Source organism: Mobula birostris, chromosome 11 (assembly GCF_030028105.1).
Source record: "Mobula birostris isolate sMobBir1 chromosome 11, sMobBir1.hap1, whole genome shotgun sequence".
NCBI lineage: Eukaryota > Metazoa > Chordata > Chondrichthyes > Myliobatiformes > Myliobatidae > Mobula > Mobula birostris.
The window spans coordinates 36,244,757-36,388,935 of NC_092380.1; the positions used below are offsets into that span (position 1 = coordinate 36,244,757).

The 144,179-nt window shown below is 44.0% G+C and overlaps 1 protein-coding gene across 1 annotated transcript; it reads right to left on the reverse strand.

Moving 5' to 3' along the window:
* Nucleotides 1–25,780: 25,780 nt before the first annotated feature.
* On the reverse strand, nucleotides 25,781–120,980 carry ncf4 (neutrophil cytosolic factor 4). Its single transcript, XM_072272099.1, has 10 exons — nucleotides 120,822–120,980; nucleotides 120,579–120,663; nucleotides 112,637–112,790; nucleotides 76,572–76,642; nucleotides 72,228–72,355; nucleotides 70,085–70,142; nucleotides 57,697–57,795; nucleotides 45,534–45,688; nucleotides 43,260–43,325; nucleotides 25,781–27,890 (listed from the first exon to the last, which is right to left on the reverse strand). The coding sequence occupies exons 1-10, from the start codon at nucleotides 120,845–120,847 to the stop codon at nucleotides 27,689–27,691; spliced, it is 1,044 nt and encodes a 347-aa protein (XP_072128200.1). The 5' UTR covers nucleotides 120,848–120,980; the 3' UTR covers nucleotides 25,781–27,688.
* Nucleotides 120,981–144,179: the final 23,199 nt, after the last annotated feature.

Below are 144,179 nucleotides of genomic sequence, written 5' to 3' on the forward strand. Positions count from 1 at the left end.
CCACAAAAAAACAGAAGAACCCCAAAAGAATGAACGACAGAAAAATGTTAGAACCCTAAAGCATCAACCCTCTCCCTGCCCCAACCCATTTCAGCAAAATGCATCAGCACCCACTGCTCACCGAAGCACCCAAAGAGAGACCATGATCTGCAGTCAACAAAAACTATTGTTTATCTGACAGTTCGACATGCCACAGGCTCTCTCTCACTAACAAGGGACAGCGAGACATCACCCATTTCGGAACGAAAGGGGAGACCAACAAGCAGTTGCTATTACAATGTTACAGTCTACTACATCTCTTTTTATTCTAAGATTCTCCAACTCAAGAATTAGCAGCAAACTCTCCCCCCCATCGAGAGAGAGCAAGAGAGAGAAAGAGAGAGAGAGAGAATGGTCACTCGGCTACTGATGGTCCTTCTCCTATGACGCTTCAGTCGGTGGCACTGGCCTGGAATAAGTCATCTGCAGAACCGCACAGAGCTGCATCTTCCACACTGCTCCCAGAGAATGCCGAGAAATGACCGGTCAGTGAGCTCCAGGAGCAGGAACTCATCTGCGTGAAAAAAACACAGTTTGAATGACATTGCAGATCAGGGACCTCGATAAAACCCCAGCCACCTTGAAAAGGAAAGGAGACATTGAAAGGGAGGAATGTTTCAGTAATAATTGAGTAATCTTGTACTGTATATATATTGCTTGATGAAGCTTTCTTGTTCGTTTAAGTAATTCCTTATAGGTTACATGTATAAATACACGAATTACATATGTCATCACGTTACCATGTGATACATGTGTGGCTCCCCTCGACCTGCATTCCTGGACTCCCTTGTCTTCCTTTGAATTAGTTTAATATTTTGAAGTTACAAAGCATAACATTGGCAGTGAGGTATTTTTAAAATAAACCCGAGATTGCTATTGACCAGTTGAAGCCATCTGGTTCAAACTGAAAAAAACACAGCCCAGCACGTGCAGAAAAAGGTAGAAAACAGAAGGATTCACGGGTTCATAAAGAGTGAGAATCAGGTGATAATAATCTGCTGGTTGTTGACAGAAAGAAACACATTTCAGAAATAACTCAGAAAATGTGTAGCTCGGGTGGTTGATGATCGGGTTGAGTTGCCCTCTGACCTTGGCAATTTACTTGCAAATGTCTCGTCACCATACAAGGAGATTTTATCAGTGTGCAGTTCATTTGTGGTGTGTTCTCTGAACGCTAGGCCTAGCAGACTGGCTGTCAATTGTGATGTAGGGAGGGAGCTCGTCACTGGTTGGTTGCACGGTGAACTCTGTACGTTGTCGTCTGGGATTTTACGTACACTGGCTTTTTGCAGCATTGTTTGCAGAAAACCAGCGAAAGTCATGGCGCAAGCAAACACATAAGAGGATTCCTAGAGAGCGTGGTTTTCCGCAAAGTTCTGTAAACAGACCTGTAGACCTCAATCCTGTTAATAAGCCAATGCAGGCAAAATTCCAGACTACAACACATAGAGATGGCCACACATCAGTCAGTGACAAGCCCCTCCCAATATCACCAGTGAGTTTCAGTAACGATGACCATTCAGCTGATCGATAGTATATAAAGGCCAAGCGTTCGGCAGACTCTCCACAAGTGAACAGCACACTGATGATGTCTCCTCGTATGGTGATGAAATGTTTGCAAATGGAGAGCAAAATCACAGAACAACTCAACCCAACCAAAACTCAGTCTGCTGCATGTTTCCATGTTTCAATACATGTGACAAAGTTAATCTAATGTCACTGGGTTCAATTCCCACCGCTACCTGAGAGAGCTTCTCCCCTTGACCTAGGGGGCTTCCTCCAGGTGCTCCGGTTTCCTCCAATATTCGAAAGATGTACGGTGAGGGGTAGTGAGTGTTGGCATGCTATCTTGATGCCGGGAGCATGACAACACTTGCAGGCTGCTCAGCTCAATCCTTGCTGATTTTGACTGGATGCAAACGATGTCTTTCGCTGTATGTTTCGAAGTATGTGGCAAATAAAGCTCATCTTTCTTTTCAAGCAGTCTTTTCCTTTTGTTGGGTAAGAAAAAGGTTGAGACGATTAGGAATTCCAGAGCTTGGCACCCAGACACATTAAGGGACAGGTGTCAACAAAATGAGTGGAACAGAGAAATAAATGTAGGTTGAAGAAAGATGGGGTTTAAATACTGTTCAGCTGCACTTTGATGGCAAGGGAAGGAATTAGACATTGGAGAAGGCATCGAGCTTCAATGCCAATCCATAGTGTGGGGGAACAGAGGGATGTGTCCATGTCTATAGACCCATCAAGGTTGCCACACAAGCTGATAAGGTTGATATGGTGTTTGATATGTTAGTTAAGTTCAAGGGCCACGAGGTAACATTGCAGCTCTATAAAACCTTGGTTAGACCACTCTCAAAGAATTGTGCTCAGTTCTGGTCTATTCTTTATTGGAAGGACATGGAAGCTTCAGAATGGGTTCAGACAAGACTTACCAGGATGCTATCTGGATTAGAGAGCATGTTTTATGAGGATAGGTTGATTGAGCTAGGGCTTTTCTCTTTGGAGCGAAGCAGGATGAGATGTGACTTGATGGACGTAAAGGAAATGATAAGAGGCATAGGTGGAGTGAACATCCAGAAACTTTATCCCAGGTCAGAAGTAGCGAAGTATAAAGGGGATATCCAAGATAGTTTTTTAAACAGAGAACAGTAGGTCTGTAAAACATCTTCTCTGGGGTGGTGGTTGAGGCAGATACCTTAGGGAATCTCAAAAACTCTTAGATAGGCACATGGATGATAGAAAAATGTTTGGCCATGTAGAGGGGAAGAGTTAGATTGATCTTAGAGTAGGTTAAAGGTTAGCAGAACATCATGGACTGAAGGGCCTGTACTACGTTCAACGATCTTAAGATGTGTTGTCTTGAGGAAAGGGAAAAATGAAAAGCTCTTCTAGTAGATGTTGAACACCTTTTACAATATTAGGCAGATGTATGTAGCTCAGGTGCCCAAGACTTTTGCTCAGTACCTGTACTGTTTTTATTAAGGTGGAAGGGAGAGTGAGTTTGTAAATGTGTCAGGAGCAAAGGATGTTGGGAATTGAGAGGGTAGAGTGCCGTGGGACAGGGGCCAGTGTCAGCAGGGTGGTGCAGGTGCAGACACACCCAGCCCTGAGATACCAGGCCCAATCAATTGATTCCAAGCATTACAGAATGTCTCCCTGGTATTTTGTACTCCTGCAACACCCCTTCCCCTGTTCACAACCATGAATCCCCTCTCCCTGCCCCCTTATCACTCTCAGTCCACAATATCAAAGTCAGGTTTATCATCACTCGCATATCATGAAATCTGATTTTTTTTTGTGGCAGCAGTACAATCCAATATAAAAACAGTACCACAGTGCTATGCAAAAGTCTTAGGCACCCCAGCTATATTTACGTGGCTAAGACTTTGGTACAGTACTGTGTATCCAAACAAGGAAGAGGAGCTGAAATGATGTGCCTATTTTGAAGGATCAAACAAAATCAACTTAACCCATTAATTTGATTTTCTGAGGTAACATTATTATATTTAGAAATATATATAATGTGACTTAAATTGCAAAGAGCGGTTTAAAACGTCGAAATTCCTAACTGAGGGAAAAATAAATTCAGATACTGTCTGGAAATGAAAAAAAAATGAAAGGGTGGATTGAAGGTTCTACAAAGAGTAAATATAGGGAAAGGCCTATACTATATAGGGAAAATGCAGAAGCTAAAGAACTGCAGGGTGCACAAGTGCCCAATGCTTTTTTCTACAGCATACAACTTAGAAAGAAGTTCAGCTGCATCTTCCCAAAATGTAATTGGGCAATTCACAAAAGGAAATGCAGAGCCCAGGTAAAAGTTGGTCAATGGAACTAACTCAATGTGTCATGGTCCTGACTGAACAGTGGCTAGCTCCAAGTTTTGGCACTCCAGTTCCTTGGAGAACGTCTGGCAGCCACTGTCCCTTTAGGCTGACTGCCACATTCCTTCATGAAAAGTCTGTACTTAAAAACCTCGTGCTGACCACTCAGTTCCAGTTCCATTTCTAGAACCCCTGTTTGTGATTTTGTTTGTGTTATCTTGTTTATCCCGAGTCTGTGTCTGAGCTAATTCTGGGCTTGGGTTCACCACCCTCCGTGGTGCTCTGGTCACACAGTGGACACCATCAACACTGTTACAATTCCTTGAGTCTGTGACCGCAACACTAGCAGTCTGTTTGGCCTTGGGCACATGCTGCCATGCCCGTAGTTTATGGGGACATCATTGTACAACTGTACAAGACTCTAGTGAGACACTCGGAGTATTCTGAACAGTTCTGGTTGTGTAGCAACAGGAAGACATCCTTTAGCTGGACCGGGTGCAGAAAAGAATCAAAGGGCTTGAGTTCTGGTACCGAAGGGCTTGAGTTTTAGGTGGACGTGGAGGTGGGTGAGCTGAGGGGTGACCTGATTGAGGCATAGGAAAACATGAGGATCACGATGAGCCACTACAGTCTTTCTTCACGATAGGGGATGTATAAAACTCTATGTACAGGTTTAAAGTGAGAGGGGAAAGTTTTAAAAGGGACCTGAGGAGCAACTTTTTCACACGGGGGAGGTGAGTAAATGGATTGAGCTGCAAGAGGCAGGTATAATTACAACACTTAAAAGAAACTTAGACAATTACATGGATAGGAAATGTTTAGAGGGATAGGGATCAAATGTAGGCTCAAGTAGATGACTTGGTCAGAATGGACACAGGGCCGAAAGATCTGTCAAAGTGCCTGTTGGTAGAGTAGCGGTTAGTGCAACACTATTACAGTGCCAGGGACCCCGGTTCAAATTCAATGCTGTCCATAAGGAGTTTGTACCTTCTCCCTGTGACCACGTGGGTTTCCTCTGGGTGCTTCAGTTTCGTCTCACATTTCAAAATGTGCAGGTTATGGTTAGTAAGCTGTGGACATGCTATGGTTAGGGTTAGTAAGGATACACAGGTTAGGGTTAGTAAGGATACACAGGTTATGGTTGGAAAGGATACACAGGTTTGGGTTAGTAAAGATACACAGGTTAGAGTTAGTAAGGATACACAGATTAGGGTTAGTAAGGACACACAGGTTAGGGTTGGTAAGGACACACATGTTAGGGTTAATAAGGACACACAGGTTAGGGTTAGTAAGGACACACATGTTAGGGTTAATAAGGATACACAGGTTAGGGTTGGTAAGGACACACAGGTTAGGGTTAGTAAGGACACAGAGGTTAGCGTTAATAAGGATACACAGGTTAGGGTTGGTAAGGACACACAGGTTAGGGTTAATAAGGGTACACAGGTTAGGGTTGGTAAGGATACACAGGTTAGAGTTGGTAAGGATACACAGGTTAGAGTTAGTAAGGATACAAAGGGTTAGTAAGGACACACAGGTTAGGGTTAGTAAGGACACACAGGTTAGGGTTAGTAAGGACACACAGATTAGGATTAGTAAGGACACATAGGTTCGGGTTAGCAAGAACACATAGGTTAGGGTTGGTAAGGATACACAGGTTAGGGTTAGTAAGGACACATAGGTTAGGGCTAGTAAGGACATATAAGTTAGGGTTAGTGAGTTGTGGGACATTCTATGTTGGCACACTCTGGTGACATGTGTGAGCTCCCCCCAGTGCATCCTCAGACTGCATTGGTTATTGACACAAATGATGCATTTCACCGTACGTTTCAGTGTTTGATGTACACATCACAAATAAAGCTAGACTCTCTCTCTCTGCCATCTGTGCATATTAATCCAAGTAACAGGAGAAATAATTTTTTTATTCTTGTACTCCAATCCTCTCAGTATGGATGCCAACATACTCTTTGTCTTCTCAATCACCTGATGTGCCTGCTTGCTTACTGGCATTGACTGGCCCACCAGGAAATCCAGGTCTTGCTGTAACTGTCTGGACCTTTCTGTCAGTGATGCTGTTTTTCATTGTGCCTGTACCTCAGCAGAATTGTGCACATGACAATAACCTCAGACTGACTTGACTTGCACTACACTTTCACAATCTTTTGTCCTTTAGCTAATAATCTGCTGTTCCTGCTTTATTCTCCAAACTGGATAACCTCCCATTTATCTATGACACTGGATCTGCCATGCACTTGCCGCTGACTCACCCATAACACATAAGACATTAGTAGCAGAATTGGGCCATTCAGCTCATCAAGTCTACTCTGCCAGTCCAGTGTTAATTTATTATCCCTCTCAACCCCATTCCATAAGACCACAAGATGTAAGGTCAGAATTAGAACATTTGGCCCATTGAGTCTGCTCATCATGGCTGATCGAATTTTTCTCTCAGCCCCAATCTCTCGCCTCCTGAATTGCTCCCAGAAATTCCATCCATTACTGCTCTACTGTCATCAGGATGTCATCATACTGTACTCAGGATGTGCACAGCACAACTAGTAGGTGTGTTTACTGGAATTTTTAATCTCTCCCTCTCCCAGTGTACAGTGCCCTCCTGCTTCAAATTATTCACCATTGTCCCTGTACCAAAAAGGACCAAGGTAACATGCCTGAACGACTGGCATCCTGTCACACTCACCTCAATAATAAGCAAATGCTTTGAGAGGCTGGTCAAGGATTACATCTGCAGCTTGCTACCACCCACACTGGACCCCCTACAATTCACCTACCCACACAACCGATCGACAGATGACGCAATAGCCACTGCTCTACATATCGTCTGGAGAAGAAGAATGCTTATGTGAGAATGCTGTTCTTGGACTACAGTTCAGCATTTGACATCATAGTTCCATCCAGGCTCGACAAGAAGCTCAGAGACCTTGGCCTTGACCCTGTCTTGTGCAGCTGGATCTTGGACTTTCTGTCAGATCACCAGCAGGTGGTAAGAGTGAACTCCCTCACCTCCAACTTCTGACTCTTGACACAGGAGCCCCTCAGGTCTGTGTATTAAGTCCCCTCCTTTATTCCTTGTATGCCCATGACCCACAGCTCTAATCCACTAATCAAATTTGCCGACAACACTACATTGATTGGTCCAATCTCAAACAATAATGAGGTGGTCTACATGGAAGAAGTCATCTGTCTGACACAGTAGTGTCAAGAAAACAACCTCTCCCTCAATGTCTCAAAAACAAAGGAGCTGGTTGTGGATTACAGGAGGAATGGAGATGGGCTAACCCCTATTGATACCAATGGATCTGGGGTTGAAAGGGTAAACAGCTTTAAGTTCCACATCACCAAGGACCTCATGTGGTCTGTACACACCAGCTGTGTGGTGAAAAAGGCACAGCAGCACCTCTTTCACCTCAAACGGTTGAGGAAGTTTGGTTTGGGCCCTCAAATCCGAAGAACTTTCTACAGGGCACTATTGAGAGCATCCTGACTGGGTGCATCACTGCCTGGTATGGGAACTGTACTTCCCTTAATTGCAGAACTCTGCAGAGAGTGGTGCAGACAGCCCAGAGCATCTGTAGTTGTGAACTTCGCATGATTCAGAACATTTACAAAGACAGGTGTGTAAAAAGGGCCCGAAGGATCATTAGGGACCCACGTCACCCCAATCACAATCTATTCCAGCTGCTACCATCCGGGAAACGGTACCACAGCATAAAAGCCAGGACCGACAGGCCATCAGGCTGATTAACTGATGCTGATTTGAGTGCACATTTAGAGGGAGACGTAATGTAAAGATTTTTACTCCTCATGTATGTGAGGGATGTAAGGAATAAAGTCAATTCAATTCAATTCAATTCAATCCCTGCTAGTGCTCTTTTCCAATCAATTCTGGCCAATTCCTCTTTCATACCTCTGTAATACTGATACAGCTGACTTTAGCTTCTCCTTCTCAAATTGCAGGACAAATACTATCATATTATGATCACTGGCCCTTAAGGGTTCCTTTACCTTAAACTCTCTATTCAATTCCAGTTCTTTGCACAACACCCAATTCAAAGTAACTGATCCTTTAGTGGGTTCAACATTGAGATGCTCTAAAAAGCCATCTTGTAGGCATTCTAGAAATTCCACTTCTTGGGATCCAGCACCAACTTCATTTTTCCAATCTACCTACATTTTGAAACCCCTCATGACTAATGTAACATTGCCCTTTTGGCATGCATTAACTCTCCCCCATTGTAATTTTTAGGCCACATCTTTACTACTATTTGGGGGCTGTATATAACCATCAGGGTCTTTTTACCCTTGCAGTTCCTTAGCTCTATCCACAATGATTCAACACCTTCTGACCCTACGTCACCTCTTTCTAATGATTTGATTTCAATTTTACCAACAGAGGTATGTTACCCCGCCCCTCCCCCCTTGCTTACCTGCCTGTCCATTTGATATAATGTGTATCCTTGGATTTTAATTTCCCAGCTAGAATCTTCTTTCAGCCATGATTCAGTGATACCTACAACATCATACCTGCCAATCTGCAACTGTGCTGCAAGTTCATCTACCTTATTCTGTGTACTGCATGCATCCATCACACCCTTCAGAATCTCATCTGATACTCTGACTAAGGAATCTCCTATCAACAGTGACACCCTCTTCAACCCTCTACTCTTCTGAGCCACAGCACCAGACTCAGTGCCAGAGACCCGGTCACTGCGGCTCCCCCAGTAGGTTGTTCCTCCTCAATAGTATCCAAAGTGGTATACTCTTTATAGTGAGGAATAGCCACAGTTGGACTCTGCACTGGCTGTCCATTTCCTTTCCATCTCCTGATAGTCACCCAGCTCAGTGCACCTGGTGCAGACGTGGGAGGCTGGAGGCACAGAATTCCCACATCTTACACAGAACAAAGCACAGCCCTTGATGCCACTCTCCCTGTATTGACTGTGCCTTTATAGATGAGGAATGAAGAATAAACAAAAAAAAAGAAAAGAGAAGCTTACCAGATACTTAGCTCGCTCAAGCCTGATGAGCTAAAGCCACTCCAACACCGGACAAGTCTAACCGTGGCCACTCCGCTTGTGTCTGCTTTATTTTTGTTCACCCTTTCGAATGAATCCTGCTCAGTGATTGGTCACAGTCCAACTCCAAAAACCTATGCATGTATATATTTTTGCACTACATATATTACTCTATTTATTTATATATTTCTTATAATTTATCATTTAAAAAATTATTGTGTTGTACTGCTGCAGTAAAGCAGATTTCATGACATATACCAGTGATATTACACCTGATTCTGATTCTGTAATCATACAAATCCAAGCTAATAGAGTCCCAAAAGGACTGGAGTCCCACTGAGGGAGTATTTGTGTTGATGATGGTTTATTATTGTCACATGTACAAAGATACAGTGAAAAGCTTATCTTGCATACTGTTCATACAGATCAAATCATTACAGAGTGTATTGAGCTATAAAATGGCAAAACAATAACAATGCAGAATAAAGTGTAAAAGCTAACAAAAAGTGAAGTGTAGGTAAAGTGCAAGTTGGGGTAGATTGTGAGGCCAAGAGTCCATCGTATTGCACAAGAGGTCTGTTCAAGTGTGGTAGAATCGGGGAGGTATTAATTAGAAACAACACACACAAAATGCTGGAGGAACTCAGCAGGCCAGGCAGCATATGGAAAAAAGTATTGTCGATGCTTCGAGCCTGAAACGTCGACTGTACTTTTTTCCATAGATGCTGTCTGGTCTGCTGAATTCCTCCAGCATTTTATGTGTATTGATTGAATTTCAATCATCTACAGATTTCTCTTGTTTGCAGTGTTAATGAGAATGTAGGGGGTATAAAACAATGGAACTAATAGGTGTCTGGTGGTCCATGTGCACTTGATGTGCTGGAGGAGACACAGGAACCTGCAGAAGCTGGAGCCTGGAGCAACACACAAAGAACTAGAGGAACTCAATGTGTCGGACAGCATCTCTGGTGGGGTAATGGGCAGTTGCAGTGTCGGGTCAAGACCCTTCATCTGGGCTGTATTTTTGTACTGAATGTCTCTACGACTTTCTGATTTGTAAGATGCATCATGTAGGCCAGTGGTTCCCAACCTCCGGGCCGTGGACCGATACATTGCCGCGAAGAATGCAGTGGTGCAGCGGTAGCCAGAAGGCACCCAGCACATCTTTAAGAAAAAAGCCGAAATAAACAAGCTAATCATTAGGTGTTGCCCGGCATGTAAATGTCGGCCCAGATCAGAGGCGATTGCCGATTGCCCGGCACAGGCACCTAATTAATTAGCTTGTTTATTTCGGCTTTTTTCTTAAAGAGGTGCTGGGTGTGTTCCATCTACTGCTGCAACACTGCATTCTTCGCGGCAATGTATCGGTCCGCAACCCAGAGGTTGGGGATCACTGATGTAGGCTATACCTTCATTCATCATACAGTCAGAGAGATAGAGCACTATAGCCAAGAAGCAGGCCATCTAGTTAGTGCTAAGCTATTATTTTCCCTTGTCCCAACCATGCTGTCTATATTAGGAAACAAAGTAGTAACAGACTCCATTCACTAAACACGGTGTTTTTGAAGGTTATTATTTCTGGTCAGAAAATTGCATTCTTCATTAGACAGCACTGCAACAAATCTGAACCATAAGACACTCTAAATGTCTACCAGATGTCAGCCAGCTCTTAAATTCATTGGGATTAAATCTGCTTTTCCTTGGCAGTATGCAGCCTTCCTTGTGGTTTGAGCTGAAATAGCCAGATTTTGTTTTTAGAGCATTCAGGAGACGTGGCCATGCCTGATTACAAGAGCTTTTGTCACTAGATTCTGAATGTTGTGCTGAGTTAAGCTATGAGCTACCCGTTTTAGAGTTATTGAGTCATAGAACACTTCAGCAGAGAAACAGGCCCTTCAGCTCATTTAGTCTGCGCTAGTTAAATCAATTTGCACCTGGATCATAGCACTCCATATTTCTCCCACCCCACGTACCTATCCAAGTTTGTCTTAAATGTTGAAATCAAACCGGCATCCACCATTTCCGCTGGCAACCTGTTCCACACTCTCACCACCCTGTGAATGAAGATGTTTCCCCTCATGTTCCCCTTAAACATTTCACCTTACACCCCTAACCTATGACCTCTAGTTCTGGATTTATCCCACCCAAGCTTAGTGGGAAAAGCCTGCTTGCATTGACACTATCTATACCCCTCATAATTTTGTGTACTTCTATCAAATTTCCCTTCATTCTCCTATGCCCTAGGGAATAAGGTCCTAACCTATTCAACCTATCCCTATAATTCAGGTTATCAAGTCCCAGCAATATCCTTGTAATATTTTCTGCACTCTTTGAATGTAAATGAGAAGGGAAGATGGCAGCGCGACGCAGCTCGCAGTGGCCACTCCGGTGGTGATGTCTGTTATTTGTCAAGTAAGGTGCCGTGCACAATCCTGATTTGATGGAGACGGATGCGAGAGCACCGAGGAACATCTGGTGAAACTTCTGAAATGCCTGCTTCGCTGCTGCTGCTACTGTGTGGTCCAGAATCTCCGGAGGAGAAGGCCCCGAGTCCTCGGCTTTACTTGTTGCGCAGCGGCCAGGACAGGGTCGAAGCGCTCGGCAGAGGATGGTGCTCGGAGAGGCTGTGTCAGAGGGGCTGGTCGGAGGCTCGAAGTTTTCGGACGGACTCAGAGTCCGCTGCGGTCGGGTGCTTCATTGGCAAGTTGGCGGCGCTTGGAGGTACATGGCAGGGAGAGTTCCTCCCTTCTGCCGCCTGCGTGAGACGATGAGTCTATCGGGACTTTGACCGTGCCCACAGTCTGCTCTTTATCAAATTATGATATTGCTTTGCACTGTTGTAACTGTATGTTATCATTATGTGGTTTTGTCAGTTTTAGTCTTTTGTCCTGTGTTTTCTCGTGATTTCATTCTGGAGGAATGTTGTATTATTTTTTAATGCATGCATTTCTAAATGACAATAAATGAGGACTGAGTGTCCTCATAATCTAATAATCTACTAAATGACTGGACTGCACACAATACTACATATTACGCCTCTCCAACATCTTTAATGTCTTCAACATAATATCCCATCTCCTGTACTCAATGCATTGATTTATGAAGGCCAGTGTGCTAAAAGCTCTCCTTATGACCCTATTTACCTGTGAGGCCACTTTCAGGGATTTATGGATCTGTATTCCCAGATCCCTCTGTTCCACTGTACCAAATGCCCTGATGCTCATTGTGTAAGTCCTATCCTGGTTGCTCCTACTGAATTGCAACACCTCACACTTGTCTGCATTAAATTCCATCTACCATTTTTTCAGCACATTTTTCCCTCTGGTTCAGATCCTTTTGCAAACTTTGACAGTCTTCTTTGCTGTACACTACACCCCCAATCTTAGTGTCAACCGCAAATTAGCGAGTCCAGTTTACTACATTATCACCCAGATCATTGATCTAGATGACAAACAACAATGGACCCAGCATCGATCCCTGTGGCACTCCACTAGTCACAAACCTCCAGTTAAAGAGGCAACCCTCAACTACCACTCTCTGGCTCCTCCCACAAAGCCAATGTCTAATACAATTTACCAACTCATCTTGAATGCCAAATGACAGAACCTTCTTGACCAATTTTCCATGTGAAATCTTGTCAAGGGCCTTGCTAAAGTCCATGTGAACAACTTCCACTACATTTTTTTATATCAGCTTTCCTGGTAACTTGCACAACTTCATGTTGACTATCTCTAATCAGTCTCTGTCTATCCAAATACTTATATATCTGGTCTCTTAGAATACCTTCCAATAATTAACCCACTACTGATAATTTTCCAGCTTATTCTTAGAGTCTTTCTGAAGCAACGGAAGAACATGAGCTGTCCCCCAATCCCCGTGAACCCCACCTGTGGCTGAGGATATGGTAAGTATCTCTGTCAGGGCACCAACAGTTTCTCCACTAGCCTCCTACAAGGTCAAACGGAATACCTTGTCAGATCCTTGTCAATTATCCACCCGATTTTTTCTCAAGACAACAGCACTTCCTCCTCTGTAATCTGTACACAGTCCATGACCTCACTGCTGTTTTGCCTCACTTCTATAGATTTTGTGTCAATAGATATAGATGCAAAAAAATCAACTTAAAGAACATCTCTTTCAACTCAGTGAATAAATGATCACTCTGATCTTCAACAGGACCAAGTATGTCCCTTGCTATCCCTTTTCTCTTAATATAGCTGTAGAAGCCCTTGGGATTCTCCTTCACCTTGTCTTTCAGAGCAAGCTCATGTTCCCTTTTAGCTCTCCTGATATCGTTCATAAGTGTTCTCTTGCATGTCTTACACTCCTCAAGTACCTCATTTGTTCTGTAAATCTGCTGTGGTCATCTATTGTGTCTAGTGCTCCTGATGCTGCCTCCTCCACATCAGTGAGACCTGCCATAAACTGGGAACTGCTTCAGTCAAAAGCTCTACTTCCTGGTGGCCAAACATTTTAATTCCAGTTCCTATTCTTGTTCTGACATGTTGATCCATGGCCTCTTCTAGTGCCACAATGAGGCCACCCTCTGGTTGGAGGGCAACACGTTATATTCCGTCTGGGTAGCCTCCAACCTGATGACATGAATATCAATTTGTTCTTCTGGTAAAATAATTTTCCCATCCCCCTCCCCACTTCTTCTACTCCCCACTCTGGCCTCTTACCTTTTGCCTCTTCTTGCCTGGTTATTGCCTCCCCCAGTGCCCCTTTTCCTTCCTTTTCTCATCTGGTCATCTCCTCTTCTATCAGATTCTTTCCTCTCTAGCCCTTTACCTTTCCTACCACATGGCTTCACCTATCACATTCTAGCTATCCTCCCTCCCCTCTACCTTCCTTTTTATTCTGGCGTCTTCCACCTTCATGATGTTTGATTGTTTGTTCATTTTCAGCCTGCCTGCTGAGTTCCTCCAGCATTTTAAGTGTGCTACTTTGTTCCTTGCTGTCTATACCTGCATTGCACCTCCTTCTTTTTCATAACCAGGCTTTCAATATCTCTTGAAAACCAAGTTCCCTCAACCTACTAGCCTTGCCTTTGATCCTGACAGGAGCATTTCACTTTTGGAGGACTTCCACTTAGAAAGTACACCTTTTCCAGAAAACAACCTGTCCCAATCCTTTCTGCTACCATCAAAACTGGCCTTTCTCTAGAATCTCAACTTGAGGACCAGATCTATCCTTCTCCATGACTATCTTGAAACTAATGGCGTTGGGATCACTAGATCTAAAGTATTCTCCTACACACATTTCTGTCACCGGTCCTGCCTCATTCCCTAGTGGGATATTTGGTATTGCACTCTCTGTGGTTGGGTGTTCCTGGGAGACTGCTGCTTATAAAAACAATTCCCGCACTGCACCTTCAGTGATCAGATTTTGGAGGATGTTGCTAAGGAAAACAGGTTCACACCCATCCTACTGCCAAAAAATAAACGTTTTTTTGCTCATTGATGCCTTTGTCAGAATTCTATCTCACAATTGGTATTTTCAGATCCATCCAACACCCCCCCACCAATACACAGATAGAGGTACACACACACACACACACACACACACGAGTTAGACTTAAAAGACTTGGAAGAAGCTTGAATCTGAATCTGCAAAGGGTTACTGATTATGTACTACTCCGTAAGTAAGCAGCCTTGACTGTAAACAATGTGAACTTTGATTCAACTCTGGGTAACCTACTGAGAGAGATGTTCCATATGTAGTGGCCACATAAATTTCTAAGTTCCGAATAGATTTTCCTCCTTCACGTCAGAGATTAACATGCGCCTCAAATATTTACTACATGATTACAAATATTTGCTTCAAAACTACTTTTCAGAAATATTAAACACCTGACTTTTGTGTCTCAGTAACCCTGCTTACAAGACTTTGGAGAGGCCGCACTCAGTGCTGTGCTCAGTTCTGGTCAACCAGCGATAGGAAGGATGTCGTGAAACTGGCGAGGGTGTAGGAAATGCCCATGAGGGTAGTAACAGGAAACGTCCATGAGGATGGTAACAGGAGTGGAGGGATTAAGTTATAAGGAGAGGTTGGGTAGGCAGGGGCTCTGTCTCCTGGAGCGTAGGAAGCTGAACAGAGTGGTGATCTCATAGAAGTTTAAAATATCATCAAGATTTAAGTTAAGGTGAATCCATACAGGTTTTCTCCCAGTCCAAGCGAGTCCGAAACTGGAGGGTGTAGATTTAAGTTTATGTGAATCCACACAGACTTTCTCCCAGCCCAGGGGGAGTCTGAAACTGGATGGTGTAGAATTAAATTCATGTGAATCCACACAGACTTCCTCTCAGCCCAGGGGAGTTTGAAACTAGGGAATGTAATTTGTTAAGGGGAAAGATTTAAAAGGAACCTGAGGAGCAATTTTTTTTCACAGAGAAGTTTGTGGTTATATGGAATGAGCTGTACGAGGAAGCTGTAGCGTTAGAAGCAATTACTGTATATTTTCAAAATGGTTTTGGACAGGTGCTTGAATAGGAAAGGCTTGTGGGGGATATGGGCTAACCAAAAGCAAATGGGACTAGCACAGTAGGCATGGACCTGTTGGACTGAATGGCCTCTTTCTGAGCAGTTTAACTCAATAACTATGGTGGCATTATGCTGACACCCATCTCTTGCTGAGTCTCCACTTGTAGTCACATCATTCAGTTGGGGATAAACTGCAGGTTTTCCTAGTTTTGTATAACAGTAGAATATAAACAATATAGCGAGGTGATCCTAGACACTTTAGAAACTGTTAGGCGAGGTTATAAAGTTATGAACAGCACACTCAAAATGCTGGAGGAACTCAGCAATGCAGGCAGCAACTATGGAGGGGAATAAAATGGGGCCATCAGTCCTAATGTAAAGTTTTGGCCTGAAACAGTGACTGTTTATTTCCCTCCACAGATGTCTGGCTGCTCAGTTTTGTTTTAGAGACACAGTATGGTCATAGAGCCATCCAGCCTAACAAGCCCACGCCACCCCATTATATCCATGTGACAAATTGATCTTCTAACCTGTACGTCTTTGGAATGTTGGGGGGAAACATATAAGCTCCTTACCGCAAGAATTGAACCCAGGTCACTGGCACTATTAACTGCTAGGCCTCTTCAGTTCCTCCAGCATCCAGCGTTTTGCTCTAGATTTCCAACGTCTGCAGAGTCTCTCCTATCTCAGGCTTTGGAAGTCATGGACACTAAAAGTCATGTTTATTCCCATGTCCTGAGACAGGGAATATCAGAGAGGGGTAGAAGTAGAGGTTTGGACTTTCAGAGATTAGTGCTTGGTGGTTAAGGTCATGGCACCAATACAATGTACTGAAGAGACTGGGGCTAGAAAAATAAATGGAAGAATTTATCGAAGTCTCTCTGATATTCCTTTTTTTTAAGATTCTAAAACTTGGCTTTCTCTCAAAGTACTTTATGAAGCCAAACTGGCTGAACCCTCTATCAGAGTGTTATTCAAAGGCAAAAAAAAAAATCCCCAAAGATTGGAAATCTGGAAGAAAATGAGATATTCTTAAACACTCAGCAGATCAATTGCTACATGTGGGAGAGTGCTGTGCACACATTCACAGTTTTGGTTCCCCTGTACTAGGGAAGATGTGGTTAAACTGGAAAGAATGTAGAGAAGATTTGCAAGGATGTTGCCAGAACTACAAAGTCTGAGTTATTCAGAGATTTGGCCAGGCAAGGTCATGATTCCTTGGAACGTAGGAGAATGTGAGCCATTTTATAGAAATGTTTAAAATTATGAGGCACAGCTAAAGTGGATGATAGGCCAGGCAATATCTATAGGAAGAGGTACAGTCGACGTTTCGGGCCGAGACCCTTCGTTCATTCCCATTCTGATATGTCTATCCACGGCCTCCTCTACTGTCAAGATGAAGCCACACTCAGGTTGGAGGAAAAACACCTTATATTCCGTCTGGGTAGCCTCCAACCTGATGGCATGAACATCGACTTCTCTGACTTCCATTAATGCCCCACCTCCCCTTCGTACCCCATCCATTATTTATTTATCTTATATTATTACATTTTTTTTCTCTCTCTCCTTTTTCTCCCTCTGTCCTGCTCACTATATTCCTTGCCCGTCCTCTGGGCTTCCCCCCTCCCCCTTTCTTTCTCCCTAGGCCTCCCGTCCGTCCCATGATCCTCTCATATCCATTTTGCCAATCAACTTTCCAACTCTTAGCTCCATCCCTTCCCCTTTCTGTCTTCTCCTATCATTTTAGATCTCCCCCTCCCCCTCCCACTTTCAAATCTCTTACTATTTCTTCTTTCAGTTAGTCCTGACGAAGGGTCTCAGCCCAAAACGTCGACTGTACCTCTTCCTATATATGCTGCCTGGCCTGCTGCGTTCACCAGAAATTTTTATGTGTGTTGCTTGAAATTCCAGCATCTGCAGATTTCCTCATGCTAAGGTGGATGATAAGAGTCTTTTCCCCAGGATACAGGAGTCCAAAACTAAAGGACAAAGATTCAGGGTAACATAGAAACATAGAAAACCTACAGAACAATACAGGCCCTTCATCCCACAAAGCTGTACCGAACATGTCCTTACATGAACTACCTAGGCTTACCTGTAGCCCTCTATTTTTCTAAGCTCCATGTACCTATGCAGCAGTCTCTTAAAAGACCCTATTTTTTCAGCCTCCACCACTGCCACTGGCAGTCCATTCCACGCACTTACCACTCTCTGTGTAAAAAACTTAGCCCTGACATCTCCTCTGTACCTACTTCCAAGCACCTTAAAACTATGCCCTCTCGTGTTAGTCATTTCAGCCCTGGGAAAAAGCCTCTGACTATCCGCACGATCAATACCTCTCATTATCTTGTACACCTCTATCAGTTCACCTCTCATTCTCTGTCGCTCCAAGAAAAAAAGGCTAAGTTCACTTAACCTATTCTCATAAGGCATGCTCCCCAATCCAGGCAACATCCTCGTAAGTCTCCTCTGCACCTTTTCTATAGTTTCCACGTCCTTCCTGTAGTGAGGCAACCAGAATTGAGCACAGTTCTCCAAGTGGGATCTGACCAGGGTCCTATATAGCTGCAACATTACCTCTCGGTACTTAAACTCAATCCCACGATTGATGAAGGCCAATGCTCCATATGCCTTCTTAACCACAGAGTCAACCTGCATAGAAGTTTTGAGTGTCCTGTAGACTCGGACCCCAAGATCCCTCTGATCCTCCACACTGCCAAGAGTCTTGCCATTAATGCTATATTCTGCCATCATACTTGACCTACCAAAATGAACCACCTCACACTTCTCTTGGTTGAACCCATCTGCCACTTCTCCGTCCAGTTTTGCATTCTATCAATGTCCCGCTGTAACCTCTGACACTATCCATAACACCCCCAACCTTTGTGTCATCAGGAAATTTACTGACCCATCCCTCCACTTCCTCATCCAGGTCATTTATAAAAATCACAAAGAGTCGGGATCACAGAACAGATCCCTGAGTCACACCATTGGTCACCGGCCTCCATGCAGAATATGACTCATCTACAACCAATCTTTGCCTTCTGTGGGCAAACCAGTTCTGGATCCACAAAGCAATGTCCCCTTGGATCCCATGCCTCCTTACTTTCTCAATAAGCCTTGCATGGGGTACCTTGTCAAGTGCCTTGCTGAAATCCATAAACACTACATCTACGGCTCTACCTTCATCAATGTGTTTAGTCACATCCTCAAAAAATTCAATCAGGCTCATAAGGCACGACCTGCCTTTCACAAAGCCATGCTGACTATTCCTAATCATAGTACGCCTCTCCAAATGTTCATAAATCCTGCCTCTCAGGATCTTCTCCATCAACTTACCAACCACTGAAGTAAGACTCACTGGTCTATAATTTCCTGGGCTATCCCTACTCCCTTTCTTGAATAAGGGAACAATATCTGCAACCCTCCAATCCTCCAGAACCTCTCCCATCCTCATTGGATCCTCATTGGATCCTCCTCCCTTGCTTCACACAGTAACCTGGGGTACATCCTATCCGGTCCTGGTGACTTATCCAGCTTGATGCTTTCCAAAAGCTCCTGCACATAAGGTAAGAAGGAAAAGGTTTGAAAAGGTCCTGAGGGTGAACTTTTTCATGCAGAAGGTGGTGAGTACTGCAGAGGAAATAGTTAAAGCAGGGACAATAGTAAAATTTAAGAAGCATGAAGGGGTGTGGCTTGGAGATTATGAGCCAAATGGAGGAAATTGGGATTGGCTGGGATGGACTAGTTGAGTCAAAGGTCCTATGTCTGTGCTGTATTGCTCTATGACCCTATGAACCTACACTCAGTAACCTGGATATCAGGGACACCTGTATACCTGCTCATCAATGCACAAAAGCACGTGGACATGGTCAAGAGGTTCAGTTGTTGTTCTGACAAAACATCAGAATGAGGAAGAAATGTGATCTAAGTGACTTTGTGCGTGGAATGGTTGTTGGTGCCAGATGGGGTGCTTTGAGTATCTCAGAAACTGACGATCTCTTGGGATTTCATGCACAACGATCCTCAGAGTTCACAGGGAGTGGTGTAAGAAACAAAAAAAATCCAGTGAGCAGCAGTTCAGTGGGCAAAAACACCTTGTTAATGAGAGAGGTTAGATGGAATGGTCAAATAGGGTTTAAGCTGGCAGGAAGGCAGGAAGTTACAACAATGGTGTGCAGAAAAGCATCTCTGCTGAAGAGGTACCTAATAAAGTGGCCACTGAGTGTATTTCCATGAGCTGTTTTTGACTTGCTTTCCACCAGTTGGGAAAGGGTTTAGTACTTGGCAGCCAATGTGTGGCGCAGTTTAATTATTCTGGGAATTATAAGCTGAGGCCACGTGGACACATGCTGGTCCTTGGGAAAGCGAACACAAATTAATGTTAGCTTTGAAAGAGACAATTTGTTAGAAGCCTAGCACACAGATCTAAAGAACAAAGTGATCAGAATAACTCAGGACTCACACATGAGTACCCAAGGCATTTCAACTCAAATACCTGATTCAGGAAATTGAGTTGGAAAAATCTGGAAAGCAGAGAGCTTTGAAATAATTTAAAACATCGAACAGTACAGCATGAGAACAGGTTCTTTAGCCCACACTGTTGTGCCTAATTAAACCAAACGCCTACATAACCAGTCCCTTCTGTCTCCACCATGTCCATATTCTGCCATTTCCTGCACATTCAAAGTTCAAAGTAAATTTATTATCGAAGTATGTATATGTCACCAAGTACTACCCTGAGATTCATTTTCATGCGGCGAGCATTCACAGTAGAACAAAGATACCATAGAATCATTGAAAAACTACACACAAAGACTGACAAAGAATGTGTGAAAAAGAAATACAAACTTGGAAATACAAAACAAGATCATTCACAAATATGTAAGTTAATTAATGATACCAAGAGACCCCAGCAATTTTCTCTGCAAAATACATGACCCCCAAATCCCTCTGAACAGCCCCCTCTCTTTAAACATATACCCTCTAATTTTACATATTTCAAAACTAGGAATAAAGATACTGGCTGTCCTCTCTATCTATGCCTCTCATAACCTTATACACTTCGATGAGGCTTCCCCTCAGCCTCCGCCACTTAGGAGAAAACAATACATTTCTCCCACCTCTCCTTATAGCACGTACTCTCTAATCCAGGCCATGTCCTGGTAAACCTCTTCCACACCCTCTCCATAGCCCCTGCATCCTTCCTATAGTGGGGGGGGGGGACCAGAACTGGATGAAATGGCCTAACCAAAATTTTATAAATCTGCAAAATACCTTCCTGACTCTTGAACTCAATGCCTCGACTAATCAAAGCAAGTTTACCACACACATTCTTTACTAACATATCATCCTGTGTAGCCACTGAGTTCAAAGTTCCAAGTACATTTATTATCAATATATAACCTTGAGATATATGATATATTACTTTATACAACCTTAGATTTTGCTCCTTTCAGAAACAAAGACACCTGATAGACCCCATTAAAAAAAAACTGTCAAACACCCAATGTGCAGATATTAAAACAAATAGTGAGACAATAAAAATAAGTAAATAACATTCAGAACTGAAGTTCACGAAAGTGAGTCCATTGCCATGAAACCAGTCACTGCCGATCCAGGAGTCCGTTAGTTGCAGGTCACAGCCTTGGTTCAATGCAGAGACGAGTAAATCTTGTGGAGCAGTGAGCTGAACACAGGCCCATCCTTCACCTCCGGCCCTGAAAACCTTGCCCTTTTCAATTTGACCCAGTGTTTAAATCAGCCAAATAGCAGGTCATTCTTCGTTTCAGAGCCGGGCCTTGCAGCTTCGATACTCTCTTGGGCCTGGGTCCTGCCACCTTGCACCACTCTTCACTCTTTGCAGCTTCAGGACATCTTCAAGAGATATTCTGAAGGAAGGGAACACCTTCAAAAGGTGAGTCATCAAAAAAGGTGACAGTAATGTTTCTGGCACACTGCTACCTGGTCAAATTTCTAGCCAAAGTCCCACTCCCATTTTTAATAGCTTCATCCACAACAGAGGTATCATCATGCCCAAAGGATTCACCACAGTATTTCCCAGGAAGGAAAGAGCTTGTTTTGTTGCTGCCTTCGCTTGTGATGTTCTGCTGAGCATTGTAGTTATGCTATGTTGTCACTGGAATGTGTGGTGACACTTGAGGGCTGCCCACAGCCAATCCTTAGGTTGAGTTGGTTGTTACTACAAATGATGCAAATCACAAATACAAATCATTTTATGATTCAATGTACATTTGATAAATCAATGAATCTGAATGTACAGAGAATTTGGATTGATTCTCATACTCTGAAGTTTAGACGAATATGGGGGATCGCATTGAAACCTATTGAGTATTGAAAGCCCTAGATGGAGAGGATGTTTCCTATAGTGGGGGTGTCTCAGACCTGAGGTACGACCTTAAAATAGCAGGGCATCCCTTTAGAGCAGTGATGAGGAGGAACTTCTTTAGCAGAAGGAGGTGGATCTGTGGAATTCTGAGGAAGTAGTGGCTGTGGAAACAAAGTCACTAGATATATTTAAAGTGGAGGTTGACAGCTTCTTAATTAGTAAGGGTGTCAAAGGTTATGCAGAGAAAGCAGGAGAATGGAGTTGAGACAGATAATAAATCAGCCAGGATTTATTGGCAGAGCAGACTCGATGGACAGAATGACCTAATTCTGTTCCTATGGTTTATGGTCTTATGGGTGTGCTAAGAATTAATGATGAAATAAGCAGTCAGAAACTCTTTTCCTGAGATAGAAATATCAAGAACTAGAGGACTTGTATTTAATGAGAGACAAGTTTTTTACAGAGAATGGTGGATGCCTGTAATGTCCTACGGGGTAGTGGTGGAAGCAGATACAATAGTGGCACTTATGAGGTTGTTAGACAGATACATGAACGTTCAGTTAATGGAGGGTTAGGTGCCATGTGTAGGCAGAAGAGAATTGGTTTAATTTGGCATCCAGTTTGGCACAGACATAGTGGCTGAAGGGCCTTTTCCTGTGCTGTACAATGCTCCATGCTCAACCCAAGGTGAATTTCATCTTGTACTGCTTTGGCACGTTCCAATATTATTAATTCTGTTTTTCTCTGGTCTTTTCCATTCTTTACTCTGGGATCCATGCCCAGTTGCACCAACCACAGGATGACATAATATCCTCCATTTACAGAATTCACTTAACACGTTTCGGGTGTACAGCAACACTGCTGACCTCTTGAACTCAATACTGCCTGTGTGGAGTTTGCAAGCTCTCCCTGTGACTGTGTGGGCTTTTCCTCAGTCTCCACCCTCAGGGTGGAGGAGTAACACCTGATATTCCATCTGGGTAGCCCCAACCTGAAGGCATGAATATTGATTTCTCTTTCCAGTCAAAAAATTCCCTCCTGCCTTCTTCTATTCCCCACCCTGGCCTTTTACCTCCTCTTACCTGTCTATCATCTGTCCCTGAGCCCCCTCCTCCTTCCCTTTCTCCTCTGGTCCAGTCTCCTCTCCAATAGATTCCTTCCTCTCCGGCCCTTTATCTTTTCTACCCACCGGCTTCACTTATCACCTTCTAGCTATCTTCCTTCCCCTCCCCACCTGTTTATTCTGTCATCTTCCTCCTTCCTTTCCAGTACTGAAGAAGGGTCTCAGCCCAGAATTTATTAAACACTGCCTGACCTGCTGAGTTCCTCCAGAATTTTGTGTGTGTGTTACTTTGGATATCCAGCACCTGCAGAATTTCTAGTGTTTATTCTTCCGAGTCTTCCAGTTACCTCCCACATAATGTAGCAAGTGTTCAGAGGATACTTGCATGGAGTTCTGCATAGGTACGTTCCAAAGAGACATGGCAAGGATGGTAGGGTACAGGAACCGTGGTGTATAAAGGCTGTTGTAAATCTAGTCAAGAAGAAAAGAAGAGCTTATGAAAGGTTCAAAAAACTAGGTAATGATAGAGATCGAGAAGATTATAAGGCTACCAGAAAGGAGCTTAAGAAAGAAATTAGGAGAGCCAGAAGGGGCCATGGGAAGGCCTTGGTGGACAGGATTAAGGAAACCCACAAGGCATTCTACAAGTATGTGAAGAGCAAGAGGATAAGACGTGAGAGAATAGGACCAATCAAGTGTGACAGATAAATGGTTATGATTATAAGTCACTGGGACCGGACGAGATGCATCCTAGGCTACTGTGGGAGGCAAGGGAGGAGATTCCTGAGCCTCCGGCGATGATCTTTGTATCAGCACTGGGGACAGGAGATGTTCCAGAGGATTAATGGGTTGCGAATGTTGTTCCATTATTCAAGAAAGGGAGTAGAGATAGCCCAGGAAATTATAGACCATTGAGTCTTACTTCAATGGTTGGGAAGTTGATGGAAAAGATCTTGAGAGACAGGATTTATGAACATTTGGAGAGGCATAATATGATTAGGAATAGTCAGCATGGCTTTGTGAAAGGCAAGTCGTGCCTTATGGGCTTGATTGAATTTTTTGAAGATGTGACTAAACACATTGATGAAGGTAGAGCCAGTAGATGTAGTGTATATGGATTTCAGCAAGGCACTTGACAAGGTACCCCATGCGAGACTTATTGAGAAAGTAAGGAGGCATGGGATTCAAGGGGACATTGCTTTGTGTATCTAAGAACTGGCTTGCCAACAGAAGGCAAAGATTGGTTGTAGGCGAGTCATATTCTGCATGGAGATTGGTCACCGGTGGTGTGTGTGCCTCAGGGATCTGTTCTGGGACCCCTACTGTTTGTGATTTTTATTAATGACCTGGATGAAGAAGTGGAGGGATGAATTAGTAAAGTTGCTGATGACACAAAGGTTGGAGGTGTTGTGGATAGTGAGGAAAGCTGTCAGGGGTTACAGCGGAGACATTGATAGGATGCAAAACTGGGCTGAGAGGCGGCAGATAGAGTTCAACCCAGATATGTGTGAGGTGGTTCATTTTGGTAGGTTAAATATGATGACAGAATATAGTATTAATGGTAAGATTCTTGGCAGTGTGGATAATCAGAGGGATCTTGGGGTCCGAGTCCATAGGACACTCTGAGCTGCTGTGCAGGTTGACTCTGTGGTTAAGAAGGCATATGGTGCATTGGCCTTCATGAATCATGGGACTGAGCTTAGGAGCTGAGAGGTAATGTTGCAGCTTTATCGGACCCTGGTCAGACCCCACTTGGAGTTCTGGTCGCCTCACTATAGGAAGGATGTGGAAACCTTAGAAAGGGTACAGAGATTTACAAGGATGTTGCCTGGATTGGGGAGCATGCCTTATGAAAACAGGTTGAGTGAACTCGGCCTTTTTTCCTTGGAGTGACGGAGGATGAGAAGTGACCTGATAGAGGTGTACAAGATAATGAGAGGTATTGATCGTGTGGATAGTCAAAGGCTTTTTCCCAGGGCTGAAATGGCTAACACGAGAGGGCATAGTTTTAAGGTGCTTGGAAGTAGGTACAGAGGAGATGTCAGGGGTAAGGAGAGTGGTGAGTGCATGGAATGGGCTGCTGGTGACGGTGGTGGAGGCGGATACGATAGGGTCTTTTAAGAGACTCCTGGACAGGTACATAGAGCTCAGTAAAATAGAGTGCTATGGGCAACCCTAGGTAATTTCTAAGGTAAGGACATGTTCGGCACAGCTTTGTGGGCCGAAGGACCTGTATCGTGCTGCAGGTTTTCTATGTTTCTATAGGAGGAGGATTAGGCCATTTGACTCATTGAGTCTGCTCTGCCATTCAATCATGGCTGTTCCATTTTTTGCCTCCTCAGCCCCACTCCCCAGGCTTCTCCCCGTAATCTTTGATGCCGTGCCCAATCAAGATCCTATCAAGCTCTTCTTTAAATACACCCAATAACCTGGCCTCCACAGCTGTCCGTGGTAACAAATTCCACAGATTCACCACTCTCTGGCTAAAGAAATTTCTCCGCATCTCTGTTTTAAATGGATGCCCTTCTATCCTGGGGCTGTGTCCTCTTGTCGTAGACTCCCCCACCATAGGTAACATCCTCTCTACATCTACTCTGCCTTTCAACATTTGAAAGGTTTCAATGAGATCCCCTCTCATCCTTCTAACTTCCAGCGAGTGCAGACCCAGACCATTAAATGTTCCTTGTACAATCCTTTCATTCCCGAAATCAGTGTTGTGAACCTCCTCTGAACCCTCTCTAATGCCAGCACATCCTTTCTCAGATGAGGATCCCAAAACTGTTCACAATACTCAAGGTGAGGCCTCACCAGTGCCTTATAAAGCCTCAGCGTCACCGCATGCAGACATCCCACCCTACAGAAACTCATTTCAGTGAGGTAGCACCACCACCCCGCTCCCCGCAACCCCATATACACCCCCCCCAACCCCAGTCGACCTCCAAGGGTGTATGTATACAGGACATTTGATTATGAAAGAACACAACAATTTATTTGATCACATATTGAATCTATATACACACACATACTGTATATATATATATGATGTGATGTGGCTTGCTTGACAGATTTCAGCATTTTGCTGGAAGTCTCAACCTCATAGCAGTGTGTGTCAATGAATTTGTTAATTTTGCAAGCAATCAGATTCACAATTATATTATACTATATTATCATGCAGTCATTTTTTAATTCTATGACAACTTTAAGCAAATCTACAGGTAGTTTGGCCTCATCACATAGGACATCAATAGGGTAGCTCCTTAGCAGCTAGCCAGCTAGTTTAAATAACGTTAGCTATGCGAATGAATGAATGACACCTGTTTAACTCACCTCAACATGTCTTTTACAGTTATTTTACCCACCATGGGCAATCGAAAAGTCACTGTTACCAACAGTGCAGCGAGCAACGTTGTCATTATTTTTGACCCCAATTAGGCAGGGGTACACTTTTGTGTTGTCTGGGGTGAAGTGCGTTTTATATTTTCTTTTTTTGGAACACTCTGCCATGGCGTTGCAGGACACTAAACTAAACTGATGGACAATGAAAGAGAGAGAGGGGTCGACTGTAAAGCCCGCCCACAGAGAAAACTGATAGGTCTACTTAGCACAAAGAGAGACCAATCAGGATGCCCTCTCTGTCACTCTCTCGCTACGTCTGTCACTCGCTCTCTCGGTCTCTCTCTCTCCCTCTCGCTCGCTCGCTCTCTCTCAAAAAAATCAATTTCTGGGATATTGTATATAATTTGCAGGTGTCAAGGAGCCATTATCAATATGCGAGAGATTCCTGGAATGTCCGGGAGAGGTGGGGTGTCTGTGCATGGCTCCTGTTGAAAGGAGTGCCTCTTCTTTGGGGTGCCATGGTGGCATAGCAGTTGGCATGATGCTTTTACAAAGTTGGGAGTTCAATTCCAACGCCATCTGTAAAGAGTTTGTCCATTCTCCCTGTGTTAGGTTAATGTTAAATAGGTGGGTAGCCAGTTGGGCTGGAAGGGCTTGTTCCATACTGTTATCTATATGTAGCCTCCCTGGCCAGCGTCAGGGTCGCTCAGCTCGCTGTCATCTAGGGAAACAGCACTCAGCCCCGCCAAACTGGGTAATAGTTTGTGTGGATGCTGTGTGATGTACCCCGCCCTACCCAAATAACAGACAATACACCAGATACGATTAAAAGATTTACAGTTTATAGATATTACTGGAACTATATAATTAATAGTGAATAAAATATAAAAGGAAAATAAAAGGCGCCACACTTATCAAAGTTCAATCTCTTCGTGCACAAACAGTTGGAGCTCAGGACCCTCCTTCTTCACCCTGTGACCCCTCGGACCACCTCGACCTGCCGTCTGGGACTAACCACAGTGGTCGACCAGATGCTCCACACGAATCCATCTCCGTCTCCTCTCCTTGGCGAAACCCTGGACCTCAGACTCCAGCTCGGGGTCCGACCCCGTTAACGGACTCACAGCACCTGGTCCATCCTCTGTCTCTCTCTCTCCCACCTTCTGCCCAAAAACCCGCACATCACACTAACTTACAGACACACAGAAAGAATAACATCTATCCCAATTGGTTTGTTCATCCTCTTATCAGTAACATGATCTAAGCAAACTACTAGCGGGAGCACTTTCTCAGCAGTTAACATAACAAGGAAGCCATTTCAATTATAACATAACAAAGAAGCCATTTTAATTAGACTACACAGTAACATAAAAGAAGAAACCCCTTACATATAAGTAGAATAAAATTAAATAGAATATATAAAAGCAACAGGGACATCAAAAATGCAGGCGAAACATCTGAATTCATCTTTAATAAAAGGTCCTGATAATAATTTTTCTCCATTTTATAGCTCTGCAAAATAACTGACCCTTTAACATAGCAGTAAGTGGGACCATATTCACAGGTGGGTGTTGTACACAGACAGATTGTCCTTCCTTGTTACATGCAGTTGCCATGGGGCAAAGTCTGGTTTAGTGACCCTGGGCTTCTCTTCTGCCTCCAGCACCATCAGTTCCACGTCCATGTTGTCTGTGATGCGAACCAGATCTCCTTCTGGGTCACGGTAGTTCAGGGCGATGGCCTCGTTTGCAAACTCGGTCCTGGGAAGTAAGAAAACACAAATAATAATGCTGGAAACAGCAAGTTACGGGTGAGGGAAATAAGGTACTGATGAAGGGTCTCAGGCTACAACATCAACCCCTGACCTGCTGAATTCCTCTGCATTTCCAGCATCTGATGAATCTCTTGTGGTTATGAGGGAAAATGGCAAAGTGTGTGTGTCACTAGCATGAACCTGACATGTTGAATGGCCTTTCCTGTCGTAATAAGTCAATGAGCAACATATCTTACTTCAAGAATCCATGAGCCTTGGTCTTTTGTACTCTTTGGGCACAGTTTGGGAGGCCAGCACTTATCAATCTTCTCTGGTTTCCCTTTGAACTCAATGGCTTGTCAGGATGTTTCAGAGGGCAGTTTAGAACTGACCATCAGTGCTGAGGCCCTGCAGTCATTGTAGGACACAGTGGGTGTCAGGGAAAAATTTGCTAAGGAGTTTCAATTAAAGTTGGTCACAAGTAAATTGGACAGGGACTTTGAAGAGGCTAGAGAGTACCTTCGTTGGTAAATAAGGAAAGATGTGACTTGCTAATAGTGCAATCGCCAGTCTTCCAAAGAGCAATAGTCACAGCCTTGTTCTATACATTAATCCTGTGTAATTTATCACATTCTACAAAATGTGAGAAACATCAGTCAAGAGACAGTCTGACTTCTCCCACAGCTTTTAGAATTTCCACAATTCACAGAAATAGGTTGTTGATTTAGCTAATGCAGCTGTGTTATGCCCTACAGCTTAAAGGCTAACACTAGATAGCTGGTTTGTTAATTAAAGGGTGTTAGCACTCAGATAGTTTAACCCTTTATACAGAATTTTCTTCCACAGTGAGCAAAATGAGGCACCAGTGAACAGGACAAAACAGACTGAAGATGCCGGTCTCTGAAACGTAAACAAAATTAGAACTCAGAACAAGCAGTAACCTCTGCGGTAAAGGGATAAATGATATTTCAGGCTGAGACCCTGGTTCAGGTCTGAGACTGTAGAGGAGAGAGAACCAGGGTAAGGAGGTGAGAGAGAGAGGGTTGAAGCAAAGGCTGACACATGACAGGTGGATCCAGCTAAGGAGAACATGATATGTAGATGAAGCCAGAAGCAGGGTGGATGGGACAACATTGGCTCCATGCTTTTATTCCAGATTTCTTTCTTTCATATTGATCTTAATTTAATTGTTTACCTGCACTGCACTTTCTTTGTAGCTGTTACACTTTATTCTGAATTTATTGTTTTACATTGTTCTGCCTCAATGCATCTGTATGAAGACAAGTTTGTCACTGTGCTTTATAAGACCATAGGAGCAGAATAGGCCATTCAGCCCATCGAGTCTGCTCCACCATTTGATCATCTATTTTGGTACATGTGAGAAAAATAAACCAACACCAATACATTAACATAAGTTCAAAGTTCAAAGTAAATTTATTATCAAAGTACATATATGTCACCAAATACTATCCTGAGATTAAATTTCTTGCAGGCATTCACAGTAGAACAAAGGAATACAACAGAATTAATGACAAACTACATACACACAGACTGACAAACCATCAATGCGCAAAAGACAAATTGTATAAATAAAAATGCTTAAATAAATAGATAGATAGGTAAATAATACTGAGGACAGGCCGGCTGGCAGTGTAGTGGCATCAGCACTGGACTTCAATGCAGATGGTCCTGAGTTCAAACCCAGCCGGGTCCCAACCTGGGCAGCAACGATAACTGTGCGGAAGAAAGGCCTGGCAATCTACTTCCGTATCATTGCCATGAAAACCCTATGGACCCTATGGTTCATGGGGTCATAAAGAGCTGGACTCCACTAAATGACTGAACAACAAACTGAGGACATGAGTTGTGGAGTCCTTGAAACAGTTGTGTTCAGTGATCAGTTCAGTTTTGTGGTGAATGAAGTTATCTACACTCATTCAAGAGCCTGATTGATGGTTGAGGGGTAATAACAGTCCATGAATCTGTTGGTGTGAGACCTGATGCTCCTATACCTTCTTCCTGATGGTTGAGGGGTAATAATTGTCCGTGAACCTGGTGGTGTGGGTCCTGATGCTCCTGTATCTCCTCTTGATCCTACAGATTCTTAGCATCTGTGCAGATTCATAGTCTGTAACTTCCTTTTGGACTTGGAGGCAATTGATGTGGCAGGACCAAGGCAGCGTGAGGTAGCGGGCCCGTCGCGGAATCAGAGAGGTCAGTATCAGGCCAAATTGAGGCGGAGGTGTCCAGGCCCCAGATCATATTGAGGTGAGTGAACTTGACGTTTGGATGGAGACTTAAGCGCCATGCTGAATCGGAGAGGTCGGTTACAGGCTGAGTCGAGGCTGTGGAGCCTTGGCCCAAGAGCGTATCCAATATTGGGACAGAGATTCAGGCGCCAGTTCTGATTGGAAAGATCACGGTGTCAGGGCTCAGGGCGAGGGACAGGCCAGTTCTGATTGGAATGGTCACGGTGTCAGAGCTGAGTGTGAGGGACGGGCCGGTTCTGATAACTGCTCCGTGACTCGGTTCTGTGCTCAACTATGTTGAACAATGAGACTCTGTGGACTTCAGTTCAGAATGCTATTTGTCTGCAGTTACTGCTTGAACAATGTTTTTTCTCTACACCTTGGGTGTTTATCGGTCTTTTATTTAGTGGGTTCTTTTATCGCTTTATGTTTTGTCTTGCTGGGCATGATGTGTTTTTATTTTCTGCACATTGAATGTTTGACAATCTATTTTTCACATGGGTTCTTTTGGGCTTCTTTGTTTTGCGGCTGCCTGTCAGACGAATCTCAAGGTTGTATAATGTGTACATACTCTGATAATAAACGTACTTTGAACTTTGACCGCTGAGTTGGCAGGTGCTGGAAATCTTGAGCAACACACACAAATTGCTGGAGGGACTGCCCTCCTTGCTGAGCTCCTTCAGCATTTTGTGTGTGTTGCCCAATAATTGCAGTTCATAACTCAGCGGTACTGACCGTCTCTGGACCGCACGTCCATTCGCTGAATCAGGAGTAGGGAACTGAGCCACTGTGATACCATTGTCAGATATTGTCACACTGTTCGAGTCTCAGAAAGTTTGAACAACAGTGCTCACAGGTCAGTGGTTTCCTGATGTTCCTGCATTGTTTGGGGACAGAATGCATTGGAGGTTACAGTTCTCTCCATTCCTTTTTAATTCTGTGTAGATACAACACCAGAACAGGCCCTTCCAGTCCCATAGCCCACACCTCCCACGTGACCTACTAATCCGTATGTCTTTGGAACGTGGGAGGAAACCAGAGCACCTGGAGGAAACCCACGTGGTCATGGGGAGAACATATAAACTCCTTACAGACAGCCACGGAATTGAACCCCACTCATTGCACTGTAATAGTGTTACGCTAACTACTACACCACATGCAGCCCTGATTTATCTTCCAAAGGGACACGGGAGACTGCAGACACTGCAATATGGAGCAACAAATATCTCCAGGAGGTAATCTGGGGTCGGGCTGCATCTGTGAAGGAGAAAGGAATCGCTGATGTTTCAGGTTGAAAGCACTGGGACAGGAAATAGCCAATATAAGGAGAAGGGAGAGAGAGAGGAGATAAGAGTCTGTGGTGATTGGTGGATTGAGGAAGAGTGAATGAAGAGGGACAGTTTCCCCCAAGTCAGCACAAAATACTCTGCAGATGCTGGGGTCAAAGCAACACTCACAACACGCTGGAGGAACTCAGCAGGTCGGGCAGCATCCATGGAAATGATCAGTCACCGTTTTCACGGATGCTGCCCAACCTGCTGAGTTCCTCCAGCGTGTTGTGAGTGTTGCTTCCCCCAAGTAAGGGAGGGTAGCAGATGGGAGACAGGGGCAGTTAAATGATAGATGGAGGCAGACAGAGAGGAAAAATGAAAGTAGCAAACAATCTGCTGGAGGTACTCACAAGAGATCCTGCAGAAAAGCTTGCAAAACTGACACAAAATGCTGGAGGAACACAGCAGGGCAGGCAGTCCCAATGAAGGGTCTCAGCCTGAAACATCGACTGTTTACTTCCCTCCAAAGATGCTGCCTGACCTTCAGAGTTCCTCCAGCATTTTGTGTTTGTTGCATTGGATTGTACGGATTGTTGCTGCATTTAACCTCCTCTGGACTCAGTGCTGAATCCCCATCCAGTGGGATAACCCCACCAATTCATTCACCAGGCCTCAGGCAGTGTTTGCTCCCTGAAAAGATTAAGTTTGTGACTCCCACACACTTTTCAAAGTGATTACATTTGACAGTGATCTCTCATGAGTAACTGGCAAGGACCCAATAGAGTCCTGGTCCTGTTCAAAGTTACAGCCATTTTAACTCATTTCAATTTAACTGTCCATTCCATGTCCAAATCAAAGAACATTCTGCTCACTTACTGTGTTGTAATGGATTGTAGTGGAAAGCAGGCATACTGACTGGTTGCATCATTGCCTGGTATGGAAGCAGCAATGCATAGGATCAGAAAAAGCTGCAGAAGGTTGTAAACTCAGCCAGTTCTATCATGGGCATGAGCCCCCCTCCCCCCCCACCCCCCAGCATCAAGGGCACCTTCAAAAGACAGCATCCTTCATGAAGGGTCCGCAGCCTCCATAAGAATACAACCATCAATGAGGCTGTACAGGAGTCTGAATTCACACTCAATGTTTTAGGAACGGCTTCTTCCCATCCACCATCAGACTTCTGAACAGTCCATGACCCATGAACACTGCCTCACTATTTGTTCTCTTTTTGCACGACTGATTTAATTTATTCTTTTTATATTTCTTATTGTAACATTATTTTTCAATGTATTTCACTGTACTGCTGCAAAGCAACATATTTCACGATATATGCCAGTGTTCTGATTCTAAAAACATTAAAACTTCTGACACATCAGCACATTTGGTATAATGCCCATGCCTGTCGAGTACACAGTGGAAGCCACAAAAACATTTCCTTATTCAAGTCTGGAATTCCTTTTGGGGAAAATTAATTTCCTATTCAAAACATTAGATATTATGGTTCTTGGTCCAAGTATAACATGGTACTGATTGTTGTAAAGGTAATTCATGGCACATTTATTCTCTTCCACCCCGTAATCAAAGTTTCATCGTCCTGAAGCAGACAGCACCGTAACTGTAATATCTGAACCTTACAATGCTGGATTCAACACTCTGCTCCTCTAGTTGTTTTGGCACCGTGGACACCTCCTTCACACGCATTGTAATATGAGCTGTCCATGCCACCATTTTGGTAAGGGCTGACTCCACTATTGTAAGGATGATAACTTGTGCCAAAGTGGGTGCTGGCTGCCATATTGGTGAGGGCAAATCTCTGTGCAAACCAGAGGCATGCCAACAATCATGTTGATCAAGGTGTCATCATGTATGAAAGTGAACTGTGTCTGCAGCCATTACAGTAAGGGCACAATCACGTATGAAAGCGAGCTGTATCAGCAGCCGTTACTGTAAGGGCATAATCATGTATGAAAGTGAGCTGTGTCTGCAGCCATTACTGTAAGGGCATAATCATGTGAGCTGCATAACCATCACAATGCTAAAGGCACTTGCATTTGCTGAAGTGGATCATGTTGGTAAGAGCATAAGCATAGTGATAGGTCAAGATGCTTGTGAAAGGATGGAGCGGTTTTAATGTCAGCAGCACCCAACCACAGTGCTGTCCACAGGGCACAGCCTCAGTATAGAAGGACATTCCTTTAGGAGAGAGACGAAGAGAAATTTCTTTAGTCAGAGGATGGTGAATCTGTGGAATACCATTCCCACAGATTGCTGTGAATTCCACATATTCAACATCTTCAAATAGGCTCTTGATTAGTAAGGGAGTCAAAGATTATGGTGAGAAGGCAGGAGAATGGAGTTGAGAGTGAAACTAAACCAGTCATGTATGAATGGCAGAGCAGACCCAGCAGGCCAAATGGCCTCATTCTCCTCCGACGTCTTATGGTCTCTGCTCCCCTGAAAATGACATATACTTTCACCCACTTCAAGGTATCCAAAAGCAAAGTAGAGTCACAGAAAACTACAACACAGAAACAGGCCCTTCAGCCCATTTAGCCAATGCCAAACTATTAAACTGTCTAGACCAATTGGCCTACACCCAGACCATAGCCCTTTGTAACCTTCCCATCCATATACCTAACCAAACATCTTAAACTTCGAAACCAAGCTTGCATGCACCACTTGCACGGACAGTTGTTCCACACTCTCATGATCCTCTGAGTGAGGAAGATTCCCCTCATGCTCCCCTTAAACATTTCACCTTTTACCCTAAACCCATGACCTTGAGTTGTAGTCCCACACAACTTCAGTGGAAAAAGCCTGCTTGCATTTATCCTACCTATACCCCTCATAATTTTGTATACCTCTAATCTCACTTCAGTCTCCTATATTCCAAGGAATAAAGTCCTCACCTATTCCACCTTTCCTTATAACTCAGGTCCCCCAGACCTGCAACATCCTTGTAAATTTTCAAACTTATTTACATCTTTCTTGTAGGTAGGTGACCAAAACCGCACACAATACTCCAGATTAGGCCTCACCAATGTCTTATACAACTCCAACATAAATTCCCATCTCCTGTACTCAATACTTTGATTTATGAAGGTCTACATGCCAAAACTTTTCTTTACTACCCTATTTACCTGTGCCACCACATTAAATGAATTATGCACCTGTATTCCCAGATCCTTTGTTCTACCTCACTCCTCAGTGCCCTACCATTCACTGTGTAAGACCTACCCTGGTTGGTGCTACTGAAGTGCACTTGTCTGCATTAAATTCCACCTGCCAATTTTCAGCCCATTTTTCCAATTGGTCCAAATCCCACTGTAAGCTCTGATTGTCTTCCTTGCTGTCCACTAAAGCCTCAATCCACCTTTCATCCACTTTACCTCCAACTTCCATACTGCCCTCAGATTTACCTTGTCCATTTCTGACACCTCCCTTCACTTTCTCGATCTCACTGTCTCTATCTCCGGAGACAGCTTATCCACTGATGTCTATTACAAACCCACAGCCTCTCACAGCTACCTGGACTAGCATGTCCCACCCTGCTACTTGTAAAAATGCCATCCTCTTCTCTCAATTCCTCCGTCTCCACCGCATCTGCTCTCAGGATGAGGCTTTTCATTCTAGAATGAAGGAGATGTCCTCCTTTTTCAAAGAAGGAGTCTTCCCTTCCTCCACCATCAATGCTGCTCTCAACCAAATCTCTTCCATTTCACACACCTCTGCTCTTACCCCATCTTTCCACCACTCTACCAGGGTTAGAGTTCCCCTTGTCATCACCTACCACCCCACCTGCCTCTGCGTCCAGCACATAATTCTCCAAAACCTCTGCCACCTCCAATAGGATCCCACCACCAAGCACATCTTTCCCTCTCCATCCCCACTTTCTGCCTTCTGCAGGGATTGCTCCCTTGTCCATTTGTCCCTCCTCGCTGATCTCCCTCTCGGCACTTATCCTTGCAAGTGGAACAAGTGCTACACCTGCCCGTTCACCTCCTCCCTCACTACCATTCAGGGCCCCAAAGAGTCCTTCCAGGTGAGGCAACACTTCACCTGTGAGTCTGTTGGGGTCATTTACTGTGTTTGGTGCTCCCGGAGTGGCCTCCTGTGTATAAGTGAGACCCGACATAGATTGGGAGACAGCTTCACCGAGTATCTACGCTCCATCCGCTAGAACAAGCAGGATCTCCCAGTGGCCACCTATTTTAATTCCATTTCCCATTCCGATATGTCCATCCATGGCCTCCTCCACTGTTGTGATGAGGCCACACTCAGGTTGGAGGAACAACATCTTATATTCCATTTGGGTAGCCTCCAATCTGATGGCATAAGCATCAATTTCTCAAACTGCTGGCAATGCCCCCCACCCCCACCATTTCCCATCCCCTTTTCCCTCTCTCACCTTATCTCCTTGCCTGCCCATCACCTCCCTCTGGTGCTCCTCCCTTGTTTTTCTTTCTTCCATGGCCTTCTGTCTCTTTCACCAATCAACTTCCTAGTTCTTTACTTCATCCCCCCCCCTCCAAGTTTCAACTATCATCCGGTGTTTCTCTCTCCCCTCCCCCCACTGTTTAATTCTACTCTTCAGCTTTTTTTTCTCCAGTCCTGCCAAAGGGTTTTGGCCCGAAACATCAACTGTACTTTTTTCCCTAGATGCTGCCTGGCTTGCTGAGGTCCTTCAGTATTTTGTGCGTGTTGCTCAGATTTCCAGCATCTGCAGATGTTCCCTTGTTTGTGACAGCCTCAGCTTTGATGTCACCCGCAAATTTGCTGACCCAGTTAACTGCATTATCATCCAGAACGTTGTTATAGATGACAAACAACAATGGACTCAACTCAGATCCCTGTGGCACTCCACTAGTCACAGGCCTCCAGTCAGAGAAGCAACCTTCTACTACCACTCTCTGGCTTCTCCCACAAAGCTAATGTCTAATCCAACTTACTTCCTCATCTTGAATGCCGAGTGGACGAAACTTCCTGCCCAACATCCCATGCGCGACCTTGTCAAAGGCCTTGCTAAAGTCTGTGTAGACAACATCCACTGCCTTGCCTTCATCAACTTTCCTTGAAAAGCTGATATGGATTGGTGGAGGGGCAGGTAGTGTTGAGGAAACAGGTAGGCTGCTGAAGGACAGACAGATTAGGAGATGGGAAAGAGTGGCAAATGGAACGTAATGTTGGAAAATGCACGGTCCTGCACTTTGGTAGTAGAAATAAATGACTATTTTCCAAACAGGGAGAAAATCAAAAATCTGAGATGCAAAGGGACTTGGAAGTCCTTGTGCAGAACACCCTGAAGGTTAACTTGCAGATAGAGTCAGTGGTGAAGAAGGCAAATGCAATGTTAGCATTCATTTCAAGAGGTTAGAATACAAGAGCTGGGATGTGAAGCTGAGGCCCTGTTGAGGCCTCACCTTGAGTACTGTGAACAGTTTTGGGCTCCTCACCTAAGAAAAGATGTTCTGGCATTGGAGAGGGTTCAGAGGAGGTTCACAGGATGATTCTGGGAATGAAAGGCTCATCATATGAGGAACGTTTGGTAGCTCTGGGTCTGTACTCACTGGAGTTTAGAAGGATGAGGGAGGATCTCATTGAAACCTTTTAAATGTTGAAAAGCCTAGACAGAGTGGATGTGGACAGGTTTTCCCATGGTGGGAGAGTTTAGGACAAGAGGACACAGCCCCAGGATAGAGGGGCATCCATTCAAAACAGAGATGCAAAAAATTTCTTTAGTCAGAGGCGGTGAATTTGTGGAACTTACTACCACAGGCAGCTGTGGAGGCCCGGTCATAAGGTGTATAAGGCAGAGCTTGATAGGATCTTGATTGGACACAACATCGAAGGTTATGGAGAGAAGGCTAGGGGTTGGGACTAAGGAGGGGAAAAAAGGATCAGCCATGACTGAATGGTAGAGCAGACTCAATGAGCCAAATGGCCTAATCCTGCTCCTATATCTGATGGTCTTATGGTCTCAAAGCTCTATAGGATTGGTTAGACACGACCTACCACATGCAAAGCCATGCTGACTATCCCTAATCAGGCCCTGTCTATCCAAATTCAAATATTTATATATCTGGTCCCTTAGAATACCTTCCAAAAACTTTCCCACCACTGAAATCAGGCTTAATGATCTATAATTTCCTGGTTTATTTTTACAGCCTTTCTTAAACAACGGAACAACATTAGCAATCTGCCACATTATGCTCTACAATCGACATTGTTTTATTTGCTCTCATTGCATTCTTTCTTGTATAATTTTGTATAATTTATGTTTTTGGCAGGAATGTTGTACCTTTGATGTTGTTGCAAGTTTACATTGGAACATACAAACTGCTAGAGGAACTCAGCAGATCAGGCAGCATTTATTGCGAGGAATAACAGTTGATGTTTCAGGCCAAGACCCTTCATCAATGCAGCACTTGTGCATATGACAATAAACTCAGTTTTGACCTTGGTAGCCAGAAGTCACTTGGCTCGTAGCCAGAGTTCTGGACCATTGATCCAAAAAGCTGTTCAAATCCCACCTCAGCAGCTGGGCAATTTAAATACAAGTCATCAAATAATTCTGATTTCAGAGAAATCTATCCTCAGTAACAGATACAGTAAATGTTAGATTTTTATCCTGTAGCACTAGTTTATTAATTTCCTGCAGGGAAGGGAACCTTCCTCCTCACTTCTCTGAACATGCCAATGTGGTTAACCTTTAACAGACTCCCCCAATTCAGTGGCATTCAACGTCAGTGATCAATAATTACCATAAACCCAATTCAGTGGCATTCAATGTCAGTGATCAATAATGATCATAGACCCAATTCAGAAGCATTCAATGTCAGTGATCAATAATTATCATCGACCCAATTCAGTAGAATTCAATGTCAGTGATCATTAATTATTATCAACCTAATTCAGTAGTAATCAATGTCAGTGATCATTAATTATCATAGATCCAATTCAGTAGCATTCAATATCAGTGATCATTAATTATTATAGACCCAATTCAGTTGTATTCAATGTTAATGATCATCGACATAGAACTCTTCAGCGCAGCCCAGCACCTTTGGTCCACAATATTGTGCCAACTTTTTAACCTACTCTAATATCAGTCTAACCCCATAGCTCTCCACTCTTCTGTCATCCATATGCCTATCTAAGAGTTCCTTGAATGCTCCTCAAAGTTGCTGGTGAACACAGCAGGCCAGGCAGCACCTCTAGGAAGAGGAACAGTCGATGTTTCAGGCCGAGACCCTTCGTCAGGACTAACTGAAGGAAGAGTTAGTAAGAGATTTGAAAGTGGGAGGGGGAGGGGGAGATCCAAAATGATAGGAGAAGACAGGAGGGGGAGGGATGGAACCAAGAGCTGGACAGGTGATTGGCAAAGGGAATATGAGAGGATCATGGGAAAGGAGGTCCGGGGAGAAAGACAAGGGGGGGGAAGAACCAGAGGATGGGCGAGGGGTATAGTCAGAGGGACAGAGGGAGAAAAAGGAGAGTGAGAGAAAGAATGTGTGTATAAAAATAAATAATGGATGGGATATGAGGGGGAGGTGGGGCATTAGCGGAAGTTAGAGAAGTCAATGTTCATGCCATCAGGTTGGAGGCTACCCAGACGGAATATAAGGTGTTGTTCCTCCAACCTGAGTGTGGCTTCATCTATAGAGTAGAGGAGGCCATGGATAGACATATCAGAATGGGAATGGGATGTGGAATTAAAATGTGTGGCCACTGGGAGATCCTGCTTTCTCTGGCGGACAGAGTGTAGGTGTTCAGCAAAGTGGTCTCCCAGTCTGCGTCGGGTCTCGCCAATATATAGAAGCCCACACCGGGAGCACTGGACGCAGTATATCACCCCAGCCGACTCACAGGTGAAGTGTCGCCTCACCTGGAAGGACTGTCTGGGGCCCTGAATGGTGGTAAGGGAGGAAGTGTAAGGGCATGTATAGCACTTGTTCCGCTTACAAGGATAAGTGCCAGGAGGGAGATCAGTGGGGAGGGATGGGGGGGACAAATGGACAAGGGAGTCGCGTAGGGAGCGATCCCTGCAGAAAGCAGAGAGAGGGGGCGGGGGAAGATGTGCTTAGTGGTGGGATCCCATTGGAGGTGGCGGAAGTTACGGAGAATAATGTGTTTTTATACACACATTCTTTCTCTCACTCTCCTTTTTCTCCCTCTGTCCCTCTGACTATACCCCTCGCCCATCCTCTGGTTTCCACCCCACCTTGTCTTTCTCCCCAGACCTCCTGTCCCATGATCCTCTCATATCCCCTTTGCCAATCACCTGTCCAGCTCTTGGCTCCATCCCTCCCCCTCCTGTCTTCTCCTATCATTTTGGACCTCCCCCTCCCCCTCCCACTTTCAAATCTCTTACTAACTCTTCCTTCAGTTAGTCCTGACGAAGGGTCTCGGCCTGAAATGTCGACTGTACCTCTTCCTAGAGATACTGCCTGGCCTGCTGCATTCACCAGCAACTTTGATGTGTGTTGCTTGAATTTCCAGCATCTGCAGTATTCCTGTTGTTTTCTTGAATGTTCCTGATGTATTTGCCTCTACCACAACCCCCGGCAGGGTGTTCCATACACCCATCACTCTTATGTCTTACATTCCCCCTATACTTTTCTCTAAACACCTTAAAATTATGCCCCCTCGTATTAACTACTTCCACCCAGGAAAAAGTCTCTGACTATCTGCTCAAAAGATGCCTCATATCATCTTGCATATATCTGGCAAGTCACTTCTCATCCTCCTTTGCTCCAGAGAAAAGCCTAGTTAACCTAAGCTATCCTGATAAGACATGCTCTCTAATCCAGTAGCAACCTGGTAAATATCCAATACGGCCTCTCTGAAGCTTTCACATCCCTCCCATAGTGAGGTGATCAGAACTGAACACCATATTTAGAATCAGATTTAATATCACCAGCATACGTCATGAAATTTGTTAACCTTTCCAGCAGCAGTACAATGAAGTACATGATAAATAATAGATGTAGAGAAAAAAAACTGAGTTACATTAAGCATTTACATATCTATAAAAGAGTTAAGTTCAAATAAGCAGTGCAAAATAACAGAAATAAAAAGCAGTGAGGTAGTGCTCACGGGTTCAATATCCATTTAGAAATTGGATGGCAGAGGGGAAGAAGCTATTCCTGAATCACTGAGTGTGTGCCTTCAGGCTTCTGTACTTCCTGATGGTAACAATAAGAAAAGGGCATGTCCTGGGTGGTGGGGGTCCTTAATGATGGACTCTTTGAAGATGTCTTGGATACTACAGAGGCTAGTACGCATGATGGAGTTAACTAATCTTACAAGTCTGCAACTTACTTCGATCTTGTGCAGTAGCCCCTCCCATACCAGACAGTGATGCAGTCAGTCAGAATACTCTACATGGTGCATTTGTAGAAGTCTTCGGGTCTCCTCAAACTCCTAATGAAATATAGTCGCTGTCTTTCCTTTTTTTTAGTTGCATACATATGTTGCATCCAGGTTAGATCCTCAGAGATATAGACACCGAGGAACTTGAAATTGCTCACTCTCTCTACTTCTGATCCCTCGCTGAAGATTGGCTTCTGTTCCCTCATTTTACCCTTTCTGAAGACCACAATAAGCTCTTTGGTCTTGCTGACACTAAATGCCAGGTTGTTGCTGCAACACTACTCTAAATGGTATCTCACTCCTGTATGTCCTTTCATCACCATCTGAAATTCCGAAAGCAATGGTTGTATCATCAGCAAATTTAAAGTTGGCATTTGAGCTGTGCCTAGCCACACCGTCATGGATATAGAGAGAGTAGAGTAGTGGGCTCAGCACACATCCCTGTGGTGTGCCAGTGTTGATTGCCGGCGAAGCGGAGATGTTACTTCCAATCCGCACAGATTGTGGTTTCTGTTGAGGAAGTCAAGGATCCAGTTGCAGAGGGAGGTACAGAGGCCCAGGTTCTGTAGCTTTTTAATCAGGACTGTAGGGATCATAGTATTAAATGCCGAACTATAGACAATAAACAGCATCCTGAAATAGGTATTTGCATTGTCCAGGTGATCCAAGGCTGTGTGGAGAGCCATTGAGATTGTGTCTGCTGTTGGCCAATTGTGGCCTTAGGCAAACTGTAGTGGGTCCAGGTCCTTCTTGATTCTAGGTGTTGACTCTAGCCATGACCAACTTCTCAAAGCATTTCACCACAGTAGATGTGAGTGCTACCAGACGATAGTCATTGAGGCAGCTCACGCTGCTCTTCTTGGGTTCCAAGGGTGGTCTAACCAGAGTTTTATAGAGTTGCAACCTCACGGCTGTTGAAATCACTGAAAATAAGAATATTGCAGAAGCTGGAAATCTGAAACTAAACTTAATGCTTCAGGCTGACGATCCCCCATCAGAAAGTTTCTTTTAAGTTCCATTGGCTGCAGACAGTAACTCCATTCCTCTCTCCCCAGATGCTGCATGACCTGCTGAGTGTTTTCAGCATTTTCTGGTTTGGAGACACAAAAGACTGCAGATGCTAGAACTGGGCTGCTTCTCTTTCCATAGATGCCGCCTGACCTGATGAGTTCCTCCAGCATCTTAGGCGTGTGTTGCTCAAGATTCCCAGAATTTGCAGAATTTCTTGTGCTTATAATAAATTCTGGAGGAACTCAGGCAGCATCAGTGGAGGCAGAGAGATGGACAGTGTTTTGAGTCGAGATCCTGCATCTGGACAGAATTCTCTGCTTTGGTTGAAGTGATAAAGAAAGGTAGCTTGCCAACATAGTTCTTTCTCAGTGAGGCCACACTTGGAAATTGTGTTCACTGTTAGTCACCTGTTGTAGGAAAAGATTTCATTAGCTGGAATGAGCGCAGGGGAGATATATGAGGAAATTGTTAGAACTCAAATGACTGAGTTACGGAGAGAAGTTGAGCAGGTTACATCAGTTTTCACTGGAGCATAGGAGAATGAGAGCAATCTTATAGAGCTGTATAAAATCACAAGGGGGTAGATAGGGTGAATGTACAAAGCCTTTTATCCCAGGGTTAGAGAATGAAAACCTACAGATTCTGGCTTCTTCCCTCTTCCTTTCCTGTCCTGATAAAAGGTCTCAGCCCAAAACATTAACTGTTTATTTCCTCCAGGATGCTGCCCGACCTACTGAGTTCCTCCAGCATTTTGTGTGTTGCTTTGAAGAACTGGAGGGCATAGGTTTAAAGTGAGAGTTGATAGGGACCCAAAGCAACAGTCTTTTCACCTAGTGGGTGGTCAGTATACGTAATGAGCTGCCAGAGGAAGAGGTTGTGGCAGGTACATTAACAAAATTTAACATGTACTTGGATGGTAAAGGCTCAGGGAAATATGGACCAAACATGGCAACTGGGACTAGCTCAGATGGGACTTTTGATCAGCATGGATGAATTGGGCTGAAATGCCTGTTTTCATGCTTTATGATTCTATGACTCTGATGGTGAAAGATGAAGGAGGTGGAGAGAGAAGCTTATGTGGGGGGGGGGAGGTGTTACCATCCCTCATAAAACCATGAGCTGTAGGTACAGAATTAGGCCATTCAGCCTATTCAATCTACTCTGCCATTCAATCATCTCTAACATCTTTTAAATCTCAACCTCATTTTCCTGCCTTCTCCCTATAACCTTTATACTTCCTTACCAATCAAAAGCCTATTGATCTCTGTCTTAATGACTTGCAGTGATTTCCATGGTAATAGAATGGATCCCTTGAGCTGTCAACCAATGGGAGCAACTGTTAGAGAAATGTCCACCAACCCTGAGCACTTCACCATCAGCAAATGAGTGCAGAGAAAAATAAAGCAATAACCCAAAGAAATCTTATTAAAAGGAGGCTGTTGAGTCACGGCTGTTTGCCTATGCATACCATACCTCATCAAGGAGAAGAGGAATGTATATTCCGGCTGTAGGGAGACACCACTTTCCAAATAGATATCCCTGCAATAGTAAATATGTAGTGAGTACAATGTTTCACCAACATTCCATATGTCTACAGTGATATAGGTTCTTTCCGATCTCTAACACCAGAGTCATGAAGAGGGGCAGGGACTCAGCACAGGTAACCAACTCGGCATCATGGTAGTGAAGCGGCTATTGCAAGGCCTTCCAGCGTGCCGGCTGTAAGGTTGCAGTTCGATTCCCCCTGTCGCCTGTAAGGAGTTTGTACATTCTCCCTGTGGCCAGGTGGGTTCCCTCCCACATTGCAAAGACGTAGCAGTTAGGGTTAGAAAGTGTTGCCGTGTTTACACTGGAAGTGTGGTCCCACTTGTGGGCTACCTCCAGCACTTCCCTCACACGAGCAGCTCATTTCACTCAATGTTTTAATGTTCACGTACATATGACAAAAAAAACTAATCTTTAACTGGTCTCAGTGCTGTAGATCATGAATAACCCCCTCTGTTTTCATTAAAAGACATTTCTGTCTTTCCTTTCACTGCATCCTGAAGCAGTTTACGGGCAATTAAATTTTTTTGAAGCTCCCCCCTCAAACAGTAATGTGTAATCATGTAACACACATAAAAGTTGCTGGTGAACGCAGCAGGCCAGGTAGCAGCTATAGGAAGAGGTACGGTCGACGTTTTCGGCCGAGACCCTTCGTCAGGTCAGGACAGACCCTTCGTTAGTCCTGACAAAGGGTCTCGGCCCGAAACGTGGACTGCACCTCTTCCTATAGCTGCTACCTGGCCTGCTGCTACCTGGCCTGCTGCCTTTTGTGTTCACCAGCAATTTTTACGTGTGTTGCTTGAAATTCCAGCATCTGCAGATTTCCTCGTCTTTGTGTAATCATGTGCTCACTTGTGTTAACTTAGTTCAAAGTTCAAGGTAAATTCCAGTTTAAGATGGCACTACAGAAGGTGGGCAACAACTTACTGGTGGTTCCCAAAGCAAGAAATACAACTAACTATTTTATTAACAACACTTTTTCTGTAAAATAAATTATGGTAAACGATCAGCACAAACAATGAAGAGGCTAGTGAATGTGAGGCTTTCTCAATGGTCGAGGCATGTGGGTGTGATGCAAAGTGGAGGCGAAGTCGAGGCATGTTCGAGAAGTGATTGGAACAAGATCGAGGCATGTTCGGGAAGTGATCACAGTGAGATCGAGGTATGTTCGAGAAATGGTCAGAGTGAGCTCAAGGCATGTTCAAGAAGGGGTCGGAGCAAGGTCAGCATGTTCGAGCAATGGTCAGAGTGAGGTCGAGACATGTTCGAGAAGTGGTCAGAGTGAGATCGAGGCATGTTTGAGAACTGGTCACAGCGAGGTCAAGGCATATTGAGACAGAGTTTGGGCGTGTGAAGTGGAGACAAGTCAGGGCGTGGAGTTTCAGAACCCAACTCCCTAAATTGAGAGAGAGATTTGATCGATCAAAGGCCAGGATGAATTGCAAATATCTGGTACAGGCTGGAACAAGATGGTGGGGTCTATTCCTTGCTTTAATAAGGAGTGGTTTCCAGTCTGGGTTGAACCAGGGTAGTTATGGTGAAGCTCAGTATCTTTAAACCATGGACTATCAGGAGAGACAAAGAGCAGGTGGTGCCAAGTGCAGAGTAGACCAGAGACAAGGATGGAGTTGAATAAAGAACCTTCACTAAAGGACTGGCTAGTAGTGAACTCAAGAACACGCACAGAGTAAACTCAGGACCAAGCAAAGGCAAACCAAAACAAAGGCAACTAAACCAGAGAAACAAAATAAGACAGAGCTGCCCTTGACTAAAACAAGGCACAGGTGAAAATAATCAACAAGTAATCATGGAAGGAGGATGTTTGGAGCCTGAAGGACTCAGGCACCCCACGCGCACCCCCCCCCCACCCCCGGTGACCAGTCCAAAGTATGACACTCCCCTTCGCCATCAGATTGCTGAACGGACAATGAACCTAGGAACACTGCCGCACTATTTTTGCTCTTAATTTGCACTGCATATTTATGTGTGTAATATATTCATATTCCTTATGGTTATTTATAGTAAATTTTATGTATTGCATTGCACTGCTATGCAAAACAACAAATTTCATGACATATGATAAGAAAGCCAATTTTGATTCTGATAGCCCGATTGGTAAATGATCTTGTACCGAGAAGCAATGTAAAGCAGCCACATTCCTTTGTTTTACCCCTTCAAATGAATGAGCTTGCTCACACTCACCTAATCTCACAACTGTGGATATCATGGTAGACACATCGCAATCGGTGGACCACAGAACTCTCTTCTTTATATGTAGCGGGGACTTCTTGCAATAAATCGTTAATGATTCTCACTAAGGATTTTGGGAAGATGCCTGTGTTGCCGCAGTGAATGCCCTATTGCAGGAGGACAACAGTGAGAAAGAGAGAAATATCAGTGAAGACACACGTAAAAGGATCATCATTTGCTAGAATGCTGCGGAGCTGGGTGATGCGGTGGTATTTATTTAGAGATACTGATCGAACAGGCCCTTCTGGCCTTTGAGCTGCACTACCCAGCAATCCCCAACTTAATCCGAGCCTAATCACAGGACAACTTACAATGACCAATTAACCTACTAACTTACAAACAAGAGAAAATCAACTTCAAATTTTCTGCATAATCACTCAAAGAGTTGAACTGCATGTGCATGTGATGAGAGCTGTATAACTCATTTCCTTCTACCGTAGGCCACGAATTTATCAATCACTTCTGCTGTGGACCACTTTCTGGAGGTCCAAGACGCCGACTTCTACAAAGAAGGGATCCGTATGCTCCCCGACCGCTGGACTACGTGTGTAAATGTAGGAGGGGATGATGTTGAAATTGACTTCTTCTACCTTAGGCCATGAACTTATCAATCACCCCTCGTAAGTGGGAATGGAGCTGAGGTTATCTCTCAGAGACTGAATGAGCCAAATGCCCTCATTCTATGAAATATTAGGATAAAGAACATCAAACTTATTGTAATTTGGAAGAAAAAAGAAATGAATGTGGAATAGGAAGGTCAGGAAGACAAGAGGATTCAAACTGAGATTATTGTCATGTGCACACATACACTGAAGTGTGGTTGCAACGAAAGATTTATTTACAACAGACCCAGGCTCTATACAGATTACAGCAGGCACAGGCTCCCATACAGATTACAGTAGACATGGGCCCCTATATAGATTACAAAGGAGGAAGTGTTTGCTGCCTTAAGGAAAATTAGGATGGATAAATCCGCAAGGCCAGACAAGGTTTTCCCTCAGATCCCGAGGGAGGCAAGTACAGAAATTGCAGGAGCCCTATAGAGATAGTTAAAAACACAAGAAAAGAGGAGAAGATGGTGGCGTGCCCGCGTGTGCGCAGCCCTTCGGTGAAAAATGATGTTGTATCTGTTAAATAGGGGCCGTGGACAATTCTGATTTGATGGAGAATGGACGTGAAAGCACAGAGGAACATCTGGAGAAATTTCGGAAACGCCCGTTCACTGCTGTCGTTACTGTGTGGTCGGGAATCTTTCAGAGGGTAGGCCTCAAAATCCCCGGCCTTGCCTGCTTTTGGCGACCGAGAAGGAGGTTGAATCGTTCGGACAGAGATGGCGCTCAGTACTCGGTGTGGAGAGCTGATCAGAGCTCGAAGTTTTCGGATGACTCAGAGTTGGATTGTGGTCAGCATGGCAGGGAGAGTTTTTCTGCCTTCTTCCGTCTGCGTGAGATGTGGGACATTTGAGAAACTTAGAACTTTACTGTACTCATGGACTTCTTCATCAAGTTATGGTATTGTGCACTATTGTAACTATATCTTATAATTATGTCGTTTTGTCAGCTTTTTCAGTCTTGGTCTGTCCTGTGTTTTGTGATATCACACCGGAGGAAACAATGTATCGTTTCTTAATGCATGCATTACTAAATGACAATAAAAGAGGACTACGTGTCTTCATAATCTAAATCTGCAGATGGTGGAAGTCCAAAGCAAAACACACAAAATGCTGGAGGAAATCAACAGGCCAGGCAGCATCAAAGGAAAAGGGTAAACAGCTGATGTTTCAGGCTGAGACTCTTCTTCAGGACTGAGAGGGAAGGGACGAAGTGCCTGAATTTGGAAGGTGGTGGGAGAGGAAAAGAGGCCAGCTGGAAGATGATAGGTGAAACCAGGTGGGTGGGGAAGGTCAAGGACTAGAGAAGGAAGAATCTGATAGGACTGGAGAATGGACAATAGGAGAAAGGGAAGGGGGGACCCAGGGAGAAGTAATAGGTGGGTGAGAAGATCGGAGTGGGGAATGGGGGCTGGTGGGGAATTGAAATACCTGCCATCAGGTTGGAGGGTACCCAGACAAAATCTCAGGTGTTGCTCCTCCACCCTGAGGGTGGCCTCATTTTGATACAAGAGGATTGACACATTGGAAAGGGAACTGAAATACATGCCATCAGGTTGGAGGGTACCCAGACAAAATCTCAGGTGTTGCTCCTCCACCATGGTGAAAATGTGGCAGTTAGGGCAGAGAATTGGAAGTTATTGAGGAGATCAAGGACATGAGAAGAATCGCAGATGTAAGTGGGAAGGGAATGAACCAAGGGGAAATAGAATTGAGTCAAGAGATGAGAACACGAGTTCAGTAGGGCAGGAGCAGGCAGAGACAATAGCCCTACCCGGACAGTCCAGTTTCTGGATCTTGGGTAGGAGGTAGAACCAAGCAGTGCGGGATAAGGGAACCATGAGTTTGGTGGCGAGGGTAGGGAGTTCTCCAGAGTGGATAAGGTCAGTGATAGTGTCAGAGACAGATTTTTGGTGGTGTGGAGTGGAGTTCTCCTCAAGGAGTAGGTATGAGTTAGTGTCTGAGAGTTGCCATCGGGCCTCAGCATGTAAGGATATTTGCCTCTTGTGCTCTGTGCTGTTCTACTAGGCAAGGTGGGCATGTTATGTTGGTGTTGGAGTGTGTGCCAGCTGCACCCAGCTCATACTTAGGTGTGTTGGTGGTTAATACAAATGATGCATTTGATTGTACATTTCCATGTGATAAATCTGAATTCTGAGAATCTGAAGCCATGGCAGAATCATTAGGAGTCTTTGATATGTCACCAAAGACTCTAGCAGATTTGTACAGATATACAGTGGAGAGCATTCTGACTGGTTGCATCACCATCTGGTATGGAGAGGCTACAATGCACTGATCCAGAGAGACTGCAGAGGGTTATGGAGTCAGCCAGCTCCAAGCCTCCCTACCACTGAGAGCACCTTCAAAAGGTGGTGTCTCAAGAAGGCAACATCCATTGATAAATATCTTTACTATCTGGGACACGTTCTCCCCTCATTACTACCATTGGGGAAGAGGTACAGGAGCTTAACCACAAATGCTCAATGTCCTAGTCATGGCTTCTTCTCCTCCACCATCAGATTCCTCTTTTGCACTATTTGTTTTTTTTTGTAACGCATTGTAATTTTTCATCTTGCACTGTACTGCTGCTGCAAAATAACAAATTTCATAACATATGTCAATGGTATTAAACCGGATCCTGATTCTGAAGAGTCAGCAAAATGTAGGGTGAAAGGCCTAACTTTACCCTTTCTCCATCAAAGCCAGGTATTTTACACCCAGGATGCAAACTGGTGACCCTCAGCATGGTTCACTGAGTCCAAAGGTACATGCCCCACTCCAGAGTTTTGGGGAGATTTTCGCAAATGAAATGGTGGAAGCACCTTACGTTTCAGAAAAGCCATAGCAACTGATTTATTGAACACCAAAAAACTGAACTCAAAACCTGCTAAAAACTCTTCTTGTAATTATGTCATCATGTCAGACCAGGCTCTTAAAATGAAACTCCAACAGTGTCGGTGGTTGTGAATTTTGTACAAACCCCATTTCCAGAAAAGTTGGGATATTTTCCAAAATGCAATAAAAACAAAAATCTGTGATATATTAATTCACGTGAACCTTTATTTAACTGACAAAAGTACAAAGAAAAGATTTTCAATAGTTTTACTGACCAACTTAATTGCATTCTGTAAACATACACAAATTTAGAATTTGATGGCCGCAACACACTCAACAAAAGTTGGGACAGAGGCATGTTTACCATTGTGTTACATCACCTTTCCTTTTAATAACACTTTTTAATCATTTTGGAACTGAGGATACTAATTGTAGTAGATTTGCAATTGGAAATTTTGTCCATTCTTGCTTGATATAAGACTTCAGCTGCTCAACAGTCCGTGGTCTCCGTTGTCTGATTCTCCTCTTCATGATGTGCCATACATTTTCAATAGGAGATAGATTTGGACTGACAGCAGGCCAGTCAAGCACATGCACTCTGTGTCTACAAAGCCACGCTGTTGTAGCCCGTGCAGAATGTGGTCTGGCATTGTCCTGCAGAAATAAGCATGGACATCCCAGGATGAGACATCGCCTTGATGGCAACATATGTCTCTCTAAAATCCTAATATACGCCTCAGAGTCAATGGTACCTTCACATACATGAAAGTCACCCATGCCGTGGGCACTGATGCACCCCCATACCATCACAGATGCCGACTTTTGCACCTTTCGGTGATAACAATCTCGATGGTCGTTTTCATCTTTGGCACGGAGACTCGATGCCCGTTTTTCCCGAAACTAGCTGAAATGTGGACTCATCTGACCACAGCACACGATTCCACAGTCTTTCAATCCATCTGAGATGAGCTCGGGCCCAGAGAACTCACTGGCGTTTCTGCACAGAGTTGATGTATGGCTTCCTCCTTGCGTAATACAGTTTTAGGTTGCATTTCTGGATGCAGCGACGGACTGTGTTGAGTGACAATGGTTTTCCGAAATACTCCCGAGCCCAGGTGGCTATAATTGTCATAGTAGCATGACGGTTTCTTTGGCAGTCCCGCCTGAGGGCTCGAAGATCACGCGCATTCAACAGTGGTTTCCGACCTTGACCTTTACGCACTGAGATGTCTCTGAATTCTCTGAATCTTTTCACAATATTATGTACTGTAGATGTTGAAAGACCTAAATTCTCTGCAATCTTGCATTGAGAAATGCTCCTTTTGAACTGACTAACAATTCTCTCATGAATTTTGGCACAAAGGGGTGAGCCATGACCCATCCTTGCTTGCAAAGACTGAGCCTTTGATGGACGCTACTTTTATACCCAGTCATGATACCTCATCTGCTACCAATTAGCCTGCTTAATGTGGAGTCTTCCAAACCAGTGTTACTTGAATAGTCTGTGCACTTTTCAATCTTATTTTAACTCTGTCCCAACTTTTGTTGAGTGTGCTGCAGCCATCAAATTCTAAATTTATGTATATTTACAAAACACAATTAAGTTGGTCAGTAAAACTATTGAAAATCTTTTCTTTGTACTTTTGTCAGTTAAATAAAGGTTCACGTGAATTAACATATCACAGATTTTTGTTTTTATTGCATTTTGGAAAATATCCCAACTTTTCTGGAAATGGGGTTTGTACATTTCCACCAATTACATCACCCTACACTTGAGCCCAAGAAGCTCGGTTAATTCTCCATGGCAGAAGTTGTCACTCTGGCTTGGAATGACATTATCATGATATCCTGCATGCCAAATATTTAAACAATGTTAATCAGCAGAACCCTCATGTATCTGAATATGATACTTGATGGTTTGAAAGTCTGCTTGTTATTTTTGTGACACAAGATACTTCAGGATCTGTTGTGTATCTGCCACAGCTGTCGACTACCTTCTTAATGGAAATAGTTCATGCTCTTTCCTCATGGAATGTACAGAGTTCTGTGGGAGCCAGAATGTACATAAAGTACATGTATTGTCAATAGCTTTCTGAAACTGGCTGCTGTCCACAGCACTCAACTAAAGGAGTTTCAAATGCATTAAAAACTATAACCCTGTTGGCTCTCAAAACACATAAAACTTGGGAACAAGGACAAGATTTGGAAGTGGAGAAGCAAATGAAAGTAAAGGGCCCTCACTGTAGAGAAACTATAAAGATTGAACTGTTGGAAAGTTTCATTGTCAAAGGGTTTAATATTAAAGGGAGGAAAGGGGCTTGTTTGGCTGTCATTGTTTTGTTGACTGTTGTGTTCTATGTTGTTCTGCCGAGCAACATGGGCATGTTCTGTTGATGCTGGAATGTGTGGTGACACTTGAGGGCTGCCCACAGCACACCCTAGGGAGTTGGTTATTAATACAAACAAAGCATTATGCTTCATGCTTTGATGTATGTGTAAGAATAAATTTGAATAAGGTGATGGTGATACCATTGATTGTGAACAGCAGATAGTTAGATTCCTTTGGAGGAGATGGTCATTACATACAACTGTGATGCAAAATACGACTTGCCTCTTACCAGCCAGTTTCTGTATATCAGTTGGTATACACAGGGTGGTAAAGAAGTCAAATAGTGTGCTCTTCATTCTCATTTGGCACAATCTTCATTAGTCGAGCCATTGAGTTTAAGAGTCACAAATCTCTGATGAGGCCACATCTGGAGTACTGCATTCATTTCTGGTTGCCTCATTGCAATTAGGATGCGGAGGTTGTGAAGAGAGTTTACCAGGATACTGCCTGGATTGGGGGATGTGTTATAAGTAAACTGAGGCTGTTTTCTCTGGAATGGTGGAGACGGAATGGAGATTTGATAAAAGTTTATAAAATTATGCGAGGCGTAGGTAGATAGCCAGTATAATTTTTTGCCCCCAGGATTGAAATATGTAATACTACAGGGCATGGATTTAAGGTGAGAGGGGGAAAGTACAATGCACCTTGACCCAGTATCACCCTGACCCTGGGGCACCATTACTCAGTTACTATTTGACCCAGGCGAGAGGGAAAAGTGCAACAGGGCATATGCAAGACAATTTTATTCTTACAGAATGGCGGGTGCCTGGAATACATTGCTAAGGGTGGTGGTGGAAGCAGACAGTACTGAAGCATTTAGGAGACCCTTAGATAGGCACATTAATATGCAGAGAAGTGAGGGATATGGTCAAGCTGCAAGGAAAAGGGATGAGATTAATAAGGAGTCATTGGTTTAAATTGTGTGGCACAACTTCATGGACCAAAGGGCCTATTCTGTGCTGGACTTCGATGTTCTACATATCTAGGTCTTTTTGAACAAAGGTACATGCTGAGGAGCTTCGAAGGAAACTAAACAACCACTGACAAGCATCACAACCTCTGACGTTATGACAAAAGGAAGGTAATTGGTGAGGTAGCTAAAGATGATTAGGCCTAAGACTGCTGCCCTGAGGAGACCTGGGAGATTCAATGCTGTCACCAGAAAATGGATCACTTTTCCAGCAGTAGGAAAACATTAAACATTTATCACCTGCAGCAACATGATTTACTCAAACACCAGTATTTCTAAACGGTCCCCAAGGAAGTCACATCAATTGACAGACTAGTTTGCGAAATGGAATTATGTTTTCAGAAATTCATTTTGCTTTAATGAGAGCTGAATTTTCTCTCAAAAGTTAATAACTGGGCAGCTACAACTGTATCATTCAAAAAGCACTTGGTTAGGAGCTTGGAAGGGCTGGGCTTGGAGTGATATGGGACTAGCTGGGAGGACAGCATGGAAGAGTTGGGCTGAAGGGTCTGTATCAGTGCTGTATTGCTCTATATCTCTATGTCTGCACATGCATGGGAAGGAGAAAATTCCCTCTTCTTTCCCTCACATTGAGCAGAAGGTACAAGACCCTTAATGCATGTACAGTACCATCAGGTTTAAGGACGGCTTCTATCCTGCTGTTGTAAATTATTGAATGGACCCCCTAGAGCAAATAAATGTACTCTTTACCTCACAATGAACCTCACTATGACCCTGCACTGCACTTTCTCTGTAATTGTAACACCTTAGCCTGCATTCTGTGATTGTTTTCAATTTTATTACTTCAGTGCACTGATGTGATGCAATGATCTGTACAGATGGCATGCAAAACAAAGATTTTCACTGTACCTCAGCACATGTGATAATAGTAAACCAATTTACCCCTTCATCTTATAATGTTCAAAAGTATCATTCCTGCCACATTTTAGCAGTGAGCACATCAGCAATTCAGGACAGGTAGCCAGATTCAACCTCTAATCCATCTATACATCAGCAGGCTCAACAACAGCTTCTACTCTGTTTTTACACAAAGTACAAAGTACATTTACTATCAAAGTACAGATATGTCACCATATGCGACCCTGAGATTTATTTTCTTCTGGTCGTAATAAATTCATAATAGAATCAATGGAAGAGCACACCAACTTGGGCATTTAACCAGCATGCAAAAGACAACAAACTGTGCAAATACAAGAATAAATAATAATAATAAACAACTAAGTAATAAAGATTGAGAACATTGTGAAGAGTCAGATCATACAATAAGACGATTGACTGGACTCCTGACCTCATTATTTCATGCACTTTACTGTCCACCTGCATTGCACTTTCTCAGTAGCTGTTGTACTTCTTTCTGCATTCTGACTGTTTAACTTGTTCCACCTCACTGCACTGTGCAATTAATTGGTTCGCATGCAAACCAAGCTTTTCACTGTCCCTTGGTGCACGTGACATACTAGATCAATTCCAGTGGAGAGATATTAATCTCTGTGGTAATACAAATGATTACACAGTGCTGCTACTGATTTCTCCCAATAGTCCCCTGACCAGTTGATCTTCTGTTCAACATATACAAAATGCTTGAGGAAGGTTAACAAGTCAAGCAGCACCTATGGAGTAGAATAAGTAGTCAACATATCATGCTGAAGCCCATCATTAGAACTCATCTCAGCCCAAAACGTCAACTGTTTTTTCCCCCTCCATAGATGACTTGCTGAGTGCTGCTTAAAATTTTCATCATCTGCAGAATCTCTTGTATTTATGACCTTCCGTTCAGAGATGTTGAAGGTTATTGTCATTGAACCTACACATGTATACAGCTAAAGGAAACAACATTTCTCTGGGACCATGGTGGAAAACACAGTACATGATCACATACAGTACACAAAATAATATTAACAGATAATAGAAAATATTCTATAGATGTACTGTACAGGTTGTTGTAAAGTGTATATGTGACATATAGTTAAACATACAACAATGTAATGCTACTGGCACTGTCAGAAATAATGTGGACTGAGTGGTAATGGCTAGAGTTTCTGGGGGAAATTCGGAAAGTGCAGGGCGGATACATCCCAAAGGGAAGCCAAAAACAGCATAAAAGCAAAAGAGAGGGCACATAATATAGCAAAAATTACTGGGAAGTTAGAGGATTGGGAAGATTTTAAAAATCAACAGAGGCAACTAAAAACCATAAGAGAAGATAAGATGAAATATGAAGTTAAGCTAGCCAAATATAAAAGAGGATACCAAATGTTTTTTTCAGGAATATAAAAAGTAAAAGAGAGGCGAGAGTGGATATTGGACTGCTGGAAAATGATGCTGGAGAGGTAGTAATGGGGAACAAAGAAATAGTGGATAAAATTAATAAGTATTTTGCATCAGTCTTCACTGAGGAAGACACAATCATTATGCCAGAAATTCAAGAGCATTAGGGGGCAGAATTGAGTGTAGATACTATTGCTAAGGAGAAGGTACTTGGGAAGCTGAAAGGTCTGGAGATAAATAAGTCACCTGGACTAGAAGGACTATACCCCAAGATTCTGAAAGAGGTGGCTGAAGAGATTGTGGAGGCAGTAGTAACGATCTTCCAAGAATCACTAGATTCCGGAGGTTCAGTCATTCGACATCCAAGAAGAGGTATCAATTGGATTGGAGATTGGTTTTGTGGGAGAAGCCAGAGAGTGCTTGTAGATGGTTGCCTCTCTGACTGGAGGCCCGTAACTAGTGGTGTGCCACAGGGATCAGTGCTGGGTCTAATGTTGTTTGTCATCTGTATAAAAATGTGGATAACTGGGTCAGCAAATTTGTGGATGAAACCAAGATTGGGGGTGGATAGCAAGGATGTGAATCAACTGGAAAAATGGGCTGAAAAATGGCAGATGGAACTTAATGCAGACAACTGTGAGGTGTTGCACTTCGGTATGATCAACCAGAGTAGGTCTCACACATTGAACGGTAGGGCACTGAGGAGTGTGGTAGAACAAAAGGATCTGCAAATATAGGTCCATAATTCATTGAAAGTGGTGTCACAGACATAGGGTCGTTAAGAAAGCTTTTGGCATATTGGCCTTCATAAATCAATTTATTGAGTACAGGAGGTGGGATGTTATGTTGAAGTTGTATAAAAGGTTGATGAGGCCTAATTTGGAGTATTATGTGCAGTTTTGATCACCTAACTACAGGAATGATGTAAGTAAGGTTGAAAGAGTGCAAAGAAAATTTAAAAAGATGTTACTGCATCTGGAAGTCCTGAGGTATAAGGAAAGATTGAATAGGTTAGGACTTTATTCCTTGGAATGTAGAAGACCGAGGAGATTTGATAGAGGTATACAAAATTATGAGGGGGATAGATAGGTTTAAATGCAAGCAGGCTTTTTCCACTAAGATTGGGTGGGACTACAACCGGAAGTCATGGGTTATGGGTGAAAGGTGAAAAGTTTAAGAACATGACGGGGAACTTCTTTACTCAGCAGGTCGTGAAGTGTGGAATGAGCTACCAGCAAAGGTGGTGCATGCGAGCTGCATTTCAATGTTTAAAAGAAATTTTGATAGGTATGTGGATGGTAGAGGTATGGAGGGCTATGGTCTCAGTGCAGATCGATGGGAGTAGGCAGTTTAAATGGTTTTGACATGGACTAGATGGGCTGAAGGGCCTGTTTCTCTGCTGTGCTTTTCTATGGCTATAACTAAGACTGGAAATTTGCAAATGTCACCCCACTCTTAAAGATGGGAGGGAGGCAGCAGAAAGGAAATTATAAGCCAGTTAGCCTGATTTCAGTGGTTGAGAAGATGTTGGAATTTATTATTAAGGATGAAGTTTCAGGGTACTTGGAAGTGCATGATAAGCAGACCAAAGTTAGCATGCTTTCCTTAAGGGGAAATCTTGCCTGACAAATTGGTTGGAATTGTTTAGGAAAACCAGGTGAGATAGGCAAAGGAGAGTCAGTGGATGATGTTTACTTGGATTTTCATAAAAATTTTGACAAGGTGCCACACATGAGACTGCTTAACAAGATACGAGCCTTTGTTATTAAAGGACAGACACCAGTATGGATAGAAGATTGGCTGATGGGCAGGAGAATAAATGGGGCCTATTCTAGCTGGTTGGCTGCGAGTGACAAGTGGTGTTCTGCAGGGAGCGGTATGGGTTCCACTTATACTCATGTTATTTATCAATGATTTCGATGATGGAATTTATGGCTTTGTGGCCAAGTTTGAAGACAACACAAAGATAGGTGGAGGGGCAAGTAGTGTTGAAGAAGAAGGAATTCTGCATAGGTACTTGAAGATTGAGAGAATGGGAAGAATGGTATGGATTATTTTCTAACTGGGGATCAAAATTCAAAAATCAGAGATACAAGGGGATTTGGAAGTCCTCTTTCAGGTTGAGATGGTGGTGAGGAGGCAATGTTAGTATTCCTTTTGAGAGGACTAGAATACAAAAGCAAGGATGTAATGCTGAGGCTTTATAAGGCATTGGTCAGACCGCATTTGGCATGTCGTGAGGAGTTTTGAGCCCCTTATCTAAGAAAAGATGTGCTGGCATTGGAGAGGGTTCTATCACGAGACTGATCCCAGGAATGAAAAGGATAACTAATGAGGAGTGTTTGATGGCTCTGGGCCTGTACTTCTTGGAGTTTAGAAGAATCAGGGGAATCTCAGTGAGACCTATGAATATTGAAGAGAATGTGGAGAGAATGATTCCTATAACGGTCGAGTCTAGGACCAGAGAGCACAGCCTCAGAATAGAGGGATGTCCATTTAAATCAGCATTTAGAAGGAATTTCTTTAGCCAGATGGTGGTGAATCTGTGGAATTCATTGCTGTGGTCAGCTGCGGAGGTCAAGTCATTGAGTATATTTAAACAGAGGTGATAGATTCTTAATTAGTCAGGGCGCCAAAGTTTACGGGAAGAAGGCAGGAGAATGGGATTGAGAGGAATAATAAATCAGCCATAATGGACTGGTAGAGCAGACTTGATGGGCTGAATGGCCTAATTCTGCTCATATGTTTTATGATCTTATGGTAACAGGGTGTTCAGAAGTCTAACAGTCTGGGGAAACAAGCTATTACCCATCTTAACAGTCCATGTTCTTATACTCTGGTATCTTCTGCCTGATGTTAGAATGAATTTTTGAGAGTTGGTAATGACTCCACTTATCAGCCAAGGTCTGAACATCACCCAGTTCTGGCTACACACATTTACCACACAGAAATCCACAGTACAATGTCCTGTTGCCAACTTATCCTGATAAATGAACACTGTCTGCTTTAGCATCATGCTTACCTCCAACCATTGTTCGTTTACTTTGTTTAGCAGATAGATAATGTCGCCAGCCTTGAACGTCAATTCCAGGTCATTTTCCCCAGTAAAATTATACAGAGCCTGTGGGAATAAAGAGAGAGAGGCCAGTGCTTCAGCAAGGAAGAACATCTGTAAAGCACACTATATGGGAAAAAAATAAACCACGCTCACGTTGCCGTGGCAGGTTCGGATTTAGATTCAGATTCATTTACCACACACACTGTACGTTGAAGCACACCCAGTGAAATGCGCTATTTGCGTTAACAGCCTGAAGTTGGGCTGGGGGCACAAGTATCACCACACATTCTGGCACCAACAGAGCATGCTCACAGGAATGGGATCACTGAAATCAGGGATGGCTCAAACAGCCCCAGTGTGCCCCGTAACGTTTTACAGCCCCACAGGCCATGTGAAACGTTCTCCTCTTCTGACTGTGCATCCAACACACCTTCCCCTCCCCACTCTGCCTTCAGCCACATGAATACCATCCACCGAAAGGTCGTCCCTCCTCTACCTCTCTCTATTGTCACCAATTAACTGGACTCTGGAGACTTGTTTACGTTCTTTATTGTGTTCAAGGTGAGCAGCACGGCCCCTGCCTCCACACTGTTCTGAAGTCATTTCATACGGAATTGATGAGCAGTTATGGATTTGTTAAACTGAGTATATTCAAATTTCTTGTTTGCATATTCAATCATCATTCACAATACAGGGATTAAAGTCAATAGGGGTCTGCCAGCTGACAACTGATGATTCTTTGAAGTTAGTAACCTAATTGTCCCCTCCTTAGTGTGTGTGTCTTCCACTGTTCTGTTACATCCTTGTCTTGTCTCCACATGCCAAGTGGCTCCGGTCCCCTGCTGTGTGAAGAGAAGCAATGGTTTCTTACCTGCAAAGACCTTTCTTTGACTGCATCCTACTGTAAACTATGCTCCCCGGGACATTATCTTAACCCCTACTTTGCTGCAACATCCACACCTCTTCTTCATTAAGACCCTCCTTATGACTTTGCCCAAGATTTTGATCACCCTTCTTAGCTCACTACCACATTTTCCCTGCTTTAGCTTCCTTAGTTGGTCTGAGATTGTTTTTAATTCCTATCTCCATTCCCATTTTGACATGTCAGTCCATGGCCACTTCTTTTGCCATGATAAGGCCACTCTCAGGGTGGAGGAGCAACACCTCATATTCCCTCTAGGTAGCCTCCAACCTGATGGCATGAATATCAATTTCTCCTTCTGGTAACTTTTTTTCTCTTCTTTACTTTTCCCTTCCCCTTCCATCTTCCATGCCCCACTCTTGTCTCTTACCTCTTCTCCTCACCTGCCAATACCTCACCCTCTTGCCCCTCCTTCTTCCCTTTCTCCCATGGTCCAGTCTCCTCTCCTATCGGAGTATCTCCAGCACTGTGTGTGTGCGTGTGTGTGTGCGTGTGAGAGAGAGAGAGAGATGTGCACATTCTGAAAGCCACAGCTATCTATCTGTATCTAATTCTGAAACCACTGCCTGTAGACAAAACCTCGTCAGCTGATGAGTTAGAGACAGGGTGTATGATCAAGCTCAGGTCAAATATTCTATTGTATTAAACATCATTAATTTGAAGAGTGCAGGAACTAGAATTTAATCAAAACCACAGCAACTCCTCTCAACAAAAGCGGGCTAATTTCTGGAAAATAAAAGCAATGTTGAGGGTAGTATTATAAAAATGAGAAATATAAAGTGTGTTGGGCAATTGAACAGAATGTAAAACACTGTTTGGAAACTTTTGTTAAATTTGGCAATGCTTGAGGTGGAATCCATAATTCACTGAACATTACATTAATCACTACACTGCCATGCCACCCTAAAGCCCACTCTTACAATAGATTCTCAAGATGCACCAAATGGCTGCTCGATTAAGTGTGAAACTATAGTCTCTTATTTTCTGATTAGATTCCACTTTGGCTGGGAGAGTCTATCGATTCATTTCTGCCTAAGGACACAGCAACTGCAAAGGACTACTGATTGCAGTCCAAGAAGACTGCTGAATTTTCCATCATATACAAAGGAATACTGTGCATGCTCTGGCTAGCATTACAATTTAATCCCACTGAAACGTGCTATTGCCTGGAGATTATCTAAACTCATTTACAGCATGTGTTATAAAAAGTAACAACCATTAACCTTATATTTGCTTCATTGCTAATCTTTCAGAATCATAGTGACAGGGCACAGAAAAAGGCCCTACTACTCACCCTGCCCATTGTATCCTCATAACCAGAGGTTCCCAAACTTTTTTGGGTTACTAACCTCTTGGCTCCCAGAACCTACTTCTCTTTTTCTGGCCTTTACATAAAAACTATGAGGAACTTTTATTCACATTGAAAAAAAAAGCATCTTCAAATTCAAAGTAATGACAGAGAAATGACAAAAATATTCAAATCCATTTAAGATACAAATAAAATTATTTCTTTACCTAATTACAGTAAAATCTATGTTCATCAACAATTTGAGACCGTACCGCAGTAGTCTAACTATTCACCACTTTTTCACCTTTCAGTGAGATGCATGGGCTTGGTGCAGTGATATCAGCTTCTCAGCATCAGGCTGAATGTCACTGAGAAGGAGTCTCAGATCCCCACACTCAGTCATTTGCAGTCTGTTTCTTTGCTGCAAAAGTTGGATGACTGCCCTGAAACTACACTCCACTAAATATGGTATTGGAAAGGCAATAAAAACCATCTAGAGCTTTTTTCACAGCACAGGTTAGCATTCAGAGATTTCTTTCTGCAACCAAATTCTTGATATGAACCTATCAAATGGTGTAAGGCCTTGATAGAATGGGTGCGGAGAAGATGTTTTCTATGATAGGAGAGTCTAAGACCAGAGGACACAATCTCAGAGTAGAGGGATCTCTTTTATAACGGAGATGAGGAAGAATTTCTTCAAGAAGAGAGACTGTACTCGATTTAGTATTGGGAAATGAACCTGGTCAGGTGACAGCTCTCTCAGTGGGAGAGCATTTTGGAGGTAGTGATCATAATTCTGTCAAAGTTGCTGGTGAACGCAGCAGGCCAGGCAGCATCTCTAGGAAGAGGTACTGTCAACGTTTCGGGCCGAGACCCTTCGTCAGGACTAACTGAAAGAAGAGCTAGTAAGGGATTTGAAAGTGGGAGGGGGAGGGGGAGATCCAAAATGATAGGAGAAGACAGGAGGGGGAGGGATGGAGCCAAGAGCTGGACAGGTGATTGGCAAAAGGGATATGAGAGGATCATGGGACAGGAGGCCCAGGGAGAAAGAAAAGGGGGAGGGGGGGAAAACCCAGAGGATGGGCAAGGGGTATAGTGAGAGGGACAGAGGGAGAAAAAGGAGAGAGAGAGAGAAACATTGTGTGTATAAAAATAAGTAACAGATGGGGTACGAGGGGGAGGTGGGGCATTAGCGGAAGTTAGAGAAGTCGATGTTCATGCCATCAGGTTGGAGGCTACCCAGACAGAATATAAGGTGTTGTTCCTCCAACATGAGTATGGCTTCATCTTTACAGTAGAGGAGGCCGTGGATAGACATATCAGAATGGGAATGGGACGTGGAATTAAAATGTGTGGCCACTGGGAGATCCTGCTTTCTCTGGCGGACAGAGCATAGGTGTTCAGTGAAACGATTTCCCAGTCTGCGTCGGGTCTCGCCAATATATAGAAGGCTGGGGAGCAGGTACAGAGGAGATGTCAGGGGTAAGTTTTTTTATGCAGAGAGTGGTGAGTGCGTAGAATGGGCTGCCAGTAACGGTGGCGGAGGCGGATATGATAGGGTCTTTTAAGAGACTTTTGAATAGGTACATGGAGCTTAGAAAAACAGAGGGCTATGGGTAAGCCTAGCAATTTCTAAGGTAGGGACATGTTCAGCACAACTTTTTGGGCCAAAGGGCCTGTACTGTGCTGTAGGTTTTCTATGTTTCTATGTTTCTAATTTTTTTAGCCAGAGAGTGGTGAATCTGTTGAATTCTTTGCCACAGGCAGCTGCGGAGGCCAAGTCTTTATGTATATTTAAGGCAAGGGTTGATAGATCCTTGATTGGTCAGGGCATGAAGGGATATGTGGAGAAGGCAAGAGACTGGGGCTGAGAGGGAAATGGATCAGCCATGATGAAATGGCGGAGCAGACTTGATGGACCAAATGGCCTAATTCTGCTCCTATATCTTATGGTCTTATGGCCTAAATAGGGTTATCTTGGACAGAAATGTGGGGTAGCATGATAGCTGAGTGGCTAGCACAACCCTTCATAGTCCCAGTGACCTGTGGTTCAATTCCTGTCGCTGTCTGTAACAAGTTTGTACATTCCCCCCATGACGATGTGGGTTTCCTCCGGGTGCTCCAGTTTCTTCCCACATTCCAAAGACGTACCAATTACTAGGTTAATTGATCATTGTAAATTGTCCTGTGATTAGGCTAGGATTAAATCGGGAGTTCCTGCATGGTAGGGCTCAAGGGGCTTGAAGACCCTATTCCACACTGTATCTCAATAAATAATAAAAGGGAGGAGGTGACTGACTTGTCTTCACTAACATTCACAACATTTCCTTCCAACTGATTGATTTCATTAAACTTTGCAAATAATTCTGACAAATAGGCAATGTCATGCCTAATATTCTTGAGTACATTACTGAATGAAGCATTTGAGACTTCAAAGAATTTTATCACAGTTTCAAAAAGTGCAAACGAGCATCTCAGGCAGTTTTGTTTTGAGAGCCGTCCGATCCTGTGCTCAGCAGCAAGCATGCAAACTGTCCATCATTGCCTCATTTGGAAGAACTTTTTCACATAACAGACACATTGGCCGCTGTTGGTTGCTTGGTGCTGGTATAAATCCATATTTCAGATATTCCACACTATACTGTCTACTCTTCTTTCTCATTTGATTTGTTTCTGATATTTTTGTTATTGATTAACAACAACAGTCTCCTATTGTTTAAGTCAAACCTCAAGCGAAGTTATGACGTTATCATAGCTCAGCAAACACTAACTCTCTACCTGATGGTACATAAAATTTTAGGAACAATTTCTCACATGCTCAGTGTTTTAGGAGCAGTTTTAGTAAGAGATTTTTCCACTCTGCCATCAGATTTCTGAACAGACCATAAACCTATGAGCACTGCCACATTCACATTGAAACATACAGTGAAATGTGTGATTTGGGTCAACAAACAGCAGATCCAAGGATGTGTTGGGGGCAGCCCGCAAGTGTCACCAAGAGGACTGTGTCAACAGAGCGTCCCCACAACGTACTAACCTCAACCCTAACCTGTACATCTTTATTTTGGGAATGTGGGAGGAAAGCGGAACCCTGTGAAGGAACGCATGAGGTCATGGGGAGAAGGCAGAAACTCCCAATGGACAACCGTAGGAATTGAACCCTGATCTTACAGTTGGTGCTCTAATCACTATACTACGGGTTGCCCTTGGTGATTTATGTGCTTCTTTGGAAACTTGTTAAATCTTGTGAGGATCTCTGCCTCCACCACCATCTCAGGTGGGTACTTTCAGATTCCTCTGGATGAAAAAAGTTTTTACTCAGATCCCTCCTAAACTTCTTGCCCCTTACCCCGAATTTATGCCCTTTAGTTCAGACCTTATCTGCATCTTATTGCTACAAATATTCTCAGGTATGAAATCAATGGTAAAAATGGGTGATAAATTAGATCACTGTGCATAAAAGCAAACTGCTGGAGGAGCTCAGCGGGTCAGGCAGCATCTGTGGAGGGAGATGGAGTCCAGGAGAAGAGTCCCAACCCAAAGTATCAATGGTTGATTTCACTCCACAGAGGCTACGACATTTCTTCAGCATATTGTCCTTTTTTCTTGTACCAGCGGGTTTCAGCATCTGCAGTCTCTGCTCCAAATCACACTCCTAAGCGTGGAGAAAAAATTTATCAAGATAGTGGTGAATAATGGTAGTTCATGTTGAGGCGTTTGATGTTGTGGCAATTGGCTTGCAGGCGTTTCATCACCAGTTGAGCTGACATCCTCAGTGTGCAGTTGTTGGTGTTTTACTCTGGGAGTGCTCGCGTTTATATAGGCACCCATTTGCTTACCTCAGTCCTGATTAGCTACTCCTTCAGCTGACCTTGGAATTCTACTGGCTCCCATTTCTTTGGGTCCTAGGGGTTCATAGACGGTGTCTATGTCGATATGTTTGTTTACGGAGTTATCAGAAGAGAATTCATGCCTGCTTCGTGTTTGCCTGCACCAGAACCTCTGCGGTGTCCCAGTTAAAATGATGTCCTTCTCGGTCTTCGTGTACCGAGATCAGTGACAGTGGATCATGTCTCCGTACCGCCGGTTTGTGTCCCCGTATATGGATGAGAGTTTACGTCGTGTCTGGCCGACGTAGTTCTTGTTGCAGACTCAAGTTGTACACTCCATTGATCTTGTCAGTTGCCTTTAATGGTAACTTGTTTCTTGAGATAAGCTACCTTAAAGCCACCGTTTGTGAGCGATTGTGATGCCATGAGGTTCGAGCAGTAGAGCTGTCATTCTTAATGTCAGGCAACATCACACATTGAGTAAGGTCAGCGTGGCTTTTTCTCCTTAGTATCTCAGAGGGAGGAGAAGATGGCGATGCCGTTCCGAATGAATATTGATATGTGTAACTAGAGGTGCCGTGCATCAATCCGGATTTGATGGGGACAGCCGTGAAGTGCAGAGGAACATCTGGAGTAACTTCTGAAATGCCTGCTTTGCTGCCACTGCTACTGTGCGATCGAGAATCTCCAGGGATGAAGGCCCCAAATCTTTAGCTTTGCATATCTCTGGCTGCCGGGGCAGGGGTCAAAACACTCGGCAGAGATGGTGCTCGGTGCTCGGTGTCGAATAGGTGGTTGGAGGCTTGGAGTTTTTCAGACGGACTCGGAGTCAGACTGTGGTCTGATGCTTCCAGGATGCTGCATTGGCAAGTTGGCGGTGCAGGGGGTTTACCGTCTGCGTGAGATGATGGGACTTTAGAGAGACTCTGAGACTTTTACTGTGCCATGGTCAGTTCTTATCAAATTACTGTATTGCTTTGCATTGTTGTAACTATATGTTATAATTATGTGGTTTTTGTTAGTTTTTAAGTTGGTTTGTCATGTGTTTTCGTGATATCATTCTGGAAAAACATTTTTATCATTTCTTAATGCATGCATTACTAAATGACAATAAAAAAGGATTGTGTGTCCTCACAATCATAATAATCATAATAATCTCCTGATGAAATTCTGTGGGTAACTGTTGTTCTAGTGCACTTTCAATAAGTACTTCTCTTCACTGGCCTGAAATTCGGTCGTACTGCAGTGTTTGTGCTCTCTTACGTAAGGTGCAGCTTTTCTTGTGACAGGCTAGGTGGTTGCTGTGGTAGTTCAATCCCTGGTCTGTGTGTGTACCCTTCTGGTAGGCAGATGTCTCTAATGTTTCCATCTGTCTTTCTCGCAACAAGTACATCCAGGAATGTGAGTCGGTCGCCACTTTCTCTTTCCATTGTTCACTTTATGTTGCTGAATATGTTGCTGATTTGGGTTAAGGGATTCTCTATTTCATTGTGTTTGAGTATGACAAATGCCCAGAGCTTGAGTTTAAGGACTGCAAAAGAACTCTGGAGGTGGTTAGAACACCTGGCACATGGTTCCCAGCATTCCATCAATAGACCACAACAATTCTTAGAGAAGATAAAAGTCATGAAGATAGAAGACGACAAAATCATGGTTTCTTTTGATGTCACTGCGCTGTTTAATCAACCTCAATCAACCTAGACCTGGTAAGAGAAACCGTGTAAGACGACCAAGGGAAGCTGAACATACAGCACAGGCGCTGAAACCCAGCAGCTTGGGTGAACGACTAAACCTTGTTCTGTCAGCACATTTCAAGTCTGAAGGGCAAATTCCAGTCAAAGGAATATCAATGGGATCACCAATATCCGGCTTCATTCCCGAGGCCGTTATGCAAAAGATGGCACTTCCAGTTCTCAGACGCAAACTCTGGTACGATACGTAGATGATACTTTGCCATACTCAAATGGAAGGAAATAGGGGAAATGTTACCCAAATCAAATCACCCGTGAGCACATGGGTTTTCTGTGGGTGCACCGGTTTCCTCCCACAGTCCAAAGACGTACGGGTTAGTAGGTTAATTGGTCATTGTAAATTGTCCCCTGATCAGGCTAGGGTTAAATCGGGGTTTGCTGGGCAGTGCGGCTTGAAGGGCTAGAAAGGCCTATTCTGTGCTGTATCTCTGTATAAAATAAATTAAATTAATTCAAGTAAGTTTATTATTGAACTATGTATATGTCACCATATACAACCCTGAGATTCATTTTCTTGCAGGCATTTGGAGAAAAATAAAGCAATACAACAGAATTTATGAAAAACTATACACAAACAAAAACTGACAAACAACCAATGAGCAAAAGAAGGAAAATTGTACAAATTATAATATAAAGTAAGTAAATAATAGTGAGAACATGAGTTGTAGAGTCGTTTACAGTGAGTCAGTTCAGCACTGAGGTGAGTGAAGTTACCCATGCTGGTTGTAGGGGAATAATTAGTGTGTAGGTTGTACGGTCCAATCATTAACAAGAGAAAATCTTGTGAAGGGTCTCAGCCCAGAACATTGACTGTTTACTCTTTTCCATAGACGCTGCCTGGCCTGCTGAGTTTCTCCAACAGTTTTGTGTGTGCAGGTTGTAGGGTCATTTGCATTATCAAGCCCACACACACGAGGATGTGCTTAGGGACAGCCTCCGAATGTCGTCACACATCACAGCATGCCCACAATGTCCACACAACAACAATAACACGACTCACTACACAAATCAAAACACCACAAGCAACAACAACAGAATAACAGTAAAACTAGACCACACACACACACACCACCTTATGATGACAGGATATCTCCGGGCCTCCAGTCCTTGGCCACAGACTCCCAAGTGCTTTTAAGAGAGACAATATGCTTTTTCTATGTATCTTCCTCCAGTTAGGCAAACTAACAATGTAATATAAACAGTTTTCTAAGAGGTTATGCACCAATGAAAACACAAAACATTAAAAATTCTGAAACTATCTGATCATCAAAGTTAAGGAAACATAGCTCTGCTTAGTGATTGGATGGGAGACTGCTGTGGGCATGGTAATTGCTCACAACTTGTTTAGAATTTGTATTTGTACTCCGGAAACAATTTACTTAAGTTTGTGAATAAATGATAGCCTAATGTCAAGTCATGGGAATAACTACTTTTCAACAAACGTTTTAGTTTGAACCTTTTGTAATTATATACTTTGGAACTTTTTAAATAAAATACATTTTAAATACAGAAATATAAGCCGCAAACATGCACTCAATGGCCACTTTATTAGGTATCTTCTGTAAGTATTAAAGTGCCACTGAATGTATGTTTGTGGTTATCTGTGGTCCATCCCCTTCAAGTTCTGACGTATTGTGTGTTCAGAGATACTCTTCCGCACACCCTGTAATGCCTGGTTATTTGAATTGGGGAAGAAATGTGATCTAAGTGGCTTTGACCATGGAATGATTGTCGGTGCCAGACGGACTGGTTTTAGTATCTCAGAAACTGCTGATCTCCTAGGATTTTCACGCACAGCAGTCCCTAGAGTTTACAGACAAAGGTGCAAAAAGCAAAAAAAAATCTAGGGCTCAGCAGTTCTGTGGCGAAAATGCTTTGTTAATGAGAGAGGTCAGAGGAGAATGGCCAGACTGGTTCAAGCTGACAGGAAGACGACCAATCAAGCATGACAGTGGACAAGTGTGTATGGAACCGGAGGAGATAGCAGAGGTACTTAATGAATACTTTGCTTCGGTATTCACTACAGAAGGGGATCTTGGTGAATGTAGGGATGACTTGCAGTGGACTGAAAAGCTTGAGAATGTAGATATTAAGGAAGAGGATGTGCTGGAGCTCTTAGAAAGCATTAAGTTGGATAAGTCACCGGGACCGGGCGGGATCTATCCCAGGCTATTGTGGGAAGCGAGGGAGGTGATTGCTGAGCCTCTGGCGATGATCTTTGCATCATCAGTGAGAATGGGAGAGGTTCTGGAGGATTGAAGGGTTGTGGATGCTGTTCCCTTATTCAAGAAAGGGAGTAGGGATAGCCCAGGAAATTATAGGCCAGTGAGTCTTACTTCAGTGGTTGGAAAGTTGATGGAGAAGATCCTGAGAGGGAGGATTTATGAACATTTGGAGAGGCATAATATAATTAGGAACAGTCAGCATGGCTTTGTCAAAGGCAGGTCGTGCTTTACGAACCTGATTGAATTTTTTGAGGATGTGACTAAACACATTGATGAAGGTAGAGCCGTAGATGTAGTGTATATGGATTTTAGCAAGGCATTTGATAAGGTACCCCATGCAAGGCTTATTGAGAAAATAAGGAGGCATGGGATCCAAGGGGACATTGCTTTGTGAATCTAGAAATGGCTTGCCCACAGAAGGCAAAGAGTGGTTGTAGACGGGTCATATTCTGCATGGAGGCTGGTGAACAGTGGTGTGCCTCAGGGATCTGTTCTGGGACCCCTACTCTTTGTGATTTTTATAAATGACCTAGATGAGGAGGTCGAGGGATGGGTTAGTAAATTTGCTGATGACACAAATGTTGGGGGTGTTGTGGATAGTGTGGAGGGCTGTCAGAGGTTACAAAGGAACATTGATAGGATGTAAAACTGGGCTGAGAAGTCGCAGATGGAGTTCAACCCAGATAAGTGTGAGGTGGTTCATTTTGGTAAGTCAAATATGATGGCAGAATATAGCATTAATGGTAAGACTCTTGGTAGTGTGTAGGATCACAGGCATCTTGGGGTCCAAGTCCATAGGACACTCAAAGTTGCTACACAGGTTGACTCTGTGGTTAAGAAGGCATACGGTGCATTGGCCTTCAACAATCATGGGATTGAGTCTAAGAGCCGAGAAGTAATGTTTCAGCTGTATAGAACCCTGGTCAGACCCCACTTGGACTACTGTGCTCAATTCTGGTTACCTCACTACAGGAAGGACGTGGAAACCGTAGAAAGGATACAGAGGAGATTTACAAGGATGTTGCCTGGCTTGGGGAGCATGCCTTATGAGAATGGGTTGAGTGAACTTGGCCTTTTCTATTTGGAGCAACGGAGGATGAGAGGTGACCTGATAGAGGTGCACAAGGTAATGAGAGGCATTGATCGTGTGGATTGTCAGAGTCTTTTCTCCAGGGCTGAAATGACAGCATGAGAGGGCATAGTTTTAGGGCGCTTGGAAGTAGGTACAGTCAGGGGTAAGTTTTTTTACGCGGAGATGGTGAGTGTGTGGAATGGGCTGCCGGCGATGGTGGTGGAGGTAGATACGATAGGGTCTTTAAAGAGACTCCTGGATAGGTACATGGAGCTCAGAAAAATAGAGGACTATGGGTAAAGCCTAGATAATTCTAAGATAGGGACATGTTAGGCACAGCTTTGTGAGCTGAAGGGCCTGTATTGTGCTGTATGTTTCTATGACAGTAACTCAAATAACCACGCGTTACAACAGTGGCATTAAGGTAAAACATCTCTGAATACACAACACATCAAACCTTGAAGTGGATGGTCTACAGCAGGGGTGGCCAACCTTTTACATTTGATGCATCAATTTTTTCACTCACGAGTTCAGATGCACAATACAACTCTTGTATCCCCACTCAATTCTTGTAAAAATATATTAATATAGAACTCGTGTGTGAAAAAAATCGCATCTGAACTTGTGCGTGAAAAAATTGACGCATGGAATGTAAAAGTTGGCAACCCCTGATCCACAGCAACAATAGATAGACCACAAACATTCACTCAGTGGCCACTTTATTGGGTACAGGAAGAAGAAGAAGAAGAAAGCCCTTAACTCTGAGTGGGGTCATCGGGATGCCATCATGACGGCTTTTTTTTAGCAGATTTTCTTATTTTTCAATGCTGAGTTGCTAGCTCAATACTCAACCCAGCACAGATGGAAAGCGTGCAAGGGAGCTGGCTGGATTCGAACTTAGGAGCCTTTGCTCCGAAGTCCGGCGCTGATGCCACTATGCCACCAGCTAGCTATTAGGTACAGGAGATAACTAATAGGTCTCCACTGAGCGAATGCTTGATAGTCTTATAGCCTTACACAGATAGCAGCTGAGGGCAGGATCAAAGCCAGGGCACTGGATTTGTGATGGAATGCTTCTACCCACTGCACCACCTTACCAACAGATTCAGAGGTTTCAACAACTGTGAAACTAAATTCGAACAAAGCTCGGGAAGGTTTGCAGGGTTAAATGGGAAGGAGGAACTGAATAGTTAGCGAACATTGAGCCTGGTGTAACTAACAGCTCCACTGTACGCTCAAGTTCAGCACTGCCAGCAGTACTCACCTCTGCCCTCGGGACCTCTGATTCCATGCTCTGTGTGCCCTTTGTTGTTTTGGATTGACTAAGGAACAAATGAAGAGTACTTAGAGTTGTGGTAACACAATAAAAATAATTGCAACAGATTGAACGAACAACATTCCAATAAACAACTGACAAAGATGTTAATTGTACATTTTATTGGATGAGAATGGGTCTGATTATTGCACGTTTCAAGAATCAACACAATCATCACCCATCTCTGCTTTCTCATACTGATGATGTGGCAGTATAAAATGCCTTGCCTTTTTGATTTCAGATTTGCTTTAATCAGAAAAGGCTACGGAAAGCGGTGGACACTGGCCAGTCCATTCAGCACACTTACACGGAGCACTGCCATAAGAACGCAGCACCCATCATCAAAGACTCCCACCACCCAGGACATGCCTCTTGCTGCTACCATCGGGCAGGAAGTACAGGAGTCTTAGGTCCCACACCACCAGGTTCACAGTTATTACCCCACCAAAATCAGGCTCCTGAACCAGCGTGGATAACTTCACTCACCTCAACTCCGAACTAGTTCTATGATCTACAGACTCACTCTCAAGTGCTCAGCATTCATGTTCTCTGTATTATTTTTACCTGCACAACTTGCCTTCTTTTGCACACTTGTTGTTTGTCAGTCTTTGTCTGTTTGTGTATCGTATTTTTGTAAAATTCTATTGTATTTATCATTTTTCTCTGTAAGTGTCTGAAAGAAGGTTTATGAATGAGGATCATTTGATGAACTTGTTGAGGCTTGAGAAACCTATTGAATATTGAAACTCCTAGATAGAGTGGTTATGGAGAACATGTTTCAGATAGTGGGGGAGTCTAGGACCAGAGGGCACAGCCTCAGAACACAAAAACATCACTTTAGAACAGAGATGAGGAGGGATTTCTTTAGCCAGAGGGTAGTGAATCTGTGGAATTCACTGCCACTGATGGCTGTGGAGGCCAAGTCATTGGGTATATTTAAAGCAGAGTTTGATAGGTTCTTGCAACATACACAAAATGCTGGAGGAATTCAGCTGGCCAGGCAGCATCTATGGAAAAGAGTATAGTCAACATTTTAGGCCGAGACCCTTCATCTGGTCTGGAGATAAAGAGATGAGGAATCAGTGTTAAAAGGAGGGGGAGGGGAGGAAGAAACACAAAGTGATAGGTGAAACTGGGGGGGGGGGGTGAAGTAAACAGCTCTGGAGTTGATTGGTGAAAGAGATACAGGGATGGAGAAGGGGGAATCTGATAGGAGAGGAAAGAAGGCCAAGGAAGAAAGAAAAGGGGGAGGAGCACCAGATGGAAGAGATAAAGTGAGAGAGGGAATGGGGAATGGTGAACGATTCTTGATTATAAAGGATATCTAAGGTTACAGGGAGAAGGTAGGAGAATGAATGGGATTGAGAGGGAAAATAAATCAGCCCTGATCAAGTGATGGAGCAGACTTGAAGGGTTGAATGGCATAATTCTGCTCCAGTGTCTTATGGTCTAATAACTAGGGTTGTGTAGGATAGTACAAGAACATGGTGGTTGTAGGAAAATAGAACAATTTCAGAACCTGACGAAGGGTTCCGGCCCGAAACGTTGACTGATCGTTTCCACAGATGCTGCCCGACCTGCTGAGTTTCTCCAGCGTGTTGTGAGTGTTGCTTTGACCCCAGCATCTGCAGAGTTTCTTGTGTTTAATTTCTGATCGTGATGGTGTGGGACTTCAGGCTTCCCTACCTCTTAGCCCATAGTAGCAGCAAGAAGAGGACATGACCCAGGCAGTAGGGATCCTGGATGGCAAATGTCGCCTTATTGAGACAGTACCTCACATAGGGAATGGCATAGATAAAGGGAGACAATCAGATGGATGTAAACACAAGGACTGCAGATGCTGAGTATAGAGAAAAAGACAAACTTCTGGCAGAATTCAAGTGTCAGGTAGGAGCTGAGTGGGGGAAGGGATGGTGGATGCTTTGAGTTGAGACTCTGCGACTGGAATTGTCATAAAGAAGCTGCAGACCAAAGGTAGCTTGCCTCTGTAGTTGCAACAGAGAGAAAATTCAGCATCTATGGGCATTGCCAGAACTTCCCATTCAAAGTTCAAAATAAGTTGATTATCAAAGTGATTCCCACAGTTACTCACACTTTCCGAGTGGGTGGCCTCAGTCTCCGGAGAGAATTTGGTACCTGCATGCTGTCTTCAGTGGTCTGATGGAAGAAAATCCGGAGATCTTCATCAAGGAGGAACCAGGCTGGAAGGGCAAGTACTTTCTGGAATTTTAGTGAAAATTAGGAAAAATCAGTCAAAAAATATCATCCTATTTTATAAGATTATTCAATAAGATCAGCTTTAGTTATCACGTGTACATTGAGACAGTGAAACTTGTCAACAAACACGGTCCAAGGGCTGTGGTGGGGACAGCCCACAAATGTCACCACACTACAGGCACCAACAGAGCATGCCCACGACTTACTAACTCTGACCCGTTTGTCTTTGGAATGTGGGAGTAAACCGGAGCACCTGGAGGAAACGTACAAACTCCTGATAGACAGTGGCAAGAATTGAACCCCAGTTGGCAATCACTGCTATACTGTTGGGTCGCTCTATTTTATGCATCAGGGCTTAAGCCGAATCTCAAAATGAGGGATGGACCATTCAGAATGGTAGAGACGGCCTGCCTCGTGCCTGCCTTCACTGGTCAGGTCCCTGAGTTTAATTGTTCAGAAGTGGTGCTGCGGCTGCACAAACTGTTGGTTGGGCCACACCTGGACCCCCAGCTACAGGAAGGATGTGGAGGCATCGGAGAGGGTGCAGAGAAGGTTCACCATGATGCTACCTGGATTCGATGTTATGAAGAGGTTGGAAAGATTTGGTTTGTTTTCTCTGGAGTATCAGAGTCTGAGGGGAGACCTGACAGAACATTATAAAATTACATTATAAACATTGTGCGAACACAATTATATTACAATTGTGGGAACACAGAACATTATAAAATTAGGATGTGGAAAGTATAGAAAGGGTACAGAGGAGATTTACAAGGATGTTGCCTGGATTGGGGAGCATGCCTATGAAAACAGGTTGAGTGAACTCGGTCTTTTCTCCTTGGAGCGACGGAGGATAAGAGGTGACCTGATAGAGGTGTATAAGATGATGAGAGGCATTGATCGTGTGGATAGTCAGAGGCTTTTTCCCAGGGCTGAAATGGTTGCCACAAGAGGACACAGGTCTAAGGTGCTGAGGAGTAAGTACAGTGGTGACGTCAGGGGTAAGTTTTTCACTCAGAGAGTGGAGACAGCACGGAAAGGGCTGCTGGCAACGGTGGTGGAGGTGGATACGGTAGGGTCTTTTAAGAGACTTTTGGATAGGTACATGGAGCTTAGAAAAATAGAGGCTATGGGTAAGTCTAGTAAGTTCTAAGATAGGGACATGTTTGGCACAGCTTTGTGGGCCGAAGGGCCTGTATTGTGCTGTAGGTTTTCTATGTTTCTATGTTTCTATGTTTACAAGAGGCATAGATAGTTGGAGTCCTTTTCTCAGGGTACAAATGTCAAATACTAAAGGAAATAGCTTTATGCTGAGTGGGGAATGTTTAAAGGTGTGTAGGGCAAGCTTTTTCCATGGAGATAGTAGATACCCGACATAGAATGGGAGACCAGTTAGCCGATCACCTATGCTCCATTACCCGACATAGATTGGGAGACCAGTTCACTGAGCACCTACATTTCATCACCTGACACAGATTGTGAGCACAGTTCGCTGAGCACCTACGCTCTGTCACCCAACATAGATTAGGAGACTGCTTTGTCAAGCACCTACGCTCCATCACCCGATGTAGATTGGGAGACCTGTTCTTTGAGCACCTACTCTCCATCACCTGACTAGATTGGGAGACCTGTTGGCTGAGCACCTATGCTCAGTCACCCGACACAGATTGTGAGCACGGTTCACCGAGTGCCTACTCTCCGTCAGCTGACACAGATTGTGAGCACGGTTCACCGAGTGCCTACTCTCCGTCAGCTGACACAGATTGTGAGCACGGTTCACCGAGTGCCTACTCTCCGTCAGCTGACACAGATTGTGAGCACGGTTCACCGAGTGCCTACTCTCCGTCAGCTGACACAGATTGTGAGCACGGTTCACCGAGTGCCTACTCTCCGTCAGCTGACACAGATTGTGAGCACGGTTCACCGAGTGCCTACTCTCCGTCAGCTGACACAGATTGTGAGCACGGTTCACCGAGTGCCTACTCTCCGTCAGCTGACACAGTTTGGGATACCACTTTGCTGACGTAGTCCATCACCTGAGGTAGTTTGGGAGACTGCTTTGCCAAGCATCTATGCTCCATCCACCAGAAAAAGCGGAATCTCCCTGTCACCACCCATTTTAATTCCACTTCCCTTTTAACCTCATCTTTGGAAATTTTGACTGTTTACTCCTTTCCGTAGATGCTGCCTGACCTGCTGAGTTCCTCCAGCATTTTATGTATGTTGCTTTGGATTTCCAGCATCTACAGATTTTCTCGTGCTCATAAATACCATCCATGTATCTCGGTCTTAACCAATTACAAATATTCTATTTGTTCTCTCTCAGTGTTGACGTGAAATATTGCCTGTCCATTCCCTCCCTAGACCCTGCCTCAGTGCTAAGTTCCTCCAGTGTTTTGTGAGTTGTTCCAGATTCCAGCATCTGTGCTCCTCATCTTTGTATACTAATTTGAGTCCTTTCCTTCTCTGTTCCAATGAAGGATCTCAGACCTAAACCATTTCTCTCTCCATGGATACTGCCTGACCTGTTGAATTTTTCCAACATATCCCTGCTTTTCATGAATATACTATCAGCTAATTTCTGCCTTAGTATTTCCCTGAACTCTCTTGTGCCCATTTGATTAAGGTATAGTTATCTCTCTTTCCCTGTCCTTTCAACTCTGTTAATTTTCTGATTCTGATTCTTTATGACTGTGCCATTGTTCTGAAACCAGTCTGTCTGCTGTTCATTAACAGTAAGAGAACAATACCACAATACCACATAGCTCAGTCCAAAGAGACCAGGGCAATTTTTAAGTCCTCAATTAACATTTTTAAACACTATGTTTGTGGGAGCTTAGTGTATACAAGTAGACTCCAGCATCTTATACATTTCCACAGCATTAGCCTTCAAAGAGTATATCGGCTGTTGTAAAGTTCACGGAGGCCTTGTGAAGTTGCACAAAACAGGCTCTTTCGAGATACTTTATGACTCTTACATTCTGGAATGAAAATGACTAGGGTTAAACTTGCAAGTATTAATGGATGTCATTAACGTTCCTTTGATGAAAATACTGCTGACAGCAGAAACATCAGTAATTGGCAACACACTCAACCTCCTGGTATTCAGTGGGGCCCAGGCCAGGCCAGACCACTGTCATTAGGTGATAAAGGTTCTTTGAAAGATTTAAAGCAATTAACAACTGCCCCCAGGATGCAGAATAATTGACATCTGCAACCAGCCTCCCCTCCATGGACTCCTGTCTATACTTCTTGCTGCCTCGGTCATCAAAGACCTACCCACCCCAAATATAAATTCATCCACCTGCCATTGAACAGCAGCATGGGCACATAGTGGTTAGCACATTATTACAGCTCAGGGGTGTTGGAGTTCAGAGTTCAATTCCTCTGCAATAAATAATTACGGAATGCATGGGTTTTCCCTGGGTGATCCAGTTTCCTCCCACTGTCCAAAGACGTGCCGATTCGGTTAAATGGTCATTGTAAATTGGCCCATGATTAGGTTAGGGTTAAACTGGGGTTAGGGGTTCCAGGACTGGCATGGCTCGAAGGGCTGGAAGGAAGAGTATCATAAAATAAATAAACAAACAGTAGGTAACAAAAGCCTGATTTCAGTAGTCTTACAGCCTTGGGGAACAAGCTGATTTCCATTCTAACAGTCCTTGCCCTAATACTATGGTACTTCCTGACCAATGATAGGGGGTCAAAGAGATTGTGGGATGGATGAGAGGGATTTTTGACAATGCTAAGGATCCCATGTACACAGCACTCCTGATAACTATCTCGGATGGGTGGAAGAGAGACCTGGATGATCCTCTCAGCAGCCCTCACCATCCTTTGTAGGATCTTGTGGTCAGATGGCTTGCAATTCTCCTACCAGACAGAGATGAAGCTGGTCAGGACACTCTCAATGGTGCTCCTGTAGAAATTGGTTAGGCTGGTGGTTGTAGTGGTGGCGGGGGTGGGGGGGGGGGTGGTGTTAAGCCTTGCTTGTCGCAATCCGTCAAAGACCTTCAACCTGAGCACCTTGTTTGTCTCATCGTGATGTCCTTATTTACTCTTTCCCAAAACATTTTCTGGCTTTGAACACCATCATCAAATCCATTAAATAGCAACAGATGAATAGAGAGACTCTTGGAGAAATGGAAGAACCATGCAAAGAAGTACAGTAGCTGGACAAGGGGGAGAAAGGGAAGCATCTGCTGTTTAAGGGACTTCCTACCTTCATGTACATGTTGAGTTCAGGTATTCGTTTCTCTGCAATCTCTTGCTTGTTGCCGAGGTAAACTTTCCCTAATTTGGAACAAGGAAATCTTGTTACAAGCAGAATAAACATAGGTATCATGGGGCAAGTCAAGTGAGCAAAGAACACCGACCTTACCCCTGCTGCCAAGGTAGTAACATTCCACTACAAAACCCCTGTGATCTAGTCAGCATCTCAATTTGAGACCCTTCACCCGGTTTGCTCCGGAATCCAGCACCTGTCATCTCTTGTGTCTCCATTTCACTATTCTACAGTAAAGGGAGAGCAGGGTGAATCAGGAATTCATTGTCACAGGTGACTGTTGAGGCCAAGTCATTGGGCAGATTTAAAGCAGAGGCTGATAGGTTCTTGATAACAAGGACATTAAAGGTTTTGGGGAGAAGGCCAGAGAATGGGGTTCAGAGGGATATGATGGTATGGCGGAGCAGACTCGAGAGACTGGCCTCATTCTGCTCCAATGCCTTATGGACTTAAGGTCTCGTCAAGGTATGCTGTCTTTGATAAAGGTTTCCTCTGCTCTTTGGCAGGAGTTCTATGAGTCCTCCACATCTCCTCCTCCACTCTCTGTGATTTCCACTGTCGTCTTATGAGGAAAGATTGAGCAAGCTGGGGCTTTTCTCTTTGAAGAGAAGGGAAATGAGAGGTGACTTGATAGAGGTGTACAAGATGGCAGGAGGCATAGATGGAGTGAAGAGCCAGAGGCATTTTCCTAGGGTGGAAATGGCTAATATAAAGGGGAATAACTTTAAGGTATCTGGAGGAGGTACAGGGTGAATATCTGGGGTGGGTGTGCTGGGTACGTGGAACGCCCTGACAGTGGTGATTAGGCAGATACATTAGGAACTTTTAAGAGGCTTTTAGATAGACACATGGATTAGGGAAAAATGGAGAGCTTTGTGGGAGGGAGTGGTTAGATTGATGGTAGAGGAGGTGAAAGTGTTGGTACAATGTCGAGGGCCCAAGATCCTGCACTGTGCTATGCTTTCCTGTTTTTCAACCACAGGCTCACCACTACAGTCACATGAACTTGTCTGTTACTCTCTCCACTCTTTCCTCTACCATCTCCCCATCACTCCTCTTCAACTGCATCTACCCCTCTCCTCACCCCTTTATACTGGCTATCTTTCCTTTACCCTTTCGGTCCCAGATGAAGGGTCTTTTTCCAGTAAATGCCTGCAGAAAATGAATCTCAAGGCAGGATATGGTACCAATCACTCAGTGGCCAGTTTACTCAGTACACCTGTACACCTGCTTGTTAATGCAAATATCTAATCAGCCAATCACGTGGCAGCAACTCAATGCATAAAAGCATGCAGACAAGGTGAAGAGGTTCAGTTGCTGTTCAGACCAAACATCAGAATGGGGAAGAAATGTGATCTTAGTTATTTTTACCATGGAACAGTTGTTGGTGCCAGACAGGGTGGTTTCAGTATCTCAGAAACCGCTGATCTCCTGGGAGTTTCACACAAAACAATCAGTTTACAGAGAATGGTATGAAAAACGAAATAGTGAGCAAACTCAAAAAAATCTGTAGATGATGGAAATTCAAGCAACACACACAAAATGCTGGTGGAACGCAGCAGGCCAGGCAGCATCTATAGGAAGATGTACGGTCGACGTTTCGGGCCGAGACCCTTCGTCAGGACTAACTGAAAGAAGAGATAGTAAGAGATTTGAGGGTGGGGAGGGGAAATCTGAAATGAGAGGAGAAGACAGGAGGGGGAGGGATGGATTAAGAGCTGGAAGGTTGATTTACTTCAAGAAGATACAAGGCTGGAGAAGGGAGAGGATCATGGGACGGGAGGCCTAGGGAGAAAGAAAAGGGGAGGGGAGCATCAGAGGAAGATATAGTGATAAGGACAGAGGGAGAAAAAGAGAGGGAAAGAAAGGGGAAAAAATAATAAATAATAAATAATAAACAAATAAATAAGGGGTGGGGCAAGAAGGGGAGGAGGGGCATTAAAAGAAGTTAGAGAAGTCAATGTCCATACCATCAGGTTGGAGGCTACCCAGACGGAATAAAAGGTGTTGTTCCTCCAACCTGAGCGTGGCTTCATCTTGACAGTAGAGGAGGCCATGGATGGACATATCAGAATGGGAATGGGATGTGGAATTGAAATGTGTGGCCACTGGGAGATTGGCCTCACCATGAATCAGTGAACCAGACCTACCGTATTCACATTATCAATATCTAACAGGGCCTTGTGTGCACAATAAAAATGTCCAAGACTATTAAATGAGTCATCAAATGGCCAACTAAGCTAAAACCTTCTGCCTGGATAATGTCTACATCCCTCCATGGCCTGCACATTCATGTGCCTATATAAGAGCCTTTGAAATGTTTCTTTCTATATTTCCACCACTACTCCTCTGTGATTCTGTAATGACAACTCAACATTCTTTTTAAAGAAAACCATAAAACTTGGAAGCATCTGGAAGCAGTTTAGACAACTGAAGGGAAACTCCTTACTATAATTGATTACATTACTATTACTATAGTATTTGCTTTATTCAATAGTCTCCGAGCCCACGTAGCCACTTTATTAGGTACATCTGGACACCTGCTCATTAACACAAATATCTAATCAGCCAATCATGTAGCAGCAACTCGATGCATAAAAACATGCAGACATGGTCACAATGTTCATTTGTTCAGCTCAAACATCAGAATGGAGAAGAATAATTGACCTAAATGACGTTGACTCTGGAATAACTGCTTGGGACAGACGTGGTGTTTTGAGTCTCTCAGAAACTCCTGGGATTTTGATTTTCATGTACAAGAGTCTCTAGAGTTTACAGAGAATGGTGTGAAAATTTTGAAAAAACATCCAATGAGCAGTAGTTCTGTGGGTGAAAATGCAGAGGTCCGAGGAGAATGACCAGACTATTTCAGAGGACCTGTCCTGGGCCCAGCACATAAATGCAATTTCAAAGAAATCATGATAGTGCCTCTAATTCCTTAGGAGTTTGTGAAAATTTGGTATTATATCTAAAACATGGACAAACTTCTATAGATGTGTGGTGGAGAGTATATTGACTGGCTGAAAAGAGGATGCTGTCTAAGTTGCATGCCATCTTGGTCAATGTCTCCCATCCACTACATAATGTACTGGGTGGGCACAGGAGTACATTCAGCCAGAGACTCATTCCACCGAGATGCAGCACAGAGCATCATAGGAAGTCATTCCTGCCTGTGGCCATCAAACTTTACAGCTCCTCCCTTGGAGTGTCAGACACCCTGAGCCAATAAGCTGGTCCTGGACTTATTTCATAATTTACAGGCATAATTTACATATTACTATTTCACTATTTATGGTTCTATTACTATTTATTATTTATGGTGCAACTGTAACGAAAACCAGTTTCCCCCGGGATCAATAAAGTATGACTATGACTATGCATCACGGCCTGGTGTGGAAACACCAATGCCCTTGGATGGAAAATCCTACAAAAAGTAGTGGATACGGCCCATCACGGGTAAAGCCCTCCCCACCATCGAGCACACACACATGGAGCGTTGTTGCAAAAAGCAGCATTCACCATCAGGGGACCCCTGCCACACAGGCCATGCTCTCTTCTTGCGGCTGCAATCAGGAAGAAAGTACAGGACTCTTCACACCAGGTTTAGGAACAGTTCTTACTCCTCAACCTTCAGGCTCTTGAACCAGAAGGGATAACTTCACTCACCCCATCACTGAATTGTTCCCACAAACAATGGGCTCACTTTCAAGGACTCTTCAACTCATGTTCTCGATATTTATTTTTTCTTTTCTTTTGTGTCTGTACAGTTTGTTGTCTTTTGCACACTGATTGAATGCCTAGTTGGTGCAATCTTTCATTGATTTTATTCTGGTATTTGGACTTATAATGTATGCATGCAAGCAAACGAATCTCAGGATTGTATATGGTGACATATTTGTAATTTGATAATACATTTACTTTGAACTTTAAAACATATAGGCTTTGTTGAACACTTTGTCTCTGTCTGCCACAAAAGGCGGGAATTCCCAATGGCTCCCATTTAAATTTTACTTCACATTCTCATTACAACATGTCCATGGCCTCCCCCTCCTCTACATTTCATGATGAGGCCATTCTCAGCATGGAGGAACAACTCCTCATGTTCCACCGGAGTAGCTTCAAACCTGATGGCACGAACATTGATTTGTCCAATTTCTGATAATCTTCTTTTCCCCATTTCCCTTTCTGACTCCCCTCTGATCCCTTCCCTCGTCCTTACTTGCTCATCATATCCTTCTGGTTCCTTCTACTCCTTGCATTTCATCCATTGTCCATTGTCCTCTCCTATCAGATTCCTTCTTCATCAGCCCGTTTACTTTTCTATCACCTCCCATCTTCTCACTTCATCCCTCCTCCTTCACCCAGCACTAGAGTAACTGGGTCTGCTGTGGTGTCTAAAATGGCTTCTCTGTATTTTATATAAAATAGCTTTTCTGTAATAATAACTGTGATGTAAGGAGTTCTCTCTCTCCCTGCTTGTTTCGGTTATATTATTGATAAGGGGAGGAACGAACAAATGAGTGTCCATGTTATTCTTTTTGTGGGTGATATTCTGTCTCATATGGTTGGGGACCGTGTGGTTTGGCGGGATTCTCGGGCGGCGGAAGATCGCATTTGGAGGTGCTCTGGTCGACCACCCGAGGAGTGGTCTCGTGCGGATCATTGGAGGCTGAGGACGGAGGGTTGAGGTTCTGCAGGATATTGAGCTCCAATGAAACATTAAGTGAACTGACTTTTAAAACTCTATTTGAACTTTGGCGCCTTTCATTGTTTTATTCTTTTAGAGTGTATTCTTTGTTAACCGATATTCGCAGTAAGATTCATAAAGTGTACGTATTTAACTGCTTATGGTGTTCTGTCTGATCTGTGAATTGGGTGTTTACGCAGCCTGCACCTAAACTGGCTATGTAGTTGGCTGGTTGCAGGGTTTCCCTGGACACTGAGGAGCAGGGTTTGTCTATAGCCTTACATTAGCTCTACCTATCACCTTCCAGTTTATACTCCTCCCTTCCCCCCCACTTCTTACTCTGTCTTCTTCCTCCTTCCTTTCTAGTCTGATGAAGTGTCTCAGCCCAAAACATCAACTGTTTATTCCTCTCCATAGGTGTTGCCTGACCTGCTGAGTTCCTCCAGCATTGTGTGTGTAGCAAACTTGATGGTTCTGAATGGCCTAATTCTGCTCCAATGTCTTATGGTCTTATTGCATAGGTTACTTTTTTCCTTAAACTTTATGGGAGCTTCCAGTGCCCCAAGAGTAGTGTTGGGTTTCCCACAGAAGTGCTTCATCATTTGTACAGCATTTCAATTCACCCAGAAAGCATCATAGAAGGCACTATAGGAAGACAGATCATGACAACAACCTGTCCCTCGCTGTCAAGAAAACAAAAGAGCTGGTCATTGACGTTAGGAGGGGGTGAGGCACTGCTCATGTTTCTGTTTATATCAACAGTATTGAGGTTGAGAGCTTTGGGTTCTGAGGTGTGAACATCACCTGTCCTGGTCCAACCATGTTGATGTCACAGCCAAGAAAGTTCACCAACATCTCTACATCTTCAAGAGGCTAAAAAAAATTGGGCATGTCCCCATCGCTACGTACAACTGTTTATCGCTGCTTCATACGAAGTATTCTGTCTGGATGCATAAAGACTTGACAGGGCAATAGCTCTGCCTGAGACCACAAGCAACTATGGGGAGATGTGAACACAGCTCAGCACATTGTGGGAAAAAGCCTCCCCTCCATGGACTTTGTCTACACACTTTGCTGCCTCAGTAAAGCAGCCAGCATAATCAAAGTTCCCACCCACCCCAGACATTTTCTTTCCTCACCTCTCTCATCAGCAGAAGATAGAAAAGCTTGAAAGCACATGCCACCAGGCTTAAGGACAGCTTCTGTCCCACTGTCACCACTCTTGAATGGACTTCTTTATGATAGGATAAACTCTTACCCTCACCTTTAAAGAGTGGTTTTATTTGTCACTTGTACATCAAAACACAGTGAAAGGCATCATTTGCGTCAAATCAATCAGCAAGGTTTATGCTGGGAGCAGCCCACAAGTGTTGCCAGGCTTTCAGAGAACACAGCATGCCCAAAACTCACTAATCCCAACCCATACATCTTGGCAGGAAACCGGAGCACCCAGATTTGAGGGGGGACTTGATAGAGGTATTTAAGATTATGAGAGGGATAGATAGAGTTGACGTGGATAGGCTTTTTCCATTGAGAGCAGGGGAGATTCAAACAAGAGGACATGAGTTGAGAGTTAAAGGGCAAAAGTTTAGGGGTAACATGAGGGGGAGCTTCTTTACTCAGAGAGTGGTAGCTGTGTGGAACGAGCTTCCAGCAGAAGTGGTTGAGGCAGGTTCGATGTTGTCGTTTGAAGTTAAATTGGACAGCAATACGGACAGGAAAGGAATGGGGGGTTATGGGCTGAGTGCAGGTCGGTGGGACTAGGTGAGAGTAAGAGTTCAGCACGGACTAGAAGGGTTGAGATGGCCTGTTTCCGTGCTGTAATTTTTGATATGGTTATATGGTCACAGGAAGAACATACAAACTCCTTACAGACAGCGGCAGGAATTGATCTCTGATCTTATATCTGGTGCTGGAAAGTGTTACGCTAACCAATACACTTCATTAAAAGTCACTATAATATTGCAAGAAATAATAGGGATATATATCACTATTCATCAACATCTTGGAGGACCTCTCCTGGGTCCAGAACATAGATTGAACCATGAAGAAGGCGCATCAGGATGTATATTTTCTTTGATACTTAAGGAGATTCAAAATTCAAAGTTCGAAGTAAATTTATTATCAAAGGGATTTTTTTTTACCACAGGCAGCTGTGGAGGCCAAGTCTTTAATGTATATTTAAGGCAGAGGCTGATAGATCCTTTATTAATCAAGGCTTGAAGGGATACGGCAAGAACAAGGAGATTGGGGCTGAGGAAAATTGAATCAGCCATGATGAAATGGCAGAGTAGACTTGATGGGCCAAATGGCCTAATTCTGCCCCTGTATCTTATGGTCTTATGTATATGTCACCATATGCTGCCTTGAGATTCATTTCCTTGTGGGCATTCACAGTAGAATAAAGTAATACAATATAAGCAATGAAAAACTTCACACAAACAAAAGTTTACAAATAACAAATAGCTAAGTAAATAAATAATACCGAGAAAATGAGTTGTAGAGTCTTTGAAAGTGAGAGTGCATAGGTTGTGGAATCTGTTCAGAGTTGAGAAGAGTGAAGTTATCCACGCTGGTTCAGGAGCCTGATAGTTGAAGGGTAATAACTGTTCCTGAACCTGCTGGTGTAGGACCTAAACCTTCTGTACCTCCTTTTTGACGGCAGTAGTGAGAAAAAAGCATGGCCTGGGTGGTGAGTGCCCTCAGTGATAGGTGCTGCTTTCTTGTGGCAGTGCTCAATATAGATGTGCTCAATGGTGGGGAGGGCTTTGCCCGTGATGGACATGGGAGTGTCTATTACTTCTTATAGGCTTTTCTGCTTTTGCAGGCTTTTTAAGTCCAGCAGCTTGGTTTGTCTGCCTCCCATGACCACCTCATTGATGTCCTTAACTCTGGTGTCTTGTTCTTCAGCTTCTGCCTGTTTGCAAGCAGGAGGACGACAACCAGATGATCAGATTTCTCAAAATGCTGTCCAGGGATGGAATGTTGGGCATTCTTGATGATGGTGTAGTAGTGGTCGAGCCTGGGTCCTGTGATGCTGCAGGTGATGTGCTGATGATAATTGGGCAGGCAGAGATTTTTTTCAAGCTACCCTGACTGAAATCCCCAGCAAGGATTGGAAAGGTGTCAGGGTAGGCTGTTTCTCCTTTGTTAATCAATGCATTCAATGCATCAAGTGCTTGACATCTATCTTTGATGGTGTGTAAATTGCGGTCAGGATCAAGGAGAAGAACTCTTTCAGAAAGTAGAACGATCGGCACTTAATCGTTAGATGTTCCATGTCAGGAGAACAAGAGTGAAACCAGACCATTAGACATGAGCACCATAATGTTTATCATGAAGCTTACCCAACTGCTTCTCCCCTTTCCCGATGCAGCAGATTGCTCCATCCAGTGGATTGGGAACCCCTTGGGCTGGAGTGTCAGAGGTGCACCAAATCTCAGTGAAACAGAGAAAGTAGCAATCCCTCATTTCTCTCCCATATAGCAACCTTGCCCTTAGGTCTTCAATCATGTCTCCAGAGAACATACATTAGCCAGCAATTTGCTAAAGAGTGGTGGTCATGCGCCCCATTGCTTTATCCTAGCTTGATCAACCCTGGTGCCCTTTCTTCCAGCGATGGCCGACCTTCAAGATGCCATACCTGCATTCCAGAGAGTCAAGTTTGCTGAGTCCTTCAAGAGATTGTAAAATTGCTAGTGCATCGCTAGTTCAAAAGTATGCTTCTAAAAGGGGAATTACAGGTTGGAGTGGCAGCTCCAGCAGTTCAGAATATATCTGGTGGTTTTGTGAGCTGCCTTCCAAACGTCACTGTATACCACCAGCACCATCATGTGTTCTGCATGTTATCAAAGACTCTGAAGCACCTCCACAGTGGAAAGTATTCTGACTGGTAGCCTTGTGTGCAAATTCAATAGACAGGAATGAAGAGTGATGGACTCAGCCAGTTCCATCATGGGTAGAGCTCTCCCCACCACTGAGGGCACCTATGAGAGGCAATGTCTCAGGAGAGCAGCATCCATCAACAGAGAGCCCATACCCTCTTCTCAATGCTGCCGTCGGGCAGTAAGTTGAGGAGTCCAAGGACCCGCTACCATAAGGTTCTTGAATCAACCTGAAAAGCCCTAATGTTATAGCTCATTATAGCTCATTTCCCCTCTCAATCTTGCACAGCTGTTGTCATGTTTGTTATTTATCTGCACACGTAGTTCTGTATAATTACATTAACTTAAATTTAAGTTAACTTAGGTTTGTAACTAATGTATTGTGCTGCTGCTAATTTTCATGACATTTATAACCTGGTTCTGTATTAGGGTCAGGGTTAGGGTTACACACAATGTAATACATTGGACTGGGTGTAAACCTTGATTAGGAAAGTGAACTTGGGCCTTTGGAGTTCAGAGTTCAATTCTAATGTCATCTGTAAGGAGGCTGTGGAATATTTTCTCCATGTCCTCCAAGTCCAAAGATTTAACTGGTCATTGTAAATTGTCCAGTGGTTAGGCTAGGGTTAAATCAGGGTTTGCTGGGCGGTTTGGCTCCAAGGGCCAGAAGAGCCTCTTCCACTTTGAATCTCTAAATAAAACACCCTTTCCAAATATCCATAGCACACACAAAGCTGCTGGCGCAGGTTGACTCTGTGGTTAAGAAGGCATACGGTGCATTGGCCTTCATCAATCTTGGGATTGAGCTTAGAGGCTGAGAGGTAATGTTGCAGCTATATAGGGCCCTGGTCAGACCCCACCTGGAGTACTGTGCTCAGTTCTGGTCGCCTCACTATAGGCAGGATGTGGAAACCATAGAAAGAGTGCAGAGGAGATTTACAAGGATGTTGCCTGGATTGGAGGGTGTACTTTATGAGAATAGGTTGAGTGAACTCGGCCTTTTCTTCTTGGAGCAATGGAGGATAAGAGGTGACCTGATAGAGGTGTATGAGATGATGAGAGGCATTGATCGTGTGGATAGTCAGAAGCTTTTTCCCAGGGCTGAATTGGCTAGCACGAGAGGGCACAGATTTAAGGTGCTGGGGAGTAGGTACAGAGGAGATGTCAGGGGTAAGTTTTTTACGCAGAGTGGTGAGTGCGTGGAATGGGCTGCCGGCAACGGTGGTGGAGGGGATATGATAGGGTCTTTTAAGAGACTCCTGGACAGGTACATGAAGCTCAGAAAAATAGAGGGCTGTGGTTGTAATTTCTAGTTAATTTCTAAGGCAAGGACATGTTCAGCACAGCTTTGTGGGCCGAAGGGCCTGTATTGTGCTGTAGGTTTTCTGTGTTTCTATGAATGAAGATTAGGAGCATTTCGATTGGGGCTTCACTGGAAGAGACTCCTCCATTACCACGCTATGGAAGGTCAGGGCCAGAACAGTTAAAGTCAAAGTATGTGTAGGTCACCCTGTCCTACCCAAGATGCATTTTCTTGCAGGCATTCACAGTAGAACAAAGGAATATAGTAGAATAAATGACACACAGTCAAGTAACTTTATTATGAAAGTATGTAATTGTTACCATATACTCCCTTGAGGTTCATTTTCATGAAAGTAAAGCAATACAGTAGAATTTATAAAAATTATTGTAAGAAAAGACTGTCAAACAACCTATGTATGTAAAAGAAGATGACTGTGCAAATAAAAAGAAAAATAAATAATATTGAGGACATGAGTTGTGGAGTCACAGAGTCTGTGTGTAGGCTGTGGACTCAGCTGTGAAATTTGGGATCTTATCTCCCTTTCTCCTTCTACATGATTGAACTGCTGAGTATTTTCTGGCATCTTATTGTTTAACGCTACAGGAGGAGTGGACTTTGGCTTGGGAGAGGTTGGGTGTGCTAGGGGTTTCCCCACAGGTTCACAGCCGAAAATGTTGCCTCACCTGAAACTGGCCAATCCATCTGTACTCTCCTCTAACTCCTGCCCCAACCAGACAACTGAGAAAAACCCAACAGAGAAAAAACTCCCCTGGAAACTCCTCTTGCTTCCTCTAAGAAACCAGACAGGCTTCCAAGGTGACTGTACACTGGCTGGACAGCTTATCTGAAAACAATGGTTTAATAAGCCGCCCTTCATGTGAGCTCAGATTCCTCCCACCTCCATCCTCATCACGTAGACTCAGGGAACAACTGTGGAACGAATTATTTCTGGGCCTCTTAACTGCTTATTACAGGCATGGCTTCCTGTCTGAAAATCCCCTCTGAGAAGACCCCATTGATCAATGAAAGGAAAATATAAAACCCTCTCATCAGAGTAAATGTCCGCAAGACTTGAGGCCTAATTTTAACTCTCCAGTCCCTTCAATCTGGGTGGGGATTCTTTTTATGTAAAATATACTGTATGCTTTATTGTATGTGAAGTCAATGCAGTTGGTACATGTCTCACTACGTGCATCATACCATCAGTTCAATCCATTCTCTGACAAGGCATCAACACCACTTTGGTTTCCTTCAGAGGCTGTTACACTGGACCCATCCTCTCCTGATGTCCAGTGACATCAGGGCCCTATACCGCGGTCATTCCCCACAGAGCTTTTGCGATGTGTGAGCTGTTCCTCACTTCAGATTCACAGAGCTGTTGAGCACTACAACACAGAAACAGGCCCTTTGGCCCATCAAGACTCTGCCAAACTACTATTCTACCTGGTCCTATTGGCCCACACCCCTCCCTTTTATGTAGATATTCAAACTTCTGATATACCGTATGTTGCAATTGAATCCTCATCCACTACTTCTACTGGTAGCTCACTCCACACTCACATCACCCTTTGAGTGATGAAGATCTTCATCAGGTTCCCCTTAAATATTTCACTCTTCACCCTGAACCATTCATCTCTCTGTTTCTGGTCTCACCCAACCTCATTGGAAAAAGCGTTTACACCTCACAATGTTTTATAGCTCTATCAAATCTCTCCTCATTCTCCTATGCTCCAGGGAATAAACTACCAACTATTCAGCCTTTCCATATAACTCAAGTCCTCAAGTCTCGGCAACATCCTTGTAAAGTTTCTCTGTACTCTTTCAATCTTGATAACTTTCCTGTAGATAGGTGACAGAACTGCACACGATACACCAAATTTGGCCTCAATGTCTTATCCAACTTCAACATAACATCTTTCATTGTAGCCTCGTTCTTTTCATATTTGGTCAGGGGTGGAGCAAGGAGGGAAGAAGAAGTCCTAATAAATTTGCACCGGGACTGGCAAAGATAACTATCCATTGATCCTGGAGGCAGGCAGCAGAGGGCTCTGGCCAGGCTGGCTGGGAACATTTTTAGGTTGTGTAACCACGGAGAATGAAAACTCATTCCATGGGCACCACTGAGGTGTTCCGTGACCTCAGGGAATAAAGATCATCCTAGATAGTAATGGAAGCATCTTCGCTTACTTTGTGTTAGTCACTGAGATTGTCTTGTTTTGTTGTGTTATTGTAGAATTACCAATTTGCAATAATTGTATTTTTGTAATAAAAATATCGGAGCTTTTGCAGTAGCTGCACCAAGCTTTAGTGCATCTCCTAACATGTCCTCTGTTACACAGCTACTTGGAGCAAAGCTCAGCAAGGACCACTGTATTCCTTTACAGACCATCTGAACAAATACACTGTCCACTGAGAGATGAATGGTTTTCTCATCCACAGCACAGCAGATAAGAAGCTAGGAACTCCTTGATGAGTAACTTAAGATCATAAGCTATAGGAGCAGATGTAGACTGTTCAGTTCATTCCTTCATAGTTGATATATTTTCCCTCAATCCTCTTCTCCTGCCTCCTCCCTGTCATCCTTAACCCCCATATCTATGAATGCACCCAATGACTTGACCTCTGTGGCAACAAATTCCACATATTCACCACCCTCTGGCTGAAGAAGTTCTTCCTTATCTCTATTTTAAAGGGATATCCCTTTATTCTGAGGCTGAGTCCTTGGCACTACCTCAAAATTCTTCAGGCACTATCTATCTATTATTTGTAGTTTGTAGAAATATTATATATATTACACTGTACTGATGTCACAAAGCAACAAGCGTCACAAATATGTCAATGGCAATAATTGTGATTCTGATTTGGATCGCAGACTCTCCAACTTGGCACTTGTTTAGGTCACAGAGTAGGCGCCCACCAGACCACCAACACACAGATGCAGCAGTTGCTACCATCTGCAGGATACACTATAGCAATCCACCAACACTAGAGATTCTGCAGATACTGGAAATCCAGAGCAACACACACACACACACACACACAAGATGCTGGAGGAACTCAGCAGGTTAGACAGCATCCACGGAGGGGGAATATGCAGTCGACATTTCCGGTTGAAACTCAGCATTAGAAACTCACCAGGATTCAAAGATTCAAAGTTCAAAGTATATTTATTATTAAAGTATGTATACTATAACAACCTCAAGATTTGTCTCCTTACAGGCAGCCACAAAACAAGAAAACCCAATAGAACCCATTGAAAAAGACAGTCAAACACATAATGTGCAGGAAAAAAAAATACCAAAATCAAACGTTCAGAATTGAAGTTGACAAAAGTGAGCCCACAGCCATGAACCCAGTCACAACCGATCCAGGAGCCTGTTAGTTGCAGGCCACAGCCTCGGTTCAGCACAGAGACGAGTAAACCTCAAGGAGCAGCAAACTGAACATCAGCCCATCCATTGCCTCCAGCCCCAACACCCTGACCAAGCTGTGCACAAAAAGGGCCAGAGTTGCCTCCTCTTCATGAGGAGGCTGAGGTCCTTTGGATCATGTAGACCTCTCCTTCACATAATCGACCAGTCTGTTGTCGTCAGTACAATCTCCTATGCGGTGGTGTGCTGGGGAAATGGCACCAACACAAGTGATCCCAACAGGCTCAATAAACTGATTAAAAAGCCTGGCTCTGTTAAGGCAGTGGTAGAACAAATGACCCCCTATGGAAAATCCTGGCAATTACAATGTTTCTCACCCTCTGCATGCCACCTTGGCTGAACAGAGGAGCACCCTTAGTAATAGACTAAGACAACTGTGCTCCTCCAAAGAGCGCTATATGAGGTCATTCTTGCCCTCGGCCATTAGCCTCTATAATGAGTCAACCTATAGCCAGGAAAGTGATGATCCCTCCTGTTAGACTGTTTGAGATAACTTATTTTTCATTCTTTCTTACTTCTCTTCTAATATTTGTATATCTGTGCACTTGTAATGCTACTCTGACGCTGTAATTTCCTTTGGGATCAATAAAGTATCCATCTATCAATACATCAGCTTGTTTTATTGTAATACTGTCAGTATACAGTCCATCATAAAGATATACTTCACACTTTATGTCAACCTGTCAATATTCAGGCCTTGTCACTCAGGGACTTGTAATAATATCCTTTTGTGACTGTGTGTGACTGTACGTGCCGTGTGTGACTGTATCTGCTGTGTGTGACTGTATTTATCGTGAGTGACTGTGTGTGCTGTGTGTGTGACAGTACAGTGTGTGATTCTATGTACTCTGTGTGACTACGTGTTGTGTGTGACTGGATGCACTGTGTGTGACTCTATGTACTGTGTGTGATTCTATGTGCTGTGTGTGACTGGATGCACTGTGTGTGACTCTATGTACTGTGTGTGATTCTATGTGCTGTGTGTGACTGGATGCACTGTGTGTGACTCTATGTACTGTGTGTGATTCTATGTGCTGTGTGTGACTGGATGCACTGTGTGTGACTCTATGTACTGTGTGTGATTCTATGTGTTGTGTGTGACTGGATGCACTGTGTGTGACTCTATGTACTGTGTGTGATTCTATGTGCTGTGTGTGACTGGATGCACTGTGTGTGACTCTATGTACTGTGTGTGATTCTATGTGCTGTGTGTGACTGGATGTACTGTATGTGACTGTATTTGCCGTGTGTGATTGTATGTGCTCTGTGTGACTGTATGTACAGCGTGTGACTCTATGTACTGTGTGCGACTGTATGTGCTGCGTGTGACTATACATACAGTACTGTGTTTTACATCTTAGCCCCAGAGAAATGTCATGTTTTGTTAATTTAGTGATTCCCAATGGGAGCAGTCATATGTACCAAGGGGGGATTAGGGGAAATCGAATCCGTCGGTGGGGTGGGGTCGTTCAAGGTTCTTGGTGGGGATCAGTAAACGGCACCCTAACTTGAGGCATGAGACCTGACTAACTGTTGGTGGAGCAGGCACTTCCCAAATAATAGGATGAGGCACTAGACACAGGAAGAACCATGACTCTGAAGGTGGTGAACACTCATCATCACAATGCATCTGAATCTCGGCAATCCCTTCCGACCTCACCAACCAACCAGACATTATTGGGGATGCATAAATTTGCAACCTGGAGTCCCAACAGTTCTCCTTGACTCACGGCAAGGAACGAGTTTGTGCAACTTTACAGTTGGTAAGTCAGTACACCCTCTTAACTTTCTCTGTAGATCTACAAAAAACAGGTTGTGCAATGATACAGTGCTGGCTGGAACCAAACTGTGAAATCCAGCCAATCAGTGAATTTGCCGACCCCGAGGGTTCCTCTTGAGGTGTTCAAAGCAACCTCGGCTTCATATGTGCAGCCAAGAACCACGTATGGGGATTATGATACTTCACGTGTTTGGTCAATCATGCGAACTGGAATAGTATACAGGCAGCTTTATGAACACCAGCTCTATCCCAATGAATATTCAGATTCCAATCTGAATCCTTGTCAACGTAGTTCTTGCTGTTAAGGAACAGAAACTACAGAAAGTGCGTCAATACAATGTTACATACCTGGAGTATGGTTTTATTCCATTCCCATCAGATCAGCGACACTGTACTGTAATACTGTGCTGTCTAATGAAGCCATGAAACTATTAAGATTGCAGGAGCGCTTCCATAAGATACCCTGAAAAGGCTACTTATGGTGTTACTCAGTTCCAGAAGACGAAAGAAGCATTTGAAAAGTGTTGCACACTTGAGTCATTTGCCAAGAAAGCTAAAATTGACCTTGATAGCAGTCTCATCGTTTCCTATAACATTTCCAAAATGATAGCAAAGTGTGGAAAATCTCATACAATCAGTGAAATGAGTGAACACCACTGTTCTCAAAATGGTTACCAGTATTTTAAAATCAATTCCTCTGAGTAATAACTCTGTCGCTCGTTGTATTGGTGGAATGAATGAAGACATTGAGTATCAACTATGCACAGAGCTTCCATAGTTGACAAGAACTTGGGAAACAAGATTGAACTTCTCCATGGAGATGTGGCATACCTAGCTGACCTGTATGACAAAATTAACATTCTAAATATGAAACTGCAGCGTGAGAAATTCAATTTAATCCAGACAAAAAGTGCAGTGTCCGCATTTATCAGAAAATTGAAAATATATAAGCAAAACATTGGGAAAAGAATGTTCTCACAGTTTCCATACATGTATGGCACTCTTTTTCACAGATGGTGATTTGCAAGAGTACTGCTTACACTTGCAGACACTGAAGAAGGATTTTCAAAATCAATTCAAGAATTTGAATGATCTGGAAATTCCAGACTGCATAATTAACCCAGTTCTTTGCCAGGTGGAAGAACAGGAAGAGAGCTTGCAAGAAGAAATTATCAAAATTCAGAATGATGGAAGTAGCAAAAGTGCTTTTCAAAAATGTTGGCTTTTGTGGTATATGGCTACACAGTCATACGAAGTTTCCTGGAGAAGAGCCAAACTGCTCACATTGCATTTCGATCATCCTAGCTTGGTGAAAGAGGCTTCAGCTCAGTGAACCACATATTCACAAAAAAAAACAGAAACCATTCCGACATTGTTACATGTGGGGACTTATGGCTCTTGCTATCACAACGTGAACCAGATATTTCAACTCTTGATAAAAATCATCAAGCTCAAGGATCACATTGATATCAAAAATGCTATACAACACACAGGTACTGTGTAAGCTAGGTTTAAAGACAAATAAAATTTTAAAGCAGAATAATTTTTTTCATGTTAGCATATGGCAGACATGTTTTCACACTATGGGGGCAGTGGAAAGTATATTCTGTCTAAAAGGGATGTTGGCAAGTATGGACATGCTTTAGGGGGACATTGGCACGTGTGAACGTGCTTTGGGGGGCGTTGGTAAGCATGAAGGTGCTTTAGAGCAGGGATCCCCAACCGTTTTTTGCACCGCAGACCGGTTTAATATTGACAATATTCTTGCGTACCTGCCAACCGGGGGTGGGGGGGGGGGTGCGGGGGGCGTGTTAATCACGACCGGTTTATAGGTGATAAGTCACTTGTAAGTGGCTAATATACTCAATTTTGTTTCTAAAGGGGTTTATCTAATGAATTTAATATTAAACACACAGCACATATTTTCCTCGCATGAATATAGTGATAAGTTAATTATAACAGTGGTCCCCAACCTCCGGGCTGCGAAGAATGCAGCGGTACAGCGGTGGCCGGAATGGCAATCGCCTCTGATCTGGGCTGACATTTACGTACCGAGTGGCACCTTATTAATTAGCTTGTTTATTTTGGCTTTTTTCTTAAAGATGTGCTGGGTGCATTCCGGCCACCGCTGTATTCTTCGCAGCTCGGGGGTTGGGGACCACTGAATTATAAGTCACTTATAAGTCAATAGCATCATAACATTTTAAGTAACGTTTGGATATTAAACACACAGCGCATATTTTCCCCGTATGAACATATAAAACCATTGCAACACACCAATATCGCTGAATCAGTGGGAGCCCTGGGCTTGTTTTCCTGCAACAAGATGGTCCCATCGAGGGGTGATGGGAGACAGCGATACTCGAAGGGGGTTCCTTATGTCCAGCCTATTCAGCAATTTAGTTTTCGTTGCATTCATCGCAGAAAACTCCGCTTCACAGCGAGATGATGTTGGAAATGGAAGCAACGTTAACAGTGCTTTCGTGGCTATCTCAGGATATTCAGCCTTGACTTTGATCCAGAATGCCAGCAGAGATATTATGTCAAGCATACTTTTCAGCCCACCGTCATTTGCAAGCTCCAGCCTCGAGGAGTTGATCTTTTTCCCGCGCTGACATGGATGATTCACCGGAAACATTCACAAATGGGTCACGGACCCATTCCTTTGCACGTCTTGGGTCACTGATGACCTTGTGTGCATTAAAGTTCAACAGTGGGTGTGACAGCGAATGAGGAAAGGTGCAGCTGACTCATATCATCTCATATCGCCAAATCATATTGTTTCCTCGTGGCCCGGTAGCACATGCTTTGCGGCCCTGTGGTTGGGGACCGCTGCGAGGGACAGTGGCAAGTATGAAGGTGCTTTGGTGGATGTTGGCAAGTGTGAAGGTGCTTTGGGGGATGTTGGCAAGTATGAAGGTGCTTTGGGGGGACATCGGGCTAAAAAAGGTTGGGAAACACTGGTTTAACTGTATACATGTTGTATACATGGTTGAATACATGGCTGACTGACAATAAACCTGAACTTGAAATATGTCAGCATTCCTTTACTGTCACTAGGTTAAAATCCTAGAATTCCCTCCCTATGACAGCACAGTGAGTATACCCACACCTCAAGGGCTGCAACTCACCAATTTTTCAAGGGCAGCTAGATATGGGCAATAAAGTCTGTGAAGCCAAAGTCTCTTGAACGGATTTAACAAAAAAAATCTTGTAAGGGGGTTGAGTTTCCATATGTGCAGGAAGCATCTGATGGGGGGAGCCCCTCTCACTGCCAGCCAAGTGAGGTCTTGCTGTTTGTGAGAATCTGGGTGTGGAGTGGTTGGGACGTGGGCAGTCCCACCCACCTCCGACTGCTGCCTTCGCAACATGTCCCACATTTTCCCAACACCTCGATGGGTGGATGGGGCACTAAAACCCAGTTGGTAGATCCACCAACAGAAAACCTGAACTTTCACCATCGCCTTTATAAATGTAAAGTAAAGTAAAGTAATGTAATATCTTTATTGTCATTGTTGTGGAGCAATGAAACACAGTTTAGCAGCTCAATGTTTTGCAGCATGACAAAAAATATACACATAAAATAAACTCTAAAACCTCAGGAGTGCAGTTCAAAATTAATAATATATGGATGGGGGGGGTAGGACTATTACACACCTGCCATTCCTGGAAGTGTGATGCATTTAGCTGCAGCCGTCTTAGGAGGGGGGGAGCAGGAGAAGGGAAGGGGGTGTTATACATTTCACTGCTTGTGGGTAGAAGCTGTTAAGGAGTCTCTTTGTTTTTGTCCTTAATGCTCTGTATCTCTTCCCAGAAGGTAGAGGGGAAAACAGGTGATGTCCAGAATGAGTGGGATCCTTTGAAATACATGTAGCCTTCTTTTGAAGTCTGCCAGTATAAATGTCTCTGAGGGAAGGTAATGTTGTGCCAATAACCCGCTCTGCTACCCTCACCACCCGCTGCAAGTCCTTCCTGTTCTGTTCTGTGCAGTTAGCAAACCACGCTACACAGCAATACGTCAGGAGGCTCTCTATAGTTGTCCGATAGAAGTTGATCAGCAGGTGATGAGGGAGGAGAGCGTGCTTTAGCTTCCTTAGCAAGTAGAGCCTCTGTTGGGCCTTCCCCACTTGATAAGAGAGATGGGCAGTCCAGGTGAGGTCAGCCGAGATGTGGACGCCGAGGAACTTGAAATACTCTATTCTCTCCACCTCTTTCCCGTATATGTGCAGAGCAGAGTGCTCGACGCGCTTTGATTTCCTGAAGTCTACTATCAGCTCCTTGGTTTTTGTGATGTTCAAGTCCAGGTTATTATGACAACACCATTCTGTCAAATGCTGTACCTCTTCCCTGTAGGCTGTCTCATCACAGTCTGATATGATACCTATTAGGGTGGTGTCGTCAGCAAATTTGACAATGGTGTTGGTGGAGTGAATGGTAGAGCAGTCATGGGTGAAAAGAGAATAGAGGATGGGGCTGAGAACCCATCCCTGTGGTGTACCGGTGTTCAGGATGAGAGTAGATGATGTGTGTTCTCCCATCCTGACACTTTGGGGTCTGTTACTCAGAAAATCCAGTATCCATGAGCACAGTGAACTGCCAAGGCCCAGGTTGCTCAATTTCTGCACCAGTTTGTAGGGGATGACTGTATTAAAAGCTGAGCTGTAGTCCACAAACAGCATTCTTACACAGGTGTTATCCTGATCCAGGTTTGTAAGGGCTGTGTGGAGAGCTGTGATGACTGCACCCTCTGTCGATCTGTTTGCACGATACGTAAACTAGTATTTATCAAGGTCAGCAGGTATGGCAGACTTAATATAAGACAGTATGAGTCTCTCAAAACATTTCATGATGATAGGAGTTAGAGCAACTGGGCGATAGTCATTAAGGCAGTTCACTGTACTTTTCTTTGGTATGGGTATTATTGTGGCTGACTTAAGGCAGGTGGGGACTACAGATTGTAGTAGCGAGAGGTTGAAGATGGTAGTAAATACTCCCACTAGTTGATCTGCGCAGTCCTTCAGAATCCTTCCGGTGACTCCATCTGGGCCAGCTGCTTTCCTCACATTGACTCCACGCAGGGCAGATCTGACCTGGAGTTGGTGTAATTGTATAGGGTCATCCTTCTCTGTTAGTGCTGACTGGATGCCAACTTCTCCATTCTGACTGTCAAAGCGAGAAAAGAACTGGTTCAGAGTGTCTGGCAGTGTCCTATCTGAGGAGTTTGTGACTGTATAGCTGTCCTTGTAGCCAGTAAGAGTCTTTATCCCCTGCCACATACACCTGGAGTTGTTATTGGTAAAGTGCTCCTCTATACGCTGTTTCTATCTGCGCTTGGCCTCTCTGATGCCGCTTTTCAGGGCTCTTCTTGCCTGCCCATAGGCCTGTAGATCCCCAGATTTAAAAGCAGCATCCCATGTTCTTAGCAAGATCCTCACCATGCTATTGAACCAAGGTTTTTGGTTGGGGAACACTTTAACAGACTTTGTGTCCATGACATTCTCAGCACAAAAGTTTATATATGAAAGAACAGCTGATGTGTGCCCTTCCAGATCTCCCCCTTCATCAAAAACTTCCCATTCTGTCTAAAAATAATCTACAACCACAAGAATATTTTTCAATTGTTGCTGCTCTGAACAGAGCAGTAAGTACGAACACAGAAACCTCCCACAATATGATCACTACTTGGCACTCAGTAGCCACTTTGTAAGGTAGACCTACACACCTGCTCAGTAATGCAAATATCTGATCAACCAATCATGTGGCAGCAATTTAATGCATACAGACATGGTCAAGAGGTCCAGTTGTTGTTCAGACGAAACATCAAAATGCTGAAGAAAAGTAATCTAAGTGACTTTGACCTTGGAATCATTGATGATGCCAAATGGGGTGGTTTGAGTATCCCTAAAGCTACTAATCTCCTGTGATTTTCATGCAAAATAGTCTAGAGTTTATAGAGAATGGTGTGAAAAACAAAAAAAAATCTAATGTGGCAGTTCTGTGGGAGAAAGCACCTTGTTAATGAGAGAGGTCAGAGAAGAATGGCCAGACTGATTCAAACTGACAATAACTCAAAAACCACGCGTTACAATAGTGGTGCGTAGAAGAGCACCTCTCAATGCAAAACACACTTAACCTTCAAGCAACACACATCAAAGTTGCTGGTGAATGCAGCAGGCCAGGCAGCATCTCTAGGAAGGGGTACAGTCGACGTTTCAGGCCGAGACCCTTCGTCAGGATTAACTGAAGGAAGAGTTAGTAAGAGAGTTAGTAAGAACCTTCAAGTAGATGGGCTACAGCAAAAGAAGACTGCAAACGTATACTCAGCGGCCACTTTCTTGGGTATAGGAGGTTCCGAATAAAGTGGCACCGAGTATTTTTCAGGAATTTAATTGGGGATAAGTATTGGCCAGAATAACTCCATTCCCCTTGAATGATCATGTCCTATCTCTACTGAAGAGCCTTGGTTGAAGGGTTTAATCATGTCATTTTATAAACACAAAGGCTTCTGAAGATGCTGGAAACCCAGAATAACACACACCAAATGCTGAAAGAACTCAGCAGGTCAGGCAGCATCTTCTTTGCAGTGAAGGATGCTCAGTCCATCAAGTCTATGTTAATCTCAGAGCAATCTCAGTTCTCCATTTATTTCCCTCTGTTTTCTTTCACACATATCCATTTAAACTTCTCCACATTCATATTCTACGCTCGCTATAATTTTAGAGTGTGATTAATCTGATTAATATTGTTGATATTTATTGCTTATTCCATTTATTTTATTTCTTTTACACCATAAGACCATAAGACATAGGAGCAGAATTAGGCCACTTGACCCAACGAGTCTGCTCTGCCATTCAATCATGGCTGATCCTTTTTATCCCCTCCTCGCCCTACTCCATATCCTTCTCCCCATAACCTTTGATGTCGTGACCAATCAAGAACCTATCAATCTCTGCCTTAAATACAACCAACGACATGGCCTCCACAGTTGCCTGTGGTAACAAATCCTTCAAATTCACTACCCTCTGGCTAAAGAAATTTCTCCACATCTCTGTTTTAAATGGATGCCCCTCGATCCTGAGGCAGCATGCTCTTGTCCTAGACTCCCCCACCATGGGAAACATCCTTTCTACGTCTACTCTGTCTGAGCCTTTCAATGTTCGAAAGATTTCAATGAGATCCCCCTCATCCCTCTAACTTCAAATGAGTACAAGCCCAGAGCCATCAAATGTTACTCATATGATAACCCCTTCATTTCCAGAATCATCCTTGTGAAGCTCCTCTGAGCCCTCTTCAAAGCCAGCACATCCCTTCCCAGATGAGGAGCTCAAAACTGTTCACAATATTCAAGGTGAGGCCTCACCAGTGCCTTATAAAGCCTCAGTATCACATTCCTACTCTTATATTCTAGACCTCTTGAAAAGAATGCTAACATTACATTTGTGTTCCTCACCACCAACCATGCAAGTTAACCATTAGGGTGTTCTGCACAATAACTCCCAAGTCACTTTGTATCTTAGATTTTTTCTCTCCATTTGGAAAATAGTGTAGGGCTGTCAGTAATACTAGACGGACTGTTAACTGTTAATCGCTTATTACTAAAATAGCTTCTCTGAGATGTTATATCAAAATGGCTTATCATACTGTTATCTTCTGAGCAAGGGGTTCTTTCTAACAGCAATGTTTGGGTTATACAATGTGACAATGGAAACTGTATTCATTTGTTAGCCAATGGAAGTCATGTTCTGTTATCTTGTATATGTGTGCTGAGTTGAGGAGCGCGGGCTTTTTTGGGAGGAAAGCAGGGAGGATTGGATTGCAGTTCCAGGGTGGTGGATACCGGACCTCGGGGGTTCGGAGGGTGGCCGGAGTCTCGGAAGGACGTTGTGGATAGAATCAGAGGCATGAGCTCCAACGTATTAAAATATTATACTTTATACTTTATTGTCGCCAAACAATTGGAACTAGAATGTACAATCATCACAGTGATATTTGATTCTGTGCTTCACACTCCCTGGATTACAAATATTAAATATTAAAAATAGTTATAACTAGTAAATATTAAAAATTTAAATTATAAATCATAAATAGAAAATAGAAAAATGGGAAGTAAGGTAGTGCAAAAAAACCAAGAGGCAAGTCCGGATATTTGGAGGGTACGGCCCAGATCCAGGTTAGGATCCGTTCAGCAGTCTTATCAGGGTTGGAAAGAAGCTGTTCCCAAATCTGGCCGTATGAGTCTTCAAGCTCCTGAACCTTCTCCCAAAGGGAAGAGGGACAAAAAGACTGTTGGCTGGGCGGGTCGTGTCCTTGATTATCCTGGCAGCACTGCTCCGACAGCGTGCGGTGTAAGGTGAGTCCACAGACGGAAGATTGGTTTGTGTGATGTGCTGCGCTGTGTTCACGATCTTCTGAAGCTTCTTTCGGTCTTGGACAGGACAACTTCCATACCAGGTTGTGATGCATCCTAGAAGAATGCTTTCTACGGTGCACCTATAAAAATTAGTGAGGGTTTTAGGGGACAGGCCAAATTTCTTTAGTTTTCTCAGGAAGTAAAGGCGCTGGTGGGCCTTCTTGGCAGTGGATTCTGCTTGGTTGGACCAAGTCAGGTCATTTGTGATATTGACCCCGAGGAACTTAAAGCTTTTGACCTGTTCCACTTGCGCACCACCAACCAATTCCTTCGTCTTGCTGACGTTGAGGGATAGGTTATTGTCTTCGCACCATGCCACCAAGTTCTTAATTTCCTCTCTGTACTCAAACTCATCATTACCCAAGGTACGGCCTACAATTGTGCACAAGACTGATAAGTTATTTATGTGGAGCCTTTTCTTTTAGTTGTTGCTACTAACCCATCACCAAAAATTTGCTATAAAGTATAATTCTTTACTCGTGCTTTGTATATTGTTTGATATTTGTGTCGTGGCTGATCATTGGGCAACTCACACCTTATCCGCACCAAAGCATTTGCATTGTTTGGTGGGGTCGATGGCTAGGCAACAGGAATCAGTGAGGCAAAGACCATTACAATAGTCTGCACATTTATTTCTTCTACTAAAGTACATGACCATGTATTTTTCAACATTGCATTTCATTTGCCACCTTCTTGCCCATTCTCCTAATCTGTCTAAGTCCTTCTGCAGCTTTCCTGTTTCCTCAACACGACCAATCTTCATATCTGCAAACTTGGCAACAAAGCATCTATTCCATCATCTAAATCATTGATATGCAGCATAAAAGGAAGCATTCCCAACACCACTAGTTACTGGCGGCCAACCAAAAATTTCCACTTGCAGCCTCTTACTAATCAGACAATGCTCTAACCATACCATTAACTGTCCTGTCCTGCGTAAGCAGCCTCATGTATGGCACCTTGTCAAAGGCCTTCTGAAAGTCCAAATATACACTGCATCTCCATTATCAATCCTACTTGTAATCTCCTCAAAGAATTTCAACCGGTTCGTCAGGCAAGCTTTTCCCTTAAGGAAACCATGCTGACTTTGCCCTACTTTGTCCTGTGTCACCAAGTACTTCATAGCTTCGTCCTTAACAATTGACTCCAACATCTTCCCAACCACTGAGATCAGGCTAGCTGGTCTATAACTTCCTTTCTGCTGCCTTCCTCCTTTCTTCAAAAGTGGAGTGACATTTGCAATTACGGTAAATTCTGGTGTATAAGCCAAGAATTTGGCTCTAAATTTTGGTCCTAAAATTAGAGGGTCGGCTTATACAGAGGGTGCCAACTTTGGAAAAACGAATACACGGAAGACAGGTCGTATTTATTGGCTGTTTTTGAGTCAAATTCATTCCACTGTCGAGGCATGAATTCTTTGAATGGTTTGTTTAAACTCACATCTAGTGGCTGGAGCACAGACATCAAACCACCAGGGGTGACCTCAATGTCCATATTTTCAGCTTTCAATGCTGCTTTTGTCTCACCTGACAAGTGCGCTTTGAACATGACCCAGACAAGTAGCGACTTTTCCTTCCCAAAACCTTCGGGACGTCGACGCCACACCTCTTTAACCCACTTCAAGCAACCCGCTCTGTCCATCCAGCAATGTTTTTGGACGTAAACAACAACACCCCTCGGGAATTTTCTGAGCAATCTTTGTTTTTTGTCTCAACACAAGATCACGTCTATTCATAAATCAGGTGCACCAACTTCGCGTAGCTTTGAAATTTTCACTGACCTCACAGTTTTTTTTGTCCCATTTCAACGCTTGAACTCGAATCATTTCTCTGGTAACAATATATCCAGACGAACGCTGGTGATTCACCCACTCTAAAACCTTTTCTTCCAGTTCTGGCCACTGGCATGTTTTCCCGCGGTTTGCACATTTCATCGTTGGCATTTCCCTCAGCGTGTCCTCTGCCTTTCTCCACTCTCTCACTTGTTTCTTGTTTACACTAAACTTCTTAGCAGTTGCCGAATTATTCGTTCCTTCAGCAAAATCAACAACCTTCAGCTTGAAGCCAGCATCATATCGCATTCATTTTAATCTTTTGTACATGGTGGTCGCAAACTCAATACTGAGTACACGTACTGAACCCGCCACCCCGTGTTATGTTTTAACAAGATTACAATGGGTGCTAAATGGTTTCATGGGGGTTACATTCCAGAGGATTTTTTACCATTGGGAACCTAATCCAAAACTTCCTTCCCTGATTTATTTATTAAGAATTCACTTATAATGCTCTACAATGTGTAGGCCTGTTTTCTTAGCAGGTACTGGTTCACAAAATTTCCAGGTTCCGGATCCGGAAAAAATAAGTACCGGCATGTGAGATCTTGTGATCTTCTCTGGTTAAATCAAAAACCTCTACAATCGGCTTATACAAAGGTAACATAAAAAGTCACTGTTTTAACCTTGAAAATGGGGGGGGGGGGGGTCGGCTTATACTCTGGAATTGGCAGTATCTAGACCTCTGCAACCATGACAGAGTCCAATAATCTTAGAACCATCATTACTAATGCCTCCACAATCTCTACTGCTACATCTTTCAGAATCCTAAGGCGCTGTTCATCTGGCCCAGGTGACTTAAGTACCTTCAGGTCTTCCAGCTTTTTCAGCACCTTCTAATAGCAACTGCAGTCACTTCTCTTCCCTTGCATCCTTCAACATCTAGCACGTGCTGGTGTCTTCCACAGTGAAGACTGATGCAAAATACTCAGTTAATTCATCTGCCATCTCCTTGTCCCTCATTATTATTTCTCCAGCCTCATTTTCTAGCGGTCCTATATCCACTCTCATCTCCCTTTTATTTTTTATATACTTGAAAAAGTTTTTTCTATCCACTTTGATATTATTTGCTAGGTTGCTTTCATATTTCATCTTTTCCCTCCTAATGACTCTTTTAGTTGTTTTCTGCAGGTTTTTAAGTGCCCCAATCCTTTACCTTCCTGCTAATTTTTCAAGTCAAGTCAAGTCACTTTTTATTGTCATTTCGACCATGCTGGTACAGAACAATACAAAAACTACACCTAAAACAACACAATACTACACTAGACTACAGACCTACCCAGGACTGCATAAAGTGCACAAAACAGTGCAGGCATTACAATAAATAATAAACAAGACAATAGGCACAGTAGAGGGCAGTAGGTTGGTGTCAGTCCAGGCTCTGGATATTGAGGAGTCTGATGGCTTGGGGGAAGAAACTGTTACATAGTCTGGTCGTGAGAGCCCGAATGCTTCGGTGCCTTTTGCCAGATGGCAGGAGGGAGAAGAGTTTGTACGAGGGGTGTGTGGGGTCCTTCATAATGCTGTTTGCTTTACGGATGCAGTGTGTGGCGTAAACATCTGTAATGGTGGGAAGGGAGACCCCGATGATCTTCTCAGCTGACCTCATTATCCACTGTAGGGTCTTGCGGATCGGATTGAGATGGTGCAATTTCTGAACCAGGCAGTGATGCAGCTGCTCAGGATACTCTCAATACAACCTCTGTAGAATGTGGTGAGGATGGGGGGTGGGAGATGGACTTTTCTCAGCCTTCGCAGAAAGTAGAGACGCTGCTGGGCTTTCTTTGCTATGGAGCTGGTGTTGAGGGACCAGGTGAGATTCTCTGCCAGGTGAATTTGGTGCTCTTAACGATCTCTATGGAGCAGTCATCGATGTTGCTTTATGCATGCCCTCTCTTTAGTATTTACATTAGCTTTGACTTCCCTTGTCAGCCATGGTTTTACAATTCTGCCATTTGAGTATTTCTTTGTTTTTGGAATACATCTATCCTGCACCTTCCTCATTCTTCCCAGAAGCTCACACCATTGCTGTTTTGCTGTCATCCCTACCAGCAGATCCTTCCAATTTACTTTGGCCAACTCCTCTCTCATACCACTGTAATTTCCTTTACCCCACTGAAATACTGCTGCATCAGACTTTCTTCCTATCAAATATCAAGTTGAATTCAATCACATTGTGATCACTGACACCTCAGGGTTCATTTACTTTAATCTCCCTAATCACCTCCAGGTCATTATATAACATCCAATCCAGTAGAGCTGATCACCTACTAGGCTCAATGACAAATTGAGCTAAAAAGCCATCTCATAGGCATTCAACAAATTTACTCTCTTGAGATCCATTACTAACTTGATTTTCCCAATCTACCTGCTTGTTAAAGTTTCCCATGACTATCGTAACATTGCCCTTTTGACACACCTTTTCTATTTCCCATTGTTATCTGTAGCCACATCCCAGCCACTGTTGGGAGGCCTGTATATAACTACAGTCAGGGTCCTTTTACCCTTGCAGTTTCTTAACTCAACCCAGAAAGATTCAACATTTTCCGATCCTACTTCACATCTTTCTAATGATTTGATGCTATTCTTTACCAGCAGAGCCATGCCACCCCCTCTGTCTACCTTCCTATCCCTCCGATACACTGTGTATGCTTGGACATTCAGCTCCCAACTACAACCATTGTTCAGCCACGATTCAGTGATTGCCACAACATCACATTCAACAATCTCTAATAATGCAACGAGATCATGCACCTTATTTCTTACACTCCGTGTATGGAGATATAACATTTTGAGTACTGTCTACTCTTTTTGATTCTGCATCCCTAATGCACTGATACTCCTATTGTATCTGCGCAGTTTGTTGTCTTTTGCACATTGGTTGCTGCATTGGGTGTGGTCTTCCTTAGATTTACTGAGAATGCTCACAAGAAATTAACTCTCAGGGTAATATATGGTGATGTATGTGTACTTTGATAATTACGTTATACTTAGAACATGGATCACTGGATCTATGAGGCAGCATCTCCATGTCCCTGAGGATGTCATTAATAACCACTTACTTATTCATTTATTTATTTAGAGATACAGCATGGTACCAGGCCCTTCCAGCCAAACCACCCATTGGCATATATATTTGATCAACGAACCTACTAACTCTTTGGTATGTGGAGGAAATTGGAGCACTAGAAGGAAACCAATGTGGTCAATGTGTACAAACTCCTTATGGACAGTGCTGGGAATTGAACTCAAAGTCAAAGTTATGTATTGCATGTGAAAGATATTTATGCCAGACGTCAAAAAGCAAAGTCATTCCATTCCTCATACATTTTGTTCTACAAAATATCGTGTGGTTTTCGGTCAACTCTGACTCATCTGGTCTTGTGATTTCTGGGTTGTGTGGATGAGCTGCTGGGTCAGCTCAGTGAGATGAACACTCTTAACAGCAGAGGGCCAGGGGATCACAAGGAGAACCATGAAAATGAACAGACAAGTTGCTGGGCTTGTCCAGAGCCTCAGTACTAAAGAGGGTAGACTGCACCCCACCAGCATATAGCTGTCAGGAACATCTGGCTAATATGTGTCATTAAACACTTCTGCAATTTATATGCAGGCATGGTACATCCTTAAATTTGGACAGGATTTAGGGTTCAACACACTTCTTTCGCAAGCATTATCAAAGCAAATCAACAGAACATAGTAGAGGACCTTCAGCCCATGGTATTTTGCCGACCTTTAAACCTCTCTAAGATCAATTTAACCCTTCCTTCCTAAGTAGCCCTCCATTTTTCATTCATCCATGTGCCTATCTAAGAGTCTCTTAAATGATCCTAAATTACCTGCCTGGACATCCATGCATGGCAGCAACAATCAAGTGGAGACGAAAAATCGTGAGCCCTGAAATCTTTATGAAAATTTTCGTACCTTACTGCGTAGTATTTTGTGTGCTTATTTGTGCTTTCTATTTTATGATTTTAAATTAGGATGAAGTTACTTTGTTGTGCTTGTATGCTTATTCCCACGTCTCCTGGCTGGACGGTCAAATTGGTTTCAGGTACAGGTGTCCCCCGGTTTTCGAACGTTCGCTTTACGAAACCTCATTGTTACGAAAGACCTACATTAGTACCCTGTTTTTTGCTTTCAGAAGGTGTTTTCACTGTTATGAAAAAAAGCAGCGTGCGATAAAAGGCAGCGTGTGCCCCGAGCAGCCGCTCTCCCCCGCTTCGGAACTGCATTCTCACCGGCATTGCTTAAACACGTGCCTGTGAGCAGTCCTTTGCAAGATGAGTTCTATGGTATCGGAAAAGCCTAAAAGAGCTCGTAAGGGTGTTACACTTAGCGTAAAACTAGACATAATTAAGCGTTTCGATCGTGGTGAACGAAGTAAGGACAAAGTGAGTTTGGCTTGTGGAAGCTGACGAACATGATGTTGAAGAGGTTTTGGCATCCCATGACCAAGAACTGATAGATGAAGAGCTGATGCAATTGGAAGAAAAAAGAATAACAATCAAAACCGAATGAGTAATGATAAAGTACAACTTTAATTTTGAAAGGGTACGTCGGTTTAGGGGATATTTGCAGGATGGTTTGAGTCCTTACAAAGAACTGTGTGATAGAAAAATGCGCGAGGCTCAGCAGTCAAGCAAGCCTTCCACATCAGCCACAGCAGACAACGAACCTCGACCTTCGACATCGAGGCGGGCAGAGATAGAAGATGACCTGCCTGCCCTAATGGAAACAGACGATGACGAGATGACACCCCAGTGTCCCACTACCCCAACCCCCAGGCCACAGACAGATACCGATTGGTGGAGAATGCAGCAGTAGCCGGGAGGCACACAGCATATCTTTAAGAAAAAAGCCGAAATAAACATGCTAATTAATTAGGTGCAGCCCAACACGTAATTGTCGGCTCAGATCGGAGACAACACTGCACTGATCTGGGCTGACAATTACGTGCCGGGCGGCACCTAATTAATTAGAATGTTTGTTTTGGCTTTTTTCTTAAAGAGGTGCTGTGTGCCTCCCGGCTGCCGCTGCACCCTGCATGCTTTGCAGATCGGCTTTGGTTGGTGGCCCGGAGGGTGGGGGCCGCTGCACCACCCAACCTGCAACCACTCAGCCTAACACACCATCATCAGTGTGCTCGGCGCTGTCTTCCCGATTCTGGTAAGTGATACTACACTGTACATACACTGTACACTGTTCTACTTTATATAGGTTGTGTATTTTTACGTGTTATTTGGTATGATTTGGCAGCTTCATAGCGTAAAGGTTACTGGAGAGCGCTTGCGCTGTGTTCTTGCCAACAGCGCTTGCATGAGATTTTCACGATGGGGAACAGTGCAGTAATGATTGTGGAAAAGTATTTCTACTTTATATAGGCTGTGTATTTATCATATCATTCCTGCTTTTACTAAATGTGACTGTTATTTTAGGTTTTATGTGTTATTTGGCATGATTTGGTAGGTTTTTTTGGGTCTGCGAACGCTCACAAAATTTTTCCATATAAATAAATGGTAATTGCTTCTTCACTTTACGACATTTCAGCTTACGAACCGTTTCATAGGAATGCCCTACCTTCGGATGGTGGGGGAAACTTGTATTTTGGATCTGATCAACCCAGACCATTACATGTGCCTAAGACTTTTGCAGAGAACTGTAACTTGAAGGCTAATGAAGATTAAGTTGTACTAAACTGAGGAGGAAAACCTTATTACCACCTGAGGAACCCAAAGGCAGACCTGCTGCAGGATTTTGATTCAAAATATTGACAGTTCCTTTTCCCACACAGATACAGCTCAGCCGATTGAATTTCCCCAGCAGAGACACAAGAGATTCTGCAGATGCTGCAAATCACAAAAAGTGCAGCAGGAGCTCAGCAGGTCAAGTAGCATCTACAGAAGGAAATAAAGAGTTGATGTTTTGGGATGGGGCATTTTAGAAGTTAAGTTTAAAATATAGATTGTTATGTTGTACTGTGGAAGTTGCAATGTAGCAATGCAAGGGTTAGGCTCAGTGCTGGGACCCCAGTTGTTTACAATATATATTAATGACTTGGATGACGGAATTAAATGCAGCATCTCCAAGTTTGTGGATGACACGAAGCTGGGTGGCAGTGTTAGCTGTGAGGAGGATGCTAAGAGGATGCAGGGTGACTTGGATAGGTTGGGTGAGTGGGCAAATTCATGGCAGATGCAATTTAATGTGGATAAATGTGAAGTTATCCACCTTGGTGGCAAAAATAGGAAAACAGATTATTATCTGAATGGTGGCCGATTAGGAAAAGGGGAGGTGCAACGAGACCTGGGTGTCATTATACACCAGTCATTGAAAGTGGGCATGCAGGTACAGCAGGCGGTGAAAAAGGCGAATGGTATGCTGGCATTTATAGCGAGAGGATTTGAGTACAGGAGCAGGGAGGTACTACTGCAGTTGTACAAGGCCTTGGTGAGACCACACCTGGAGTATTGTGTGCAGTTTTGGTCCCCTAATATGAGGAAGGACATCCTTGCCATAGAGGGAGTACAGAGAAGGTTCACCAGATTGATTCCTGGGATGGCAGGACTTTCATATGAAGAAAGAATGGATTAACTGAGCTTGTACTCATTGGAATTTAGAAGATTGAGGGGGGATCTGATTGAAACGTATAAGATCCTAAAGGGATTGGACAGGCTAGATGCAGGAAGATTGTTCCCGATGTTGGGGAAGTCCAGAACGAGGGGTCACAGTTTGAGGATAGAGGGGAAGCCTTTTAGGACAGAGATTAGGAAAAACTTCTTCACACAGAGAGTGGTGAATCTGTGGAATTCTCTGCCACAGGAAACAGTTGAGGCCAGTTCATTGGCTATATTTAAGAGGGAGTTAGATATGGCCCTTGTGGCTACGGGGGTCAGGGGGTATGGAGGGAAGGCTGGGGCGGTGTTCTGAGTTGGATGATCAGCCATGATCATAATAAATGGCGGTGCAGGCTCGAAGGGCCGAATAGCCTACTCCTGCACCTATTTTCTATGTTTCTATAATGTCCAGACAAGAATGGTTTACAGATAGAGTGCAGTCAACCTAGACAAGAACGAGCCTTAAAGAGCATTGCTTCCGTTTGCACAGCAGGGGACCGGAGCTGTTTGACATGTAGAGACAAGATAAGGATGTAAGAGAACAATGTACAGCACACACACACTAGCGAGAGCACAATCACTTAACTTCAAAGTGTTGTCGGTTGTCAGCTCTATTGACTCTATTGGCTTTTATATTTGATTGAATATGCAAATAAGAAATTTGATTATACTCAGTTTACCAAATGCTCAATCTCCTTATTGGATAATCAATTCTGTATAAAAATGGCTTTGTTCTGTTCAAACCAGAACAAGCTTTATTTGATTATGAAGGGTATGACGTGGAGTGATTGTAGTCATGACCATACACCAGGAAATCTGCAGATGCTGGAATTTCAAGCAACACACATAAAAATTGCTGGTGAATGCAGCAGGCCAGGCAGCATCTATAGGAAGATATATAGATGCTGCCTGGCCTGCTGCGTTCACCATCAATTTTTATGTGTGTTGCGTAGTCATGACCATCATTGTTCTTGGCAAATTTTTCCTCAGACGTGGTTTGCCATTGTCTTCTTCTGGGCAGAGTCTTTACAAGACAGGTGACCCTAGCTATTACCAATACACTTCAGAGATTGTCTGCCTGGCATCAGTGGTCACATAACTAGGACTTATGATATGTACTAGCTGCTCACACGACCATCCACCACCTGTTCCCATGGCTTCACATGGCCCGGTCGAGGGGGGCTAAACAGGTGTTACACCTTATCCAACAGTGACCTGCAGGCTAGTGGAGGGAAGGAACACCTTACACCTCCTTTGATAGAGACGTACCTCCACCTCACCCCGCAATGAAGGGTATAGATATGGTAAATGCAAGCAGGCTTTTTCCACTGTTAAGTGAGGCTAGAACTTGAAGGGAAACAGGAGGGGGAATTTCCGCCAAAAGGACCACAGCCTTGTCGTTATTTGGAAGTTTACGTTCCTCAATGACCCAGGGAGCTATGTTGACCCTTGGTTGGATCACCCATATCAACCAGGTCAAATGGTAGCGGCAAGACTAAAAGTGGTCCACCAGCCCTCCAGGTTCGGGTCTGTCCGGTCAAACAAAACTGTTACAGAAATGCCAATGAAGAATCCTTATACATCTGTGTGTGATGGTATTCTTGAGTCTCCATCTGGGACTTGTGTGGCTGACAGCAGTGAAAACCAAGAGGACGCTACTGACATGATGAAGGGAGCCCTGAACAGCACCGAAGATTAGATTAGATTAGATTATGAGGACACTCAGTCCTCGTTTATTGTCATTTAGAAATGCATGCATAAAAAAAGATACAAAGTTCCAAGATGCCAAGGACAGACAGAGATGGAGGACTTTCATTGCTGCCCTAAGCATCAGTAAGAACTGACAGTAAGTAAGCAAGTCAAAAAGGGGATTTCTCCACTCTTCACAGAGGGTAACGAGAGTGTGAAGCAAGCTTCCTGCAGAAGTGGTGGATATGGACTCAACTTCAACATTTAAGAGAAATTTGAATAGATACATAGATGGGAGTGGGATGGACGGCTACTCTAAGCAAGCTATATTCTCACAAATAAAAAAATTCTATGGGTGGATGAGTTGGCAAAGGGGGCGTTAAAGAAAGAAAATATAGAAATGCACATTAGTATCAGTAAAGCAGAGGTTAGGTGTGTAATCTGGAAAAAAAATCAACCAAATGTGGCAAGGAAGATGGGACAGGGAGGGGAAAGGGAGGCATTTATATCAAATACAAAAGAGTGTTATAGGTACTAGGGTAGGTAGTGGATACAGAAGAGAGGAAACTGTGTGGACTAGGTTAAGGCTGGGGCACTGTGCATTAAACAAAACATTGAAAATGATAGGGAAACACCAGACAGGATTGTGTGAGGAATGTCAGGAAGAGGAGTCAGTAGAACATGTAGTTCTGAGTTGCAGGAAGTATGGAATACAGAGAGAGATGATGAAAATTAACCTAAGGGAATTGGGGGTGCAGGAATTCACATTAAAAGGGTTGCTGGGCATGGGTGAGAGAGCACAGGTCAGGGTATTTTTAGCTTTCCTGAGGGATACAGGTTTTTTTTATATAGGATATGATGGATAAGCAGGAATAGGGTACTAAGATGGCCAAAGATGGGAGGATAAAGTGTAGGTTACGGTATGTGCGTGTGTGTGATTGGGTGAAGGGATTTAGAATGTAAGTCTATTGCACACTCCGGAGCAGAAGGTGGTGATAATGCACCATTAAGCTGGGTGCCAACTGCCTTAAAACATGACGGAGAAGAAGAAGAATTCTCACCCTCCACACTTTTTGACATCTTCATTACCCTTTTCCTGAGGCAAGTATTTGGCACTGAAACAGAGTGGATCTACCTCCACAGTAGATTAGATGGCAGGCTTTTTAACCTCACCAGCCAAGAGTGAAAACCAAAGTGTGTGAGGCTATGATCAGAGACATGCTGTTTGCTGCTAATGCAGCAGTCACAACTCACACTCTGCAGCACCTCCAGAGCCTGACGGTTCACTTCTCCCAGGCCTGCAAGGAGTCTGGTCTGACTATCTGTGTGAAATGATAAACGTCTTGGGACAGATGTGGAGGCACCACCAGACATTGCCGTTGATAACCACAAACTGGTTCATCAGTTCACATTCCTAGGGTCCATCATCAGTGGCAACCTCTCCCTGGGTGCAGAAATTGACAAGTGCATCAGGAAGGCTGCAACAACTCTTGCCTGCCTCACCAGACAGATCTGGGAGAGCTCCAAGCTCTTCAGTAGAAACAAGGATGGCAATGTACAACGTTTGTGTCACCAGTACACTGCTGTACAGCAGCGATACCTGGACAACGTATGCTAAGCTCAACACTTTCCACTGAAGGTGCCTTCATTACATCTTGGGACATTTCCTGGAGAGACAGAGTACCCAATGCTGAAATTCTCTCTCAATGTGGCCTGCTTGGCCCATGTCTGCACCCCAAAAGAAACCCTCAACAGTGTACTGGCTACAGGCAAGAGAACCGCTGGCTGCCCACAACTCTGCATCAACGATGTCCTCAATTGGGACGTGAAGGCACAGGACATCAACATTAAGACCTGGGAGGAACTTGCAGCTGACCGCACCAGATGGAAAAGCACCCTGAAACATCACCTTAAGTCAGGTGAGGAAAGATTCCTGAAAGCAGCAGAAGACATAGAAAGGAACACAAAGCATCTCCCGCAGAGCTGAGTCTACTTATATATGAGACCCTCGCAGCAGAGTCTGCCACTCTCACATTGGTCTCGTCAGCCGCAGAGTGCTGCACCAACAATACAGATGGCGAGGACACAATATCCATGGTCAACCTTGATCAATCTGTCTCTGTCTCTGTACTGTAGTGTTCGATGACTATGATTCCGTAACAGTGTGGAGAGAAGGGCTAGATTGTTCTCCTTGTACACATGTAAATAAAGTGTGTGAGGAATAAATATGAGTTTTCAGAGCCCACTTATTCAGCAACTACAGTCCTAAATGATGGGACTTTTGTTCGACACAGCCACTGATACCGCATAGAATTAAAGGGGTGATAAGGAGTAACCCACCAACAGACAGGACAAGGTTCTTTGCCATACCTGGGAGCTCAGGCAAGATGCATGTGTTGTAGCTCTTGTTATTCTCTGGGTTGAACTTCATCTTAAGCTTGGACTGGAGATGGTGAAATTGTCGGTAGCGACGGAATATGAAGTATCTACCCCCGCCTTTCATTTTCACCTGGATGACAAACAGCTGCAAGAGAGACAGACATGACTTCAGTATGGAGCACGCAGAGAATCCAGGAACCCAGGAGAGAGCTGCAGCGACCGGTTCTCTGGCACTGTGTCTGGTGCTGTGGCTCTGAAGGGATGTGGGGAGAAGAGGACTGCAGTAGTGATAGGAGATTCATAGCTCGAGGAGTAGACACAAGATTCTGTAGGTGTGAGAGACACCTCAGGTGCCAAGGTCAAGGCCCACGGCATTCTAAAGGGGGAGGGTGAGCAGCGAGAAGTCTTGACACATGTTAGCACCAATGACAATGAAAATGGGAGAATTTATTGAGCTAGGTAGAACACTGAAAAACAGGACCTCAAGGGTAGTAATCTCTGGATTGCTGTCTGTGCTACGCACCAATGAGGGTAAGAATAGGGTAATTTGGCAGGTGAATGCATGGCTGAGGAACTTGTGCAGGGGGCAGGGGTTCAGATTTCTGGATCACTGGGATCTCTTCTGGGGAAGTTCCACCTATACAAAAAGGAAAGCTTAGACTTGAACCTGAGAGGGACCCATATCCTTGCAGGCAGGTTTGCTAGAACCGTTGGGACAAAATTAATCTGGCAGTGGGATGGGAACCAGAGTCATAGGGCTGAGGATGGGCCAGTCTGTATAAAAGCAGTGGCTATATGTAGTGAGACTGTGAGGAAGAACAGGCAGATGACAGGGCAAAATTGCAGTCACTGGGATAAGTTGCAGTGTAATAGGAGGACAAAATCAAAAGGGGTGACGAATACAAGGCTGAAGTTGTTAAATTTGAATGCACTCAATACACGGAATAATGTAGATGATCTTGTAGCAGGATTAGAGATGGGCAAGTATTACATGGAGGGCATCACTGGGTTGTGGCTGAACAAAGCTGGGCAATAGCATTCAAGGATACACATTGTATTGAAAGTACAGGCAGGTAGGCAGAGGGTGTGGCATGGCTCAGTTGGTAAAAAATGAAATCAAATCCTTAGTAAGAGGTGACAGAAATGGAAGATGGAGAATTGTTGTGGGTAGAGTTAAGGAACTGCAAGGGTAAAAAGACCCTGATGGGAGTTATATCCAGGCCTCTGAACAGTAGCTAGGATGTGGGCTACAGATTATAATGGGAGATAGAAACCACATGTTAAAAGGGTAAAATTACAATAGTCAGGGGAATTTTGATATTCAGGTAGATTAGGAATATCAGGTTGACGCTGATTTTAGATCCCAAAAGAGAGAAATTGTAGAAAGCATATGAAATAGCTTTTTAGAGCAGCTTGTGGTTGAGCCCACTAGGGGATCAATTATTCTGGATTCAGTGTTGTGTAATGAACCAGATTTGATGAGGCAAAGAAACCCTTAGGAGGCAGTGAACATCATATGATAGAATTCACCCTGCATTTTGAGAGGGAAAAGCTAAAACAGAAGTATCAGTATTACAGTGGAGTAAAGGGAATTAGAGGCATTAGAGAGAAGCCAGTTAAAATTGATTGGAAGGGAACACTAGCAGGGATGACAGCAGAGCAGCAATGGCCAGAGATTCCAGCAGCAATTAGGAAGGCACAGGATAGATACATCCCCCGTAAGAGGTATTCTAAAGGTAGGATGTCTTCAACATAACAAACCTGTACCTGATATTGTTATCTATGGAAGCCAAATGTACCACTCTCTTTATGTCCTTATCTTCCTGTGACGCCACATTCAAGGAAATATGAAACTGTATTCTAACAACACACATCAAAGTTGCTGGTGAACGCAGCAAGCCAGGCAGCATCTCTAGGAAGAGGTACAGTCGACGTTTCAGGACGAGACCCTTCGTCTAAGATCCCTTTGTTCCTCCACACTCCTCAGTACCTCTCCTACCCTGGTTTGCCATCTCAAAGTGCAACACCTCACACTTAGCTGCATTAAATTCCATCTGCCGACCTTCAGATCATTTTTCTGGCTGGTCCATATCCTACTGCATCTCTGATAGTCTTCCTTGCTACCCATAATATCCCCAGTCTTGGTGTCATCTGTAAATTTGCCGATCCAGTTGACTACATTATCATCTAGATTGACATACAACAATAGATTCAGCACCGATCCCTGTGGCACTTCATTAGCCACAGAGAGGCAAGCTACTATGACGCTCTAAGCCAATGTTGAATCCAACTTACTATCTCATCTTGAATGCCAAGTGACTGAACCTTCTTGATCAGCCTCCTATGTGGGGCTTTGTCAAAGGCCTTGCTAAAGTCCCTGTAGATAATATCCACTGCCAACTTTCCTGGTAACCTCCTTGAAAAACTCTAAACCTTGGTATAAAAAGCTAATGGTGTAACTAGAGTGACAAACAAAATGCCAGAGTAAATCATTGGGTCAGGCAGCATTTGCTGGGGGTGGGGGTGCAGTTGGTGGTGTAGTTGACATTTTGGATCAAGACCCTAAATCTGACGGAGAATGAGGCCAATGTGAAGAGGAGGGAGGGAGGGGTAGCACAGGGTCTGGTGGGTGGAACCAGGTGAAGGGGAGCAGGTAGAGACAGAGATAGGAAGATATGTGTAGATACAAGAGGCTGCAGGTTTCAGAATGTGGTAAATAAGACCAGAAAACATTGGAGCAGAATTAGGCCATTCGACCCACCAAACCTGCTCCACCATTCGACCCACCAAACTTGCTCCACTATTCCACTATTTTACTCCGGAACCCCATTCTCCTTAACCCCATAACCCTTAACACTGTTACTAATCAAGAATCTATCAACCTCTACTTTAAATATACCCAGTAACTTGGCCTCTACAGTCACAGTCATAGAAAAGTACAGCACAGAAACAGGCCTCTTAGCACATCTAGTCCATACTCAACCATTTAAACTGCCTACTTCCATTAACCTGCACTGGGACCATAGCCCTCCATACACCTGTCATCTGTGGCAATGAATTCCACCCACGGATTCACCACTCTCTGGCTAAAGAAATTCCTCCTCAGCTCTGTTCTAAAGGAGTGTCCTTGTATTCTGAGGCTATGCCTTCTGTTCCTAGACTCTTCATGCTAAGTACCATCCTCTTTATGTCTATGCTATCTAATCCTTTCACTATTAGTCCAATCACTAATAGGAGAAAATCTGCAGAAGCTGGATATCCAAGCAACACACACGAAATGCTGGAGGAACTCAGCAGGTCAGGCAGCATCCATGGAAAAGAGTACAGTCAACGTTTTGGGCTTAGACCCCTCCCATCCTGATGAAGGATCTCAGCCCAAAACGTCCATTGTACTCGTTTCCATAGATGCAGCCCAGCTTGCTGAGTTCCTCCAGCATTTTGTGTGTGTTGCTTTCAATATTAGGTAGGTTCCAACAAGATCCCATCTCATTCTTCTAAATTCCAGCAAGTATGGCCCAGAGACATCAAATGTTTTATGGGAAGATTTGCGAGTGCTGCACAGTGGGGTTTAAACTAGAGTTGCAAGGAGATGGGAACCAGAGTGCCAGAACAATTAATGGAAAGGTTGCAGAGACAGATGTTGATAAGACCTCAGAAAAAGTTAGGGATCAAAAGGTTGAGCATAGTGTGACTAGAGTCCTGAGCTACATATATTTCAATGCAAGAAGTATCGTAGTAAAAGTGGATGAGCTCAGGGAATGGATTAACACCTGGAATTATGACATTGTAGCCATTAGTGAGACTTGGATGCAGGAGGGGCAGGACTGGCAGCTCAGTATTCCGGGGTTCCATTGTTTTAGATGTAACAGAGCTGGAGGGATTAGAGGAAGAGGGGTGGTGTTACTAGTCAGAGAAAACGTCATGGCAGTGCTCCGTCAGCACAAACTGGAAAACTTGTCTAGTGAGGTAAAATGGGTGGAACTGAGGAATAAGAAAAATAAACACGAGGAAATCTGCAGATGCTGGAATTTCAAGCTACACACATAAAAGTTGCTAGTGAATGCAGCAGGCCAGGCAGCATCTCTAGGAAGAAGTACAGTCAACATTTTGGGCGGAGACCCTTTGTCAGGACTAACTGAAAGAAGAGCTACCTAGAGATTTGAAAGTGGGAGGGGGAGGGGGAGGTCCAAATGATAGGAGAAGACAGGAGGGCCGAACACCTATGCTCTGTCCGCCAGAGAAAGCAGGATCTCCTAGTGGCCACACATTTTAATTCCACGTCCCATTCCCATTCTGATATGTCAATCCACGGCCTCCTCTACTGTAAAGATGAAGCCACATTCAGGCTGGAGGAATAACACCTTATATTCCGTCTGGGAAGCCTCCAACCTGATGGCATGAACATCGACTTCTGTAACTTCCGTTAATGCCACTCCTCCCCCTTGTACCCCATCTGTCATTTATTTATTATATATATATTCTTTTTCTCTCTCTCCTTTTTCTCCCTCTGTCCCTCTCACTATATCCCTTGCCCATCCTCTGGGCTTCCCCCTCCCCCTTTCCTTCTCCCTGGGCCTCCTGTCCCATGATCCTCTCATATCCCTTTTGCCTATCACCTGTCCAGCTCTTGGCTCCATCCCTCCCCCTCCTGTCTTCTCCTACCATTTTGGATCTCCCCCTCCCCTTCCTACTTTCAAATCTCTTACTAGCTCTTCTTTCAGTTAGTCCTGACGAAGAGTCTCGGCCCGAAACGTCGACTGTACCTCTTTCTAGAGATGCTGCCTGACCTGCTGCGTTCACCAGCAACTTTGATGTGTGTTAATAAGAAAGGTACCATATTAATGGCATTACAGACCACCCAACAGTCCTAGGGAGATAGAGATAAATTTGTAAAGAGATCACAGACTGCTGTGAGAAACAAAAGATTCTAAATTGGAGAAAGGCCAAGTTTGATTGAATCAGAGACGATCTGGCAAGTGTGGATTGGGACAGGCTGTTTTCTGGCACAGGTATACTTGGTAAGTGGGAAGCCTCCAAAAGTGAAATGTTGAGAGTACAAAGTTTGTATGTGCCTGTCAGAATAAAAAAGTAAAAATATATGTTCTATGAATACAGGTACATAATTTATTGGAAGTAGTATCACATGTAGATAGGACATAAAGAAAGCTTCATAAATCAATGTATTGAGTACCGGAGATGAGATGTTACATTGAAATTGTGGTGAGGTCTAACTGGGAATATTTTGCTGTCAGGACTATACATGACTCCAGGCACATCCCATGCAGGTGAGCCAGGAGTTGCCCCAGATCAAGACAAATAAGACGGGGTAAAAAAAAGCTAACAACAGGAATTCTGCAGATGCTGGAAATTCAAGCAATACACATAAAAGTTGCTGGTGAACGCAGCAGGCCAGGCAGCATCTCCAGGAAGAGGTACAGTCGACGTTTCAGGCCGAAACCCTTCGTCAGGACTAACTGAAGGAAGAGTGGGTAAGGGATTTGAAAGTTGGAGGGGGAGGGGGAGATCCAAAATGATAGGAGAAGACAGGAGGGGGAGGGATGGAGCCAAGAGTTGGACAGGTGATAGGCAAAAGGGATATGAGAGGATCATGGGACAGGAGGTCCGGGAAGAAAGACAAGGGGGGGGGGACCCAGAGGATGGGCAAGAGGTATATTCAGAGGGACAGAGGGAGAAAAAGGAGAGTGAGAGAAAGAATGTTTGTATAAAAATAAGTAACAGATGGGGTACGAGGGGGAGGTGGGGTACGAGGGGGAGGTGGGGCATTAGCGGAAGTTAGAGAAGTCGATGTTCATGCCATCAGGTTGGAGGCTACCCAGACGGAATATAAGGTGTTGTTCCTCCAACCTGAGTGTGGCTTCATCTTTACAGTAGAGGAGGCCGTGGATAGACATGTCAGAATGGGAATGGGATGTGGAATTAAAATGTGTGGCCACTGGGAGATCCTGCTTTCTCTGGCGGACAGAGCATAGGTGTTCAGCAAAGCGGTCTCCCAGTCTGCGTCGGGTCTCGCCAATATATAAAAGGCCACATCGGGAGCACCGGACGCAGTATATCACCCCAGCCGACTCACAGGTGAAGTGTTGCTTCACCTGGAAGGACTGTTTGGGGTCCTGAATGGTGGTAAGGGAGGAAGTGTAAGGGCATGTGTAGCACTTGTTCTGCTTACACGGATAAGTGCCAGGAGGGAGATCAGTGGGGAGGGATGGGGGGGACGAATGGACAAGGGAGTTGTGTAGGGAGCGATCCCTGCGGAATGCAGAGAGGGGGGGAGGGAAAGATGTGCTTAGTGGTGGGATCCCATTGGAGGTGGCGGAAGTTACGGAGAATAATATGTTGGACCCGGAGGCTGGTGGGGTGGTAGGTGAGGACCAGGGGAACCCTATTCCTAGTGGGGTGGCGGGAGGATGGAGTGAGAGCAGATGTACGTGAAGTGGGGGAGATGGGTTTAAGAGCAGAGTTGATAGTGGAGGAAGGGAAGCCCCTTTCTTTAAAAAAGGAAGACATCTCCCTCGTCCTAGAATGAAAAGCCTCATCCTGAGAGCAGATGCGGTGGAGACGGAGGAATTGTGAGAAGGGGATGGCGTTTTTGCAAGAGACAGGGTGAGAAGAGGAATAGTCCAGATAGCTGTGAGAGTCAGTAGGCTTATAGTAGACATCAGTGGATAAGCTGTCTCCAGAGACAGAGACAGAAAGATCTAGAAAGGGGAGGGAGGTGTCAGAAATAGACCAGGTAAACTTGAGGGCAGGGTGAAAGTTGGAGGCAAGGTTAATAAAGTCAACGAGCTCTGCATGCGTGCAGGAAGCAGCGCCAATGCAGTCGTCGATGTAGCGAAGGAAAAGTGGGGGACAGATACCAGAATAGGCATGGAACATAGATTGTTCCACAAAGCCAACAAAAAGGCAGGCATAGCTGGGACCCATGCGGGTGCCCATAGCTACACTTCTAGTTTGAAGGAAGTGGGAGGAGCCAAAGGAGAAATTATTAAGAATAAGGACTAATTCCGCTAGACGGAGCAGAGTGGTGGTAGAGGGGAATTGATTAGGTCTGGAATCCAAAAAGAAGCGTAGAGCTTTGAGACCTTCCTGATGGGGGATGGAAGTATATAGGGACTGGACATCCATGGTGAAAATAAAGCGGTGGGGGCCAGGGAACTTAAAATCATCGAAAAGTTTAAGAGCGTGAGAAGTGTCACGAACATAGGTAGGAAGGGATTGAACAAGGGGGGATAAAACCGTGTCGAGGTATGCAGAAACGAGTTTGGTGGGGCAGGAGCAAGCTGAGATAATAGGTCGGCCAGGACAGGCAGGTTTGTAGATCTTGGGTAGGAGGTAGAAACGGGAAGTGTGGGGTGTGGGAACTATAAGGTTGGTAGCAGTGGATGGGAGATCCCCTGAGCGGATAAAGTCGGTGATGGTGTGGGAGACAATGGCCTGGTGCTCCTTAGTGGGGTCACAATCGAGGGGTAAATAAGAGGAGTTATCTTCTCTAACTTCCACTAATGCCCCACCTCCCCCTCGTACCCCATCCGTTATTTATTTTTATACACACATTCTTTCTCTCACTCTCCTTTTTCTCCCTCTGTCCCTCTCACTATACCCCTTGCCCATCCTCTGGGTTGCTCCCCCCCCTTGTCTTTCTCCCCGGACTTCCTGTCCCATGATCCTCTTATATCCTCTTTGCCTCCCCCTCCTACTTTCAAATCTCTTACTAACTCTTCCTTCAGTTAGTCCTGACGAAGGGTCTCGGCCTGAAACGTCGACTGTACCTCTTCCTAGAGATGCAGCCTGGCCTGCTGCGTTCACCAGCAACTTTGATGTGTGTTGCTTGTAAAAAGAAGCTGCTACTTTGCATCCTCTCTTTGTTCACCCCAGGCGGGAGTAGACTCTGCCTCTTTAAGAAACAAATACTCACAAAGTAGCCGGAGATTCCTTTGGCTTGTTGTATATCAGCGACGTGGGCCGAAACCGGTACGTCGTCAGGAAGCTGCTCGTAATCGCTGCCAAAACAAAATAAACGTGAAACTTCCGTGGCATGGTCCGTTCAGCGCCCCGTGTACCCGCTCGCACCACGTTCCTCACAGCCGTCCGCCCCAGCACCCGCACGGGGAGCCCTCAGGCACAGAGAGGCACCAAACCGGTGCCTATGCCTTCTCACCTCTCTCCTCTCAGTTGCCGGTGCATTGTTACAAACTTCAGCACTCTGGATGAGTACAATAAACGCAAAGATAAGGGCAGGCCGTTAATAGATCTGCTGACGTTTGACAGCGCGGAAAGTAGTACTGCCTCCTGCTCCTGTAAAACTGGTTTGAGGAAGTGTGAATAGATTGTTGTGCGCCTGAAGACTTATTGACCTTAACACATTTGTAATAAAAAGATGATCTAGTTAATCGGTTTCCAAAGCAAATTTTTGACATGATTGTGGGGGACGATCGCAGCTGGTCCCATACTTTCAGACTAAAAGATCAGTTTTTTTCGGTCTAGGAACTGCAGCGCTGGATAACAACAGTTGCGTCTCCTCCTGACCATGTCCGACATGGAAACTGCAGAGGAAACTGAACACCTTTGTGTTCGTTTTTCTTTTAATATATAAATAAACACATACGTTACTTCAGAAAATCGTTTAATTATAGAGTGGTGTAGATGTGGTGAAGAAAGAGAAATCGACTTGTATTGTCCCCATTCTGATATGTCTGTCCACGGCCTTCTTTACTGTCAAGATGAAGCCACACTCAGGTTGGAGGAACAACACCTTATATTCCGTCTGTGTAGCCTCCAACCTGATATCATGAACATTGACTTCTCTAACTTCCGTTAATGCCCCACCTCCCCTTCGTACCCCATCCCTTCCTTACTTACTTACTTACTTACTTACTTACTTACTTACTTACTTACTTACTTACTTACTTATTTATTCATTCATTCATTCATTCATTCATTCATTCATTCATTTATTTATTTATTTTCCCTTTTTTTCCCTCTCTCTCTCTCTTTTCTCCCTCTGTCCCTCTCACAATAGTGGACTCCCCTCCCCCTTTCTTTCTCCCTTGGCCTCCTGTCCCATGATCCTCTCCCTTCTCCAGCCTTGTATCCGTTTTGCCAATCAACTTTCCAGCTCTTAGCTCCATCCCTCCCCCTCCCGACTTCTCCTATCATTTCCGATCTCCCCCTCTCCCTCCCACTTTCCAATCTCTTACTAGCTCTTCTTTCATTTAGTCCTGACGAAGGGTCTCGGCCAGAAACGTCGACTGTACCTCTTCCAATAGATGCTGCCTGGCCTGCTGCGTTCACCAGCACTTTTTGTGTGTGTTGCTTGAATTTCCAGCATCTGCAGATTTCCTCGTGTTTGCGTGGATATTTCATGGCATGTGCCAGTGATAGTAAACCAGATTCTGATTCTGGCTCAAATAAATTTGTACAGGCAAAATACACTTACAGGTTGTTCTTAAAGTTCTAAAGTTCAAAGTAAATTTACTATCAAGGTTCTTCCATGCAGTTTATGTAACCATATGCTACCTTGAGATTCATTTTTTGCAGGAATTCAGTAAGAACAAAGAAACTCCACAGAACCAATGAAAAACTGCACACAAGATGGACAAACAACTGGTGTGCAAAAGACAACAAACTATGCAAATACAAAAAGAGAACAAACAAAATAGTTGTAGGCAGCCATCACAGCCGTCGATCCCTGGGGATCACGGGTTTGCGACTTTAGTGGACTGTATCCTGTCCTGGGCGCAAGCCTGGGAGGGAAGATTTGAAGAACCGGCCATTGCCCATGCAGCAGGTTCCCATTCTCCATGTCACTGATGTAGTCCAAGAGAAGGGCAAGCGCCGATACAGCTTGGCACCGGTGTCGTCGCAGAGGTTGCCAGAGTGAAGTTGTAAACAATATCAAACTGCCTCAGGGACCTCGGCTCTGGATTTCTTCCTCGGGGTTTACTCCCAAAGCCTTTCCCATGGGTGGGTATGTAAGGCAGCGGAGGTTTAAGTTCAGAGTTTTCCTTCTGCTAGGCAGGCTGACGAGCCCCACCTGCCCGAAGAGAGTTAAATATAACCAAAGGAACGTGAGTCCATTAGTTATGGGAACAGTTCAGTTGGACTGTGTGAAGTTGAATGAAGTTATCCCTACTGGTTTAAGAGCCTGATGGTTATCGGATAATTACTGTTCCCGAACCCCATGATGTGGGATCTAAGGCTCCACTGCCTCCTGCTTGCTGATCCCTCAGTACATCCTTCTGCAGCCTGGAAGGTCTCAGTTGGCAGCAACCCCTTGTGCACAGCTCCTTACACTGGAAGTCCAACAAGTTTCGAGCCAACCAGTTTCACTGAAGTGATGATCTTTCTACAGCACTTCATATCTCTCTCATCTTTGGGTGTGTTGGTTGTTAACACAAACATCATATACCGAGTGGCCACATTAATATGTTCTGTCTTTATCTTATAAAGTGGCCACTGAGTATGTGTTCATGGTCGTTTGCTGCTGTAACCCATCCACTTCAAGGTTCAACATTTTGTGCATTCAGAGATGTTCTTCTGCTGACCCCTATTGTAACAAATGCTTATTTGAGTTAGTAGCACCTTCCTGTCAGCATGACCCAGTCTAGCTATTCTCCTCTGCCCTCTCTCATTAACAAGGCGATATCGCCCACAGAACCTCTACTCACTGGATGATTTTTAGCGGTATTTTTTACTTTTCAGAATGAATACTGGAACTGCAGCATTATGTGTTTCACCGAGACATGGATACACGAGCAAATCCTGTATTCCAACAATGCTGTGAGTGGATTTTCAACACTACGAGCATAGAAACATAGAAACACAGAAAACCTACAGCACAGTACAAGCCCTTCAGCCCACAATGTTGTGCCGAACATGAACTTACTTAGAAATTACCTAAGGTTACCCATAGCCCTCTATTTTACTAAGCTCCATGTCTCTTATATCCAGGAGTCTCTTATAAGATCCTATCGTATCCACCTCCACCACTATAACTGGCAGCTCATCACACTCACTCACCACTCTCTTACCTCTGACATTTCCTCTGTACCTACTTCCAAGCACCTTAAATCTGTGCCCTCTTGTGTTAGCCATTTCAGCACTGGAAAAAAGCCTCTGACTATCCACATGATCAATGCCTCTCATCATCTTATACACCTCTATCAGGTCACCTCTCATCCTCCGTCACTCCAAGGAGAAAAGGCCAAGTTCACTCAACCTATTCTCATAAGGCATGCTCCCCAATCCAGGCAACATCCTTGTAAATCTCCTCTGCACCCTTTCTATGGTTTCCACATCCTTCCTGTAGTGAGGCGACTAGAACTGAGCACAGTTCTCCAAGTGGGGTCTGACCAGGATCCTATATAGCTGTAACATTACCTCTTGGCTCTTAAACTCAATCTCACGATTGATGAAGGCCAAAGCACCACATGCCGTCTTAACCACAGAGTCAACCTGCGCAGCAGCTTTGAGTGTCCTATAGACTCGGACCCCAAGATCCCTCTGATCCTTCACACTGCCAAGAGTCTTGCCATTAATACTGTATTCTGCCATCATATTTGACCTACCAAAATGAACCACCTCACACTTATTTGGGTTGAACTCCATCTGCCACTTGTCAACCCAGTTTTGCATCCTATCAGTGTTCCGCTGTAACTTCTGACAGCCCTACACACTATCCACAACACCCCCAACCTTTGTGTCATCGGCAAATTTATTAACCCATCCCTCCACTTCCTCATTCAGGTTATTTATAAAATTCACGAAGAGTAGGGGTCCCAGAACAGATCCCTGAGGCACACACACCACTGGTGACCAATCTTCATGCAGAATATGACTCATCTACAACCACTCTTTGCCCTCTGTGAGCAAGCCAATTCGGGATCCACAAAGCAAGGTCCCCTTGGATCCTATGCGACCTCACTTTCTCAAAAAGCCTTGCATAGGGTACCTTATCAAATGCCTTGCTGAAATCCATATACACTACATCTACTGCTCTACCTTCATCAATGTGTTTAGTCACATCCTCAAAATACTCAATCAGGCTTGTAAGGCACCACCTGCCTTTGACACAGTCATGCTCACTATTCCTAATCATATTATGCCTCTCCAAATGTTCATAAATCCTGTCTCTCAGGATCTTCTCCATCAACTTACCAACCACTGAGGCAAGACTCACTGGTCTATAATTTCCTTGGCTATCTCTACTCGTTTTCTTGAATAAGGACACGACATCTGCAACCATCCAATCCTCTGGAACCTCTCCCGTCCCCATTGATGATGCAAAGATCATTGCCATAGGCTCAGCAATCTCCTCCCTCGCCTCCCACAGTAGCCTGGGGAACATCAAGAAAGAATTATATAGAGCTCTTAAAGATAGTGGAGTCAAGGGATATGGGGAGAATGCAGGAATGGGGTAATGATTGTGGATGATCAGCCACAATAGCAGTGAATAGCGGTGCTGGCTCGAAGGGCCGAATGGCCTACTCCTGCACCTATTGTCTATTGTCTATTGTCTATCTCATCCAGTCCCGGTGACTTATTCAACTTGATGCTTTCCAAAATCTCCTCTTTCTTAATGCTCAAGCTTTTCAGTCTGCTGTAAATCATCTCTACAATCGCTAAGATCCTTTTCCATTGTGAATACTGAAGCAAAGTATTTACTAAGTACCTCTGCTGTCTCCTCTGGTTCCATACACACTTTTCCACTGTCACAATTGATTGGTCCTATTTCTCTCACGTCTTATCCTCTTGCTCGTCATATACTTGTAGAATGCCTTGGGGTTTTCCTTAATCCTGTCTGCCAGGGCCTTCTCATGGCTCCTTCTAGCTCTCCTAATTTCATTCTTAAGCTCCTTCCTACTAGCCTTCCTACTAATCTTCTAGACCCCTATCATTACCTAGTTTTTTGAACCTTTCATAAGCTTTTCTTCTTGACTAAATTTTCAACAGCTTTTGTACACCATGGTTCCTATACCCTACCATCCTTTCCCTGTCTCATTGGAATGTACCAATGCAGAACTCTATGCAAATATCCCCTGAACATTTGCCACATTTCCCTGAGAACATCTGTTCCCAATTTATGCTTCCAAGTTCCCAATCTAAGTCGGGTCTCAACAATAAACAGGAGGCCACACTGGGAGTACCGGACACAGTAAAATGACACGAACAGACTCACAGGTGAAGTGTCGCCTCACCTGAAAGGGCTGTTTTTGGGGCCCTGAATGGTAGTGAAGGAGGAGATGTAGGGGCATATGTAGCACTTGTTCTGCTTGCAAGGATAAGTGCCAGGAGGGAGATCAGCAGGGAGGGATGAGTGAGTTGTGTAGGGAGCGATCCGTGTGGAAAGCAGAAAATGGGAGAGGAGGGAAAGATGTGCTTGATGGCAGGATTCCGTTGGAGATGGCAGAAGTTACCATAAGACCATAAGACATAGGAGCAGAATTAGGCCATTTTCAGTCCATTGAGTCTGCTCCCGGATCCCACTCAACCCCATACACTTGTCTTCTTGTTCTGCTGTCATCCCTGCCAGTACCCTCCTCCAATCCACTGGGCAAGCTCTTCTTTCATGCCTGTAATTCCCTTTATTCATTGCAATACTGATACATGTGAGTTATGCTTCTCCCTCTCAAATCACAATATGAACTCAATCAAATCATGATCACTGCCTCCTAACGGTTCCTTACGTTAAGCTCCCTAATAAGATCTGGGTTATTACACAAAACACAGTCTAAGATAGCCTTTCCCCGACAGACGCAAGCTCAAGCTTCTTGAAAAAAACCATCATGTAGGCATTCAACAAATTCCCTCTCTCGCAATCTGACACCAACCTGATTTTCCCAATCCCTTTACATATTGAAGTCCCCCATTACAATCATGTCATTACTCTTATTACATGTCTTTTCCAGCTCCCTTTGCAATCTCAACCCCATATCTTGGCTACTATTAGGAGGCCTATATATACTGGCCTGCTGAGTTACGGAGAATTATGTGCTGGACATGGAGGCTGGTGCGGTGGTAGGTGAGGACGAGAGAAACCCTATCCCTGGTGGGGTGGCGGGAGGATGGGGTGAGGGCAGATATATGTGAAATGGAAGAAATGCAGTTGACAGCATTGATGGTGGAGGAAGGGAAGCCCCTTTCTTTGAAGAAAGAGGATATCTCCTCAGTTCTGGAATGAAAAACCACATCCTTAGAGCAGATGCTGCAGAGATGGAGGAATTGAGAGAAGGTGATGGCATTTTTACAAGTAACAGGGCGGGACGAAGTATAGTCCAGATAGTTGTGAGAGTTAGTGGGTTTATACTAGACATCGTAGATAAGCTGTCTCCGGAGATAGAGACAGAGGAATTGAGAAAGGGGAGGGAGGTGTCAGAAATCAACCAGGTAAATTTGAGGGCAGGGTGGCAGTTGGAAGCAAAGTTGTTGAAGTCAATGAGCTTGGTGTGGATGCAGGAAGCAACAACAATGCAGTTGTCGATGTAGCATAGGAAAAGTAGGGGAGTGACATCAGTGTCATTTTGGAACATAGACTGTTACATGTAGCCAACAAAAAGGCAGGCATAGCTGGGACCCATGCGAGTGACCATGGTTACACCTTTTGTTTGACGGAAGTGGGAGGAGCCAAAGGAGAAATTATTGAGAGTGGGGACAAGTTCCGCCAGATGGAGGAAAGTGGTGGAGGAGGGAAAACTGGTTGGGTCTGCCCATCACTTCCCTCTGGTGCTCCTCCCCCTTTTCTTTCTTCCAAAGCCTTCTGTCCTCACCTATCAGATTCCCCCTTCTCCAGCACTGTATTTCATTCACCAATCAACTTCCCAGCTCTTTACTTCACCCTTTCCCTCGCTCCCGGTTTCACTTATCACCTTATGTTTCTTCCTCCCTCCCCCCCCACCTTCTTACTCCGATTCCTCATCTTTTTTTTTCTCCAATCCTGCTGAAGGGTCTTGGCCTGAAATATCAGCTGCACTCTTTTCCATAGATGCTGCCTGGCCTCTTGAGTTCCTCTAGCATTTTGTGTGCATTGCTTATTTTTAAGGTAACTTACTTTTTTATTCTTTACTTCTTTTCTAATATTTATATCTATGCACTTGTAATGCTACGCTGACACTGTAATTTCCTTTGGGGTCAATAAAGTATCTATCTATCTATCTCTGCAAACTCTAGAGACTGTTGTGCATGAAAATCCGAAGAGATTAGTAGTTTCTGAGATCCTCAAAACACCCACTCTGACACCAACAATTATTGCACGGTCTATGTCACATTTCTTCCCCATTCTGGTCTGAACGGTAATTGAATTCTTGACCACATCTTCATGGTTTTATGCATGAAGTTGCTGCCATCTTACATTAATGAGCAGATGTACAGCTGTACCTAATAAAGTGACCACTGAGTGCACTTCACTGTGTGTTTCAATGTATATGTGTTGAACAAATCGAACTCTGAATCCAAAGGTCCTCTATTTCTGGGTAATTTTGTGAAGTTTGTGAGTGTAACAAAGGAACTAGCACTTGCAAACATTAAAGTTTTTGAGAAACTTTCAAACAACATAAATAGTTCAAGGTTTTCACCAAAAAAAGTGAATCTTTGTTTTCGGGAAGTTACACTGATTGATAGCTATCACTTATTTATTTGTCTTTAACTGTATGCATAGCCAATTGAGGTTACAAAGAGAGAAACTCATTTTCATGTTGGTAAGATAATATAAAGTTAGGGAAGTAGGTACATAGGGAACTGTTTTCACAGTCGAACGTCAGAGAGTTCTTGGAACAATGTAAACCTACATATTGACTGCCGCACCTGTATTTCAGGTTCAAGTTCAAGTTTAATTGTCATTCAACCATACACGTGGATACAGTGTTCCTCTGGGGCCAAGGTACAAAATACAGTCAAGCACAGCACACAGCACACAGCACATGGACTTAGGATCAGACACAAAATAATATTAGTACAAGTCCCTGAGTGGCATGGCCTGAAGCTTGATGGTGCATGGGATGTTGTCTTGGAGCCATGTTGAGAGGTGGGCCAGGTTCATCCATCCAGATTACCTGCTCTCTTCTGAGGTTACAGCCATGTCCAAGTGTCTCAGAGGGAATTCTGCTGGCTTGCTGGAAAACTTCACCTGAGTGATATGCATCCAAAGACTGTGGAATCATTGAACATTGGAGCAGAATTAAGCCATCCAGATGATCATTTGCTCCACCATTCAACCATGGCTGATTTATTTTTTCCTCTCAACCCCGTTCTCCTGCTTTCTCCCCATAACCTTTGACACCCTTACTAATAAAGAACCTTTATAAATGTACCCAATTCCAAAGATTCACCACTCTCTGGGCAACGACATTCTTCCTTTTGTCTCTTCTAAAGGGACATCCTTTTGGTCTGAGGCTGTGCCCTCCGACCCCAGACTCCCTCACTATCGGAAACATCCTATGCGTGCTCACTCTATCTAGCCCGTTCAATATTTGGTGGGTTTCAATATCCTTTAAAATCCCTGCATGATATGAACCTCACTCCACTCTTTGAGAAGGGAGAGAGGCAGAAGGAAGGAAACTGTAGGCCAATTAGTCTGACCTCAGTGGTTGGGAAGACGTTAGGGTCGATTATTAAGTCTGTAAAACCATAAGACAGAGGACCAGAATTAGGCCATTCAGTCCATTGAGTCTGCTCTGCCATTCCATCATGACTGATCTGGGATCCCACTCAAACCCATACACCTGCCTTCTCACCATATCCTTTGATGGTCTGACCGATCAGGAAACTATCAATTTCAATATACGCACGGACTTGGCCTCCACTGCAGTCTATGGCAGAGCATTCCACAGATTTACTACTCTTTGGCTCCAAAAAAATTCCTCTTTACCTCTGTTCTAGAGGGTTGCCCTCAATTTTTACGCTGAGCCTTCTAGTTCCGGATACCCCCACCATAGAAAACATCTTCTCCACATCCACCTACCTAGTCCTTTCAACATTTGGTAGGTTTCAATGAGGTCCTCCCGCATTCTTCCAAATTCCAGTGAGTACAGGCCCAAAGCTGTCAAATGTTCCTTATATGTTAACCCCTTCATTCCCGGAATCATCCTTGTGAACCTCCTCTGGACTCTCTCCAATGAACACATCCTTTCTGAGATATGGGGCCCAACACTGTTGACAATACTCCAAGTGCAGCCTGATTAGTGTCTTATAAAGACTCAGCATTATCTCCTTGTTTTTATATTCTATTCCCCTTGAAATAAATGCCAACATTACATTTGCCTTCTTTATCACAAATTCAACCTGTAATTTAACTTTCTGGAAGTCTTGCCCAGGACTCCTAAGTTCCTCTGCACTTCTGATATTTGAACCTTCTCCCCATTTAGATAATAGTCCACACTATTGTTCCTTTTACCAAGATGCATTATCATATGTTTCCCAACACTGTATTCTACCTGCCACTTTTTTGCTCATACATCCAATTTGTCTAAGTCCTGCTGCAATCGCATCACTTCCTCAGCACTACCTACCCCTCCACCTATCTTTGTATCATCCGCAAACTTTGCCACAAAATCCATTATCTAAATCATTGATAAATAACGTGAAAAGTAGTGATCCCAATACTGACCCATGAGGAACACCAGTAGTCACCAGTACCCAACCAGAAACGGCCCCTTTTATTCCCACTCTCAGCCCCCTGCCTCCTGCCTGTCAGCCATTCCACTAATCATGCCAGCATCTTTCCTGTCAGGGTCAGGGTACTTGGAGGCACATCATAAAATAGGCTGTAGTCAGCATGGCTTCCTCAAGGGAAAATCTTGCCTGACAAATCTGTTGGAAATCTTTGAAGAAATAGCAAGCAGGACAGACAAAGGAGAATCAGTTGTTGTTGTGTACTTGGATTTTTAGAAGGTCTTTGATGTGGTGCCAAACATGAGGCTGCTTAACAGCTACAAGCCCTTGGTATTACAGGAAAGATTCTAGCATGTATAAAGCAGTGGCTGATTGGCAGGAGGCAAAGGTTGGGAATAAAGGGAGCCTTTTCTGACTGGCTGCTAGTGACTAGTGGTGTCCACAGGCGTCAGTGATGGGACCAATTCTTTTTACATTACGTCAGTGATCTGGATGATGGAATTGATGGCTTTGTTGCAAAGTCTGCAGACGATATGAAGGTAGGTGGAGGGGCAGGTAGTTTTGAGGAAATCGAGAGGCTACAGAAGGGCTTAGACAGATTTTAAGAAGTGGCAGTTGGAATATAGTGTCAGGAAGTATATAGCCATGCACTTTGGCAGAAGAGATGAAACGGCTGACTATTTTCTAAATGGAGAGAAAATGCAAAAAACTGAGCTACAAAGGGACTTGAGAGTCCTTGTGCAGGATTTCCTAAAGGTCAATTTGCAGATTGAGTCTGTGGTGAGGAAGGCAAAAGCAATGTTAGCATTCATTTCCAGAGGACTAGAATATAAAAACAAGAACGTAATGTTGAAACTTTATAAAGCACTGGTGTGGCCTCACTTGAAGTATTGTGAACTGTTTTGGGCCCTTTATCTTAGAAAGGATATGCTGAAACTGGACAGGGTTCAAAGGAGGTTAATGAAAATAGTTCCAGGATTAAATAGCTTATTATATGAAGATTTTTAGGGAGACTAAAGTTTAGCTTTTTTGTCATATGTTCAGTGAAGCATCAAAACATGCAGTGAAATGTGCCATTTGCGTCAAATCAAAGCAGCGAGGGTTGGCTGGGGACGGCCCATAAGTGTCACCATGCTTCTGGCATCAGCATAGCAAGCCTATTACGTACTAACTTTAACCCTATAGCAAGCCTACCATGTACTAACTCTAACCCTATAGCAAGCCTACCACGTACTAACTCTAACCCTATAGCAAGCCTACCACATACTAACTCTAACCCTATAGCAAGCCTACCACGTACTAACTCTAACCCTATAGCAAGCCTACCACGTACTAACTCTGACCCTATAGCAAGCCTACCACGTACTAACTCTGACCCTATAGCAAACCTACCACGTACTAACTCTGACCCTATAGCAAGCCTACCACGTACTAACTCTAACCCTATAGCAAGCCTACCACGTACTAACTCTAACCCTATGGCAAGCCTACCATGTACTAACTCTAACCCTATAGTATGCCTACCACGTACTAACTATATCTCTATAGCACGCCTACCATGTACTAACTCTACTCCTATAGCATACCAACCCTATAGTATGCCTACCACATACTAACTCTATCTCTATAGCATGCCTACCACGTACTAACTATATCTCTGTAGCATGCCTACCACGTACTAACTATATCTCTATAGCATACTAACCCTATAACATGCCTACCACATACTGACTCTACCTCTATAGCATGCCTACCACATACTAACTCTAAGCCTATAGCATGCCTACCATGTACTAACTATATTTCTATAGCATGTCTACCATGTTCTAACTCTATCTCTATAGCATAATAGTTCTATAGCATGCCTACCATGTACTAACTATATCTTTATAGCATGCCTACCGCATACTAACTCTATCTCTACAACATACTAATTCTATAGCGTGGTGACCATGTACTAACTCTGTCTCTAGCCATACGTTTTTGGAACATGGGAGGAAACTGAGGCACCCTGAGGAAACTCACATGGTCACAGGGAGAACATACAGACTCCTTACAGACAGTGCCAGAAGTTGAACCCTGATTGGAGATTGCTGATACTATGAAGCAATTGTACTAACCACTGCGCCATTAGTGTTAATGCTGAGAGAAAATTGCTCCCTGTGGGAGAGACTAGAACTGAAGGACATCAAGGCTCATGGACCAACTTTATTCACCATATACATATATATGTATCAGGAATTTGCTGTGATATGTTGGTGGAGCATGCAACAACAAAACCATAAGATCATAAGACATGGGAGCAGAATGAGGCTATTCAGCCCATCGAGGCTGCTCCGTCATTTCATTGTGGTTGATCCAAATTTCCTCTCATCCCCAATCTTCTATCTTCTCCCGGTATCCCTTCATTCCCAGATCAGTAAAGAGTCTAGCAATATCTGCCTTAAATATACATAAAGGTTTTGCCTCCACAGCTGCCTGTAGCAAAGAATTCCACAGATTCACCAGTCTCTGGCTGAAGAAATTCCTCCTCATCTGCATTCTGAAAGGACGCTGCTCTATTCTGAGGCTGTGTCCTCTGGTTTTAGACTCTCCCATCATCCTCTCTCACCACATTCGCCTTCCTCACCGCAGACTGAACCTACAAATTAACCTTTAGGGAATCCTGCACAAGGACTCCCACGTCCATTTCCACCTCATTTTCTTGTATCTCCATCTATCTTCATGACAGCAACATTCAACAAATATGGGAGACCAATATTTGGCGGGGAGGTTTGCTAAGGCTATTGGGGAGAGTTTATACTAGGATTGCTGGGGGGTAGGAACCAAACTGAAGTGACAGAGGAAGAGGAGGTTGGCTCACAAACACAGAAAGCTTGGAGACAGTGTGAGAGGGAGGATAGACAATTGATAGAGAAGGGACGTGCTCAGTCCGATGGTTTGAGATGTGTCTATTTTAATGTAAGGAGTATTATGAACAAAGCGCATGAGTTTAGAGCGTGGATCAGTACTTGGAGCAATGATGTTGTGGCCATTACAGAGATTTGGATGACTCAGGGGCAGGAATGGTTACTTTGAGTGCCAGGCTTTAGATGTTTCAGAAAGGACAGGGAAGGAGGCAAAAGAGGTGGGGGCGTGGCACTGCTGATCAGAGATAGTGTCACAGCCGTAGAAAAGGAGGAAGTCATGGAAGGATTGTTTACGGAGTCTCTGTGGGTGGAAGTTAGAAACAGGAAGGAGTCAATAACTCTACTGGGTATTTTTTATAGATCACCCAATAGTAACAGGGACATCGAGGAGCAGATAGGGAGACAGATTCTGGAAAGGTGTAATAATAACATGGTTGTTGTGGTGGGAGATTTTAATTTCCCAAATATCAATTGGCATGACCCTAGAGCGAGGGGTTTAGATGGGGTGGAGTTTGTTAGGTGTGTTCACGAAGGTTTCTTGACACAATATGTAGATAAGCCTACAAGAGGAGAGGTTGTACTTGATCTGGTATTGGGAAATGAACCTGGTCAAGTGTCAAATCTCTCAGTGGGAGAGCATTTTGGAGATATTGATCACAATTCTATCTCCTTTACCATAGCATGGGAAAAGGATGGGAACAGACAAGTTAGGAAAGCATTTAATTGGAGTAAGGGGAAATATGAGGCTATCAGGCAGGAACTTGGAAGCATAAATTGGGAATAGATGTTCTCAGGGAAATGTATGGAAGAAATGTGGCAAATGTTCAGGGAATATTTGCGTGAAGTTCTGCATAGGTACATTCCAATCAGACAGGGAAAGGATGATAGAGTACAGGAACCATGGTGTACAAAGGCTGTTGTAAATCTAGTCAAGAAAAAAAGTAGAGCTTGCGAAAGGTTCAAAAAACTAGGTAATGATAGAGGTCTAGAAGATTATAAGGCTAGCAAGAAGGAGCTTAAGAAAGAATTAGGAGAGCCAGAAGGGGCCACGAGAAGGCCCTGGCAGACAGGATTAAGGAAAACCCCAAGGCATTCTACAAGTATGTTAAGAGCAAGAGGATAAGACATGAGAGAATAGGACCAATCAAGTGTGACAGTGGGAAAGTGTGTATGGAACCAGAGGAGATAGCAGAGGTACTTAATAAATACTTTGCTTCAGTATTCACTACAGAAAATGGCGATTGTAGGGATGACTTACAGCAGACTGAAAAGCTTGAACATGTAGATATTAAGAAAGAGGATGTGCAGGAGCTTTTGGAAAGCATCAAGTTGGATAAGTCACCAGAACTGGATGAGATGTACCTCAGGCTACTGTGGGAGGCAAGGGAGGAGATTGCTGAGCCTCTGGCAATGAACTTTGCATCATCAATGGGGACGGGAGAGATTCCGGAGGATTGGAGTTGTGGATATTGTTCCATTATTCAAGAAACAAAGTAGAGATAGCCCAGGAAATTATAGACTAGTGAGTCTTATTTCAGTGGTTGGTAAGTTGATGGAGAAGATCCTGAGAGGCAGGACTTATGAACATTTGGAGAGGCATAATATGATTAGGAATAGTCAGCATGGCTTTGTCAAAGGCACGTCGTGCCATATGAGCCTGATTGAATTTTTTGAGGATGTGACTAAACACATTGATGAAGGTAGAGCCGTAGATGTAGTGTATATGGATTTCAGCAAGGCATTTGATAAGGTACCCCATGCAAGGAGAAAGTAAGGAGGCATGTGATCCAAGGGGGCATTGCTTTGTGGATCCAGGACTGGCTTGCCCACAAAAGGCAAGGAGTGGTTGTAGATGGGTCATATTCTGCATGGAAATTGTTCACCAGTGGTGTGCCTCAGGGATGTGTTCTGGGACCCCTACTCTTTGTGATTTTTATAAATGACCTGGCTGAGGAAGTGGAGGGGTGGGTTAGTAAATTTGCTGATGACACAGAAGTTGGGGGTGTTGTGGATAGTGTAGATCGCTGTCAGAGGTTACAGCAGGACTTCGAGAGGATGCAAAACTGTGCTGAGAAGTTGCAGATGGAGTTCAACCCAGATAAGTGTGAGGTGGTTCATTCTGGTAGGTCAAACATGATGACAGAATGTAGTATTAATGGTAATACTCTTGGCAATGTGGAGGATCAGACGGTTCTTGGGGTCCCAGTCCATAGGACACTCAAAGTTGCTACGCAAAGTTGACTCTGTGGATAAGAAAGCATACGGTGCATTGGCCTTCATTAATCATGGGATTGAGTTTAGGAGCCGAGAGGTAATGTTGCAGCTATGATCAGACCCTACTTGGAGTACTGTGTTCAGATCTGGCCACCTCACTGTAGGAAGGATGTGGAAACCATAGAAAGGGTGCAGAAGAGACTTACAAGGATGTTGCCTGGATTGGGGAGCATGCCTTATGAGAATAGGTTGAGTGAACGTGGCCTTTTTTCCTTGGAATGACTGAGGATGAGAGGTGACCTGATAGAGGTACAGTATATAAGATGATGAGAGGCATTGATCATGTGGATAGTCAGAGGCTTTTCCCTAGGGCTGAAGTGGCTAGCACAAGAGGGCACAGTTTTAAGGTGCTTGGAAGTAGTTACAGAGGAGATATCAGGGGTAGGTTTTTTATGCAGAGAGTGGTGAGTGTGTGGAATGGGCTGCCAGTGACGGTGGTGGAGGCGGATATGATAGGGTCTTTTAGGAGACTCCTGGACAGGTATATGGAGCTCAGGAAAATAGAGGGCTATTGGCAACCCTGGGTAATTTCTCAGGTAAGGACATGTTTGGCACAGTTTTGTGGGCCAAAGGGCCTGTATTAGACCATAAGACCATAAGACAAAGGAGCAGAAGTAGGCCATTCAGCCCATTGAGTCTGCTCCGCCATTTTATCATGAGCTGATCCATTCTCCTATTTAGTCCCACTCACCCGCCTTCCCACCATAACCTTTGATGCCCTGGCTACTCAGATACCTATCAATCTCTGCCTTAAATACACCCAATGACTTGGCCTCCACTGCTGCCTGTGGCAACAAATTCCATAGTTTCACCACCCTCTGACTAAAAAAATTTTCTTTGCATTTCTGTTCTGAAAGGGCGCCCTTCAATCCTTAAGTCATACCCTCTCGTACTAGACTCCCCCATCATGGGAAACAACTTTGCCACAATCACTCTGTCCGTGCCTTTTAACATTCGTGCTGTAGGTTTTCTATGTTTCTAAATATACATAATATAGAGTCAGAAGTACAGATATAGAATAAAATGTGCATAAATACCAGCATGTGCATACAGTATTTACAGTGTAAACAGCATTATTAAAAGTGTTTAGTTCGAGTGCTATGTGCAATGCTGCCACTGAGGTAATAGGTGGGGGGCTAGTGGTGACTAATTACAATGATTGATCAGATTAACTGCCTGCTGGAAGAAACTTTTAAAATGGTGTGAAGTATTTGTTTTAACAGCCCTATAGTGCATTCCAGAAGAGAGCTTTTGGAAAAGGCCGTTGCTGGGGGTGCTCATCGCTACACAACTGGGGTTAATACTGATAGCAAATGGCCTCCTGGGAGAATCTGGAACCAAATAACATTGTCTTGGAAAAGTGAGCACCCATTTGACACCAAGGTAAGGAAAAATTTCTTCTCCCATGAGGCTGGGAGTCTCAGGATCTGAGACTGGGGACAGTCTTTGTGTGTATTTAAATCTGAGATACATTACTAATCAGCAAGGGAACCAGAGATTATAGGGAATGTACAGGAAGGTGTATTTGTTGAATTAGCTATGATGCTATTGAATGGTGGAACAGTCTTGAAGGTCTGAGTAGGTTCCTCCTGCACATACTTCCTGTGGTGTTGGAATCTCCAATTTATTCACTGCAGACACTGTGGTGTTTTCAGTAGAAAAATACGATCATGCGGGTTTTATAGAAGGAATTTCCAATCATTGTTGCATGGATTATTTAGAGAGATGACCTGAATCTCTCTACTTTTCTCCTTCATGCTATATGGACCAGAGAACATTTTGTCCTGATGAAGGTTCTTGGCCAAAAACATTAACTATTCCTCTCTAGAGATGCTGCCTGACCTACAGAGCTCCTCCAGCATTTTGTGTGTGTGTGTGTGTGTGTGTGTGTGTGCGTTGCTCTGGATTTCCAGCATTTGCAGAAACTCTCATGTTGATGATTTGCAAACTGTATCTGGCTGTGAAGGTCACAGCTACAGGCCCAGGACTTCCGACTTCTTAAGCAACCCTGCACACATGATCAAAACCGAGACCACAACAGGAAGCATGAAACTCCTGCCCCAGCTAACTTTAGATGTATGTTGCAATTCAGAAAACTTTTCTCCTGAAATAGTAAAAAACATCCCCCTACACTGGTCCCATCCTCTAGCCAGAAAGGCTCTGTTAAAATAGTTACATTCCTCTAGTCTGATTCCTGAGCAGTGAAAACAAAGAGACAGGTAGATGCTGAAATTGGGAACAAGAGAACAAGCCACTGGAAGACCTCAGTGGGTCTGTGAAGGGAAAAATGGGATGATCAATGTTTGGGGTGAGACTCCCTCTATCGGAACTTGAAATATTACCAGAACTCTGCCTCCACAGAGGCTGCTCAACCTGCTGAGTTCCTGCAACAGTTAGTTTTTTTGTGGCCTTGCAGCAACTGGGGAATTATATCCAGCTCTATGTGTCGCTTTTCAGGAAGGGATGCAGGCTTTGAAGAGGGCGCAGAAGAAATTTGGAATTGGAATTTGTTTATTATAGTCACACCACCAAGATAGTGAAAAACTGGTCTTGCATTCTGTTCATATCATTCAGATCATTACACAGTGCATTGAGGTAGAACCAGGAAAAACAAAACACTGTAGAATAAAGTGTAACAGCTACTGACAAAGTGCAGCGCAGGTAGACAATTAAATGCAAGATCATAATTGTGAGGTGAAGCAGCCATCTTCTTGTATGAGGGGTCCTTTCAAGAGTTTGCAAACACTAGGGTGGAGTTGTCCTTGAGCTTGGTGGCAGGTGCTTTCAGGCTTTTGTATCCTCTGCCTGATGGGAGAGAGAAGAGAGAATGTTACTGAAACGACAGTTTGAATGGTCGGGAGAGGTTGATCAAAGTCAATGTCAAAGTCAATTTATTATCAAAGTAAGTATATGTTACCATATACCAATGAGATTCATTTATATGTTATCGTATTTCACTGAGATTCATGTATATGTTACCGTAGACCACCCTGAGCTGTTTACAGAAATATAAAGAAGTAAAATAGAATTTTTGAATAACTATGCATAGAAAAGACTGATAAACCACCTCCTCTTACTTCTTCTCCTCACCCTGGTGCCCCTCCTACTTCCCTTTCTCCCATGGTCTACTCTACTCTCCTATCAAATTCCTTCTTCTCCTGCCTTTTGCCTTTTCCACCAATCACTTCCCAGCTTCTTACTGCATCCCTCTCCTTCACCGTCCTAGCATCAGCAGTCACCTTTCCCCTTACCCCCACCACCTTTTTCTGACATCTTCTCCTTTCCTTCCCAACCCTGTTGAAGGGTCTTGGACCAAAATGTTGACTCTTTATTCATTCCACAGATGCTGCCTGACCTCTGAGTTCCTCCAGCATTTTGTGTTTTGCTTTGTCAAACAACCAGTGCTCAAAAGAAGACAAAAATATCAATAGACAATACTGAGAAGAAAAATTGTGTAACTAAGAAAATATAAATCCTCCCTGAAATGGATAATGTTATGAAGAGATTTGAGGTGAACATATCTGTTTAAATGGCAATAATTTCATCCAAGAAACTGGCCATTACCACTTAATAAGGAAAAAGTAGATTAGGAGGTGTGAAGGAGAACTGGTCCCATTGGAGGAGGGGTCACTAGTCAGAGAATGAAGGTGAAATGTTTTGGAAGTGGCTTAAGTAGTGGTAAGATCCAAGGATGCATTCCCAGGGGCAGGAAGGGGGCAGATCCAATCAGAATAAGAATCAGGTTTATTGTTACTAACGTAAAACATGATTTATTGCATGGGAGAGTAATGGTTACTGTAATGTTTTGCAGTGCTAGTAATTGATCAGAAGATTGAGGTTCAATTCTCGCTGCTGTCTGTAAGGAATTAGTATGTTCTCCCTGTGACCGTGTGGGTTTCCTACGGGTTCTCCGTTTTCCTATCTCATTCCAAATTCATCCGGGTTAGGGTTAGCAAGTTGGGGGCATACTATATTGGCACCAGAAGCATGATGACACTTTGGGCTCCTGCACACTCCATTGGTCATTAACTGAAAAGACGTTTTGCACTATGTGTTTCGATGTTTCGATGTGCATGTGACAAATAAAGCTAATCTTTATCTTTATTGTGAAGTGTGTTGATTTGAGGCAGCAGTACAGTGCAGATGTAACAAATTAATATAATTTACAATTAAAGAAAAGACAGAGATGGGGTTCATGGGTCATGGGCCATTGAGAAATCTGATGGCGGAGAGGAAGAAGCTGTTCCTAAAATACTGAGTGTGGGTCTTCAGACTCCTAGACCTTCTCTCTGGTAGTAATGCAAAAAGGATATGTCCTGGACGATGAGGGTCCTTAGTGATGAACACTACCTTCTTAAGGTACCGCCTTTTGAAGATTTCCTTGATGATGGGAGCCTTGTGCCCTTGATGGAACTGGCAGAGTCTATAAACCTCTGCAACCTCTTGCAATCCAGTGCATTGATACCTCCAAACCAGGCAGTGATGCAGCCAGTCACGATGCTCTCCATGGTATATAGAGCATAGAAATGTACAGCACAATACAGGCCTTTCAGCCCACAATGTTGTGCTGGTCTTTTAGCAGACTCCAAGATCAATCCTACACTTGCCTCCCAAATAACCTGCTACTTTTCTTTCATCCATGTGTCTATCTCTGAGTCCCTTAAGTGTCCCTTAATGCCGTATCTCCACCCCTGGCAGTGCGTTCTGTGTACTTATGTGTCTCTGTCTTAAAAAAAAACTACCTCTGACATCCTCCCCGCCTCCAATACTTTTCTTAGATCACTTCAAAATTTTACCCTCTCACATTTGCCATTTCCTTCCTGGCTGTTCAGTCTATCTATGCCTTCTATCATCTTATATACCTCCATCAAGTCACCTCTCAGCTTCCTTTGCTCCAAAGAGAAAAGCACGATCTTTCTTCATGAGACATGCTCTCCAATCCAGGCAGCATCCTAGTAACTCTCCTCTGCACCCTCTCTGAAACATCCACATCCTTCCTATAATGAGGAGACCAGAACTTAACACAGGACTTCAAGTGCAGTGTTACCAGAATTTTATAGAGCTGCAACATTATCTCTTGGCTCTTGAACTCATTCCCCTGACTAATGAAAGCCAATATATCATATCGTTTCTTAACCACTGTAAAAACTTGTTTGGCAACCTCGAGGGATCTCAGATGTGGATCCCAAATGTGCTTGTTCCTCCACACTGCCATTAACCTTGTATGCTGCCTTCAAGTTCGACCTTCCAAGTATATTACTTCACATTTTTCCAGATTGAACTTTACCTGCCACTTTTCAGCACAACTCTGCATCCTATCAACACCCCCTTCTAGCCTACGAAAACTTTCTACATTATCCGCAGCCTTTGAGTCACCTGCTAACTTACTGGCCCACCCATTCACTTCCTCATAAAGTCATAGTCATATATTAACTCTGCATGGAAATAGGCCATTCAGCCCGACTTGTCCATTCGAGCAAGGTGTCCATCATAGCTGGACACATTTTTCTGCATTTGGCCAATGACCCTCCAGTCGTTTCCTACCCATATACCTGCCCAAATGTCTCTTACGTGTTGTTATTCCTCCTGCCTCATCACCCCCTCTAGCAGCTTGTATCGTATTTTTTGTTTATTTATTTATTTACTTATTTATTGAGATACAGCGTGGAATGGGCCATACAGTGAGGACAATATGAGTGAGGTTGATGTTCTGGCGCATGTTGATATTAAGGGAGAGGAGGTGTTGGAGTTGTTAAAATACATTCTGACAGATAAGTCCCGGGGACCTGATGGAATATTCTCCAGCTGCTCCACGAGGCGAGAGAAGAGATTGCTGAGCCTCTGGCTAGGATCTTTATGTCCTCGTTGTCCACGGGATGATACCGGAGGATTGGAGGGAGGCAAATGCTGTCCCCTTGTTCAAAAAAGATAGTAGGGACAGTCCAGGTAATTACAGACCAGTGAGCCTTATGTCTGTGGTGGGAAAGCTGTTGGAAAAAATTCTTAGAGATAGGATCTATGGGCATTTAGAGAATCATGGTCTGATCAGGGACAGTCAGGGACAGGCTTTGTGAAGGGCAGATTGTGTCTAACAAGCCTGATAGAGTTATTTGAGGAGGTGACTAGGCATATAGATGAGGGTAGTGCAGTGGATGTGATCTACATGGATTTTAGTAAGGCATTTGACAAGGCTCCACATGGTAGGCTTATTCAGAAAGTCAGAAGGCATGGAATCCAGGGAAGTTTGGCCAGGTGGATTCAGAATTGGCTTACCTGTAGAAAGCAGAAGGTCGTGATGGAGGGAGTACATTCGGATTGGAGGGTTGCGACTAGTGGCGTCCCACAAGGATCGGTTCTGGGACCTCTACTTTTAGTGAATTTTATTAACGACCTGGATGTGGAGGTAGAAGGGTGGGTTGGCAAGTTTGCAGATGACTCAAAGGTTGGTGGTGTTGTGGATAGTGTAGAGGATTGTCGAAGATTGCAGAGAGACATTGATAGGATGCAGAAGTGGGCTGAGAAGTGGCAGATGGAGTTCAACCTGGAGAAGTGTGAGGTGGTACGCTTTGGAAGGATAAACTCCAAGGCAGAGTACAAAGTAAATGGCAGGATTCTTGGTAGTGTGGAGGAGCAAAGGGATCTGGGGGTACATGTCCACAGATCCCTGAAAGTTGCCTCACAGGTAGATAGGGTAGTTAAGAAAGCTTTCATAACTCGAGGGATAGAGTTTAAGAGTCGCGAGGTAATGATGCAGATCTATAAAACTCTGGTTAGGCCACACTCAGGGTACTGCGTACAGTTCTGGTTGCCTCACTATAGGAAAGATGTGGAAGCATTGGAAAGGATGCTGCCTGGTTTAGAGAGTATGGATTATGATCAGAGATTAAGGGAGCTAGGGCTTTACTCTTTGGAGAGAAGGAGGATGAGAGGAGACATGATAGAGGTATACAAGATGTTAAGAGGAATAGATAGAGTGGATAGCCAGCGCCACTTCCCCAGGGCACCACTACTCAATACAAGAGGACATGGCTTTAAAGTAAGGGGTGGGAAGTTCAAGGGGGATATTAGAGGAAGATTTTTACTCAGAGAGTGGTTGGTGCCTGGAATGCACTGCCTGAGTCAGTGGTGGAGGCAGATACACTAGTGAAGTTTAAGAGAATACTGGACAGGTATATGGAGGAATTTAAGTTGGTGGGGGGGTTATACGGGAGGCACGGTTTGAGGATCGGCACAACATTGTGGGCCAAAGGGCCTGTACTGTGCTGTACTTTTCTATGTTCTATGTTCTATACCAGCCCTTCGAGCCACAATGCTCAGTAACCCCCGATTTAACCCATTCAGAGGGTTAATCACAGGACAATTAACAATGGCTAATTAGCCTACCAATCAATTTGTCTTTGGACTGTGGGAGGAAACTGGAACATCACAGAGAGAATGCACAAAGCCCTTACAGGCACCAGCAGGAATTGAACCCGGGTCACCTGTACTGTAAAGCGTTGCGTTGGGCGCAAGATAGATGCTCTGAGATGTTAATGCCCGGGACCTTGAAGCTACTCACCCTTTCCTCTGCTGTCCCCTTGATGAGGACTCGTGTGCGTTCTCCTGACTTCCCCCTCCTGAAGTCAACAATCAGTTCCTTGTTAAGTTCTTTCAGAAAGGACCTGGATAACTAGCTGAAAGGACAGCTAATCAGGACTGGGGCCAAGTAGTTTATAGACAGAGACATCATAGACACAGTGAGCTGAATGGTCTTGTTTCGTGCTGCAACCATTCTGTGACTCTGCTGGAAGTTCACAGGCAGTAACAACACATATGAAGTATTGGAGTAACTACTGCCATGATGTGGCTAAACTCAGGTTGGAGGAGCAACACCTCATATACCGTCTGGGTAATCTCCAGCCCCTTGGTATGAACATCGAATTCTCCAACTTCTGGTAATTCCCTCCCCCTCACTCCCCCTATCCCTATATCACTCTGCCCCCTCCTCCAGCTGCCTACTACCTCCCTCATGGTTCCGCCTCCTTCCACTACCCATTGTGCTTTCCCCTATTCCTTCTTCACCTTTCCTGCCTATCCCCTCCCTGCTTCCCCTCCCCCACCCCTTTATCTTTCCCCTTACTGATTTTTCACCTGGAACCTACCAGCCTTCTCCTTTCGACCCTCCCTCCACCTTCTTTATAGGGCCTCTGCCCCTTCCCTCTTCAGTCCTGACAAAGGGTTCCGGCCCGAAACGTTGACTTATCATTTCCACAGGTGCTGCCTGGCCTGCTAAGTTCCTACAGCATGTTGTGAGTATCTCAGGCATTAGCCTTCTGCAAACTAGACACCCTGAGTGCTAAAACATTGAACCAAAGGTTGAGGTTTCGAGTTACATGTGGCCCCAATATAAACCACTGGGCATAAAATGTTAGTACCAGTGAACCCATTCTGTGGATCATAAACACAAGAGATTCTTCAGAGCAAGACACAAAACTACCACCACCATTCAGGGCCCCAGACAGTCCTTCCAGGTGAGGCGACACTTCACCTGTGAGTCAGCTGGGGTGATATACTGCGTCCAGTGCACCCAATGTGGCCTTCTATACATTGGCGAGACCCGATGCAGACTGGGAGACCGTTTTGCTGAACACCTACGCTCTGTCCGCCAGAGAAAGCAGGATCTCCCAGTGGCCACATATTTTAATTCCACGTCCCATTCCCATTCTGACATGTCTATCCATGGCCTCCTC

What these genes read in the sequence shown, in the direction of transcription:
- ncf4 (XM_072272099.1), bottom strand. Translation starts at nt 120,847, where the DNA reads ATGCACCGGCAACTGAGAGGAGAGAG. An exon ending in AAGGAATCTCCGGCTACTTT is followed by an intron (nt 112,791 to 120,578) that starts GTGAGTATTTGT and finishes TCTCTCTTGCAG; the next exon opens with CTGTTTGTCATCCAGGTGAA. An exon ending in CATCTTGCCTGAGCTCCCAG is followed by an intron (nt 76,643 to 112,636) that starts GTATGGCAAAGA and finishes GTTCCAAATTAG; the next exon opens with GGAAAGTTTACCTCGGCAAC.